A 131,288-nucleotide genomic window follows, 5' to 3' on the forward strand; every position below is an offset into this window, starting at 1 on the left:
AACTGATAAGGGTGCTTGGGAGAGAAATTTGTGGTGTAAAATGGGTTATTTTGAAATTTTTATTTTTATTTCACATTTAATGGAGTTCAAGTGACCACTTTAACTTTTTTAACCGTTATATTAAATGATTTTCTATTAATTTAAAATTAGGAATCTGAAATAAATGAAACCTGGAACTTGAACTTCGAATTTTGCTAATCTTTGGGTGGGAGCATGTCGTCCACTCATCTCTTAATTAAATATTCGTCAAACCAAGACCAATAGAAAAATGGATTACTGCGGGAACACAAGCAGATACAACCTCAAGTTTCGTAATCTGTTATAAAAGATTGTGAAACAGGAATGGGTATAAAATTGATCTATATACTAATCAACCACCTTTTTGGACAATAAAATTGTATATATCTTTTTTTAATTAATTAAAATTTTAAAAGCCCACAATTTACTTTGATAAATTGGCCTGAACCACATAATTTAATTATTATATAAAAAGTAATTTTGCTGTTTCTAAACGTAACGCCACTAAAGGGAAATTGGATATAAATCACATGAATGTTACAGGCTATCTTTTTTATTTAAAACATGTAAAAGATGAAAAATATATAAAAATAAATAAGATCAAGCAATAGGCCAAGGAGATTTTGTTAAAGATTCACTCACGGCCGAGCTGAAACATATTATAATGAGAGGATTTGCAGACATTGGAGTGTTATTGTCAATTATAATGTTCGATTCTTCTACCATTTATTGTATATCTGAGAGAGACCCTGTGGGTTTTACAAAGCTTTTATGAGTAAACGACTATTTCCACATAAAAAGTTTCAAAATATCACTTTTCTACTTAAAGTTAACATTTTGTTATTACCCAAAGCCGATTTCGATCGATTCAGATAGTAAAAATTCTCTTAGTCATCACCATTTAAACCTCCAGCCTCCTCTCTACAAATCCCCTCTCACTCCGACACCTGATTTCTCGCCATTGTTGCCTACAGCAAAGCCAGTGTTTCTTGTTCTTAGATTATTTTTGACTGATTTCAATGGCAAATATTCAATTGATCGGTGTCCACTCTACAAAAACTCTCTTACTGTTGCACCTGATAACTTGTCGAATACTGGCTGAGAAAGTAAAGTGCATTTTAGATATTAACAGAATATGAATATTGGGTGGAAAAGTGGTATTTTAGAACTTTTTGAGTGAAAAATGTCATTAAAGCAACTTTTGGGTGGGAAAAAGTCGTTTACTCGATATTTTCTTGCTACTAGTATCACTTGTCGTTCATGTGGTGCCCAATTAATAACCTTATGGATTCCATGGATAAGGATTCATACTAGCTAACAGTATCACTTGTCGTTCATGTGGTGCTCAATTAATAACTTTAATTATGCATTCTATGGACAAGACGTGGATATTCAACTACCACTAAAAATATCTCGATTCACACTACCATCAACTACTATGTAAAGAGTACTTTCCTGGCAGAACTATCAGGTCAAAGATTTTTCCATATCAATAACCTTCAATATTACTTATGGCTTCGATTCATGTTGAGAGTGCTAGTGAGCTTCTTGAAGCTCAAGCTCACGTGTGGAATTATTCATTCAACTATATAAATTGCATGTCTGTAAAATGCGCCATTCAACTAGGCATTCCAGAGATCATCCATAAACATGGCCAACCCATGACTCTTTCTCAAATTGTTTCTGCACTCGGTGTGAACCCAAATAAAGCCCACGGCATTCATCGNACTGGACTCTTCCATATTCTGTAATTTAATGCAAATCCAATACTAGTGTTCACGTTCACGAAATCTGGTTCATAACAATCACCAACAAATTTTCTCTATCAGTTTGTTTCTATTGGAACATATATTCAATCCAAAATATAATACAAAACTAAATACATGGATAAGTTATATAAAAATTTCCACGGTAAAAAACTAAATAAATGTATAAATTATATGAAAATCGTTTATTAACCTGCACAAATCTCTCTAATCTCCCTTTCCCTGTAAAAAATGGATCCCTCTTTCGACTGTAAAAAATGGCTGTGGTTTCTTTCGACTGTAAAAAATGGTTGTGGTTTGATGAAATGAAAAGATGATAGCTTTCATTCTTCACACGGTAGCTGGAAAATGAGGAGAAAACGTTTGTTGCGGGAAGAAATGGCTGAGAAATGCAGACGCAACGCTGAGACGAAGAACAGACGGCAACGATGAAGCAGAAGGGGATGACGAATTTTGGCGCTGGTTTTCTTTCGCTCTGAGAATTTTAGCGCTTGTTGGAGAAGCGTATTGGAGAAGCTAATGTAAACCAAATGTTATTTCAAAATTTTTTTTTTTTAAATTTTAATAACATTATGGACGGGCGTCCATAGGGGTTGGACGGCTGTCCTTTACAAAAGGGAAGGTCGTCCAACCCTTATGGACGACCGTCCATAATGAATGGACGGGCGTCCATTCAGTATGGACAGCCGTCCACAAGTTAGGGACGACCGTCCAGTGTTTAAAAATTACTTTTTTTACGAAACGCCCGTCCATCGCTTTTTTTAAGATTTGTAAAATATTAATTTTGGACTGGCGTCCAAAAATTATAGACGCCCGTCCAAAATTAAGGGACGGCCGTCCACAATTGGTGGACGGGCGTCCCCAAAGAATTTTTTTTTTTTTTTTTATATTTTGGGTGAAGGACGGGCGTCCATTATTTGTGGACGGCCGTCCCTAAGCTTTTACAAATTTTTTATTTTTTATTTTAATAGGGACGGGCGTCCATATTATATGTATGGCCATCCCTCGAATATGGACGCCCTTCCATATAACATGGACGCCCTTCCAAAATTAATGGACGGCCGTCCATAATAGATGGACGGCCGTCCCTAAGCTTTTACAAATTTTTTTATTTTATTTTAATAGGGACGGGCGTCCATATTATATGGACCGCCGTCTCTCGCATATGGACGCCCATCCATATAACATGGACGGGCGTCCATGTGAGTGAACGGCCGTCCAAATTGGATGGACGGCCGTTCACTAGAAAAAAATTATAAAAAAACTGAGAGATGCGTTCCACGTAGGCCGGTACAGAAATTCGGTGGACATATTTTGGTGTCCGTAGTGTTATCTTTCCTTCTAGTTCCTATAATTAAATAGGGTTGAAGAAGGAGGAGGGGAAAAGAGATAGAGGCATGGCGTCACCATAGCATGATGATGTCACTAGTTGGACCGACCCATTTCTAAAATATTGGTTAAAAAATATAGACTCCACTTATATTTCATGTAATAACAAAAAAAATTTATACCCATTCTTGTTTCGTAATAAACAATGATTTCATATATATATAATGTGATGCATTGACTTAATTGACCTAATTAAATAATGAAATAGTTGGTCTCCTTAACGTAATTTTAGCTTCAGCATGTGATAATATTCTCTTTAATAAGTAAACGAATTTTATCCACCCAAATAATGACTTAATTTTCAGCCACAGATTTTTAAAATATAATTTTACTATCCAAATAATGGCGAGACTGTGCCATCGGTCGATTTTGGCAGCATTGGTATCCAACATCATCACTATCTTATTTTCGGATCATTACTTACTAAAACCCCACAAATCTTGCTTTCATCAATCCTGTCAATCTCAGCAATCGAGCGATTAGGGTTTACACAATTGCCCCTATCAAATCAAATTTCGATCAATCACGAGCATCAAAATCTAACATGTCACCACCAAAAGACTTACTGACCTCCTCTCTTCAAAAGCCCCAACAGCTTAGATTGAGTTTGTTTTTCGTTTGTCGTCAAATATTTTGAGTAGAAAATGGAACATAAATTTAGATACTTAAATAGTATTTTAACAAAATATGAGTAAGAAAGTGTTATTAAACCATTAATTGGGTGGGAAAANGACGGCCGTCCATATAATATGGACGCCCGTCCCTATTAAAATAAAATAAAAAAATTTGTAAAAACTTAGGGACTGCCATCCATCTATTATGGACGGGCGTCCATGTTATATGGATGAGTGTCCATATTCGAGGGACGGCCGTCCATATAATATGGACGCCTGTCCCTATTAAAATAAAAAATAAAAAATTTGTAAAAGCTTAGGGACGGCTGTCATTTAATTTTGGACGGGCATCCACAAATAATGGACGCCCGTCCTTCACCCAAAATATAAAAAAAAAAAAAAATTTCTTTGGGGACGCCCGTCCACCAATTGTGGACGGCCGTCCCTTAATTTTGGACGGGCGTCCGTAATTTTTGGACGCCCGTTGAAAATTAATATTTTACAAATCTTAAAAACCAAAATTAATTCGTAAAAAAAGTAATTTTTAAACATTGGACGGCCGTCCCTAACTTGTGGACGGGCGTCCATACTGAATGGACGCCCGTCCATTCATTATGGACGGTCATCCAACCCTTATGGACGGCCGTCCATAATGTTATTAAAATTTAAAAAAAAAAAAATCGCGTTTTACTGTTTTAGGTTAAAACATTTAGGGAAGTTTCAAAATTTTTTAACACCTAGGCAGCCATTACCATCTTCTTCGTCTTCCATCTGCGTTACTGCGTCTTCATCGTCTTCATGGTTTTTTCCTTCTGGACTCTTGTTCTGCGCTTGTTCTTTGTCTTGGTAATTAAACACTTTCCTTTTTCAAGTTTTTTTTGAATTTTTTTTTTTTTGGTTGGATGAATGTGTTGAATGGAGTTGAGTTGATGAGATAAAATCCAGTCAATTTGGTGGGACTGGTTTGTGTGATTGATGAATAGAAGTGTTCTGCCATTGATAAAGATAAATTTTGTTTATTTTACATGCTGGTTTGTGTGAACTACCGTGAAAGAAAAATTGANTTTTCAAGCTTTTAAAGTGAGATTGAGGACCTTCAAGCAAAAGCTAAAGGTTTTGTTTTTATTTTTTTTATTTCATCACACATTTATATCATCAAAACAACTAAATAGAAAATAAATAATTTTTTTTTTATTTATAATTAGTATGAACTAATAAGAGTGTTGGTGTTTTTGTGGTGGTGGGATACTGTGCTATTCACCTATAAGGATTAATTTAGGTATACACAAACTAAATATATTATTTAATCAATATATTTAAAGTTGTTAAAATTTAATCTAATTTTCATAATTAATTACTTTATTGATGACACGCTAACTAAATGCATTGTTAACTATTTTGAGTGATTTACTAACTAGGAGGGATATATCAGAAAGAATAAAAATAAATAAATAAATAAAAAATGAGATAAAACCGTAAGTTATTAGAAACTTGATATTTTTACATTAATTATTAGAACATATTTCATAGGTGTTAATATGTTAGGGTGGCCCATAAATAACAATTATATAGATTTTCCTTACCATATAAAATATTTATACTCACAATAAGGAATTATTCTTTGACGGTGGTCATGGCCAGCTCTCGCCATCAATATTACTACTTGATCCAACCCAGCAAAAGCAATCTTGCATTGGGCCAAAGTCGGCTCAATATTCATAAACCTTATAAATCTTACGATGACATATGTTACTAAAAGAATACACTAATACAATGGATTAAAAATACTTTTTCACTCGAGACAGTCTTGCTAACTCATTTTGTTGACATGGTGAGACTGTCTAATAAAACAATAACATGTATTGTCGGTTTTCAAAACCATTGACTGATGGTAATTATTGACGAATTATAGAGATTGATTATTATTGATGAATCACTCGTCAAGGTAAGTCTGTTGGCGTTTTGTAGATCTCAACAAAAATTATTTTTATTTTACAGTTGTTCCTGTCCACGTGTGGCCCTACCTAGTCAAACCCCCACTCTCCGATTTTTATGCTTTCCAGCCAATCGCCATTTTGGGCTCCCATTCCTGTCTCTTGCACCATTACATTAACCACTCTCACTTTTTTTTTTTTTTTTTTTTTTTTTGCTTTTACACCCCTAATAACTTAATAATTAAGTAAATAAATAAATAAATAAATTATTATTAATCAAGACATTTTGATATAAATTTTATCGAGATTATGTTTAAACACTTTAAATTCAAATTTTTATTTCTAATATATTAACATTTGTATTAACATACCTACAAATTATGGGTATAAACTATTTTACATTATTAGATTTAATTTTTCAAAAGTAAATTAATTTAAATAGAACTTAAAATCTTTGCTTTGGTTTGATTAAATGGAATTTCTTTATCTGTAAGGGATTTTCGAAATGAGAAGAAAGTAAGTGTAAATGTTCTACATGATCATTGATGATCATCAGCCAACGGCTGTGATTCAAAAGAATAGCAATAAATAATTGTAATTGTATCTGTTTGCAATTTGTCTATCAAATCATCATATAGAGCAAAGTGTCACATATCTCAATCGAAGGGAATGGAAGGGTCTTGGATTTATAAAAGGGGGGAGTCCCTCCACCTAATAGGTTAGTTTTGGGTATGAAACTCTCAATCCATTGATGCATTTGTAAGGATTGTAGACTCAGATGAGAGACCAAACAACAAGATATATGTATGATGGCATGTACAAAGCGAAATCGGCAATCAAGAAACTTTTTAAGAATAAGAAGACATTGTACAAGACTTATACAGCATTATTAACATGTAGTGGGATAGGCAGTTGCACCGTGATATTCATGCTGCGTATATTTTTTGAATCTATTGAAACTTGATGTTATGAGAGGAAAACAAATACGCTCAACGTGAGCAAGAGAAAGTTAGTGGAGGAGAGTAAAATACTTTGAGGCCGTGAGACAAGCTTTTTCGAAAGCTTGCTATTGAAACTTGCAAAACATACGACCTAGTATGTAATAATTATTAAACTTTTGAGTTTAAGTTTGATTTCTGAGTTATGAAATTATGTTTAATTTTCAATTAGATGAATGATGGAAGACATATGGGTACATTGCTCCAAATTAACAAAAATTTGCAATTAAAATTCTAAGCTAAACTTCATCCTCTTTTGGATGTGAGCAAAATTGAAGCATTTTTGCACGCATACAATAAAAAAAAAAAAAAAAAAAAAAAAAAAAAAAAAAAATTGGAGCATCAAAGCATTGACAATTATGCATTACTCTTTTCTTATTTTCATTGATAATTTTATTTGTCAGCTTTTAATATTTAACTGTAGTCTTTTAGAATGTGTTACAAGAAAATAAGTTTCGAATCTATTAATTATGAAATATCAATATAATTAAATTTTGGATAGTTGACGATGAAGATGAGGACGGTCAACATTAATTTTGATGAATTGGAACAAACACTTTATGGAGAAGGATTTATTCATGTCGAGGTTGATGATGTCCTTCTATTATGATTCCCCATAGCTTTACAAGGTTGTTTCAAAATTTTACCAACAGATAGTTATTTTAAATTAAATTAGTTTAAAATAAGAAGTATAACTTATAAGTTATGATATTTTTTCATTTTCTTTTTGCTTAAATTTTGTTGCATGATGATGTTAGTATGATGACGTCAGGTCCGACCGACTGATTTCTAGAACATGGTTAAAAAATATGACTCCACTTTATTTCATGTAATAACAAAATTTTTTTACACCCATTCTGTTTCGTAATAAATAATGACTTATATATTAATGTGATGCATTGACTTAATTAAACTAATTAAATAATGAAATAGTTGGTTTCCTTCACGTAATTTGAGCTTTAGCATGTGAATATTCACTTTAATAAGTAAACGATTTTTATCCACTCAAATAATGACTTTATGACACATTTTCAGCCAAGATTTTTAAAATACAATTTTACTATCCAAATAATGGCGGGGTTGTGCCATCGGTCGATTCTGGCCGCGTTGGTACCCACCACCACTATTTCTTTCCCAATCATTACTTAGCAAAACCCTACAGATCTTGCTCCCATAACCTTGTCAATCGTCAGCAATCGAGCGATTAGAGTTACGCAATTACTCCTACCAAGTTAAATTTCGATCAATCACGAACATCAAAATCTAACATCTACCATTAAAAGACTTATTGATCTCTATCTTCAAAAGCCTCAATAGCTTAGATTGAATTTGTTTTGTGTTTGCCATCAAATATTTTGAGTAAAAAAAAGAACAAAATTTAGATACTAAAATGGTTTTAACAAAATATGAGTAGGAAATTGTATTAAACCATTAATTGGGTGGGAAAAGGGCAGTTACCTACTCTTAATTTATTAAAGTTCTTCCATCCTTGGGAACAAGAACAATGTGCAAACTCGTTTTAACAATTTTAAGCATCAATAAAACGTTTATTTTCACATAAATAACATCGGTAATGTTAATTTTTTATCCAAAGAAAAAAACGTCGGTAGGTTAAAGGACCCACTCAAAAATTAGCTTAAATCACAGCTCTTTAATCTTAACATCAGTCAAATCATCACAATATCAACTGTCTAGTTGAGTCCGTATTTAAAAAAGTCTTCCAAATAACAGTACCGCACATCACGTTCACTGAAAAACACATGATTAATCAACCATTTTATAAAGTCAAAAAGAAAAGACAGACCCTAATAATTCGGATCCGGGCCCCACCCACCTTGACGGATCAACTTTGGTTTTGGCTCTTTTAAAATCCCCACTCAAATTTTTCCATCACCACAAACTCTTCTTTCTTTCAACGCACGATTTTCCAAAAATACTTTGGAATTTTGGTCTTCTATGTATTATCAAGAGACAAAACGTCAAAACCTACCCAATTGGATTGAAAAAGCTGACTTCATATTTTCATATTTCAACTACCATTAAAAAATACATATAATTGTCATCAAACAAGGCGTGGATATTCAACTACCATTAAAAAAATCCCGATTCATACTACATCAACTACCATAAAAGAGTATTTCTGCCAGCATTATCAGGGTTTAAGATTTTCCATATTGATCACTTCAATATACCCATGGCTTCGATTTATGTTGAGAGTGCTAGTGAGCTTCTTGAAGCTCAAGCTCATGTGTGGAATTATTCATTCAACTATATAAATTGCATGTCTGTGAAATACGCCATTCAACTAGGCATTCCAGAGAGCATCCATAAACTGGGCAAACCATGACTCTTTCCCAAATAGTTTCTGCACTCGGTGTGAACCCAAATAAAGCCCACGGCATTCATCGTCTTATGCGTATCTTAGGTCATACGGATTCTTTTCTCAGCCAAAAGTCAGCAAAATTGACACAAGAAGACAAGTATTTTCTCACACCCTCTTCTCGACTCCTCCTCAAGGACGCACCTTCACTGCTACACCATTTGTGTTTCTCGAGCTTGATCCACTCCAATTAATTCCTTTCAATCCTTGAGCGCTTGGTTCAAGAATGATGATTCCACACCATTCGAAACAACTAATGGGAAAAAAATTTGGGATTGTGTGGCTAATGAACCTAAATTTAAAAAAACTTTTTATGATCCATGGTTAGTGACTCTCAGCTGGTAGCAAGAGCTTGATTGAAGACCATAAAGAGGTATTTAAGGGGGTGAAGTCTCTAGTTGATGTGGGTGGTGGCACTGGAACTATGGCCGAAACCATAGCCAAAGCTTTTTCAGAGATTCATTGCATTGTTTTTGATCTCCCTCATGTTGTTGATAATTTACAGGGGACTAAGAACTTGGCTTTTCATGGAGGAGACATGTTTAAGGCAATACCTTCGGCTAATGCAGTCTGCTCAAGGTAAACAACTATATGTAAATTTCCATTAATTTGACATACACACTACAATACCAACAACGTCGTCTACCAGACCAAATATTTGTTATTCTTATTTGTGTCCAACATTCTATCCTACCAATGCCAAATCAAATTAAATTGCTTTAATAGCAAAGAACTACACTCATAATTCATAGCATAACTTTTAGTACTAGCTATGTCGATTGCATTCAAATTACAGGTTTTTAGCAGCGACAACAGTGAACATAAAATTAATTATGGGAAAATTACAGTGGATTCTGCATAACTGGGGTGATGAAGGAGCTCAAGAATATTAAGAGGTGTAAGAAGCGATTCCTAGCAAAGAAATGGGAGGGAAGGTGATAATAAGAACAGCCATGGGAATGGAAGATCAAAGTGAGGGGTCAATGGAGACACAACTATGCTTCGACATGATGATGATGTGTTGTTCAACACCGGCAAAGAACGGAGCGTCGAAGAGTGGAAGAAGCTCTTCTTAGAAGTGGTTTACTCACTAAAGATAAGTCCTATACTAGGTCTAAGGTCTTCATTGGCTTTACCCTTGATTTATTTTCTGCTAGTATTCATGTTTGTAGCAAGTTCAATTCTAATTACATGTTTCATGGATGGGAATGTATTTATTAATTTTCATGGAATTGTGTGTGTAGCAGTGTGTATTACTGTAGCAGTGTGTATTACTGCTGTGTTATTATCATTTGGTGTATAATTGTACGAAATTGTTATTGCTTTCAAAAGAATAGCAATATATTAATTAAAAGTATGTGTCGCAATTTGTCTGTCAAATCATCATATTAGAGCAAAGTATCACATATTCCACGCCGGAAGGGAAACGGGGGTCTTGCACAATGATTCACAATTGATCGATATCAATATACTTTAATACCATAGAATATCGAATTAGATTGAAATTTATGAATTTTTGAATGAGAAAAAAAATAAAGAAAAGAAAAAAGGGTTCAAAGAAGGTTCACCATAGAAACGCTAGCTGTGACTGCAAAAAGAAAGCAAAAAGGTTGAATATATATCAGGTATCCATCTTAACACAATTTCTGTGGCTGCAAAATCCTCCCAGTCGTTTCAATATCTCTTTCGTTTTACTCTTTCCTGTTCAATTTTTTCTCTTTGCAAAAACCTTGTTGGAAACAGAAAATTTAATACAGAAATAAAATATCTCTTTCTCTCTCAATTTTTGTCTTCGTTACTAGAGGGACACATTTTTATCTGGTCAAGAATTATTTGTTCCATATACGTGTCAAAAATCTTTCCTTCTAGTTCCTATAAATATTAAATAGGGCTGAAGAAGAAGGAGAGGGAAAAGAGATCGAGACATGGCTGGTAAATACATGGTGAATGCCAGCGGTTCTATGGGCCATTCAACCTTTGCCTTTGTTCCTCCTGTCAAGCCAAATGCACCTCCTTCCAAGCTACAATTTCAATAACATTTCCAATGAATAAAACGTGGTGGAATTGGCTTAGCTAAGAAAACGCAAGAAAGTTAATTTGGGAAAAGTTTTTGAGGTCTTGAAAAGAAAGAATGAAGAGCAACATATCTTTATTTGTTAGCTTGAATCTCAAATACCCAAAATCTTGTATGCAAAAGGGATTTCCCATCATTCCCACCAATAAATGTTATTAGTTTTCACTCTTTCCTGTTCAATTTTTTTCTTCTTTAATCTTTGCAAAAACCTTGTTGGAAACAGAAAATTTAATACAGAAATAAAATATCTCTTTCCTTTTCAATTTTTGTCTTCGTTACTAGAGAGACACGTTTTTATCTGAGTCAAGAATTATTTGTTCCTATACGTGTCTAAAATCTTTCCTTCTAGTTCCTATAAATATTAAATAGGGCTGAAGAAGAAGGAGAGGGGAAAAGAGATCGAGACATGGCTGGTGAAAAAAACAAGATATTGATAATTGGAGCAACTGGGTATCTTGGTAAATACATGGTGAATGCCAGCGGTTCTATGGGCCATTCAACCTTTGCCTTTGTTCCTCCTGTCAAGCCAAATGCACCTCCTTCCAAGCTACAACTTCAATACCATTTCCAATGAATAAAACGTGGTGGAATTGGCTTAGCTAAGAAAACGCAAGAAAGTTAATTTGGGAAAAGTTTTTGAAGGTCTTGAAAAGAAAGAATGAAGAGCAACATTATCTTTATTTGTTAGCTTGAATCTCAAATACCCAAAATTCTTGTATGCAAAAGGGATTTCCCATGATTCCTACCAATAAATTTTAATTCTTTTCAAGCTTTTAAAGTGAGATTGAGGACCTTCAAGCAAAAGCATGTGTATTTCATATAAGTTTTCTTTGGATTTAAATTAGTTGGGCTGGATCTTAATTGCTCTGTCCACAGCGTCCAGACCCAGAATGTGTTAGTGTTATATAGGCCTAATTAACTCAGTCATATGGGCTGATTTACATTATATCCAATATATATCCGCCCTCACTTTATGTTTCGGTGGCATTAATATCATATGATAAATTATTATTATTATTTTTCAAATAGGGGAAAGTTGTACAATATCCTTATGTCACATGATTAGTCTTCTAGCTGGCAAATCCACATGCATTTGTTGTGGACAATGGCCCCATTAATCCTCCCAATCTTTTGTTTTTTAGCTTTGAAAATCAATTCACCAGGTGTATCTAATTAGACTTGTTATTAATGTTAGAGTTACGACTTTTTCTTACCTAGGTAATGGCTTGGAGCTTTGAAAAAAAGAAGACCATGAGTATTTTGGTAGTTGAAAGTTGGGATTTAGTGGATACTGGATAGAATTGATTAGAATTTGACTTGGGAGCCTCGTTGCGCAAACCTTAATCGTTTGATTGTCAACGATTGGTGAGATCGACAGGAGTAGAGTTTGAAGAGTTTTGGTGAGTGATGATCGGGGAAAAAATGGTGGTGGTGTGAGGTTGCAACGATGCAAGAATTAGAAACAAAATATAAATTTGGGTAATAAAGTGATATTTTAAAAGTCTATAAGTGGAGAAGTGTCATTAAACCATTATTTGGGTGGAAAAAAGTCGTTTACTCTTAATGTAATAACAATTTTTTTCAAACTTTATTATGAATCGATAAATATTTACCAAATTATCTTTAGACGATTTTATCATACCTCATAAGAATTAATGGCATAGGTTTTCTGTTATTTCATATACCTTAAAGATAAATTTTTTGATTTTATCATACCTTATAAGAATTAATGTCATTTAACTCTAAATAAAAACCGTTGATTAAAGGTCGTGGTATATTTTTTTTGAAATTTACTATTCTAGGTTAATGAAATTTGTTAAACACTACAATCATTGACTAACTTTTGTAATGTAAAATTCAATTTTTTTTTTTTAGTATTTTGTTTTTAAAAAACAATTTTTATGAAAATAATAATTTCTATGCATTATTCCAAAATCGAATTTAAAATCATTAAAAAAAAAAAAAAACTAACCTTATTAAGATATCCAACTACCTAAACTAACATACTACTAATTTTGGATCTCTATTTATAAGATGATAGAATTTTCATTTATTAAAAAGGACATATAATAAATTACATTTATTTTATTGGCCACCATTTATTGTAAGCATGAGTTATTATTTTCTCATAGACTTTAGTACATTAATTAATTAAATTAATTTAATTTAGGGCATGCTAAAATTGCAAAGAATGAGACAAGTCACAAGAACAATTTAATTGAAAATCTTATTTTGTTTGACATTTTAACATGGAACCCAATGATGATTTCTTTAGACTTTCTTTTTCATTTATATTATTTTTTTTTATTTTCATAGGATATTGAAAAAAGATGTTTATAATCTCAAAAAGAAAATGAACCCACTTCATGTTTCTACAAATTGGGAAATCATAAAGCATGGCGCCAAAATTTTGTTTAAATTTTGTAAAAATAATATCTAAAATATTCATAAAAATATTTTAAAAAATTCCCACAATTTCTTAATTAAAAAAAAATCGATTGGAAAGGGTTTATATTTTAATTTGGAATTTAAAAATATAAAAGTAAATTTATAAAAGAAAAAGAGAGAAATAAATAAATAAATAATAAGAAAGAATTTTATTTATTAAATTAAATTATAATATATCTCCCTGGAATCTTGGGGTTGTGTTTGGGTATCTGTTGGCGTTTTTGTAGATCTCAACAAAATTATATTTTTATTTTACAGTTGTCTCCTGTCCACGTGTGGCCCTACCTAGTCAAACCCCCCACTCTCCGATTTTTATGCTTTCCAGCCAATCGCCATTTTTTGGGCTCCCATTCCCTGTCTCTTGCACCATTACATTAACCTACTCTCACTTTTTTTTTTTTTTTTTGCTTTTACACCCCTAATAACTTAATAATTAAGTAAATAAATAAATAAATAAATATTATTATTTAATCAAGACATTTTGATATAAATTTTATCGAGATTATGTTTAAACACTTTAAATTCAAATTTTTATTTTCTAATATATTAACATTTGTATTAACATACCTACAAATTATGGGTATAAACTATTTTACATTAATAGATTTAATTATTAAAAGTAAATTAATTTAAATAGAACTTAAAATCTTGTGCTTTGGTTTGATTAAATGGAATTTCTTTTATCCTTGTAAGGGATTTTCGAAATGAGAAGAAAAGTAAGTGTAAATGTTCCTACATGATCATTTGATGATCATCAGCCAACGGCTGTGATTCAAAAGAATAGCAATAAATTAATTGTAATTGTATCTGTTTGCAATTTGTCTATCAAATCATCATATTAGAGCAAAGTGTCACATATCTCACATCGGAAGGGAAATGGAAGGGTCTTGGATTTATAAAAGGGGGGAGTCCCTCCACCTAATAGGTTAGCTTTTGGGTATGAAACTCTCAATCCATTGATGCATTTGCTAAGGATTGTAGACTCAGATGAGAGACCAACAACAAGATATATGTATGATGGCATGTACAAAGCGAAATCGGCAATCAAGAAACTTTTTAAGAATAAGAAGACATTGTACAAGACTTATACAAGCATTATTAACATGTAGTGGGATAGGCAGTTGCACCGTGATATTCATGCTGCCGTATATTTTTTGAATCTATTGAAACTTGATGTTATTGAGAGGAAAACAAATACGCTCAACGTGAGCAAGAGAAAGTTAGTGGAGGAGAGTAAAATACTTTGAGGCCGTGAGACAAGCTTTTCTCGAAAGCTTGCTATTGAAACTTGCAAAACTATACGACCTAGTATGTAATAATTATTAAACTTTTGAGTTTAAGTTTGATTTCTGAGTTATGAAATTATGTTTAATTTTCAATTAGATGAATGATGGAAGACATATGGGTACATTGCTCCAAATTAACAAAAATTTGCAATTAAAATTCTAAGCTAAACTTCATCCTCTTTTGGATGTGAGCAAAATTGAAGCATTTTTGCACGCATACATAAAAAAAAAANGTAATAGTTATTAAACTTCTGAGTTTAAGTCTAATTTCTGAGTTATGAAATTATGTTTAATATTCATGTTTAATTTTCAATTAGATAAACGAGGGAGGACATATGGGTACATTGCTCCAAATTTACAAAAGTTTGCAATTAAAATTCTAAGCTAAACTTCATCCTCTTTTGGATGTGAGCGAAATTGGAGCATTTTTGCACGCATATATACACACACCAAAAAAAACAAAAGAATAGATTGGAGCATCAAAGCATTGACAATTATGCATTACTCTTTTCTTATTTTCATTGATAATTTTATTTGTCATGCTTTTAATATTTAACTGTAGTCTTTTAGAATGTGTTACAAGAAAATAAGTTTCGAATCTATTAATTATGAAAGTATCAATATAATTAAATTTTGGATAGTTGACGATGAAGATGAGGACGGTCAACTTAATTTTGATGAATTGGAACAAACACTTTATGGAGAAGGATTTATTCATGTCGAGGTTGATGATGATCCTTCTTATTATGATTCCCCATATGCTTTACAAGGTTGTTTCAAAATTTTTACCAACATGATAGTTATTTTAAATTAAATTAGTTTAAAATAAGAAGTATTAACTTATAAGTTATGATATTTTTTCATTTTTCATTTTTGCTTAAATTTTGTTGCATGATGATGTTAGTATGATGACGTCAGTAGTCCGACCGACTGATTTCTAGAACATTGGTTAAAAAATATAGACTCCACTTATATTTCATGTAATAACAAAATTTTTTTACACCCATTCTTGTTTCGTAATAAATAATGACTTTATATATATAATGTGATGCATTGACTTAATTAACCTAATTAAATAATGAAATAGTTGGTTTCCTTCACGTAATTTGAGCTTTAGCATGTGATAATATTCACTTTAATAAGTAAACGATTTTTATCCACTCAAATAATGACTTAATGACACATTTTCAGCCATAGATTTTTAAAATACAATTTTACTATCCAAATAATGGCGGGGTTGTGCCATCGGTCGATTCTGGCAGCGTTGGTACCACCACCACTATTTTCTTTCCCAATCATTACTTAGCAAAACCCTACAGATCTTGCTCCCATCAACCTTGTCAATCGTCAGCAATCGAGCGATTAGAGTTTACGCAATTACTCCTACCAAGTTAAATTTCGATCAATCACGAACATCAAAATCTAACATCTCACCATTAAAAGACTTATTGATCTCTCATCTTCAAAAGCCTCAATAGCTTAGATTGAATTTGTTTTGTGTTTGCCATCAAATATTTTGAGTAAAAAATGGAACAAAAATTTAGATACTAAAATGGTATTTTAACAAAATATGAGTAGGAAATTGTCATTAAACCATTAATTGGGTGGGAAAAGGGCAGTTACCTACTCTTTAATTTATTAAAGTTCTTCCATCATTGGGAACAAGAACATGTGCAAACTCGTTTTAACAATTTTAAGCATCAATAAAACGTTTATTTTCACATAAATAACATCGGTAATGTTAATTTTTTTTATCCAAAGAAAAAAACGTCAGTAGGTTAAAAGGACCCACTCAAAAATTAGCTTAAATCACAGCTCTTTAATCTTAATCATCAGTCAAATCATCACAATATCAACGGTCTAGTTGAGTCCGTATTTAAAAAAGTCTTTCCAAGTAACAGTACCGTCACATCACGTTCACTGAATAAAACACATGATTAATCAACCATTTTATAAAGTCAAAAAGAAAAGACAGACCCTAATAATTCCGATCCGGGCCCCACCCACCTTNATATATATATATATATATATATATATATGATCGAAACAGACACTTGTACGGTAAAGAGAAAATTGTACTTTCAAAAAATATATATATATGTACATATATATGATCAAGCAATTGGCCAAGGAGATTTAGTTAAGATTTACTGTTCAGCTGAAAAATATTATATTGAGAGGATCTATTATAATCTTCGATTCTTTTACCATTTATAGTATCTTTGAGAGAGACCCTACGGGTGTGATTGGTTAGGGCTTTGGAAAGATAACTCGGGTAATCTATCTTTAATTTCAGACATTCTCTTGTTTGATTGTCAAGTAATAAAAGATTTCGGTAATCTTTTAATACCAATAGTGATTACTGTGGGTTAAATATGGGGTGGTATTTAAAGATTACCGAGGTAATCTTAATTTTATACCCATTTTGTCCTTAATTAAATACCATTCTGGACACAATTCTTTAAATGTCTACCAAATAACAATAACCCAGACCCCCTACATTTTAGAATTTAGCTAAAACACCCCAACCACAAAAGTTTAAAAGTTAACAAAATACCCCTAGTCACCAAAGACTACTACTAGCCGCCAGTGATATCCCAAGCCACCAAAGACCATTGCCGGTCGCCAGCCACCATCGTCGGCCACAGGAAATAGACACCTTATTGATGCACGATCGGTGAGATCTGGCCGACCATATGCTGATCTGGCTGTTTTCGACCAAATCGAAGGCTAAAAACGGCCAAATCACCATGGATTTGGCCGAAAACGACCAAAATAGCTCGACCATTTATGGCTTTTTTCGACCAAATCCATAGTGATATGGCCCAAAATAGCCAGATCACCATGGATTTGGTTGGAAACAGCCAGATTGTCATGGATCTAGCAAAAAACGACCAAATCCACAGTGATCTAGCTATTTTCGGCCTTCGATCTGGCCGAAAACAGCCAAAACGGTGCATGGCTAGCCTGATCTAGCTAGTCGTGCACCGTTTTGTTGACTAACGCCAATGGCCAACGGTCGGCGGTGGTCTTAAGTTGTTGGGGGTATTTTGTTAAAATTTAAACTTTGTTATTGGGGGTGTTTTAGCTAAATTCTCAAATATATGAGGTTAAAGGAATTTATAATAATAATAATAATAATAATAATAATAATAATAATAATAATATCGTTAATAATAATAATAATAATAATAATAATAATAATATATTATTATTATTATTATTATATTAAAAATGAAGGTCAATTCAGTAAAAGCCTCTATCGATAATATTTTATTCTTCCCAACCAAACATCTTAATTATTTACACCCATTAATCTAGCCAAACACATTGGTATAACATTCCCTCATAATCTTCAAGGTAATCTATCTCGAAGATAATCCTACATTTTGAGCAATAAAACATTCCTTGAACCAAACGCACCCTACAGGTGTTACAGAGATTTTCTTGCTAATAGTATCATTTGTCATTCATGTAGTGTTCAATTAATAACCTTCATTATGGTTTCTATGGATAAGGATTCATACTTCATACTATATATATGTATATAGATTTAATAATTCTCTTTAAACCAGAAATGAGATGTTCAACTACAATTAAAAATCCCGATTGACACTACCATCAACTACTATATAAAGAGTACTTTCCTGGTAGAATCAGGGTTTAAGATTTTTCCATATTGATCACTGTTGTGTGTGATTTTTCCACCAAACTTAGGCTACTGAGAGGATGTAGCTCGACGTAGGATCAGTTCGACTCCACCAGTTATCCGACCTAGCATAAGCTCGTCAATATATAGCTCGACCCAATACAAGCTAATCGCAAACAACCCGAATGATTATTCAATCAATTCCCAGATAACTTCAGATCCTAAATATTGCGGGAATGACCAGATCAACAACAATCTCTATGTAATCATAGAGCTCAATCACAGGAATGTTGGAATTGCAATTTAGATCAATTGCAGTCCTCTTATTTTCGCTATTTCCTTTATACAAACCTTGTGTAAAAACTCCCTCAAGCAATGGAAAAGGGCTATAAAAATTTTCATAGAATTCTTATTGTAAGCTCTCACAGCAAATACAAGAACAGTGGACGTAGGCTCAAGAGTTTACCTTGTCGAACTACTTTAAAAGTTCTCTTTGCTTTATTGCATTCAATATTTTTCTACCGTTGATTATCTATAATCACACACACATCGATTCCGATCCCGCCAAGGTTGATTAGATCGCTTTGGTTGGTGCAGATTTTTGTATCAATATTTTGGCGCTAGAAGGAGGGCCTTTTGCCAACATCTCAGGAATTCCGGTGGACAGTTACAACAACCTACCCAAACCAAGTCCACAATGGTGCACACCAGATCAAAGACCACCACCGAAAATCTTGAAAATGTGGAAACCACCCACTAGGAGGTGCAACAGGACGCCGCTAGATGTCGACCACCTGTGTCGCCAACTCAACACGTCACAAATAACCAAGAGGCAGGGACGTCATACCCTGAGAACAGCCAGCTGATGGAGATGATCAGGACAATTGTTGCACAAGCGATGCAATAAAACGTGGTTAAGCTAAGGAATCAGCAACCAACAACCCAAAACCTCAACTAGCCATGCCTTACCAACGCCACCCTAGTAGGTATGAATTCTGCAAGTGGCTAGTCCGTTTAGTCGGCACTAAGAGGCGACTAGCACCCCTGGCATCACAAACTGTGCTTCACTCATGAACGTGAGTCCCATAGGCAAACTAACCCTAGGAGGGGTCAGGGAAGCAACCACTTGGTAAAGGCGAGGGTAATGGATACCCCCGAGACACTCGATGGTATCCCCAACATCAGCATGCTGGTATTAACCCATGCGTAAGACAAGATTGATCTTTACAAGCTTGCGAGATGAGGCACATGAGTTAGTCAGACAATGACCGACGTTTCGGTTATAACTGATGTCATGAGCAGCGTACTGACAATCATGATAGCACTTATCAGCCTAGCCATTATGACTCAACCTCGCGCATACTGGAGGGACTTTGCAAGCGACATACCTGTGAATTCATTTGCTCGAAGTGATGTTGAATAGAGCCAACCAGGGCATCCACAATAAAGACTTAGGTCACGTGCAAAAAATGCTTGATGACCTAAAAGCCCACTAGAATGGCATGGCAGAGGCAATAGTAAGTTCCCCCTTCACAGAAGAAGTTCGCCAGGCCCTACTTCTAGTAGGATTGAGGGCATCCAAGAGCAAGTTCGATAGGAGAGGGGACCCCAGACACCACCTCGATAATTTGAATGACCTGATGGAGCTGCACCAGGCCTCTGACTTAGCAAAATGTAGATGCTTTGCAGTCACACTAGTAGGGGTTTCCAAGAGATGGTATAAGAGACTTAAGGCGAACTCTATCAATTCCTGGCAACAATTCTCCTCGCTGTACTTATAGCAATTTCAAGCCAGGAGACAGTTCGCAATGCTGCTTAATTACCTAAGCAACATTCGTCAAGAGAAAGACAAAACATTAACCTCGTAATTAATGAAGTTCCAGAACAAGCAGGCAAAAGTTGCAAACGCACTTGAGGAGTCCATCCGAACTTTGCTGATTACAGGGATCTGGCCAAACACGGAGCTGTGGAAAGAGCTCCAAAGCGAAGATCACGTAAGCCTAACCAAGTTTTACCAAATGGCTATAAAACACTAAGGGGTAAAAAGCTCGCTTGTAACATTGGCTAGAAATACGGCGCGATGGGTCCTGGATAAACGAAAATATTATCCATTGGATAAGTACGAGGGCCAAGACCACAATGATAGGGACTGTAACAAGTTCCAAAAAAGACAAAGAATAGATAACCGTGGAGGCAGACAACCTTTCCTACGGTATGTAGAATATACCCCCCTCACTCAAGACATCGCCCACATCTATGAAGTCTCCCGTGAGGTGAATAAACTACCCGCTCTAGAAAGAATGAGGGGGGCTCTGGGCAGAAGAGATCGACAAAAATATTGTCGATACCGTCGGGATGTCGGACATAACACAAAAGACTATCGGGCTTTGAAAAATACCATCGAAGACCTGATAAGAAGGGGTCACCTAAAGGAATTTGTTAAGGCAGCACCAGCTTGCGAAAATCCTGGTGAACAAAGTAACCAAATCTAGAATTAGGACCAAAACCAAGTCCAACAAGTGCCACCAAACGCCAACAACGAAGTTTGGGTGGGCATGATCTCTAGGGGGCCTGACATAGCAGGGAGCTTAAGATGTGCTTGTGAGCAGTATGCTCGAGAAGCAAAATAGACTCGGTCCCTCGGATAATGAGTTGTGAACAAAAATCGTCCAAGCAGCCCAGACAAGAGAGCGAGAGAATAGGGTTCACAATCGAGGAATGCGAAGAATCCCCTTGCCACAATCACAATGCGATCATAATCGCGGCTAGAATAGGTAATGCCCGGGTACAAAGGGTAATGGTTGATAATGGGAGCACATCGAACATCATTTTCTTGGGAGCTTTCCGAGGAATGAGTTTTATAGATAGAGAGACCTGAGGGCATGTCCTTCACCGCTCTTCAAATTTATCGGGGACAACCCGATTCCCAAGGGGGCGATCGACCTCTCTGTGACTCTTGGAACGAAGCCCAAGATCAAGACAGTGATGGCCAAATTTTTAGTGGTAGACTACCCTACCACGTACAATGTCTTCCTTTGAAGGCCAATCCTAGATGACTTAAGCGTAGTCACATTGGTGTGCTGCCAAGCAATGAGTTTTTTGAATCTCTGGAGGGGGGTGGGGTGGGGTCGCGACAATCAGGAGCTACAGAAATGAATCTGAGGAATGTTACAACCGAGCCATACATACCACACAAAAGTGGCAGCTCTCGAGAACAATGGTCATAGTAGAAGCCAAGCCGAATCCCGGGCAACTCAAGGATACAATAGATCCTCGCATCCGTATAGAGGAGCCCGTAGTAGAGCCGACAGAAGAGTTAAGAGAAATAAGTGTTAACAAGGAAGGTCCAACTCGCGTACTAAAATTCGGCAGCATTTTGAGCGGAGAATTGGCTGATAATTTGGTGGGGTTCTTAAAGAAAAACATCGACGTGTTTGCATGGGTGCATGTAGATATGGTGGGGATCAGCCCCAAGGTAATGTGCCATAGGTTGAACCTCGACCCTAAAGCTCATTCCATAAGGCAAAAAGGAAGGTTTATGGATGCAGAGCACTTATAAGTGCTTAAGGATGAGGTTGACAAACTCCTGAAAATCAACTTAATCAGGGAAGTCAAGTACTTGGATTGGCTCGCCAACCCGATCCTAGTCAAGAAGTCGAACGGCAAGTGGCGGACTTGCGTCAACTTCACGGATATGAATAAAGCTTGTCTTAGAGACATCTTTTCGCTCCCACAGATCAACCAACTAGTAGATACGATAGCCAAAAACGTACTACTTAGTTTCGTAGATGCGTACTCGGGTATAACCAAATTATGATGTACCAATCCAATGAAAAGCATACCTCTTTTATTACTGACCGTGGAATTTATTGTTATAGGGTTATGCCATTTGGCCTAAAAAATGTTGGGGTGACCTACCAGCGCTTGGTGAGTAAGATATTTACTAACCAAATCGGCGAAACCATGGAGGTGTACATCGACGGCATGCTTGTCAAGTCAAAGGTCGCCGAAAGCCACGTAGAGTATCTGAGGGAAATGTTCGACATCCTCAGAAGATATCAAATAAAGCTCAATCCTTTAAAATGTTGTAATACCTTAGATGTCAAAGGTATGTTCCCAACTCAAAATAGTCCTTTAGATGTTAATTTTATGTTAAAAAGCATAAAATCTAATGACGGGCAAAAGAGTCAATTCATTTGGAATGGTATGAATCAATAATCCATAAAAGGGTATTAGGGGCAAAATGGTCATTTTGCCAATGGATAAGCATTGTAAAAGTCAAGAATGTGTAGGCTTAATTGCATTTAATGACATTAATTAAGTAATAATTATGTTTAGTGCTAAATGACCAAAATACCCTTATATGAAGAATTAAGGACTTATGAGTTATACAATTAAAATAATTGGGCCAATAGCCTAATTTTGAAAAATTAATGAAAGATTTTCCTATAAATGAGAGGAAATTCATTCAAGCAAAGAGAGATATCATTTCTTCAACCTTTCTTCTATTTTCTCTCAAATCTTCCATGAAACAAGCTTTCCGTCTCTAAGTTTTAAAGGAGTTTTGCATAATTTTTCAAGGAGAACAAGATAGGAGCCTTGGATCTTCAAATTGAAGGGTTTAAGGTAAGGATTAAAAACCCTAGTTTTTATGTGATTTGTGGATTTGAGGTAGATGTTGAGGTATAATATTATATATATATAGGATTAAGGTGTAAAAGAAGATAAAGGCAAAGGATTTGGTGGGAGAATCCTTTAAAAAAGTAAGAAAGAACCTCCCATGACTTTAGGGATTAGTTGATGACAAGTGTATTTGAACTTATTAATTTGAATTCATTATACATGAAGTTATTGCTATTTATGTTTTATGAGTTGTTATGTTTGATTGAAGAAAATGAAGTATGGATGTTGATTGTGGCAAAACTTGTAGTATTGGAGGCCACATGGTGTTGAATGTTTGTTATTAGAAGTGTTGATGCGTTGTTTGCATTAGCTTACAATGTTAATAATGGATGATTATGAGAATGAGGTTTTACACTTCCTTTAAGATGTTAAAGACTATTAAGAGGAGGTTTATTTGGTCCATAAGTTGACCTACTGGTTAATTGTCAATAGGAGTTGATATGACATAGTTTAATATAAAAAATTTGGATTTGGTAAGTTTAGAGGTTATGTAAAATATGCTTCAGTATTTCGACTATAACTTGAGTTATAAAAATCAAAATGAGATGATTCTTGAAGCACTAGATAGTTAAGACATAGCCCTATAACTTTTATGTTTAGGCCAGGAGCCAATTCATTTAGGAAATGGATGGAAAATGGCTTGAAGTATAAGCTTCTAGTTATTAAAGTTTAAGATTTAGCATGATTAATTCTTATGTTTATGAATTGATTATTAATGTATTATTGTAATTAAGCCATGTACTAATGCTTACCCATTAGTTAGATGATCTTTGAAAGATATACATGGTCATGGATGCGAATGCATGATTAATGTTATGAAATGGCATGAAGATGAAATGTAATATATGTTTCAAGATGATGAATGTGAGCAAGAAATAATGTAAATGGATTGATAATCCATACATGAATCAAAAGTATTAAGCTCACCAAAACATGTATTTACATGCCATAAAATGTTAGAGATGCATATAGATAAGATGGAAAATGTGTAAGCATATCCTTGTATTCCGGTTAAGGAAAGATGAATATATGCTTTAGATGCTAATTAACGCGTAAGCATATCCTCGTATTCCGGTTGAGGAAAGATGAATATATGCTTTAGATGTTAAATAACGCGTAAGCACGCCTCTTGATGATATGAGCTCTAGATGAATTTGAGGCTAGATGAGAGGAAAGATGAATATATGTTTTAGATGCTAAATAACACATAAGCACGCCTCCTGATGATATGAGCTCTAGATGAATTTGAGGCTAGGGTTGAGAAAAGATGAATATATGCTTTAGATGTTAAATAACATGTAAGCATGCCTCTCGATGATATGAGCTCTAGATGAATTTGAGGCTAGATGAGAGGAAAAATGAATATATGCTTTAGATGCTAAATAACGCGTAAGTACACCTCCCGATGATATGAGCTCCAGATGAATTTGAGGCTAGATGAGAGGAAATATAAATATATGCTTTAGATGCTAAATAACGCATAAGCATGCCTCCCTATGATATGAGCTCTGGATGAATTTGAGGCTAGATGATATGAAGTGCTTAAGACGCTAAGAAAAGTTTGATTGGCTAGACGTTGGATGATTCAATTGCATTTAGTTGCGTTACATGAGTTATGATGTTATTTACATTATGAGATGATTTGTACTAATGTTAGATGATATTTAGATGTTATGTCATGACATGTGATGTGATGTGTGTACACTATATTTACATACTTATTTGTATACGTACACTTGATGTTTTATATGACCATGGGGAAGATGATGAAAAGTATATGAGTTAGTAAAGAAAAGGAACCATACTTAGTCGCAAAAGACATGTGGTATGTGAATGAATGTGTTTGAATGAATGTCAAATAACATACTTGGTATTAAACATATCATTCCTTATTGAGCGATTAGCGCTCACCCTTTCATGGTTGAATGTTTTACAGGTAATCCAGAAGTGAAGGATGATGGAGACAGCAAAGCTATGCATGAGGGGAGATAATTTACTGTCATCTTGACTTTTGATCTTGATGTAAATAATGTAAATGACAAATGTTTTTGAAACACCTTTTTGAATCTTCCACCATATGAAAGAAAATGGCATTAATATGTTTTAATTGATTGATGCCCAAATGAATTTAAGTTTTTATTTTGATTTTTGAAGATACATATTTTGATCCTGCGATACATTTTATAGTAATGTTTTGTACATTATTATTATTCTTTCATAGGTTTTCCAAATACAACTCGTTCTCCAGACATGAATCCTCTAGATTCTTATTGAGGAATATTTAGAGGGTACCTGATTGGCGAAGGTTTTACAAATGTGCTTTCGGAGTAAGCTTGAGGAAATTTCTAAGCTTTCTCGTGAACCAATAGGGTGTAAAAGCTAATCCGGAGAAGATTCAAGCTCTACTGGATATAAAAAGCATGACCAACATAAACTAGGTACAAAGCTTGACAAGACGAATGGTTGTACTCAGCAGTTCATCTCCCGAGCCACAAACAGATGCTTACCATTTTTTGAGACCCTGAAAGGAGAGAAAGGTTTCAAGTGGATAGAAAAGTGTGAAAGAGCCTTCCAGGAGCTGAAGAAACATCCAGGTAACCCTTTTTGTTGTCAAAGCCTATCCAGGGCAAGCCATTGTTATTATACTTATCGGTATCAAAGTCTGCTATTAGTGTGGCATTGGTACGTGAAGAGAAAGGAGTGCAATGGCTAGTACACTATGTGAGCAAGAGATTGCTCGATGCAGAGACGAGATATCCTGAAATTGAGAAGCTCACCTTCGCCTTTGTCATCGCTGTCAGGAAGCTACAACCTTATTTCCAAGCACACTCTATCCATGTGCTGACCAATGTGAAAACCCGAGACATCGGTTAGGTTAATCCAGTGGACAATGGAGATAAGTCAGCATGACATCAAAAGTACATCTCGAGAACAACAATAAAAAGTCAAGCCTTGGTAGATTTTATATCTGAATTCTCCTACCAGCCAGAAGATGAACCAAGCTTTCCAGGGGCAAAACCTCGGGAGAAATCGAGCAATAGAAGTCGAAGCTCGACGACTTATGGCAGTGGACTTTGCATATGGATGGCTCCTCGAATGAGAAAGAGACAGAAACAGGGCTCTTGCTCGAAAGTCTAAAGGGAAACCCTATCAGAGTCGTGGTAAGATTTGGGTTTGTCGCCTCTAACAACGAGGCTAAGTACGAGGTGCTGCTCACAGAAATCCGCCTTGCCAAGGAAATGCAGGCAGAGTCCATTAAGATTTACAGTGACTCACAGCTCGTGGTCCACCAAATTACCCGGGAATACTAGGCGAAGGAAGACAAGATGGCATCCTACCTCTAGCTAGTGGAAACCGAGCTCAAATAGTTCAGATCCTTCATGATTCTCTAGATCCCAAGGGAGAAGAACTAGCAAGTGGATGCTTTAGCCCGTTTGGCCTCTACAATGAACCAAGAGAAAGCTAATTCCATTCCAGTCAAGTTCCTCCCAAGACCAAGCATCTCCGCTCCATAAGGACTAGTTTTAGCAACTTGTCAGAGATACAGTTGGATGGACACGATCACCGCCTACCTCAGGATAGAACACTGCTAAAGGAGAGAACTGAAGCTAGAACACTCTGCACAAAGGCAGCTTGGTACATGCTCATCAACAATAAATTATACAAATGCGGATTCAATATACCACTATTGCGATGTATTGACCATAAGGGCACATATTATGTTCTAAGAGAGATCCACAAAGAATCTACAGAAACCATGCAGAAGGCAAATCTCTAGCATATAAGGTGCTTCGCTAAAGGTATTACTGGCCAACAGTTTTCAATGATGTAGGGGACTATGTATGCAGATGTGATAGATGCCAGAGATTTGCAGATCTTTCGCAAGCTCCACCTCAAGAACTGATCATTTTGACGAGCCCCTGACCATTTGCAATTTGGGGCATTGACCTTATCGGCCCCTTGCCTCAAGGAAAAAGGGGTGTTAAGTTCGTAGTAATTACCATGGACTACTTCACCAAGTGGGTAGAGGCCAAGCCCCTTGCTACCATCACGTCGAATAAGCTAAAAGATTTTGTTTACAAAAACATAATTTGTAGGTTTGGAATTCCCCACACTATAATAACCGACAACAGGAAATTGTTCGATAGTGAAGACTTTAGAACCTTCTACGAGCAGCTTGGCATCAAGAAAAGTTTCGCCACTGTTTATCAACCTCAAGCCAATGGTTAATGGTCAAGTAGAGGTTGTGAACAAGGTCGTCAAGCACACTATTAAAAAGAAGCTCGACGCCCTGAAGGGAAGATGGGCCGAAGAATTGCCCAAGGCTTTGTGGTCCTACAGGATGACAGCTAAGAGTTTGACAGGTGAAACCCCATTCTCTTTATCATACGGGTGTGAAGCAATGGTCTTAGTTGAAGTGGAGATCAGTTCACTCTGAAGAGAAGTTTTTAACGAGGAGACAAATAAAGACCTTTTCCGCCTGAGGCTAGACCTAATTGAAGAACATCGGGCTAAGTCTCAGCTAAAGCTCACCTCATATCAACTGTGAGCCAAATGATACTTTAATACCAAAGTAAAAAATAGAGACTTTGAAATGGGCAACCTAGTTCTCAGGAAGGTCATCCAGGGTATCCAAAACCCGAACTTGGGGGCACTTAGGCCCAACTAGGAATGTCCTTTCATGATCTCCGAAAAGCTTGCACCAGGATCATTCCACCTTGAATGCCTCAATGATGAAGCAATACAGCGAGCCTGGAACACCAAGCATCTGTAAAGTTATTAATAATAAGCAGCTCGGGTTCCACTTATGTCTTTCTTTTTATCATTCTTTGTAAGACCATTCACAGTCAAAGCACTTTATCAATAAAAGAGGTATTATTCATAAACTTTCTTTTTTCATTATTGATGTTTTAATCTGTTTACCTTTTATTTATTACTTTAAAGATCACGACCTATGCGATAGCATTCCAAAAAAATAAAAAAGAGAAAGAGAACTCGGAGTCAAGAGTCCGGAAAAAACAACTTATCTCAAAAAGCCATGCAAAAATCCAACTCTGTAAGGGTAAAATACCCCAAGTCGACGAAGTTAAAGTTGAAAAATTCAAGTAAAACAAGTCGAAGGAAATCGGCCTTAAGACGATGACCAAGACTCGAAACGAACGATAGATCCAAAATCGGAGTTATGCATAACTTGGAGCAAATCCAAATCTTTTATTACAAGTCTAAGTTGGACGACTGAAACGACTTCGCAAAAGTATAGAATTTTTGCTCGGTGAAGATATGCTAAAAAGTCTTCCTTTCATTAGTATAGTTCAATTACATCCTAAAAAAAAAAAAAAAAAGAAGCCCAACAACGAAAAAAAATTATGATTTTTCAAGCAGCTGGAGGAGCGGGGGCATCATCCTCGACCTGTCTAGGGAGCTCGTCGCTAGCTAGAAGAGACGTGTCCTTGACAAGAGGAAGGGAGGCAGCCTCTTCAAGGTTGAAGGCCTCGACTGGAGGGAGGTCGACTACTCTTGGAGGAAGCGTGGTTAGTGGAGTTGGGTTCTCGATCTCTTGCTTGAGCCTGATCTCCTCTTTACCTTCCTTGATCTCTTCCTGGCACTCACCATTATCCTCGGAGTCATCCGAGTATACATAGGCCATTCCTTGGGTCTCAACCTTCATCCTCTTAACTTCCTTCTCGTAAGCTCGTAGAAGGAAAGAGAAGTTGATCGAGGGGTAAGCTTCCCATAGCTTCCGAACAAGGAAGACCAATGTCTCCCAGGCCCAAGTGGTGATGGTCTCGTTCAATTCCTCTATTTGTAGTCTGAGTTGCCCTGCCTCAACTTCAGCTTTCCGTCTATCTTTTACCTTCAAGGGCAAGGTTGAGCGAGGATTGCTTGGATTTGGCCTCCTAGTCCAAGACAGCCTTCCAAGCCAAGAAAAGCTTAGAATTTAGTTTGTCATTGGCATCTCGGTGTTGTGCCAAATTCTTCTCAGCTTCCATGACTTTAGCCTCAGCCTTCGCTCGAGCAGCCTCGCTCATATTTAGCTTGTCAAAGAACTCTATTTCCTTGACCTCGAAGGTCACCTTCTTTCCCCTGAGCTGCTCAAGCTTAGCTTTCTTGACTTCTCTCTCCTTTTCCACGACTTTGGGCCTGGCCAGAGCATCCTCTTTCACGGTCTCCGCCAGTTGTCACCCATTATGAGTGCCCTCCAAGGTGTCATGACACTCCTCGTACAAAAGCCTGCTCGCCATGGCTGCCTAAAGGAAGAAGAGATAAGATGAAAAGTCAATAAGAATCAAGCAAAACATGCATGTAAAGGAAAAGAGGGGCGAACTACCAATACCTTTGCCATGTAGCTGCACACCAAGGCCAACACCTCGGTAAGAGCAGCGTCTCTAACGGTCGCGAAGGTTCCCAGAGTGACTCCGTCTGTGGCTGTTGCTACCCCAAAACTAATATGATCAGGAAGTTGATCGATCAACGTATCAACTGCAGCTTAAGCTGCTTCACCCGCTTTCTTGCTTTTCGACCGAGACGAGCTAGGTTTACTCCCCTCTTCTTGGCCAAGTCCTTAGCCGCTGCTTTCATTAGGTCATTAGCCTATGCGGCGACCTCCTTGCCTGAGCCCCAAAAAGGCTTGATCGCTTTCTTTTTACACGAGCCATCGTGCTGCTCGAGTGTCTTCTGTTTCCTTGAGCTTCTAGTCAACTTGGGAGTTTTCTTTATTGACCCCTTTTGGGGCTCAAAAACACCCTTCCCACTAACTGCCTTTGGGGTAGTTATAGGCTTCTTCACGCTTAGGCCCTCCCCAAGATCGCCACAAGCAAGATTTGAGCTGGAGGTATCAACGTGCTGATTTGTTGCCAAAGCAGTCGATGCATTCTTGGCAGCTATTGAGGCTGCCACCTTCTTATTGAGGTCCTTTGATTTCTCAGCCCACATCTTTGCAAAAAGAAGCAAACAATGAGCGACCTATACGCGCAGGAAAGATAATCGCGAGAAAATGAAACCTTAACCTTTTTTCAAAATAGTAGGAACTTGGTGTCGCCCTAATAGAAGCCGTGCACCCTCAAGTGAGGAAGCATAATGATCTCATTAACGTTACGCTAATTGTTAAGAAGGTCGCTGAAACGTTAGAGTCTTTGCACGCTTGTAGCAAAGAGATAGTTCTGTTCAATGTTAACTATAAAACAAAGCAAGTACAGCTAGTTAGAACACAAAGCTCAAAAGCGATCCTCATATGCATGGAAGGTCGATCTCTTACTTGCTTCCAAAACAATGACACTGATCTCTCAAGCTTCATAGAAGAAAAACTGTGAGTCCCAATGTGGGACCTTCTTTGGGACATCGACCAGCCTGTTGAAACGTACCTTTCTAGCCTTGGAAAGGTAGTACGTCTGGTCTTACCCTTTCTTGAGCTTATACAGATGGACGAGCTCCTTGACACATGGCTTGCCCAAGTTAGTAATCATGTACATGATGAACAGATCGATGATAATTATGTATGAATTTGCAGACAGCTAGAAAGGAACGATATCGAGTCGCCTCAACATGTTGTCAATGAAATAATGAGAGGGGATGGATACCCCACATCTCATGAGAGTCTTAGAGATTGCCACCCATCTGGGCGGGGGATTCTTCCGAGAATACTCCCTTGGAACCATCAAGTTAAGTTGAGGCGAATAGGCCGCTCTTATGCGTTCCAGGTCCTCGACAGTGATCGAGGATTGTGGTTCTCTTCGCGGCCTATGGATTAGTGACCGCTTAGTTTGAGACAACTGTATCGAGGCATAGTCGGAAGAGCCTACTGCGTCAGGGTTTGAGCTTTGCGTGATGATTTCCTCGAAGACCTTAGGGTTTGAATCCCCATGGACTGCCGAGCCTGCGGGCGAATCGAACATGCGATCGATCGTGTGACTGCTGGAAGAAGACATGGTTAACGCTTGCCTTTGGGTACCTGAAACAGAAGTGAACATTTGTCAAATCTAAAAACACTCGGTGATCATCTCACACTTGCTTTCAGTTCAAGCACCTAGGATAGCTTGCGCCACACGATGAATGCATGTGACCTACCCTGGTTTTCAACAGCCACTGTATTAAACCCTCTTTAAACCCAAGACTGCTAGAGACACATTCAAAAGCCCTACTAAAACCCTAGAACGCTCAATGTGGCCATGACAATGGCCACCCTTTGATGCAAAAATTGGAAAAACGGGTAAAGAAAGGGAAAAAAACCTTACTGGAATAAAAGAAGTGTAGAAACTCAACGGAAGGAGCACCGTGATGACAACGCAATAGCAGCAAAGTGAACAAAGGTGTCAGAAAACTTTCGTGGATTGGATGAGTATTCTGATGACTTCGCCACCTTTTATAGTGGTTGCATGGAAGACGAAAGGGCGTAGTTTAATCGCACCGTCGATCTACAGCGAATCTCAATCCTTCATTTGTTGAGCAATCTCAGCTGTTAGATGTGGCCATGTGTTAACCATCTACGAGGATCGATGAACCATCAAACTATTACACTAAAAACCGTCATTGCAAATCGCCTCGACTTCACGCGTGGACAATTGTTGTTGTCCACGCGTGACAAAACGTAACTGTCAAAGGCTGCCGCATTTAATGCGACGTGGCCACAAGGAAATTACATATTTGCCCTAACTTTTCATATTTTGAGTTTGATAGGTATCGTAGGAAGTAAACAAGTGAATAGCATGTCGACTAGACGTGAGGTTTACCCTAAGAGCTCGACCAAACATGCATCTGGAGACCTGCCGAGCTTGGTACCAAATCAAGCAATAGTCTTCGAAGCCCAAAACGAGCATCGAACACTAGGGGGAAAATGTTGTGTGTGATTTTTCCAACAAGCTTGGGCTACCGCGAGGATGTAGCTCGACCCAGGATCAGTTTGACTCCATTAGTTGTCCAACCCAGCATAAGCTCGTCGATATATAGCTCAACCCAACACAAGCTACTTGCGAACAACCCAAATGATTATTCAATCAATTCCCAGATAACTTCAAATCCCAGATATTGCGGGAGTGACCAGATCAACAACAATCTCTAGGCAATCACAACGTTCAATCACAGGAATGTCAGAACTACAATTCAGATCAATTGCATTCCCTTTATTTTCGCTCTTCCTTTGTACAAACCTTGTATAAAAAACCCCTCAAACAATGGAAAAGGGGCTACAAAAAATTTCATAGAATTCTTATTGTAAGCTTTCACAGCAAATACAAGAACAATGGACGTAGACTCAAGAGTTTACCTCGTTGAACCACTTTAAAAATTCTGTTTGCCATTTACTTTATTGCATTCAATACTTCTCTACCGCTGATTATCCGTAATCATACTGTAATACCCAAGATATCAAAGGTATGTTCCTAACTCAAAATAGTCCTTTAGATGTTAATTTTATGTTAAAAAGCATAAAATCTAACTAAGGGCAAAATAGTCAATTCATTTGGAACGGTATGAATCAATTATCCATAGAGAGGCTTAGGGGCAAAATGGTTATTTTGCCTATGGATAAGCATTGAAAAAGTCAAGGATGAGTAGGCTTCATTGCATTTAATGGCATTAATTAAGTAATAATTATGTCTAGTGTGAAATGACCAAAATGCCCTTATATGAAGAATTAAGGACTTATGAGTTATACAATTAAAATAATTGGGCCAATTGCATAATTTTGGAAAATAAATGAAATATTTTCCTATAAATGAGATGAAATTCGTTCAAGCCAAAGGAGAGAGCCTTTCTTCAACATTTCTTCCATTTTCTCTCAAATCTTCCATGAAACAAGCTTTCTTTCTCTAGGTTTTCAAGGAGTTTTGCATAATTTTTCAAGGAGAACAAGATAGGAGCCTTGGATCTTCAATTTGAAGGGTTTAAGGTAAGGATTAAAAACTTTAGTTTTGATGTGATTTGAAGATTTGAAGTAGATGTTGAGGTATAATGTTATATATGTAGGATTAAGGTGTAAAAGAAGTCAAAGGCAAAGGATTTGTTGGAGGAAGTCTTTAAAAAGGTAAGGAAGAACCTCCCATGACTTTAGGGTTTATGCTAGGGTTTGTAGATTTTTATGAAACCTTAAATTAAAGCTTTAAGGCATAGAATTAGTTGATGGCAAGTGTAGTTGAACTCATTTATTCTACTTATTGCCTTGAATTATTAAATGCAGTTATGGTATTTATGTTTTATGAGTGTTATGTTTGATGAAGAAAATGAAGTGTAGATGCTGATTGTGGCAAACTGTAGTATGGAGGCCACATGGTGTTGAATGGTTGCTATTAGAAGTGTTGATGTGTTGTTTGCATTAGCTTACATGTTATACATAATGGATGGTTATGGGAATGAGATTTTACACTCCTTTAAGATGTTAAGGCTATTAAGGGGAGGTTTATTTGATCTATAAGTTAACCTATTGGTTAATGTCAATAGGAATTGAGTGGATAGTTAATATGAAAATCGGTGGTGGGCTTAGGGGTTTTGTTAACCCTGCTTCAGTATTTCGACCAAACTTGAGTTATAAAAATCGAAATGAGATTATTTTTGAAGCATTAGAAAGCTAAGACACAGACCTATAACTTTTAGTTTATGCCAGGAGCCAATTCGTTTGAGAAATAGATGGAAAATGGCCTGAAGTATAAACTATATTGAAGTTAAGATTTAACATGATCAATTATATGATTATGAATTGATTATTAATGTATTTGTAAGTTATGCCATGTACTAATGTTTACCCATTAGTAGATGATCTTTGAAAGATATACATGGTCATGATATCAATGCATGATTAATGTTATGAAATGGCATGAAGATGCAATGTAATACATGTTTTAAGATGATGTATGGGAGCAAGAGGTAATGTAAATGGTTGATAATCCATAGTGAATTAAAAGTATTAAGCTCACCCAAATATGTATTACATGCCATAGGATGTTAGAGATGCAAATAGACATGATAGAGATGCATATAGACATGAGGAAAATGCGTAAGCATATCCTCGTTATATCGGTTGAGGAAAGATGAAATATGCTTAGATGCTATATAACGCATAAGACACGCCTCCCGATGATATGAGCTCTAGATGAAATTTGAGGCTAGATGATATGAAGTGCTAAGATGCTAAGAAAGGTCCGATCGGCTAGACGTTAAATGTTTCATATGCATTTAGTTGCATTACATGAGTTATGATGTTATTTACATCATGAGTGATTTATACTCATGTTAGATGATTTTAGAGTTATGTACGCACATGTGAGTGTGTGTACTATGTTACAACTTATTTTTATGTGTACACATTGATGTTTACCTAGCCATGGATAAAATGATGAAAAGCATATGAATTAATAATAAAAGGGGTTCCCTAGATGTAAAGTAGTGAAGTGTAATAAATATGTTTAAATAAAGATCAAATAGTACATTAAGAATGAAACGGATCTTCCTTATTAAGCGATTAGCGCTTACCCTTTCATTGTTGATGTTTTGCAGGTACTAGAAGCGAGAGATGCTAGAGACAGTGGGACTACACGTGAGGGGAGATGAATTTGTCATCTCGATGTTTTATCTTGATGTAAATAATGTAAATGTAAATATTGTGAAATACCTTTGGAAGCTTCACTCCTAAATATGTTTTGATTGTATAATTTCTTAAAGTTTGTAAATTATAAGGTGGATCCTGCGTGACATTTTATATGCATGTTTTGGATATTATTATTATTATCCTTACACAGATTTTTTCTAAATACAACTCGTTCTCCAGACAATGTATCCTCAGGATTCTCATGGGATATTCAGAGGATACCTGACTAGAGGGGGGTTTTACATTTGGTATCAGAGCAAGTATATTTTACTTTAAAAAGGGGTGTTTAAGATGGTTTCTATTTCGGAGTCAGGCATTTATGAGAGTTGATGACAGTATCCCTCATGTAAAGTTCTGCTGCTCAAGTTGTCCGATCGCTGTAAGTATGTTTACCTAATTTTATGTAAGGATTGATTAGATGATTAACGTTATATGGGTGACTGTGATAGGGAATAAATATGAGGAAAACCAGGAGAAAGGATCCAGCTCGCAGTGATGCTTCAAATGCACAAGATGTTCCAACTGCACCTGAAGCTCCTAACCCAGCAGCTTCCTTCAAGCACTTCGGGTTAGATGTTGTAACATGGAGCGTATGATCCAAGAGGCTGTTAATAGAGCTTTAAGGAGAACCCTGCCGGAAGGTACAAGTACTCCGGTGACAACAGTGACAACCAATGTGATACCAAGTCAAGCAATAGGGACGAGTACTCTAGAAGCAATGGTTGCCCCAAAGCAGATTGAACCAATTTATGGCCTTCAAGTAAACATCAGCTCCAGAATTTAGTGGCACTAATGATCCAGTAGTAGCCGAACAATGGATCAAGTTGGTGGAGAAGACTACTGCTCTATTCCTATGATAGATCAAGGAAGATCCGGTATGCGACGTACCTGTTGAGAGGAGATGCTATGACATGGTGGGAGCTTATGGAGCAGACTCAAGAACACACCACTCTCACTTGGTCAGGGTTCAAGGAATTGTTTGAGAGCAGAACCAGACAGCAGACATGATATCCTCAAAACTACAGAGTTATTAGTCTGCAACAAGGAAATATGACGGTCAAAGAGTATTCAATCAAGTTCAACTCTTGGCTAAGTTTGCACCCACACTAGCAGTACACCACAGACCTGATTGGAGGATTTAGGGGGGACTTCATCCCACTATTGCCAGAGATGTTATGTCGGGTCATCAGCCCTCCCAAACATATAGTGACGCACTCACTAGAGCCATTAGAGCAGAGGTCTACTTACGAAGGAGACAAATTAGCTCTTCCCCACAGTGGCAAGTAGTCCTCTCCAGCTTGGCCAATCCAATAGTGCAGAACAAGTTGTTGACAAAGACGATAAGGGTAAAGGCAAGAAAGGAGTCTTACCTAAAGCCAACAGGAAGGACATGAAGAAAAAGGGCCAACAAAGGAAAGGTGAGATCAGTTACTGTAAGAAATGTCGGAGAAGACACTGGGTGAATGTCTAATGGGGACCAATGTTTGTTTCAGGTGCCGCCAGCCAGGTTTATTGCTAAAGATTGCCCCACCAGGCTTCTTGCAGTATCTGCAGATATGGCAGAGGGCACCAGCTTCTAGAGATCAGCAGATGCCAGCTTCCGTAGTTCTGGTCAGTTATTATTCCATGATACTCCCTTGTATGCCTTGATTGATTCTGGTGCTACTCATTCATTCATCTCATAGTATGATTAAGAGATAGGGGTAATGCCTATTAGAGTAGAACAAGCCATTAGGATGAATTGCCCGATGGTGAGGGTGTAGTGACCAATGAAGTCTTATGGGGGAGTTAGTGACTATTAAAGGCCGAGATATGATGGTAGTTGATTGTCTTCAATGCCAGATTTTGACATTATTCTTGGGATGGACTTTCTAGTAGATATGGAGCAGAGTAGATTGTTGTAGAAAAAAGTCAAGTTTAAGCTAGGCCATGGGAGTAACTTCATTTTTGGAGAGGGCCCAACTAGCATGTGATTGTGCACAAAGCTAGGAGTGTTGAAAAAGGGTGTTCTGGGTACATTGCACAGTAGATAATAAGGAAGAAGTTCGAGCTCAAGTGTACATGGGTTTCCTGGGTAATGATTTATTGACGTGTTTCCAGATGAATTGCCAGGTTTACTCGAGAGAGAGAGTAGAGTTTGTTAGAACGACCCCCGGTTATAGCACCATTTCTAAGGCTCCTTATCGCATGGCCCAGCGAGCTCCAAGAATGAATGAAGAAACAGTACAGAGATTGTTAGACAAGGGCTTTATCGGCCGAGTCATTCCCATGGGGTTTCCAATTTATTTGTGAAAAAGAAGGATGGGTCTATGAGGATGTGTATAGATTACCGTGAACTGAATAAAGTAATAGTAAAGAATAGTACCATGCCCAGATAGATGATTTGTTTGACTAATTAAAGGTGCCTCAGTGTTTTCTAAATTGATCTAAGGTCAGGATACCATCAAGTTAGAGTGGCTAAGGAAGATATACCGAAACAGCTTTCCGAACAAGGTATGGGCCTTATGAATTTGTTTGATGCCTTTCGGATTGACAACGCACCTGCAATTTTTATGGACTGATGAACAGGTTTTCATGATGTCCTTGACAGTCATAGTGGTGTTTATGATGAATACCTATTATTCCAAGACTTTAGAAGAACATGCGAGCATTGAGATTTGGTTACAAAGATTGCGAGAGAAACAGTTGTATGCCAAATTTTCAAAATGTGAGTTTTGGTTGGATCGAGTTACCTTTTGGTCATGTGATCTTTTAAGATGGTGTATCAGTGGATCCTAGTAAAGTAGAAGCGGTGCTCGAGTGGCAGAGGCCAAGACAGTGAAAGAGGTTAGAAGTTTTCTGGGCTTAGCAGGTGATTATAGGAAGGTCGTGGAAGGCTTTGCACATGATAGTCAGACCACAAGCTTACCAAGAGAGAGTACCATTTCAATGGACAGAGGCATGCGAGCAAAGCTTTCAGGAGTTGAAGAAAAGATTAACACACAGCTCCCTTCTACGTTGCCAGAAGTAGGCATTGATTATGATATTTACGTTGATGCCTCCCCAATGGTTTGGGAGCAGTGTTGATGCAGCACGGGAAAGTCATGTGTTATGCCTCCAGACAACTGAAAGACTGAGAGCAGATATCCTACCCATGACTGGAATTAGCATCTAAAGCTATATTCATCTTTCCCAACCGATATACGAGGATATGCTTACGCGTTTTCCATCATGTATATGCATCTTCATGTCTATTTGCATCTCTAACATCTATGGCATGTAAATACATATTTTGGTGAGCTTAATACTTAATTCATCTATGGATTATCAATCATTTACATTACCTCTGCTCAAACACTATCTTAAAACATGTATTACAATTGCATCTTCATGCCTTTCATAACATTAATCATGCATTGACATCATGACCAGTATATCTTTCAAAGATCATCTAACTAATGGTAAACATAGTACATGGCATACTTACAATAATACATTAATAATCAATTCATAATCATAATAATTGATCATGTTAAATCTAAACTTCAATAAAGTTTATACTTCAGGCCATTTTCCATCTATTTTCTCAGAATTGGCTCTGGCATAAACATAAGAGTTAAGGTCTCTGTCTTAGCTTTCTAAGCTTCAAAAATAATTCATTTCGATTTTATAACTCAAGTTATGGTCGAAATACTGAAGCAGGGTTAACAAAACCCCTAAGCCCACCAAATCCGATTTTATATTAACATGCCACCTCAATTCCTATTGACATTAACCAATAGGTTACTATAGATCAAATAAACCTCCCTTAATAGCCTTTAACATCTTAAAGGAAGTTGTAAAATCTCATTCCCATAATCATCCATTATTGCTATAACATTGTAAGCTAATGCAAACAACACATCAACACTTCTAATAGCAACCATTCAACACCATGTGGCCTCCAATACTACAATTTTTGCCACAATCAGTATCCACACTTCATTTTCTTCAATCAAACATAACAACTCATAAAACATAAAGAGCAATAACTTCATGTATAATGAATTCAAGGCAATAAGTAGAATAAATGAGTTCAACTACACTTGCCATCAACTAATTCTATGCCTTAAAGCCTTAATTTAAGGTTTCATAAAAATCTACAAACCCTAGCATAAACCCTAAAGTCATGGGAGGTTCTTCCTTACCTTTTTAAAGACTTCCTCCAACAAATCCTTTGCCTTTGACTTCTTTTACACCTTAATCCTACATATATAACATTATACCTCAACATCTACTTCAAATCTTCAAATCACATCAAAACTAAAGTTTTTAATCCTTACCTTAAACCCTTCAAATTGAAGATCCAAGGCTCCTATCTTGTTCTCCTTGAAAAATTATGCAAAACTCCTTGAAAACCTAGAGAAAGAAAGCTTGTTTCATGGAAGATTTGAGAGAAAATGGAAGAAATGTTGAAGAAAGGCTCTCTCCTTTGGCTTGAACGAAATTCATCTCATTTATAGGAAAATATTTCATTTATTTTCCAAAATTATGCAATTGGCCCAATTATTTTAATTGTATAATTCATAAGTCCTTAATTCTTCATATAAGGGCATTTTGGTCATTTCACACTAGACATAATTATTACTTAATTAATGCCATTAAATGCAATGAAGCCTACTCACCCTTTCATTGTTGATTGTTTTGCAGGTAGACTAGAAGCGAGGGATGCTAGAGACAGTGGGACTACACGTGAGGGGAGATGAATTATTGTTATCTCGATGTTTTATCTTGATGTAAATAATGTAAATGATAAATATTTGTGAAATACCTTTGGAAGCTTCCACCCTCTAAATATGTTTTGATTGTATAATTTCTTAAAGTGTGTAAATTATAAGTTTGGATCCTGCGTGACATTTTATATGCATGTTTTGGATATTATTATTATTATCCTTACACAGATTTTTTCTAAATACAACTCGTTCTCCAGACATGTATCCTCAGGATTCTCATTGAGGGATATTAAGAGGATACCTAACTGGAGGGGGGTTTTACACATACACACATCGGTTCCGATCCCGCCAAGGTCGATTGGATCACTCTGGTTGGGGCAGATTTTTGCATCAACAATCACCTTCAATATTAATTATGGTTTCGATTCATGTTGAGAGAGCTAGTGAGCTTCTTAAAGCTCAAGCTCACGTGTGGAATTATTCATTCAACTATATAAATTGCATGTATGTGAAATGCGCCATTCAACTAGGCATTCTAGAGATCATCCATAAACATGGCCAACCCATGACTCTTTCCCAAATAGTTTCTGCACTCCGCATGAACCCAAATAAAGCACAAGACATTCACCGTCTTATGCGTGTCTTAGTTCATACCGGCTTCTTTTCTCAACCAAAAGTCGACAAAATTGATTATCAAGAAGAAGATTATTTTTCACACCCTCTTCTCGACTCCTCCTTAAGGGTGAACCCTTCACTGCTACACCATTTGTGTTCCTCCAGCTTGATCCACTCATAATTAATCCCTTTCATTCCTTGAGTGCTTGGTTCAAGAATGATGGTTCCACTTTATTCGAAACAACTAATGGGAAATTTTTTTGGGATTGCGTGGCTAATAAACCTAAATTTAAAAAAAAAAATTATGATGTCATGGTCAGTGACTCTCAGCTAGTAGCGAGAGCTTTGATTGAAGACCATAAAGAGGTATTTAAGGGGTTGAAGTCTCTGGTTGATGTGGGTGGTGGCACTGGAACCATGGTCGAAACCATAGCCAAAGCTTTTCCAGAGATTCAATGCACTGGTTTTGATCTCCTACATGTCGTTGATAATTTGCAGGGGACAAAGAACTTGGCTTTTCATGGAGGAGACATGTTTAAGGCAATACCTTTGGCTGATGCAGTCTTGCTAAAGGTAAACAGCTATACATAATTTTCCATTAATTTGACATACACACTACAATACCAACGACGTCGTTTACCAGACCAAATATCTTTTATTCTTATATGTGTCCAACATTCCTATCCTACCAATACCAAATCAAATTAAATTGATTTAATGGCTGAAACTACACTCATAATTCATAGCATAACTTTTTCAGTGCTAGCTATGTCGATTTGCATTTAGATAACAGGTTTTTAGCAGTGACTAACAGTGAACATATAAATTAATATGGGAAAAATATACTATGGATTTTGCATGACTGGGGTGATGAAGAGAGCTTGAAGATATTAAAGAGATTTAGAGAAGCGATTCCTAGCAAAGAGAAGGGAGGGAAGGTGATAATAATAGAACTGGCCATGGGAATGGAAGATCAAAGTGAGGGGTCAATGGAGACACAACTATGCTTCGACATGATGATGATGTGTTTGTTCAACACCGCCGAAGAGTGGAAGAAGCTCTTCTTAGAAGCTGGTTTCACTCACTATAAGATGACTCCTATACTAGGTCTAAGGTCTCTAAATCTTCTGCTAGCATTTATGTCTGTAATAAGTTCAATTCTAATTACCAGTATGTTTCATGAGTGGGAATGTATTGTATTAATTATCATGGAATTGTGTTATAGCAGCGTGTATTGTTGTTGTGTTATTTATCGTTTGGTGTATGATTGTACTAAATTGTAATGGCTTTCAAAAGAATAGCAATAAATTAATTGTAATTGTATCTGTTTGCAATTTGTCTATCAAATCATCATATTAGAGTAAAGTGTCACATATCTCACGTCGGAAGGGAAATGGGAGGGTCTTGGGTTTATAAAGGGGGAAGTCCCTCCACCTAATAGGTTAGCTTTTAGGTATGAAACTCCCAATCCATTGATGCATTTGCTAAGGATTGTAGACTCAGATGAAAGGCCAGCAACAAGATATATGTATGATGGCATGTACAAAGCAAGATTGGCGATCAAGAAATTGTTTAAGAATAAGAAGACATTGTACAAGCATTATTAAGATGCAGTGGGATAGGCAATTTCACGGTGATATTCATGCTGCCGTATATTTTTTGAATCTAGCTTTCCAGTATGATAATGCATCTTTTAGCACCAAACCAAAGGTCATGAGTGGTCTCCTTGATGTTATTGAGAGGAAAGCAACTACGCTCAACCTGAGCAAGAGAAAGTTAGTGGAGGAGAGTAAAATATTTTGAGACCGTGAGACAAGCTTTACTCGAAAGCTTGCTATTGAAACCTGCAAAACCACACAACCTAGCATGTAATAGTTATTAAACTTCTGAGTTTAAGTCTAATTTCTGAGTTATGAAATTATGTTTAATATTCATGTTTAATTTTCAATTAGATGAATGGTGGAGGACATATGGGTACATTTACAAAAGTTTGCAATTAAAATTCTAAGCTAAACTTCATCCTCTTTTGGATGTGAGCGAAATTGGAGCATTTTTGCATGCACACACACACACACACACACACACACACACACACACAAAAAGGAATAGATTGGAGCATCAAAGCATTGACAATTATGCATTACTCTTTTCTTATTTTCATTGATAATTTTATTTGTCATGCTTTTAATATTTAACTGTAATCATTTAGGATGTGTTGCAAGAAAATGAGTTTCGATTCTATTGATTATGAAAGTATCAATAAAATTGAATTTTGGATAGTTGACGATAAAGAGGAGGACGGTCAACTTAATTTTGATGAATTGGAACAAACACTTTATGGAGAAGGATTTATTCCTGTTGAGGTTGATGATGATCCTTCTTATTATGATTCCCCATGTGCTTTACAAGGTTGTTTCAAATTTTTTACCAACATGATAGTTATTTTAAATTAAATTAGTTTAAAATAAGAAGTATATTAACTTATGAGTTATGATATATTTTCATTTTTCATTTTTGCTGAAATTTTGTTGCATGCTAATGTGAGCATGATGGCATCACTAGTCTGACCGACCGATTTCTAGAACATTGGTTAAAAAATACAATAATGCTATGCTTACTCACTAACTTACTAACCGCCTTACTCACCTTTGTTAAAATTACATATGGTACCCGTACTATATTTATGGTACCCGTAATATGTTTTATATTTACAACGATTAGTAAGACGATTAGTAAGTTTGTGAGTAAGCATAACATTATTGTAAAAAATATAGACTTCACTTATATTTCATGTAATAACAAAAAAATTTTATGCCCATTCTTGTTTCGTAATAAACAATGATTTTATATATATAATGTGATGCATTGACTTAATTGACCTAATTAAATAATGAATAGTTGGTTTCCTTTACGTAATTTTAGCTTCAGCATGTAATAATATTCTCTTTAATAAGTAAACGGTTTTTATCCACCCAAATAATGACTTAATAACCCATTTTCAGTCATAGATTTTTAAAATACAATTTTACTATCCAAATAATGGTGGGACTGTGTCATCGGCCGATTCTGGCAATGTTGGCACTCGACACCACCACTATTTTCTTTCCCGATCATTGTTTATCAAAACCCCACAAATCTTGCTCCCATCAATCCTTTCAATCGTTAGCAATCAAGCGATTAGGTTCACCCTCACCAAGTCAAATTTCAATCAATCACGAGCATCAAAATCAACATGTCACTACCAAAAGACTTACTGACTTCTCCTCTTCAAAAGTCCCAACAGTTTATACCAGTAGCGGATCCAGAAATTTTTTTTAGGGTGGGCCAAAATAAAAATTAATTATATGTTAATATTTTTATCTATTAATTTTTTGTTAGGGTGGACCAAAATATATAAATTATACATATTAATATTTAAAAAAAAAAATTTGATAGTCCACCCAAAAAGTGGTTGGATCCGCCCCTAGTTTAGACTGAGTTTCCTTCCCGTTTGTCACCAAATATTTTGAATAGAAAATGAAACATAAATTTAGATACTAAAATAGTATTTTAACAAAATAGGTAAGAAAGTCATTAAGCCATTAATTGGGTGGGCAAAGGGACGTTAAGTACTTTTTCATTTATTAAAATTCTTCCATCATTGGGAACAAGAACATGTGCAAACTCGTTTCAACAATTTTAAACATCAATAAAATGTTTATTTTCACAGAAATAACGTCGGCAATGTTAATTTTTTTTATCCAAAAAAAAAACGTCGGTGGTTAAAAGGACCCACTGAAAAATTAGCTTAAATCACAGCCCTTTAATTAAATCATCAGTCAAATCATCAGAAAATCAACGGTTTAGTTGAGTCCGTATTTAAAAAAGTCTTTCCAATTTACAATACTGTCACGATCATGATTAATCAATCATTTTGTAAAGTCAAAAAGAAAAGACAGACTCTAATAATTCAGATCCGGGCCCCACCCACCTTGACGGGTCTACTTTGGCTTTTGGCTCTTTTAAAATCCCAACTCAAAATTTTTTCCATCACCACATACTCCTCTTTCTTTCAACGCACGAATGGATGCCTGCTCTTGAAAACAAAAAAAAGTTGAAAATATTTTTAATTTCTGTTTTCCAAAAATACTTTTGAAATTATGTTCTTCTATGTATATCTCAGAGAACAAAAGCTACCCAATTTGGATTCAAAAAGCTGATTTCATATTTCATATTTAATAGTTAATAATTAATAATTATAAGGTGTGAGAGATGAGTTCTACTAACTATTACTAATTAGTCTGATGATAAAAAAGCAAAAAAAATTTCATGAGCTTTTGAATTTGAGTCTTTATAGATATTAATAGAGATAATCATTAAGAGGTTTACTTGATTATCAATTTCAAGTTCTAAAGAATTAGTTGAGATATGCATAAATTAGTCCGGACACATCTAATAAAAAAAAAAATTAGTTATACTATTTAAACTTCCATGAATAATTAATTGATTAATTTAATTGAACTTGACCCAGAGATTAATTATTTGATAAATACTTTTTTATGGGAATTATGAAGTTCACGCCAAGAAAACATATGGAAAAAAATGATCGAAACAGACACTTGTACGATAAAGAGAAATCTGTAATTTCAAAAAGTCCCCAAAATAAGAATATTAAAGTGAAGGAAAACGATAAACTCACCATAATCTCTTTTTAAGAGTAAACTACATGTTCCAACCCAAAGGTTAGTGAAAATACAAATTCCCATCCTTGGTTTTTTTTATTTCAGACCTTAAAATTAACGACGTTAATGATTTTTGGATTCTGACACAATATAAAAAGTGTTATTACCATCCTTATAAATAAATTAATAAATTATCTTTTAACTCCAAAATAGATCTATATTTTTCCAGTAGCCACAAGAGAGGGAAAAATCGGGAGAAAATGCTCATATTCAGCAAAATGGAGGCAAACAAGCTGGGGATGGATGGGTTTTGTCGGGGATGAGTGGTGGTAGCTAGCTGTGGGGGCAGTGGTTGAAATCTGACTAGATATGGATTTTTCAGAAAATCACAAGGGAGGGAAAAATAGCAGAGAAAAGACTCAGATCTAGCCAAAATGAAAGCGAAAGAGGCTGGGGAATGGATGGGTTTTGTCGGGGATGACTGGGGTGATGGTGATGATGTCCAACAGCATTAGGAATCCAACTAGATCTAATTTTTTGTGGCAATCGCGAGGGAAGAGAGTGATAACTGATAAGGGTGCTTGGGAGAGAAATTTGTGGTGTAAAAGGGGTTATTTTGAATTATTTTTTTTTATTTCACATTTAATGGAGTTTAAATGATCACTTCACCTTTTGGCCATTATATTAAATGATTTTCTATTAATTTAAAGTTGAAAATCTAGAATAAATAAAATCAAAGTGGAACTAAGAATTTTGCTAATCTTTGGGTGGAAACATGTCATCCACTCATCTCTTAATTAAATATTCGTCAAACCAAAACCAATAGAAAAATGGATTACGACACAACCTCAAGTTTCGTAATCTGTTATAAAAGATTATAAAACAGGAATGGGTATAAAATTGATCTATATACTTATCAATCACCTCTTTGGACAATAAAATTGTATATATCTTTTTTTAATTAATTAAAATTTTAAAAGCCCACAATTTACTTTGATAAATTGGCCTGAACCACATAATTTAATTATTATATAAAAAGTAATTTTGCTGTTTCTTAACGTAACGCCACTAAAGGGAAATTGGATATAAATCACATGAATGTCACAGGCTATCTTTTTTATTTAAAACATGTAAAAGGTCAAAAATATATAAAAATAAATAAGATCAAGCAATAGGCCCAGGAGATTTTGTTAAAGATTCACTCACGGCAGAGCTGAAACATATTATAATGAGAGGATTTGCAGACATTGGAGTGTTATTGTCAATTATAATCTTTGATTCTTCTACCATTTATTGTATATCTGAGAGAGACCCTGTAGGTCTTACAAAGGTTTTATGAGTAAATCACTATTTCCACACAAAAAGTTTCAAAATATCACTTTTCTACTCAAAGTTAATATTTTGGTATTACCCAAAGCCGATTTCGATCGATTCAGATAGCAAAAATTCTCTTAGTCATCACCATTTAAACCTCCAATCTCCTCTCTACAAATCCTTTCTCACTCCGATACTTGATTTCTCGTCGATTGTTGCCTATCGCAAAGCCAGTGTTTTTTGTTCTTAGATTATTTTCGACTGATTTCAATAGCAAATATTCAATTGATCAGTGTCCACTTTATAAAAACTCTCTTATTCTTACACCTGATAACTCGTCGAATACTGACTGAGAAAGTAAAGTGTATTTTAGATATTAATAGAATATGAATGTTGGGTGGGAAAGTGATATTTTAGAACTTTTTGGATGAAAAAGTGTCATTAAGGCAATTTTTGCGTGGGAAATAGTCGTTTACTCGATATTTCTTGCTACGAGTATCACTTGTCGTTCATGTGGTGCCCAATTAATAACTTGATGGATTCCATGGATAAGGATTCACACTTCATACTAGCTAATACTATCACTTGTCATTCATGTGGTGCTCAATTAAGAACTTTAATTATGCATTCTATAGACAAAACGTGGATATTCAACTACCACTAAAAAATCCCGATTCACACTACCATCAACTACTATATAAAGTGTACTTTCCTGGCAGAACTATCAGGCCAAAGAGTACTTCAATATTACTTATGGCTTCGATTCATGTTGAGAGTGCTAGTGAGCTTCTTGAAGCTCAAGCTCACGTGTGGAATTATTCATTCAACTATATAAATTGCATGTCTGTAAAATGCGCCATTCAACTAGGCATTCCAGAGATCATCCATAACATGGCCAACCCATGACTCTTTCCCAAATTGTTTCCGCACGCGTGTGTAACCCAAATAAAGCCCACGGCATTCACCGTCTTATGCGTGTCTTAGTTCATACCGGCTTCTTTTCTCAACCAAAAGTCAGCAAATTGATCACAAGAAGACAAGTATTTTCTCACACCCTCTTCTCGACTCCTCCTTAAGGTGCACCCTTCACCGCTGCACCATTTGTGTTTTTCGGGCTTGATCCACTCATGATTAATTCCTTTCAATCCTTGATGCTTGGTTCAAGATGATGATTCCACAGCGTTCGAAACAACTAATGGGAAAATCCTTGGATTGTGTGGCTAATGAACCTAAATTTAAAAAAACTTTTTATGATGCCATGGTCAGCGACTCTCAGCTGGTACAAGGCTTTGATTGAAGACCATAAAGAGTATTTAAGGGTTGAAGTCTTTAGTTGATGTGGGGGTGGCACTGGAACATTGCTTAAACCATAGCCAAAGCTTTTCCGGAGATTCATTGCACTGTTTTTGATCTCCCTCATGTTGTTGATAATTTACAGGGGACTCTGAACTTGGCTTTTCATGGAGGACATGTTTAAGGCAATACCTTCGGCTGATGCAGTCTTGCTCAAGGTAAACAACTTATGTAATCTCCATTATTTGACATACACACTACAATACCACGACGTCATTTACCGACACAAATATTTGTTATTCTTATTTCTGTCCAACATTCCTACCCTACCAATACCAATCAAATTAAATGCTTTAATAGCAGAGAACTACACTCATAATTCATAGCATAACATTTTTAGTACTAGCCATGTCGATTTGCATTCAGGTTATAAGTTTTTAGCAGCGACTAACAGTGAACATATAAATCAATTGTGGGAAAATATACAGTGGATTCTGCATAACTGGGGTGATGAAAGAGCTTGAAGATATTAAAGAGGTGTAGAGACGATTCCTAGCAAAGAAATGGGAGGGAAGGTGATAATAATAGAACTGGTCATGGAATGGAAGATCAAAGGGAGGTCAATAGAGACACAACTATGCTTCGACATGGTGATGATGTGTACGTGCAACACTGGCAAAGAACGGAGCGTCGAAGAGTGGAAGAAGCTCTTTTAGAAGCTGGTTTCACTCACTATAAGATAGTCCTATACTAGGTCTAAGTCTCTCATTGAGCTTTACCCTTGATTTATTTCTGCTAGTATTTATTTTTGTAATAGTTCAATTCTAATTACCATTTTTTGATGGGAATGTATTCTATTAATTTTCATGGAATTGTGTTGTAGTAGTGTTTATCACTGTTGTGTTATTCTCTTTGGGGTATGATTGTACGAAATTGTAATGGCTTTCAAAAGAATAGCAATAAATTAATTAAACGTATCTATCTGCAATTTGTCTATCAAATTATCATATTAGAGAAAGTATCACATATCCCATACCGGAAGGGAAGGGGGGGTCTTGGGATATAAGTCAGAAGTCCTTCGACTTAAGGTAGCATTAATACAAGACAATTAGAGCCAATTTTACAAACACCCATGAGGTTCGCTCAAATTCGACAAATACCTTTTTTGAACTTTTGATAAAAACTATTATATATAAGATTGGTTTATGAAAAAAAAAAAAAAAGGAAATGATTTGGAATAATTTAATCCAGTATTGGTCACAATAGAAAGCTTTTATCTAGATTTAAACATTCGCTTGCAATGATTCACAATTGATCCATATCAATATACTTTAATACCATAGAATATCGAGTTAGATTGAAATTTTATAGAATGTTTGAATGAGAAAAAAAATCAAGAAAAGAAGAATGGTTCAAAGAAGAGTTCACCATGGAAACGCTAGCTGGGACTGCAAAAAGAAAGCAAAGGTTGAATAGTATAATCAGGCCATCCGTCACATTGGCCATAAATGCACTCCAGTATCCTTAACACAATTTCTGTGGCTGCAAAATCCTCCCTTGTTTCAATATATCTTTCGTTTTCCAATAACATACCGATATCGAATTGTCCACCAAATTTCTAACCGGCCTACGTGGAACGCGTCTCTCAATTTTTTTATAATTTTTTTCTAGTAAACGGCCGTCCATCCAATTTGGACGGGCGTCCATATCGAGAGACGGCCGTCCATATATATGGACCCCGTCCCTATTAAAATAAAATAAAAATTTTGTAAAACTTAGGGACTCGCCATCCTCTTTATGGCGGGCGTCCATGTTATATGGATAGTGTCCATATTCGAGGGACGCCGTCCATATAATTGGACGCCTGTCCCTATTAATAAAAAATAAAAAATGTAAAGCTTAGACGGCTGTCATTTAATTTTGGACGGGCATCCACAAATAATGACCCCGTCTTCACCCAAAATATAAAAAAAAAAAAAAATTTCTTTGGGGCCCGTCCACCAATTGTGGACGGCCGTCCCTTAATTTTGACGGGCGTCCGTAATTTTTGGACGCCTTGAAAATTAATATTTTACAAACTTTAAACCAAAATTAATTCGTAAAAAAGTAATTTTTAAACATTGGACGGCCGTCCCTAACTTGTGGACGGGCGTCCATACTGAATGGACGCCCTGCCATTCATATGGACGGTCATCCAACCTTATGGACGCCGTCCTAATGTTTTAAAATTTAAAAAAAAAAAATCGCGTTTTACTGTTTTAGGTTAAAACTTTAGGAAGTTTAAAATTTTTTAACACCTAGGCAGCCATTACCATCTTCTTCGTCTTCCATCTGCGTTACTGCGTCTTCATCGTCTTCATGGTTTTTTCCTTCTGGACTCTTGTTCTGCGCTTGTTCTTTGTCTTGGTAATTAAACACTTTCCTTTTTCAATTTTTTTTGAATATTTTTTTTTTTGTTGGATGAATGTGTGAATGAGTTGAGTTATGAGATAAAATCCAGTCAATTTGGTGGGACTGGTTTGTGTGAGTGTGAAATAGAAGTGTTTCTGCCATTGATAAAGATAATTTTGTTTATTTTACTGCTGGTTTGTGTGAACTACCGTGAAAGAAAAATTGATTTTAGGCATATTTTAGGAAATTGTTGTGGAATTCTGAATTTTAGATTAAAATAACTCAGTATAACACACAGATACTTAATTGAGAAAATTAAGACTTAATTGAGTCAATTTCAGACTCAGTTTTCTGATTCTTCTTGATGGCGGCAGTTTCCTGATTATAAGCTCCTCTCTTTCTTTGCGCTTCAGCTTTAGCTTCAACTGTTCAGCAGTGAGAGAGAGATTAGTTCAATTGCTTTAGCCTTTTCTTCATCTGCAGAAACAGCTTCCAACTTTGTTTTGCTCTAGTCTTTAAATTGAGATTTTGAACAATCAAATCCGACTTGATTTACAAATTGGGAAGGAATTTTTCATTCCAATTTTTTTGAAGATGTTAAATTAAATAACATGATTTGGAGTTATGCGTGAGTTTATAGTTAGGCATATGCTTTATATAGTTCTTAACTTTGTTTTGGTATTGTTGCCTTTTAAAGTTCCTAACTTCATATTTTTAAGTAAAAGCTGGCTACCTTTAAAGTTAGGCATATGTTGTTTTGTTGTTTGTACATGTTTTGACATATTGCTATATGTGTACAATTTTATTGTTTATATGATCGTATGAACAAATATGTGTGAACATTTTATTATCACTTTCTTCTTATGTGTAATTTTATTAATCACTTTTAAAGTAAGATGTCTCACTCATTTCACTCTGAGATATTTATCTTAAATCTTTCATAAAACTTGTGTGAAAGGTATACTTTAAAGGTGTCTTCTATCATGAGTGAGTTTGTTAGAAAGTGCCAGCAACATATACAGTTGTGATTTGTTTGAGCAGGATATATAAAGTCTTCTTCTTCTTCCTTGCTCCTTGACATTTGATTTGTTGCCATGTGAAATGTTGTACCCACTTTTGAGCTGTGTGTTTGACATCTCTTAAGGTACTATTCAACTTAACAAAAAACAGCAGCCAATTGTAAAATGATGATATACTGTATTCATTCCTTATCTATTTGCACACAGAATAACTGTCCAAGCTAATAAAATGGATAATTCGGAAGCAAACTATTTGTGATTGTTATGAATAATTTAAGATTCATCCAGTTGTATGTTTTCACATAATCCTGTTCAGAGAACCAAGAAAACATAATTTTACGACTGTTCATCAATCCAGAAGATCAAACATACTTTTCATTTCCAGTAGAAGCTTTCTGGCATTCATCCACATGGATTTTATTTGACAACAGGCTTAATTTGGCTATGTGTCTTTGGCAATTATGATGACGATTTTTTTATGTATACAGGTTTTAGAAGAAAGCGAAAATGGTGAGGGCAAAAAATTCAACCATTCCTCAGAAGGCACATCCCATCTGCACTTCAATTTCGAGACTGGCGACATAAAAAATAATACGAGGACGTGTCGAAAAGAGATATTTGCCTTGGAAGAAATTTGGATTTAGGACTTCTAACAAGTTTAGGTTTAGGTGATAAATCAATGTTGGCTTAATCATTTGAAATGGGACCGTTTAGTCAGTATGAGATATGATGGATATAGGCATTTGATATATGAGTTTTTTGGTAGTTTAGAAGTTGTAGGACAGACAGTGATGAGTTTCAGGTGTATACAATGTTCTTTAAATTAAAGAATCAACTTTGTAGTGACACCCCAAGATTTAGCAACTGGATAGGATTTGATTGAAGGTTTGGAAAACGTACCTAGAAACTGGGATTCCAAACAAGCATGGATAGATGTTTCCGAAATAGGGACTTACCATCCACATAGGTGTAAATCTACAAAGTTACAGAACCTCCTATGTAGAGTATTTCACAAATACTTGACTTTCACATTTAATGGTAGGAAAGAACAAATGGAAATGTGACGGTTAAAGATTTATGTTCATGGAAGCAGCAGTAGCAGGAGGCAAGTTAATTAGAAAATTATTGATTAAGAAGTTGTGAGAGATCCCTGCAGAGAAAGGAGAAATATATTGGGGGATGCTGGTTACGTTATTGTAGAAGTTAAATATTGAGATCACCCTGATGATGCAACAAATAAGTATTGTTCTACAACTAATGTGTTGGGGGATGTGACATTGAAAGAATGGGTTTGATTAAAAGAATGTGCAGGACAATGGTATCTTATTAGGGATGAAATCGAGGGAGATGCAACGGTTCAAGAATGTGTCAGTATTCCAGAAGGGTTACTGAAGGACAAGTCTATGTGCGCAAAAGAAGAGAACAAGTACTGAACCTAGACCATCTGGAATGTAGAAGATATGGGTTCTCATACTTTACAGAATAGAAAGCAGATTTGAGCAGATGGAAAAGTTTCAAGAAGAGCGTTTTTCATGTACTGAGAGGCAAATGCAAGAACGGCAAAGGATTTCAACACGTTTGCATCAGAATTGAAGAAATAGTTGACATCATTGGAGACCGCATGACAGAGATTTTCAACATGATGAAGAACTTCTCAACAGCCTCCTCATCCTCTAGTCAACCTCCACCCCCTGCACCATGATGAAGAATTTTTCCCTTTTGTTTATAAATAGATTGATTTGAGCGGATGTTATTAATAAAGTTGTAGTTTGTTTATAATAAAGCTGTCTTTGTTTATAAATAGATTTGTCTTTTGTTTATACATATGTCTACAACTCTTTTCAATGTTATATGTATATGTAATACTAGACATACTCAAAGACATAAATTCAAATCTGAAAAGAAATGCATATCCAAAATGCCATATACATTAACGTCATTATCATGAATTCACTATCCTACACAATCAATGACGAAAAACAAAAAATAAAACAACTGTATAAGCATACACCTCAACTGCATTTGGAAAAATTAACCAAAGCATGAAAATTTGTACCAAATACAATTTCTATATTTCAACTGGCAAAAATATCAAACATCTCCTAACGGACATGTCATTATTTACAAACTCCTGTCCAGTATAGAAACTACTTTGTTCGAGATTTGGAACCGGACCAGTGGACATCTGTCATTGTTTAACAACCACAATTTAGCACACGGTATAGAAAACTTAAGCAATTAGTATACAAGATTATAACACATACTTGTGTAGTAACAACATCATTTGACAACACTTGAGTTTCCGCATCAGCCACGAAGTACATGAAGAAACTGTTCCTGTTGTCTTGTACCGATGATCTTTCCTAAAAAGTATCATAACACATTAATAATCAAGTCGATATTATTCTAAACTTCAAATAAGTAAATATGTTTCAAAAAAATTACTGAAATAATGTTAGTCATACCTTCTTTTGTTTTGTAACTTTTTCTTTTAACCCTACGTACAATTTCTTCAATCTTCGACTGCTTTCTTCTACATGAAGGACGACCTTTGTTACGAGCTGCCTGTGGACTAATGATTAGGGTATTCCCCTCTTTAGGAGGTTGTCCCCATCTTGCTAGTTCAAACCGTTCTAGAAGAGATGTTCACGTTGTACCAACCCCTCATTCACTTTCCTTTTGCTCCAATGTTTCCTCATGTCAATCATAAACTCCGTCATCATATTATAATCTCCTCATTGTTTGATGCTAGATCTGCTACTGTCAGCATTAAATTAGACAACTTATCAAAACGTTGTCCTTCAATGTTGGTGCTCCACCTATTTAACTGACCTTAATTTTCGTATGACATCTTCACATTCTTCCTCCAACGCCGTAAAATGTACTTTTCCGGAACGTGTGAAATCCTTTTATGAATCAACACCATAATGGCATGTCGCATAAAATCCCCTGAACTCAAACAAATGACAAGTATAATGAATATCACACGAACTTTCATCAAAGTATACTACATGAGGAACACGGCAACTATTATCTCCAACCAAACGTCTTCCCAAACTTGAAACTCCTCGCGATGAATCATATTTTTCAGAAAAGAATACTCCAATAAATCTTCCCGGCAATCTCATCTTGAAGCTCTTTAAACTTGCAGTTGTGTATGCACTTTGAATTGCTTCTCAATGGGGTATTAGTTATACATGGTATCCAAGATTTAAAAGATCTAAAAGATCTAAAATCACCGCTCCTTTCTTTTTCCACTTTAGCTCGCAATGCATTATCATATTGTTCCACAAATTGTTCAAAGTGGTTTTGGAATTGACATACCCATCAAAAAATGCATGCATACTTTCACTATTTGGATAGTAGACGTACCTTCCTAGAAGTATCTTTAAGAAATGCAGGCACCCATCGTACTCTTTCTTTGTACAATCCACATAACCATGCATTATCGTGAAGGTTTGCACATCAACAATTGGTTCCACCGCTCTTCGAAACTCTTCACGCGTAAAGGAATCATACAAACATTTTCAACTTAACTTGATAGTTTCATATTCCTTATACCCCCTTAACTTTTCAGGTAATTTCTTCATTATATGCCACAAACACCACCTATGTCTTGTCCCAGGGAAAACAATCTCAATTACATTTTGCATGGCCTTATCTTGATCAGTGATTATTCCATTAGGGCGACATCCATGCATTCAAGCCAAGAATGAAATAGCCATACAAATGTCTCAGTGTCCTCATGAGAAATTAACCCACAACCTAACAACGTAGAATGTCCATGATGATCAACCCCCACAAAAGTAGCAAGGCATATCATACTTGTTCGTCAGATACGTTGTGTCAAAGGTGATAACATCACCGAATTCTTTATATGCAGCCCTACATCTAGCATCAACCCATAACACTTCTGTAATCAACTCTCTTCACTACATCAATTATGTACCAGAAATTTGAATTCTCCTTTTGCATTTTCCTAAAATACTCAAGTACTGCGAAGCATCTCCAACTCTAAGTCGTAACTTTTCACTTTTTCAATGTAGTTCCTACAATCTTTTTCTAGAAACGTCAAATTCTCTACACCTCCTGCCCCAACTGAACATGTCTGAAAATTTTTACACGGTCTAACCCAGCCACATCATAACTTCAAGTCGCCTTTTCACATAAGGTTGTATCGTTTCGGTTAACCTTGAAATATCTTCTTTTTGTCGGACTTGTAAGATCATGGTTAGTTCAAGTACAACTGATTTAATTTCCCATTTGCATTCACCATTCAAAGCTGCATTAATCCGACTCTTACAATCTGTTTTGGCAACAGGTTGTTTTTCAAGGTATTTCGGACTTACATCTCTCCTTTCCAGAACAAGAACATCCACTGTCCATATCTCATCTCTCCATCTTCGCCTTTCTTGACGTACGTATCATTGCTTCAAATCCTATTTTGTTACCATACCGTTTGTAATACTGCACCAGACTATCAACTGAATCAAACACATTCCAATATGAGGCTCTACTTCTTCCTCTGCACATCCCATATCTTCTAATTCATCACTTTCATTTTCCTGATTTAATAGTTTTATAAACATAAAATTAGAATGTACTAATACAACACATCAAATAAATAAACAATACGATACAATAAATTTACCTCAACATCATGAAATGAGGCAAACTGACTCTTCCATATTCTAAGGCAAACTGGACTCTTCATATTCTGAGCCAAACTGGACCTTCCATATTCTGTAATTTAATGCAAATCCAATACTAGTGTCACGTTCACGAAATCTGGTTCATAACAATCACCAACAATTTCTCTATCAGTTTGTTTCTATTGGAACATATTCAATCCAAAATATAATACAAAACTAAATACATGGATAAGTTATATAAAAATTTCCACGGTAAAAAACTAAATAATGTATAAATTATATGAAAATCGTTTATTAACCTGCACAAATCTCTAATCTCCCTTTCCCTGTAAAAAATGGATCCCTCTTTCGACTGAAAAATGGCTGGTGTTTCTTCGACTGTAAAAATGGTGTGGTTGATGATGAAAAGATGATAGCTTCATTCTTCACACGGTAGCTGGAAAATGAGGAGAAAACGTTTGTTGCGGGAAGAAATGGCTGAGAAATGCAGACGCAACGCTGAGACGAAAACAGACGGCAACGATGAAGCAGAAGGGATGACGAATTTTGGCGCTGGTTTCTTTCGCTCTGAGAATTTTAGCGCTTGTTGGAGAAGCGTATTGGAGAAGCTAATGTAACCAAATGTTATTTCAAAATTTTTTTTTTTTAAATTTTAATAACTTATGGACGGGCGTCCATAGGGTTGGACGGCTGCCTTTACAAAAGGGAAGTCGTCCAACCCTTATGGACGACCGTCCATAATGAATGGACGGGCTCCTTCAGTATGGACAGCCGTCCACAAGTTAGGGACGACCGTCCAGTGTTTAAAAATTACTTTTTTTACGAAACGCCCGTCCATCGCTTTTTTAAGATTTGTAAATATTAATTTTGGACTGGCGTCCAAAAATTATAGACGCCCGTCCAAAATTAAGGGACGGCCGTCACAATTGGTGGACGGCGTCCCCAAAGAATTTTTTTTTTTTTTTATATTTTGGGTGAAGGACGGGCGTCCATTATTTGTGGACGGCCGTCCCTAAGCTTTTACAATTTTTATTTTTTTATTTTAATAGGGACGGGCGTCCATATTATATGTATGGCCTCCCTCGAATATGGAACGCCCTTCCATATAACATGGACGCCCTTCCAAAATTAATGGACGCCGTCCATAATAGATGGACGCCGTCCCTAAGCTTTTACAAATTTTTTTATTTTATTTAATAGGGACGGCGTCCATATTATATGGACCGCCGTCTCTCCATATGGACGCCCATCCATATAACATGGACGGCGTCCATGTGAGTGACGGCCGTCAAATTGGATGGACGGCCGTTCACTAGAAAAAAATTATAAAAAAACTGAGAGATGCTTCCACGTAGGCCGGTACAGAAATTCGGTGGACTATTTTGGTGTCCGTAGGTTTATCTTCCTTCTAGTTCCTATAATTAAATAGGGTTGAAGAAGGAGGAGGGGAAAAGAGATGAGGCATGGCGTCACCATAGCATGATGATGTCACTAGTTGGACCGACCCATTTCTAAAATATTGGTTAAAAATATAGACTCCACTTATATTTCATGTAATAACAAAAAAAATTTATACCCATTCTTGTTTCGTAATAAACAATGATTCATTATATATAATGTGATGCATTGACTTAATTGACCTAATTAATAATGAAATAGTTGGTCTCCTTAACGTAATTTTAGCTTCAGCATGTGATAATATTCTCTTTATAAGTAAACGAATTTTATCCACCCAAATAATGACTTAATTTTCAGCCACAGATTTTTAAAATATATTTTACTATCCAAATAATGGCAGACTGTGCCATCGGTCGTTTGGCAGCATTGGTATCCAAATCACATCACTATCTTATTTTCGGATCATTACTTACAAAACCCCACAAATCTTGCTTTCATCAATCCTGTCAATCCAGCAATCGAGCGATTAGGGTTTACACAATTGCCCCTATCAAATCAAATTTCGATCAATCACGAGCATCAAAATCTAACTTCACCACCAAAAGACTTACTGACCTCCTCTCTTCAAAAGCCCAACAGCTTAGATGAGTTTGTTTTTCGTTTGTCGTCAAATATTTGAGTAGAAAATGGAACATAAATTTAGATACTTAAATAGTATTTTAACAAATATGAGTAAGAAAGTGTTATTAAACCATTAATTGGGGTGGAAAAGGGCCGTAAATACTTTTTTCATTTTATTAATTCTTTCATCTTGGGAACAAGAACTGTGCACACTTGTTTTAATAATTTTAAACATCAATAAAATGTTTATTTCACAGAAATAACGTCGGCAATCTTTATTTTTTTTATCCAAAAAAAAAAACGTCGGTGGTTAAAAGGACCCACTCAAAAATTAGCTTAAATCACAGCCCTTTAATCTAAATCATCAGTCAAATCATCACATATACACGGTTTAGTTGAGTCCGTATTTAAAAATGTCTTTCCAAGTTACAATACCGTCACGATCACGTTCACTGAATAAAACACAGGATTAATCAATCATTTTGTAAAGTCAAAAATAAAGACAGACTCTATAATTCGGATCCGGGCCCCACCCACCTTGACTGTCTACTTCGGCTTTTGGCTCTTTTAAAATCCCAACTCAAAATTTTTTCCATCACCAACTACTCCTCTTTCTTTCACGCACGAAGGATGCCTGCTCTTAAAACAAAAAAAAGTTGAAAATTTCTGTTTTCCAAAAATACTTTTGAAATTATGTTTTTCTATGCATATCTCCAAGAACAAAGCCTACCAATTTGGATTCAAAAAGCTGATTTCATATTTCATATTAATATTAATTTAATAATTAATAGGTGTGAGATGAGTTGTACTAGTATTACTGTTAGTCTGATGATAAAAAAGCGAAAAGAGTTTTATGAGCTCTTAATTTGAGTCTTTATAGATATTAATAGAGTATCAAGAGAAGTTACCTAATTATCAATTTTAGGTTCCAAAAATTAATGAGATATACTAAACTGGCTCGGACACATCTGATAAAAAAAAATGAGTTTACTATTTAAACTTGGGTGAATAATTAATTGATTAATTTAATTGAACTGCTGATTAATTTCTGATAAATACTTTTTATGGGAACTATTTAAGTTCACGCCAAGAAAATATATGAAAAAAATATCGAAACAGACACTTGTACGGTAAAGAGAAATCTGTAATTTCAAAAAGTCCCCAAAATAAGAATATTAAAGTGAAGGAAAACGATAAACTCACCGTAATCTCTTTTTAAGAGTAAACCACATGTTTCCCCCAAAGATTAGTGAAAATATAAATTCCCATCCTTGGTTTTTTTATTCCACACCTTAAAATTAACGACGTTAATGATTTTTGGATTCTGACACAATATAAAAAGTTATTATTACCACCTTTAAAATAAATTAATAAATTATTTTTTAACTCCGAAATGGATCTATATTTTTCCAGTAGCCATAAGAGAGGGAAAAATCGGCAAAAATGCTCATATCCAGCAAAATGGAGGCAAACAGCTGGGGGATGGATGGTTTTTGTCGGGGACGATGGGGGTGGTAGCTAGCTGTGGGGCAGTGGTTGAAATCTGGCTAGATATGGATTTTTCAGAAAATCACAGGAGGGAAAAATAGCAGAGAAAAGACTTCGATCTAGCCAAAATGAAAGCGAAAGAGGTTGGGGAAATGTGGTTTTTCGGGGATGAGTGGGGTGATGGTGTGATGTCCAATAGCATTGGGAATCCAACTAGATCTAATTTTTTGTGGCAATCGCGAGGGAAGAGAGTGATAACTGATAAGGGTGCTTGGGAGAGATTTGTGGTGTAAAAGGGGTTATTTGAACTTTTTTTTTTTATTTCACATTTAATGAGTTCAAATGACACTTTAACTTTTAACCGATATATTAAATGATTTTCTATTAATTGAAGTTGAAAATATAGAATAAATAAAATCAAAGTAGAACTAGAATTTTGTTAATCTTTGGGTGGGAACATGTCGTCCACTCATCTCTTAATTAAATATTCGTCAAACCAAAACCAATAGAAAAATGGATTACTCACAACCTCAAGTTTCGTAATCTGTTATAAAGATTATGAAAACGGATGGGTATATTTCCTCCATATACAATCAATCACCTCTTTGGACAATAAAATGCATATACTTTTTTTAATTAATTAAATTTTAAAAGCCCACAATTTACTTTGATATTGGCCTGAACCACATAATTTAATTATTATAAAAAGAAATTTTGCTGTTTCTTAACGTAACGCCACTAAAGGGAAATTGGATATAAATCACATGAATGTCACAGGCTATCTTTTTTATTTAAAACATGTAAAAGGTGAAATATATAAAATAAATGGATCAAGCAATAGGCCAAGGAGATTTTGTTAAAGATTCACTCACGGCAGAGCTGAAACATATTATAATGAGAGGATTTGCAGACATTGGCTGTTATTGTCAATTATAATCTTGATTCTTCTACCATTTATTGTTATATGAGAGAGACCCTGTAGGTCTTACAAAGGTTTTATGAGTAAATCACTATTTCACACAAAAAGTTTCAAAATATCATTTTTTCACTCAAAGTTAATATTTTGGTATTACCCAAACCGATTTCGATCTATTCAGATAGCAAAATTCTCTTAGTCATCACCATTTACACTCCAATCTCCTCTCTACAAATCCTCTCTCACCGATACCTGATTTCTCGCCGATTGTTGCCTACGCAAAACCAGTGTTTTTTGTTCTTAGATTATTTTGACTGATTTCAATGGCAAATATTCAATTGTCGGTGTCCCTACAACTCTCTTACTTTTGCCCCTGATAACTCGTCGAATACTGGTTAAGAAAGTAAAGTGCATTTTAGATATTAATAGAATATGAATGTTGGTGGAAAAGTGGTATTTTAGAACTTTTTGGATGAAAAAGTGTCATTAAAGCAATTTTTGGGGTGGAAAAGTCGTTTACTCGATATTTCTTGCTACTAGTATCACTTATCGTTCATGCGGTGCCCAATTATAACCTGATGGATTCCATGGATAGGATTCATACTTCATACTAGCTAATTGTATCACTTGTCATTCATGTGGTGCTCAATTAAGAACTTTAATTATGCATTCTATAGACAAGACGTGTATATCAACTACCACTAAAAAACCCGATTCACACTACCATCAACTACTATTAAGTGTACTTTCCTCAGAACTATCAGGCCAAAGAGTACTTCATATTACTTATGGCTTCGATTCATGTGAGAAGTGCTAGTGAGCTTCTTGAAGCTCAAGCTCACGTGTGGAATTATTCATTCAACTATATAATTGCATGTCTGTGAAATGCGCTATTCACTAGGCATTCCAGAGATCATCCATAACATAGCCAACCCATGACCTTTCTCCAATTTTTCTGCACTCGGTGTGAACCCAAATAAAGCCCACGGCATTCACCGTCTTATGCGTGTCTTAGTTCATACCGGCTTCTTTTCTCAACCAAAAGTCAGCAAAATTGATCACCAAGAAGACAAGTATTTCTCACACCCTTTCTCGACTCCTCCTTAAGGATGCACCCTCACTGCTCACCATTTGTGTTTCTCGAGCTTGATCCACTCCTAATTAATTCCTTTCAATCCTTGAGCGCTTGGTTCAAGAATGATGATTCCACACCGTTCGAAACAACTAATGGAAAAAAAATTTGGGATTGTCTGCTAATGACCTAAATTTAAAAAAACTTTTTATGATGCCGGTTAGTGACTCTCAGCTGGTAGCAAGAGCTTTGATTGAAGACCATAAAGAGGTATTTAAGGGGGTAGTCTCTAGTTAGGTGGTGGTGGCACTGGAATATGGTCGAAACCATAGCCAAAGCTTTTCCGGAGATTCATTGCATTGTTTTTGATCTCCCTCATGTTGTGATAATTTACAGGGGACTAAGAACTTGGCTTTTCATGGAGGAGACATGTTAAGGCAATACCTTCGGCTAATGCAGTCTTGCTCAAGGTAAACAACTATATGTAATTCCATTAATTTGACATACACACACAATACCAACAACGTCGTTTACCAGACCAAATATTTGTTATTCTATTTTGTCCAACATTCCTATCCTACCAATGCCAAATCAAATTAAATTGCTTTAATAGCAGAGAACTACACTCATATTCATAGCATAAACTTTAGTACTAGCTATGTCTTTGCATTCAGATTACAGTTTTAGCAGCGACTAACAGTGAACATATAAATTAATTATGGGAAAATTACAGTGGTTCTACATAACTGGGGTGATGAAGAAGTCGAAGATATTAAGGGTGTAAGAAGCGATTCCTAGCAAAGAAATGGGAGGGAAGGTGATAATAGAACTGGCCATGGGAATGGAAGATCAAGTGAGGGCAATGGAGAACCAACTATGCTTCGACATGATGATGATGTTTCGTTCAACACCGGCAAAGACGGAGTGTCGAAGAGTTGAAGAAGCTCTTCTTAGAAGCTGGTTTCACTCACTATAAGAAAGTCCTATACTAGGTATAAGGTCTCTCATTGAGCTTTACCCTTGATTTATTTTCTGCTAGTATTCATGTTTGTAGCAAGTTCAATTCTAATTACCATGTTTCGTGAATGGGAATGTATTCTATTAATTTTCATGGAATTGTGCTGTAGCAGTGTCTATTACTGCTGTGTTATTTATCATTTGGTGTATGATTGTACGAAATTGTTATGGCTTCAAAAGAATAGCAATAAATAATTAACATAGTATCTGTATTTGTCTGTCAAATCTCATATTAGAGCAAAGTATCACATTTCCCACGCCGGAAGGGAAACGGGGGTCTTGCACAATGATTCCACATTGATCGTATCAATATACTTTAATACCATAGAATATCGAGTTAGATTGAAATTTTATAGAATTTTTGAAATGAAAAAAAATAAAGAAAAGAAAAAAGGTTTCAAAGAAGGGTTCACCGTAGAAACGCTAGCTGTGACTGCAAAAAAAGCAAAAAGGTTGAATAATATAACAGGTATCCATCTTAACACAATTTCTGTGGCTGCAAAATCCCCCAGTCGTTTCAATATCTCTTTGTTTTCACTCTTTCCTGTTCATTTTTTTTCTTCTTTAATTTTGCAAAAACCTTGTTGGAAACAGAAAATTTATACAGAAATAAAATATCTCTTTCCTTTTCAATTTTTGTCTTCGTTACTAAGAGACACTTTTTATCTGAGTCAAGAATTATTTGTTCCTATACGTGTCAAAAATCTTTCTTCTAGTTCCTATAAATATTAAATAGGGCTGAAGAAGAGAGAGGGGAAAAGAGATCGAGACATGGCTGGTGAAAAAAGCAAGATATTGATAATTGGAGCCTGGGTATCTTGGTAAATACATGGTGAATGCCAGCGGTTCTATGGGCCATTCAACCTTTGCCTTTGTTCCTCCTGTCAAGCCAAATGCACCTCCTTCCAAGCTACAACTTCAATACCATTTCCAATAATAAAACGTGGTGGAATTGGCTTAGCTAAGAAAACGCAAGAAAGTTAATTTGGAAAAGTTTGAAGGTCTTGAAAAGAAAGAATGAAGAGCAACATTATCTTTATTTGTTAGCTTGAATCTCAAATACCCAAAATTCTTGTATGCAAAAGGGATTTCCATCATTCCTACCATAAATTTATTTCTTCAAGCTTTTAAAGTGAGATTGAGGACCTTCAAGCAAAAGCTAAAGGTTTTGTTTTTATTTTGTTTTATTCTCACACATTTATATCAAAACAACTAAGAAAATAAAAATAATTTTTTTATTTATTTATAATTATATGAACTAAAAAGGGTGTTGGTGTTTTGTGGCTGTGGGACACTGTGCTATTCACCTATAGGATTATTTAAGTGTGCACAAACTAAATATATTTTTAATCAATATATTTAAATTGTTAAAATTTATCTATTTTCATAATTAATTACTTTATTGATGACACGCTAACTAAATGCATTGTTAACTATTTTGAGTGATTTACTAACTAGGAGGATATATCAAAAGAATAAAATAATAATAATAAAAATGAGATAAAACCGTAAGTTATTAGAAACTTGATATTTTTACATTAATTATTAGAACATATTTCATAGGTGTTAATATGTTAGGGTGGCCCATAAATAAATTATATAGATTTTCTTACCATATAAATATTTATACTCACAATAAGGAATTATTCTTTGACGGTGGTCATGGCCAGCTCTCGCCATCAATATACTACTTGATCAACCCAGCAAAAGCAATCTTGCATTGGGCCAAAGTCGGCTCAATATTCATAACCTAAAATCTTACGATGACATATGTTCTAAAAGAATACACTATACAATGGATTAAAAATACTTTTCACCTCGAGACAGTCTTGCTAACCATTTTGTGACATGGTGAGACTGTCTAATAAACAATAACATGTATTGTCGGTTTTCAAAACCATTGACTGATGGTAATTATTGACGAATTATGAGATTGTATTATTGATGAATCATCGTCAAGGTACTATTTGATAAATGAAAATTTAGCACTATGTGACAACTGATGATATTATTCATAAATGGTCTCACATCATGGAATGAAATGGCAGGGCAGACTATTTCATATAAGTTTTCTTTGGATTTAAATTAGTTGGCTGGATCTTATTGCTCTGTCCACAGCATCCAGACCTAGAATGGTTAGTTTATATAGGCCTAATTAACTCAGTCATATGGCTGATTTGCATTATATCCAATATAATCCGCTCTCACTTTAGCATTAATACCATTTTTGGTGTTTTTATTTTAAAAAAATAAATTCAAAAACTAAAACTAAATTCTTAATATATATTGAAAAGCTTGTTTATTATCTTCCTAAAAAAAAAAATTAAACTCTAGTACTATCTTTTAAGATTATCAAACCCTATGAAAATTGAAAGTATAAAATCTTTGGTATATATATTCTTTTAAAATCTTAAAGACGATCTTACAAGGTATATCATATTGAGATAAATCACTTTTATTTTTCTAATAATACAAATATATGAATCATGATACATCTGACATTTACACTTTTTTTCTTTTTTTTAAATCGGATGTTTGAGTCAATTTATACGTATCTTGACTAATCCTGCTAGGTGATTACACATTCTCATCACTATAATCATCCGTCATTTGACAATCACACGATAAGCATGGTTATTGATTTTCAGTAACTAGTAACTAACAATGAAGCGAAATTAAAAAACGAAGTGTTTAAATCCAAAAGTGGGCAGCTTTAATCCAAATAAAAGCACAAAAACAAGATCCAAAGTTTGTGAGTCTAAAGTGGGAACAGATAGACTTCAACAAAATGGGTACCAAAAATCCAGTCTGGATGACAGATGAGTGATCAAACCCAAATATAAAACAAACAAATTACATCTATATATTAAAAATAAAAACCAATGTTTTATATTATAATTCATTAATTATTAAGTTTCATATCATATGATAATTATTATTATTATTTTCAAATAGGGGAAAGTTGTCAATATCTTTGTCACATGATTAGTCTTTTAGCTGGCAAATCCACATGCATTTGATGTGGACAATGGCCCCATTAATCCTCCTAATCTTTGTTTTTTAGCTTTGAAAATCAATTCATCAGGTGTATCAATTAGACTTGTTATTAATGTAATACTTACAGACTTTTTCCCCGCTAAGTAATGGCTTGGAGCTAAAGGAAAGGTCGATGATGGTAGTAGAAAGTTGAATTTAGTAGTTAAATTGATTAGAATTTAACTTAAGAGTCCGATTGCCCAAACCCAATTGCTCATTATCAGTGACTGACAGAATCGACGGGAGGTAGGTTTGAGGGTTTTTGGTGAGTGATGATCAGAAAAAAAAATGGTGGTGGTGTAGTTACAATGATACGAATTGGAACAAAATATAATTTGGTAATAAAGTGATATTTTAAAAGTCTGTAAATAGAAAGTGTTATTAAACCATTATTTAGTGGGAAAAATCGTTTACTCTTAATGTATAACAATTTTTTCAAACCTTATTAAGAATGATAATATTTACCAAATTATCTTTGAACGATTTATTTAATGTCTAAATTTAACGGCTATTATTTTCTTGTTATTCAATATTAAAGGTCATCGTATATTATTTTGAAATTTGCTATTCTAGGTTAATGAAATTTTTTAACACTACAATCTTGACTAACTTTTGTAATGTATATTTATTTTTTTCAGTATTTGTTTTTAAAAAAAAAAAATTATGAAAAAAATTTCTATGCATTATTCGAAATCAAATTTAAAATCATAAAAAAAAAAAAAAAACCTTATTAAGATATCCAACTACCTAACTAACATACTACTAATTTGGAACTCTATTTATAAGATGATATAATTTTCATTTATTAAAAAGGACATAATAAATTACATTTATTTTATTGGCCATTTATTGTAAGTGAGCATAGTTATTATTTTCTCATAGACTTTAGTACATTAATTATTAATTTTAGGTATGCTAAAATTGCAAAATGACACAAGTCACAAGAACAATTTAATTGAAAATCTTATTTTGTTTGACATTTTAACATGGAACCAATGATGATTTCTTTGGACTTCCTTTTTCATTTATATTATTTTTTTATTTTCATAGGATCTTGAAAAAGACTTTTATAATCTTAAAAAAAAAAAAAAAAAAAAAAAAAGGGAACCCATTTAATGTTTCTACAAATTGGGATCATAATGCATGGTTTCAACATGTCTTATTTTGTTTTAAAATATCTAAAATATTTAAAAAAATCCACAATTCTTAATTAAAAAAAAAATCGATTGAAAATCTTTTTTTCTCATAGACTTTAGTACATTAATTATTAATTAAATTAAATTTAGGCATGCTAAAATTGCAAAGAATGAGCACAGTCACAAGAACAATTTAATTGAAAATCTTATTTTGTTTGACATTTTACATGGAACCCAATGATGTTCTTTAGACTTTCTTTTTCATTATATTATTTTTTTTATTTTATAGGATTTGAAAAAAGATGTTTATAATCTCAAAAAGAAAATGAACCACTTCATGTTTCTACAAATTGGGAAATCATAAAGCATGGCGCCAAAATTTTGTTGGACCTGTCGTCACGGTCACAAAATTAAACTTAAATACCGTAGTTAGCGGTAAGCAAGGTCGAATCCACAGAGCAGACTAACGATCTAATGTATATTTGAGTTAACGAAAGAAATTGGCAAAATGATTGATTAAAACTAAGGAACTAATTACTTACAGGAAATTAAAGATAAAATAATTGCTAACTAACACACATATTAAAAGTGTTGCCGCTACGGGTTCGGTTTGACTCAAACCAACTCTCACAATTCCTCTCCTCGCTTTTCATTTCCTAATCCTACAAGGCTAGCAAATCAATAGAATGGCTTCCGCACAGCTAGGTATAATCTATCTTGTCTCCCCTCGTCTTAGTTACAGATTGATTGGTTAAAGACTATCATCGACTAACCGAAAAATGCTAAACCCTTAACACCACTAGTTGGTACAACGCTAATAGTACAACCATCAACCTGTATCATCCAATCACTAATTACATAATAATGCATTCCTAGTAGAAATGATATTAAACGCTACTACACCTGATTGCAATCAGTGTCGAAGCATTTAAGTCATAATCAATATTCAATAATCTCAAACCGACATTCAATTATGCGAAAAGTTATATACCAATAACATTCTCAATGGACACTATCAATTCACACATCGAGCATTAGAATAATTTAAAGCATCGCAAACAAACTGAAACGAAAACAAATATAATTTGAATACAAGAAACTTAACCAATATCCAACATTCGGCTCATCCAACTAGTCGAGAGCTGATGAGGAGATCAATGGAGTCATCTTGATCTGGCCTACACTGTAACAGACAACCAGGAACTCAGCCGCTCATGGTGGTGAGACGGAGGCTGAAACGGTGGAAACGGAGTTATCATGGCGAGAGGAGTAACCGATAGCGATATGATGCGAAGAAGGGGTGAAAACGACCCACGGACAGCCCGGAATACGAACAGCCGCACTCGTCAGAAAACTTAATTTTCCACGGTCTTCCAAAAAACGGTGACAGAAATGGGATCCGAAGGTACCGATGAAACTCTGTGATGGAGTTCAGATCAGGTCCTGGGGAGGTGAGAAGTCGCCAAATAAGCAGGATCTAGGCTGGAAGATGAAGAGGCGCGCGGCAAAATCGCGGATTCCGACGGTTTTTCGGTGGCTGAAGCTTGGAAATGCTAGATCCGGCCATGGGGAATGAGATCAAGTCTTGGGGAGTTGAAACGTCACCGGAAACGAATGAAGGGTCGCTGGAGCTTGATCGGAGAAGGTGAAGAGTTTTGGTGGGCATAGCCCTGATCGGCGAACTTTCACTGTTGTTTTATACAAAATTTGGCAATATCCATTTGGTCCCTACATGATTGAAACAGGACAAAATCGCCCTTGAAACTGACATTTTACCCCCTAAACAGCATAAACGAGACAAAATCACCCTTAATCCATAACTACACACCTAATATCAACTCATATACTCTCCAAATCATTCAAAACACGTTAATTCATAAGAAAAATATTAGGAACGATTTTCGTGAATAAATTCATAAATTCTTATTGTCTTAATATACTTCAATTTAATCACACATAGGTATTTTTATCACCAAAATAAGTCACTTTCATGACTCTAACACACTTATATAATTATATTTCATGTAATAACAAAATTTTTTTACACCCACTCTTGTTTCCTAATAAATATTGATTTTATATAATGTGATGCATTGACCTAATTAATAATGAAATATTGGTTTCCTTCACGTAATTTTAGCTTCAGCATGTGATAATATTCTCTTTAATAAGTAAACGATTTTTATCGACTCAAATAATGACACATTTTAGCCATAGATTTTTAAATACATTTTTTTATCCAATAATGGACCGACTGTCATCGGTCGATTTTGGCAGCGTTAGTACCACCACCACTATTTTCTTTCCCGATCATTACTTACCAAAACTCTACAAATCTTGCTCCATCAACCTTGTCAATCGTCAGCAATCGACGATCAGGGTTACCAATACTCTACCAAGTCAAATTTTGTCAATCATGAACATCAAAATCTACATCTCACCACTAAAAGATTTATTGACCTCCCCTCTTCAAAAGCCCTAATAGCCTAGACTGATTTGTTTTGTGTTTGCCATCAAATATTTTGAGTAAAAAAGGACAAAAATTTAGATACAAAATATTTTTTAACAATATGAGTAGGCAATTATCATTAAACCATTAATTGGGTGGGAAAAGGGCAGTTACCTGCTCTTTAATTATTAAAGTTCTTCCATCATTGGGAACAAGAACATGTGCAACCTCGTTTTAACAATTTAAAGCATCATAAAACGTTTATTTTCATAAATAACATCGGTAATGTTAATTTTTTTATCCAAGAAAAAAACGTCAGTAGGTTAAAAGGACCCACTCAAAATTAGCTTAAATCACAGCTCTTTAATCTTAATCCAGTCAAATCATCACATATCAACGGTCTAGTTGAGTCCGTATAAAAAAGTCTTTCCAAGTAACAGTACCGTCACATCACGTTCACTGAATAAACACATGATTATCAACCATTTTATAAAGTCAAAAAAAAGACAGACCCTAATATTCCATCCGGCCCACCCACCTTCCTTGACGGATCAAATTTGGCTTTTGGCCTTTCTTTCAACGCACGATTTTCCAAAAATACTTTTGGAAAAAGTTTTCTAAAAAAGTTAAAAAAAAATTGAATTGGACGGGTATTACGATGTAGAATTTATAAATAATAAAATATCTCTTATATTTATTTATTTAAAAACACCCCTATAATAAAATCTTAAAGTTAACAAAAACACCCCCAACCCAATGTCAATACTGACAGCTGGCCACCACCGCAGAGGGTGGTCAGTTCACCGTATTGGCGCATAACCGCTGTTTCTTCGCCAGTCGTGCGCCGCTATGGCCTTTGCCGGCCAGATCCACGGTGGATCTGACCGTATTTGCTCGTCAACGACGACCAATAAACGGTCGTCACGGTCGTCGTTGATGGTCACGATGACCGTTTCGTTGGCCGTCGTTATAAACTGTACGGCCAAGATCTGGCCGTCAACGGCTAGATCTTTGGCCTTAGATCTGGCCTTTTCCGGCAGATCCACCGTGATCTGACCGAAAAAGCTAGATCGGCGCACTACCGGCCGGATTCAGCCGTAGTGCCCATTCTAAACGATTCCGGCCATTTTCAGGCAGTGGTGGCCAGAATCTGGTTAATATAAATTATTGGGGTGTTTTTGTAATTTTTTAAAAATATTTAGGGGTATTTAATTAAATTATCAATTTGGGGTTTAAAAAAGTTGAATATATTGAGAATAGTATTCCCAAAAATTAGGCTTCGTTTGGTTGATTTTGGGAATACTACTTTTAGTATCCCAAAAAAGTTAACAGTAAAATACCCAAAACTCACATATTATTCAACTTTATTCAACTTTTTTAAACCCCCTAATTTGTTAATTCAATTAAATACCCCTAAATATTTTTAATGTTTTTGTTACGGTGACTCCAGCCACCCTCCGTGGTGGTGGCCGACTGTCCGTATTTGAGGGTGGATGGGGGGTGTTTTTGTTAACTTTTAATATTTTATTATAAGGGTGTTTTTGTAAAAAACAAACATAGGGGTATTTTATCAATTTATAAATCCTACATCGTAATACCCCCCAATTCAACTTTTTTTTTACTTTTTTCAAAAAACTTTCCCAAAAACACAAAATTATGAACCAAACGGAGCCTAAAGTTTTTGGTATTTTACTGTTTAACTTTTTTGGGAATACTAAGTAGTATTCTGAATATTGAACAAACGAAGCCGCTGATTTCATATTTTCATATTTCAATTACCATTAAAAAGTACATATAATTCTCGTCAAACAAGGCGTGAATGTTCAACTACCATTAAAAAATCCCTATCATACTACACCATCACTACTATATAAAGGTATTTCCTGTCAGAATTATCAGGGTTTAAGATTTTTCCATATCGATCACCTTCTATTACTCATGGCTTCGATTCATGTTGAGAGTGCTAGTGAGCTTCTTGAAGCTCAAGCTCATGTGTGGAATTATTCATTCACTATATAAATTGCATGTCTGTGAAATGCGCCATTCAACTAGGCATTCCAGAGATCATCCATAAACATGGCCAACCCATAACTCTTTCCCAAATAGTTTCCGCACTCGGTGTGAACCCAAATAAAGCCCACGCTCACGTACCGTCTTATGCGTGTCTTAGTTCATACCGGCTTCTTTCTCAACCAAAAGTCACAAAATTGATCACCAAGAAGATAAATATTTTCTCACACCCTCTTCTCGACTCCTCCTTAAGGATGCACCCTTCACTGCTGCACCATTTGTGTTCCTTCTGCTTGATCCACTCGTGATTAATCCCTTTCAATCCTTGAGCGCTTGGTTCAAGAATGATGATTCCACCTGTTTGAAACAACTAATGGTAAAAAAATTTGGATTGTGTGCTAATGAACCTAAATTTAAAAAAACTTTTTATAATGGCATGGTCAGTGACTCTCAACTGGTAGCAAGCTTTGATTGAAGACCATAAGAGGTATTAAGGGGTTGAAGTCTCTAGTTTGTGGGTGGTGGCACTGGAACTATGGCCGAACCATAGCCAAGCTTTTCCGGAGATTCATTGCACTGTTTTTGATCTCCCTCATGTTGTTGATAATTTACAGGGGACTAAGAACTTGCTTTTCATGGAGGAGACATGTTTAAGGCAATACCTTCAGCTGATGCAGTTCTGCTCAAGGTAAACAACTATGTAAATTTCCATTAATTTGACCTACAATACCAACGATGTCGTTTACCAGACCAATATTTGTTATTCTTATTTGTGTCCACATTCCTACCCTGCCAATATCAATCAATAATTGCTTTAAGCAGAGAACTACACTCATAATTCATAGCATAACTTTTTAGTACTAGCTATGTCGATTTGCATTCAGATTACATGTTTTTAGCAGAGACTAACAGTGAACATATAAAATTATTATGGGAAAAATACAGTGGATTCTGCATGACTGGGGTGATAAAGAGAGCTTGAGATATTAAGAGGTGTAGAGAAGCGATTCATAGCAAAGAAATGGGAGGAAGGTGATAATAGATCGGTCATGGGAATGGAAGATCAAAGTGAGGGGCAATAGAGACACAACTATGCTTTGACATGACGATGATGTGTTTGTTCAACACCGGCAAAGACGGGGCGTCGAAGAGTGGAAGAGCTCTTCTTAGAGAGCTGGTTTCACTCATCTAAGATAAGTCCTATACTAGGTCTAAGGTCTCTCATTGAGCTTTACCCTTGATTTATTTCTGCTAGTATTTATGTTTGTAATAATTCAATTCTAATTACCATGTTTCATGAATAGGAATGTATTCTATTAATTTTCATGGAATTGTGTTGTACACTGTGTATTACTGTTGTGTTATTTATCATTTGGTGCATGATTATACAAAATTATAATGGCTTTCAAAAGAATAGATAATAATTATAAACGTATGTGTCTGCAATTGTCTGTCAATCATCATATTAGAGCAAAGTATCAATATCCCACGCTGGAAGGGGAACGGGGGTCTGGGTTTATAAGTGGGGAGTCCCTCGCTAAGGTAGCAGTAATTTTACAAACACCCATGAGGTTCGCTCAAATTTCCAACAAATACCTTTTTTGAACTTTTGATCAAAAACTATTATATATAAGGTTGGTTTATGGGAAAAAAAAAAAAAAAAAAAAAAAAAGAAGTGATTTGGAATAATTTAATCCAATATTGGTCACAATTAGAATGCTTTTATCTAGATTTAACAGTCGCTTGCACAATAATTCACAATTGATCGATATCAATATACTTTAATACCAGAGAATATCGACTTATTAGATTGAAATTTTATAGATGTTTGAATGAGAAAAAAAAATCGCTGGCTGTGACTGCGAAAGAAAGCAAAAGTTTGAATAGTATAATCAGGCCAACCGTCACATTGGCCATAAATGCACTCCAGCATCAATCTTAACACAATTTCTGTGGCTGCAGAATCCTCCCAGTTGTTTCAACATCTCTTTCGTTTTCACTCTGAAGGAGAAAATTTGATACAGAAATAAAATATCTTTTTGCTTTTCAATTTTTGTCTTCGTTACTACAGAGACACGTTTTTATTTGAGTCAAGAATTATTTGCTCCCGTATGTGTTAAAAATCTTTCCTTCTAGTTCCTGTAAATATTAAATAGGACTGAAGAAGAAGAAGGAGAGGGGAAAGAGATAGAGGCATGGCTGGTGAAAAAAGCAAGATATTGATAATTGGAGCAACTGGGCATCATATAAAATATTTAATACTCACAATAAGGAATTATTCTTCGACAGTGGTCATGGCCACCTCTGGCCATCAATATTACTACTTGATCCAGCCCAGCAAAAGCAATCTTACGTTGGGCCAAAGTCGGCTCAATGTTCATAAACCTCATGAATCTTACGACGACATAAGTTACTAAAAGAACACACTAATACAATGGATTGAAAATAATTTTTCACTCGAGACAGTCTTGCTAACTCATTTTGTTGACATGGTGAGATTGTCTAATAAAACAATAACATGTATTGCCGGTTTTCAAAACCATTGACTGACGGTAATTATTGACGAATTATAGAGATTGATTATTATTGATGAATCATTTGTCAAGGTAACTATTTGATAAATGAGAAAATTTAGCACGTATGTGACAACTGATGATATTATTTCATAAAATGGTCTCACATCAGTGGAATGAAATGGCAGGGCATGACTATTTCATATAAGTTTTCTTCGGATTTAAATTAGTTGGGCTGGATCTTAATTGCTCTGTCCACAGCGTCCAGACCCAGAATGGGTTAGTGTTATATAGGCCTAATTAACTCAGTCATATGGGCTGATTTACATTATATCCAATATATATACGCTCTTGCTTTAGCATTAATATCATTTTTGGTATTTTTATTTAAAAAAAAAAAAATTCTTAATTTAATATTGAAAAGCTTGTTTATTATCATTTTCCTAAAAGAACAAAAAAAAAAAAAAAAACACCAAAATTAAACTCTAGTACTATCTTTTAAGATTATCAAAACCTTATGAAAAGTATAAAATTCTTTGATATATATATTCTTTTAAAATCATTAAAGACGATCTTATATGGTATATCATATATGAGATAAATCACTTTTATTTTTCTAAGAATAACAAATATACGAATTATGATACATCTGACATTTACACTTTTCTCTTTTAAAATAGGGTGTTTGAGTCAGCTGAATAGAGTGTTTGAACCAGTTTACATGTATCTCGACTAATTTTGATAGATGATTAGCACAACATCTCATCGTTATAATCATCCGTCATTTGACAATCATACGAGTAAGCATGGTTATTGATTTACAATAACTAGTAACTAACAATGAAGCATTAAATTAAATAAAGAAGTGCTTAAATCCAAAAGTGGGAAGCTTAATCCAAATAAAAAGCACAAAAACAAGATCCAAAGTTCGTGGGGTCTAAAGTAGAGACAGATAGACTTCAACAAAATGGGTACCAAAAATCCAGTCTGGATGACAGGATGAGTGATCAAACCCAAAACTAATAAAACAAACAAATTAACATCATTATATTATTAAAAAATAAAAACCAATGTTTTATATTATAATTCATTAATTATAAAGTTTCATATCATATGATAAATTATTATTATTATTTTTCAAATAGGGGAAAGTTGTACAATATCCTTATGTCACATGATTAGTCTTCTAGCTGGCAAATCCACATGCATTTGATGTGGACAATGGCCCCATTAATCCTCCTAATCTTTTGTTTTTTAGCTTTGAAAATCAATTGATCAGGTGTATCTAATTAGACTTGTTATTAATGTTAGAGTTATTGACTTTTTCCCCCCTAAATAATAACTTGGAGCTTTGAAAAAGGGAAGGTCCATGGGTTTTTTAGTGGTCAAAAGTTAAATTTTAATGGTTAAGATTAATTAGAATTTAAGTTAGGAGCCCCAGATGCGCAAACTCTAATTGCTTGATTGTCAACGATTGAAGAGATCGACAAGAGTAGGGTTTGAGGGGTTTTTGTGAGTGATAATCGGGGAAGAAAATGATAGTGGTGTGGGGTTGTAACGATACGAGAATTGGAAACAAAATATAAATTTGAATAATAAAGTGGTATTTTAAAAGTCTGTAAGTAAAGAAGTGTCATTGAACCATTATTTAGGTGGAAAAAAAGTCGTTTACTCTTAATGTAATAACAAAATTTTTCAAACCTTATTATAAATCAATAAATATTTACCAAATTATCTTTAAACGATTTATTTTAATATCTAAAATTTTATGGCATAGGTATTTCTGTTATTTCATATACCTTAAAGATAAATTTTGTGATTTTATCATACTTAAGAAGAATTAATGTCATTAACTCTAAATAAAAACCATTAATTAAAGGCTGCCGTATATATTTTTTAAAATTTACTATTCTAGGTTAATGAAATCTGTTAATATTAAAATCATTGACTAACTTTTGTAATATAAAATTTAAATTTTTTTTACTATTTTGTTTTTAAAAAACAAATTTTATGAAAATAACAATTTCTATGCATTATTCGAAAATCGAATTTAAAATCATAAAAAAAAAAAAAAAACAAACCTTATTAAGATATCCAACTACCTAAACTAAGATACTACTAATTTTGGAACTCTATTTATAAGATGATAGAAATTTCATTTATTAAAAAGGACATATAATAAATTACATTTATTTTACTGGCCATTTATTGTAAGTGAGCATGAGTTATTATTTTCTCATAGACTTTAGTACATTAATTAATTAATTTAATTACTTTTAGGGCATGCTAAAATTGCAAAGAATGAGACAGGTCACGAGAACAATTTAATTGAAAATCTTATTTTGTTTGACATTTTAACATGGAACCCAATGATGATTTCTTTGGACTTTCTTTTTCATTTATATTATTTTTTTTTATTTTCATAGGATCTTGAAAAAAGATTTTTATAATCTCAAAAAAAAAAAAAAAAAAATGAACCCATTTCATCTTTCCACAAATTGGGAAATCATAATGCATGGTTTCCAACAATGTCTTAAATTTTGTAAAAATATTTCTTATTTTGTTTTAAAATATCTAAAATATTCAAAAAAATTCCCACAATTTCTTAATTAAAAAAAAAATCGATTGAAAATCTTTTTTTCTCATAGACTTTAGTACATTAATTAATTAATTAAATTAAATTTAGGGCATGCTAAAATTGCAAAGAATGAGACAAGTCACAAGAACAATTTAATTGAAAATCTTATTTTGTTTGACATTTTAACATGGAACCCAATGATGATTTCTTTAGACTTTCTTTTTCATTTATATTATTTTTTTTTATTTTCATAGGATATTGAAAAAAGATGTTTATAATCTCAAAAAGAAAATGAACCCACTTCATGTTTCTACAAATTGGGAAATCATAAAGCATGGCGCCAAAATTTTGTTGGACCTGTCGTCACGGTCACAAAATTAAACTTAAATACCGTAGTTAGCGGTAAGCAAGGTCGAATCCACAGAGCAAGACTAACGATCTAATGTATATTTGAGTTAACGAAAGAGAAATTGGCAAAATGATTGATTAAAACTAAGGAAACTAATTACTTACAGGAAATTAAAAGGATTAAATAAATTGCTAACTAAAACACAATATTAAAAGTGTTGCCGCTACGGGTTCGGTTTGACTCAAGACCAACTCTCACAATTCCTCTCCTCGCTTTTCAATTTCCTAATCCTACAAGGCTAGGCAAATCAATAGAATGGCTTCCGGCAAGCTAGGTATAATCTATCTTGTCTCCCCGTCGTCTTAGTTACAGATTGATTGGTTAAAGACTATCATCGACTAACCGAAAAATGCTAAACCCTTAAACACCACTAGTTGGTACAACGCTAATAAGTACAACCTATCAACCTGTATCATCCAATCAACTAATTACATAATAAATGCATTCCTAGTAGAAATGATATTAAACGCTACTACAACTTGATTGCAATCAGTGTCGAAGCAATTTAAAGTCATAATCAATATTCAATAATCTCAAACCGACATTCAATTATGCGAAAAGTTATATACCAATAAACATTCTCAATGGACACTATCAATTCAACACATCGAGCATTAGAATAATATTAAAGCATCGCAAACAAACTGAAACGAAAACAAATATAATTTGAATACAAGAAACTTAACCAAATATCCAACATTCGGGCTCATCCAACTAGTCGAGAGCTGATGAGGAGATCAATGGAGTCAATCTTGATCTGGCCTACACTGTAACAGACAACCAGGAACTCAGCCGCTCATGGTGGTGATGACGGAGGCTGAAACGGTGGAAACGGAGTTAATCATGGCGGAGAGGAGGTAACCGATAGCGATATGATGCGAAGAAGGGGTGAAAACGACCCACGGACAGCCCGGAATACGAACAGCCGCACTCGTCAGAAAACGTTAATTTTCCGACGGGTCTTCCAAAAAACGGTGACAGAAATGGGATCCGAAGGTACCGATGGAAAGCTCTGGTGATGGGGAGTTCAGATCAGGTCCTGGGGAGGTGAGAAGTCGCCAGAAATAAGCAGGATCTAGGCTGGAAGATGAAGAGGCGCGGCGGCAAAATCGCGGATTCCGACGGTTTTTGCGGTGGCTGAAGCTTGGAAATGCTAGATCCGGCCATGGGGAATGAAGATCAAGTCTTGGGGAGTTGAAACGTCACCGGAAAACGAGATGAAGGGTCGCTGGAGCTTGATCGGAGAAGGTGAAGAGTTTTGGTGGGCGATAGCCCCTGATCTGCGAACTTTCACTGTTGTTTTATACAAAATTTGGCAAATATCCATTTGGTCCCTACATGATTGAAACATGACAAAATCAGCCCTTGAAACATGACATTTTACCCCCTAAACAGCATAAACGAGACAAAATCACCCTTAATCCATAAACTACAACCTAATATCAACTCATATACTTTCCAAAATCATTCAAAACACGTTAAATTCATAAGAAAAATATTAGGGAACGATTTTCGTGAATAAATTCATAAATTCTTTAATTGTCTTAATATACTTCAATTTAATCACACATGAGGTATTTTTATCACCAAAATAGAGTCACTTTCATGACTCTAACACACTTATATAATTATATTTCATGTAATAACAAAATTTTTTTACACCCACTCTTGTTTCCTAATAAATAATGATTTTATATAATGTGATGCATTGACCTAATTAAATAATGAAATAAGTGGTTTCCTTCACGTAATTTTAGCTTCAGCATGTGATATATTCTCTTTAAAAGTAAACGATTTTTATCGACTCAAATAATGATGACACATTTTCAGCCATAGATTTTAAAATACAATTTATTATCCAAATAATGGCGGACTGTGTCATCGGTCGATTTTGGCAGCGGTTAGTACCACCACCACTATTTTCTTTCCCCACTTACCCAAAACTCTACAAATCTGCTCTCAACCTTGAATCGTCAGCAATCGAACGATCAGGGTTTACGCAATACTCTACCAAGTCAAATTTGACAATCATGAACATCAAAATAACATCTCACCACTAAAAGATTTATTGACCTCCCTCTTCAAAAGCCCTAATAGCCTAGAATGAATGTTGTGTGTTTGCCATCAAATATTTTGAGTAAAAATGGAACAAAAATTTAGATACTAAAATAATTTTACAAAATATGAGTAGGCAATTATCATTAAACCATTAATTGGGTGGGAAAAGGGCAGTTACCTGCTCTTTAATTTATTAAAGTTCTCCATCATTGGAACAAGAACATGTGCAAACTCGTTTAACAATTTTAAGCATCAATAAAACGTTTATTTCACATAAATAACATCGGTAATGTTAATTTTTTTATCCAAAGAAAAAAACGTCAGTAGGTTAAAAGGACCCACTCAAAAATTAGCTTTAAATCACAGCTCTTTAATCTTAATCATCAGTCAAATCATCACAATATCAACGGTCTAGTTGAGTCCGTATTTAAAAAAGTCTTTCCAAAACAGTACCGTCACATCACGTTCCGATAATAAACACATGATTAATCAACCATTTTATAAAGTCAAAAAGAAAAGACAGACCCTAATAATTCCGATCCGGGCCCCACCCACCCTTGACGGATCAAATTTGGCTTTTGGCTCTTTCTTTCAACGCACGATTTTCCAAAAATACTTTTGGAAAAAGTTTTCTAAAAAGTTAAAAAAAAATTGAATTGGACGGGTATTACGATGTAGAATTTATAAATTAATAAAATATCTCTTATATTTATTTATATAAAACAACCCTATAATAAAATCTTAAAAGTTAACAAAAAACACCCCAACCCAATGTCAAATAAGACAGCTGGCCACCACCGCCAGAGGGTGGTCAAGTTCACCGTATTGGCGCATAACCGGCTGTTTCTTGCCAGTCGTGCGCCGCTATGGCCTTTGCCGGCCAGATCCACGGTGGATCTGACCGTATTTGCCGTCAACGACGACAATAAACGGTCGTCACGGTGTCGTTGATGGTCACGATGACCGTTCGTTGGCCGTCTTATAAACTGTTACGGCAAAGATCTGGCCGTCAACGGCTAGATCTTTGGCCTTAGATCTGGCCTTTTCGGCCAGATCCAACCGTGATCTGACCGAAAAAGCTAGATCGGCGCACTACCGGGGATTCAGCGGTAGTGCGCCATTCTAACAGATTCCGGCCATTTTCAGGCAGTGGTGGCCAGAATCTGGTTAATATAAATTATTGGGGGTTTTTTGTAATTTTTAAAAATATTTAGGGGTTATTAATTAAATTATCAAATTTAAGGGGTTTAAAAAGTTGAATAATATTGAGAATAGTATTCCCAAAAATTAAGGCTTCGTTGGTTGGATTTGGGAATACTACTTTTAGTATTCCCAAAAAAGTTAAACAGTAAAATACCCAAAACTCACAATATATTCAATTATTCAACTTTTTTAAACCCCAAATTTGTTAATTCAATTAAATACCTAAATATTTTTAATGTTTTTGTTACGGTGACTCCAGCCACCCTCCGTGGTGGTGGCCGACTGTCGTATTGAGGGTGGATTGGGGGTTGTTTTGTGAACTTTTAATATTTTATTATAAGGGGTGTTTTGTAAAAAAACAAACATAGGGGTATTTTATCAATTTATAAATCCTACATCGTATACCCGCCAATTCAACTTTTTTTTACTTTTTTCAAAACTTTTCCCAAAAACACAAAATATGAACCAAAGGAGCCTAAAGTTTTTGGTATTTTACTGTTTAACTTTTTGGGAATACTAAAAGTAGTATTCGAATATTGAAACAAACGAAGCCGTGATTTCATATTTTCATATTTTCAATTACCATTAAAAAGTCATATAATTCTCGTCAAACAAGGCGTGGATGTTCAACTACCATTAAAAAATCCTATTCATACTACCAAACTACTATATAAAGAGTATTTTGTCAGAATATCAGGGTTTAAGATTTTTCCTATCGATCACCTTCAATATTACTCAGGCTTCGATTCATGTTGAGAGTGCTAGTGAGCTTCTTGAAGCTCAAGCTCATGTGTGGAATATTCATTCAACTATATAAATTGCATGTCTGTGAAATGCCCATTCACTAGGCATTCCAGAGATCATCCATAAACATGGCCAACCCATAACTCTTTCCCAAATAGTTTCCGCACTCGGTGTGAACCCAAATAAAGCCCGCATTCCCGTCTTATGCGTGTCTTAGTTCATACCGGCTTCTTTTCTCAACCAAAAGTCAGCAAAATTGATCACCAAGAAGATAAATATTTTCTCACACCCTTCTCGACTCCTCCTTAAGGAGCACCCTTCACTGCTGCACCATTTGTGTTCTTCTGCTTGATCCACTCGTGATTAATCCCTTTCAATCCTTGAGCGCTTGGTTCAAGAATGATGATTCCACACTGTTTGAAAAACTAATGGTAAAAAAATTGGGATTGTGTGGCTAAAACCTAAATTTAAAAAAACTTTTTATAATGGCATGGTAGTGACTCTCAACTGGTAGCAAGAGCTTTGATGAAGACCATAAAGAGTATGTTAAGGGTTGAAGCTCTCGTTGATGTGGTGGTGGCACTGGAACTATGGCCGAAACCATAGCCAGCTTTTCCGGAGATTCATTGCACTGTTTTTGATCTCCCTCATGTTGTTGATATTTAAAGGGGACTAAGAACTTGGCTTTTCATGGAGGAGACATGTTTAAGGCAATACCTTCAGCTGATGCAGTTTGCTCAAGGTAAACAACTATATGTAAATTTCCATTAATTTGACACTACAATACCAACGATGTCGTTTACCAGACCAAATATTTGTTATTCTTATTTGTGTCCAACATTCCTACCCTGCCAAATCAAATCAAATTAAATTGCTTTAATAGCAGAGAACTACACTCATAATTCATAGCATAACATTTTTAGTACTAGCTATGTCGATTTGCATTCAGATTACATGTTTTTAGCAGAGACTAACAGTGAACATATAAATTAATTATGGGAAATATACAGTGGATTCTGCATGACTGGGGGATAAAGAGAGCTTGAAGATATTAAAGAGGTGTAGAGAAGCGATTCATAGCAAAGAAATGGGAGGGAAGGTGATAATAATGATCTGGTCATGGGAATGGAAGATCAAAGTGAGGGGGCAATAGAGACACAACTGATTTGACATGACGATGAGTGTTTGTTCAACACCGGCAAAGAACGGAGCGTCGAAGAGTGGAAGAAGCTCTTCTTAGAAGCTGGTTTCACTCACTCTAAGATAAGTCCTATACTAGGTCTAAGGTCTCTCATTGAGCTTTACCCTTGATTTTTTTCTGCTAGTATTTATGTTTGTAATAAGTTCAATTCTAATTACCATGTTTCATGAATAGGAATGTATTCTATTAATTTTCATGGAATTGTTGTAGCACTGTGTATTACTGTTGTGTTATTTATCATTTGGTGCATGATTATACAAAATTATAATGGCTTTCAAAAGAATAGAATAAATTAAAAACGTATGTGTCTGCAATTGTCTGTCAAATCATCATATTAGAGCAAAGTATCACATATCCCACGCTGGAAGGGGAAGGGGGTCTTGGGTTTATAAGTGGGGAGTCCCTCGACCTAAGGTGCAGTAATTTACAAACACCCATGAGGTTCGCTCAAATTTCCAACAATACCTTTTTTGAACTTTTGATCAAAACTATTATATATAAGGTTGGTTTATGGGAAAAAAAAAAAAAAAAAAAAAAAAAGGAGTGATTTGGAATAATTTAATCCATATTGGTCACAATTAGAATGCTTTTATCTAGATTTAAACAGTCGCTTGCACAATAATTCACAATTGATCGATATCAATATACTTTAATACCGAGAATATCGACTATTAGATTGAAATTTTATAGAATGTTTGAATGAGAAAAAAAATCGCTGGCTGTGACTGCGAAAAAGCAAAAAGTTTGAATAGTATAATCAGGCCAACCGTCACATTGGCCATAAATGCACTCCAGCATCAATCTTAACACAATTTCTGTGGCTGCAGAATCCTCCCAGTTTTTCAATATCTCTTTCGTTTTCACTCTGAAGGAGAAAATTTGATACAGAAATAAAATATCTTTTGTTTTCAATTTTTGTCTTCGTTACTACAGAGACACGTTTTATTTGAGTCAAGAATTATTTGCTCCCGTATGTGTTAAAAATCTTTCCTTCTAGTTCCTGTAAATATTAAATAGGACTGAAGAAGAAGAAGGAGAGGGGAAAGAGATAGAGGCATGGCTGGTGAAAAAAGCAAGATATTGATAATTGGAGCAACTGGGCATCAATAAAATATTTAATACTACAATAAGGAATTATTCTTCGACAGTGGTCATGGCCACCTCTGGCCATCAATATTACTACTTGATCCAGCCCAGCAAAGCAATCTTACGTTGGGCCAAAGTCGGCTCAATGTTCATAAACCTCATGAATCTTACGACGACATAAGTTACTAAAAGAACACACTAATACAATGGATTGAAATAATTTTTCACTCGAGACAGTCTTGCTAACTCATTTTGTTGACATGGTGAGATTGTCTAAAAAACAATAACATGTATTGCCGGTTTTCAAAACCATTGACTGACGGTAATTATTGACGAATTATAGAGATTGATTATTATTGATGATCATTGTCAGGAACATTGATAAATGGAAAATTAGCACGTATGTGACATGATGATTATTTCAAAATGGTCTCACATCAGTGGAATGAAATGGCAGGGCATGACTATTTCATAAGTTTTTTCGGATTTAAATAGTTGGGCTGGATCTTAATTGCTCTGTCCACAGGTCCAGACCCAGAATGGGTTAGTGTTATATGGCCTAATTAACTCAGTCATATGGGCTGATTACATATATCCAATATATATACGCTCTCGCTTTAGCATTAATATCATTTTTTATTTTTTTTTTAAAAAAAAAAAAATTCTAATTTAATATTGAAAAGCTTGTTTATATTCATTTTCCTAAAAGAACAAAAAAAAAAAAAAAAAACCAAAATAACTCTAGTACTATCTTTTAAGATTATCAAAACCTTATGAAAAGTATAAAATTCTTTGATATATATATTCTTTTAAAATCATTAAGAAGATCTTATAGGTATATCATATATGAGATAAATCACTTTTATTTTTCTAAGAATAACATAACGAATTATGATACATCTGACATTTACACTTTTCTCTTTAAAATAGGTGTTTGAGTCAGCTGATGAGTGTTTGAACCAGTTTACATGTATCGACTAATTTTGATAGATGATTAGCACAACTCTCATCGTTATAATATCCGTCATTTGACAATCATACAGTAAGCATGGTTATTGATTTACAATAACTAGTACTAACAATGAAGCATTAATTAAATAAAGAAGTGCTTAAATCCAAAAGTGGGAGTAACATTAATAAAAAGCAAAAAACAAGATCCAAAGTTCGTGGGGTCTAAAGTAGAGACAGATAGACTTCAACAAAATGGGTACCAAAATCCAGTCTGGATGACAGGATGAGTGATCAAACCCAAAATAATAAAACAAACAATTAACATCATTATATATTAAAATAAAAAACCAATGTTTTATATATAATTCATTAATTACAAAGTTTCATATCATATGATAAATTATTATTTATTATGTCACATGATTAGTCTTCTAGCTGGCAAATCCACATGCATTTGATGTGGACAATGGCCCCATTAATCCTCCTAATCTTTTGTTTTTTAGCTTGAAAATCAATTCATCAGGTGTATCTAATTAGACTTGTTATTAATGTAGAGTTACTGACTTCCCCCCCCCCCCCCCCCCCCAAATAATAACTTGGAGCTTTGAAAAAGGAAGGTCATAAGTTTTTAGTAGTCAAAAGTTAAATTTTAATGGTTAAGATTGATTAGAATTTAAGTTAGGAGCCCCAGTTGCGCAAACTCTAATGTTTGATTGTCAGAAAATGATAGTGGTTGAGGGATTTTTGTGAGTATAATTAGGGAAGAAAATGATAGTGTGTGGGATTGCAACGATGCGAGAATAGGAAACAAAATATAAATTTGATAATAAATGATATTTTAAAGTCTGTAAGTAAAAAAGTGTCATTGAACCATTATTTAGGTGGAAAAAAGTCGTTTCTTTTGTTTTTTTTTTTGTTTTTTTTTGTTGAGTTTAGGTTTTGTTTTTTGTTTTTTTTTGTTTTTTTTTTTTTGGTTTCGTTAATCGGATGTGTTAGCGGGATTTTTGTGGGTTGTTGTTTTTGCGTGTTTTTGGGGTTCTGGACTTTTGTCTTGTTTATTGTTTTGTTAGGGTTTTTTTTGTGGGTGATTGATTTTTTGTTTGTTGTCGAAGGTTTTTTTTTTTTTTTTTACATTATTTGTGTGGAAAAAAAAGTCGTTTATTACGTCTTAATGTAATAACAAAATTTTTCAAACCTTATTATAAATCAATAAATATTTACCAAATTATCTTTAACGATTTATTTTAATATCTAAAATTTTATGGCATAGGTATTCTTGTATTTATATACCTAAAGATAAATTTTGTGATTTATCATACTTAAGAAGAATTAATGTCATTAACTCTAAATAAAAACCATTAATTAAAGGCTGCGTATATATTTTTAAAATTACTATTCTAGGTTAATGAAATCTGTTAATATAAAATCATTGACTAACTTTGTAAATAAAATTAAATTTTTTTATATTTTGTTTTTAAAAAAAAATTTTATGAAAATAAACAATTTCTATGCATTATTCGAAAACGAATTTAAAATCATAAAAAAAAAAAAAAAAACAACTTATTAAGATATCCAATACCTAAACTAAATACTACTAATTTTGGAACTCTATTATAAGATGATAGAAATTTCATTATTAAAAAGGACATATAATAAATTACATTTATTATGGCCATTATTGTAAGTGAGCATGAGTTATTATTTTCTCATAGACTTTAGTACATTAATAATTAATTTAATTAATTTTAGGGCATGCTAAAATTGCAAGAATGAGACAGTCACGAGAACAATTTAATTGAAAATCTTATTTGTTTGACATTTTAACTGGAACCAATGATGATTTCTTTGGACTTTCTTTTTCATTTATATATTTTTTTATTTCATAGGATCTTGAAAAAAGATTTTTATAATCTCAAAAAAAAAAAAAAAAAAAAAGAACCCATTTCATTTCCACAAATTGGGAATCATAATGCATGGTTTCCAACAATGTCTTAAATTTTGTAAAAATATTTCTATTTGTTTTAAAATATCTAAAATATTCAAAAAAAATCCCACAATTTCTTAATTAAAAAAAAAATCGATTGGAAAGGGTTTATTTTTAATTTGGAATTTAAAAATATAAAAGTAAATTTATAAAAGAAAAAGAGAGAAATAATAAATAAATAATAAGAAAGAATTTTATTTATAAATTAAATTATAATATATCTCTCTGGAATCTTGGGGTTGTGTTTGGGTATCTGTTGGCGTTTTTGTAGATCTCTAACAAAATTTATTTATTTTACAGTTGTCTCCTGTCCACGTGTGGCCCTACCTAGTCAAACCCCCCACTCTCCGATTTTCATGCTTTCCAATTCATCGCCATTTTTGAGCTGCCATTCCCTGTCTCTTGCACCATTACATTAACTACTCTCACTTTTTGTTTTGGTTTACACCCTTATAAGTAATAACTTAATAATTAAGTAAATAAATAAATTATTATTATTATTATTTAATCAAGACATTTGATATAAATTTTATCAAGATTATGTTTAAACACTTTAAATTCAAATATATTAATATTAGTATTAATACTTACAAATTTGGGTAAAACTATTTACATTAATAGATTAATTATAAAAGTAAATTAATAATGATTAAACATTAACTATTCTTTATCCTTGTAAGGGATTTTCGAAAGTAAGTGTAAAGTTCCTCATGATTTGATGATCATCAGCAACGGCTGTGATTACCAATGTTTGCTCTATAATAGATGCAAAAGTAGCGTAACATACTATAACTTTTCTTGTGTCGGATTACGGGGTCAAAGTCGACGAGGATTTACCATTTGACTGAGAGACTCCAAAATGACCAGTCGCCAATAAAGCGGCGATGAAAAGAGATTTTGTGTGTGGGAGCCACACAAAGTGTCACCGGCGAGTCCAGCTTTCGCAACTTGTGCCATCCTTTTCCCAAAACCACCCTTCTTACTCTTCTCGTGACATCAATTTCCGATTTTACCTTCTTATTTTTAATCTTTTATTTCTATTTTTTTTTGGAATAGTAATAATAAATAAATAAATTATTTTCATCCAATTTCGATTATTATTTTAACAAACTCTTCATGTTGGAGAAGCTAAAATATTTTGTATTTTACTGTCTCACCTCCTTCAGTTAGTGAAAATAATAAAAAGTTCAGTAAGGCAATTTGCATATTAAAAAAATGTTAATAAATTATTAAAATTTATTTTTTAAAATGATCCTATATTTACCAAATTGTTTTCACTATTATTTTAAAACTTGTAACCTTTTTTTTTTTTTTTTTTTGTTTGGAGTGTCCGAATCAATTTTGTACAACTAAATTAATCTCCACGATCTTGAAATTAAAGATCAATAATAATAAACTTAAAACCTGTATACATTAAAGAGTTCTATAACAAAACACCTGAGCATCTACAAGTGGTTTAAAACAAAAACTCGAAACTTAACATAAAAAAATATTGTTATAATTACACTTAAGTGAAATTCCTTTGGTAAATACCAGTAGGTTTAAAAAATTAATTATAATTCTTATGAACATTAACAGTTTATAAACAATTTAAAAGATGGAACAGGATTTTTCCCAAAAATTAATTTTTTTTTTAAATTTTTTTTTAACAAGGGGTAGTTTTAGGCTTTTACAAAAGTGGTACCTAAATATCTGCAGGTGGGTGGTTCTCTCTCTCTTTGTCTGAAAGTCGCTTTCTCTTTTTACAGTCTCATGCTCGTTCACCAGTTACCAGATTGAGTGCGAAACAACACAAAACCAGAACAAAACAAGACAATACCATACAAGATAACAACTCTTTGCATATAAACATAACATGTTTTTGCTTTCCTCAGACGACTTTCTTCCTCATTCCTTTCTTCTTCTGTCCTTTAGACCCCCTTAATTTATTTTCTCTCACTTCCCCCACCTCCATTTTTTCATTTATTTTTGATCCAATTCCTGTTTTAGTTACTACCCTTTGAGTTAAATCTACCATTCTTTCACTCATTTATCTAAAGAAGTTATTTTTCTTTACTTGCTTGGTTAAAGTTTTTGTTTTTCTGCTCTGAGTTTAGCTCAAAATTTCTTCTTTTGAGTTTGTATAAGCTGAGGTTTGAGTTTTAGTCATATTTAGTCATAGCTGAAACTTAAAAAAAATGATTCTTGAACGTTTTCATTTCTTGGTTTCATTCTCTGTTCTGGTTCTTGTTTTACAAATCAAGTTTTGTTCATGTTCCTACAACACACAACCCATGAATTGTACGGACACAACTAGGTTATGCACATCTTTTTTGGCGTACGAGATGAAGCCAAACCAGACACTAGCGGTGATCCAAAGCATGTTTGATGTGTTACCAGGGGATGTGACTGTGGAGGGGAATGGTAATGGTTACATTTTTGTGAAGAAAAATTGTTCTTGTTTGTCAACGACAAAGAATTATGTGTCCAACACAACATTTACAGTGAAATCCAATGGAGGGTATGTGTATGATGTGGTTGTAAATGCATATGATGGGCTTGGTTTCTTGAACGGTACTTCAAGGATGGCTAGAGTTGGGGAAGTGGTGTCGTTGAGGCTGTATTGTGGGTGTTCAAGTGCGTTGTGGAATTATTTGATGAGCTATGTGTTGAAAGAGGGGGATACTTTGCAGTCTTTGGCTAGCCGGTTTGGAATTAGTATGGATAGTATTGAGCAAGCGAATGGGATTGGGAATCCTAATAATGTTACTGTTGGTAATGTGTACTACATTCCATTGAATTCAGGTTAGTATATTGATCCTAGTCTTTTTGCTATTTTTACCCTTTTTTGATATAGTTTTATGGTTCTGTGTGGTAGGGGAGGTTTGAATTTTGGGTTAGATTATGGAGGATCAGATTAGTGAGGGTGACTGTTGGCAAATTTAAGATGATATTGGTATAATTTAGATGAATTATATGATTTGCACTATAATATACTTTTTAAATCAAGCAAAGTTAGTGGTCGATGTCCTTAATTTATAATTTTGTGGATTGCTGATTCTAGTAGATGGAGCTGGTTTATAAGCATATTGCTATTGAGTTCTGTTCGGAAGCTTGGTCATGGCTTCAGGATTTGCTTTGAGAGTGAGTTTGGATTGTTCATTTAGTTGGAAATCAATTGGAAATGAAAATATTTAGAATGCTTATGAGAGAGTTTGAGGCCAAGATTATGCATCCAAACTGGACCTGTACCTTAATAAGTCTTTAGCGTGAAAGTATAGAAAAGGCAGAACATTTAACAACTTTGATCAACGAGTGAAAAAATGTTGTCTTACAAACTTCTTCATGTAGATAAATTTCGAAAAGTTAGGGTCTTTCCAAAGTGTAGGCACGAAATAGAAGGCTGAGTTGAGCATGAATATGGCAGACCATTCACATTAGGCTGAATGTTGAAGCAAAATCCTGTTGTTTTATGCAATCGACTTTCGTTGCTAGTACCATTAAACATTCTATGTTAACAAAAGTGTATAAGAGTGAAGCCCTGGAATCTATTGTCGATACAGATTTTTCCGTTATCCTCGCAGAAGGAAAAGCAGAAAGAAAAGAAGAGAGCTTGAAAACTAGGTTCAAGTTTATAATGTATATTGTTTGTATTCTTCTTCTTATTGGCTCTGCAAATTAAATTAAACATTTCCAGGTATGCTTATGTGGTATGTCACTGTTCCTAGCAGTGTCTTATATTTCAATTTATTTTATTTTGTAGTTCCTGGCGAGCCTTATCCTGTGGAGAATGATAGTCCTCCTGCTCCAGTTCCAGCACCATCTGCTGATACCTTTGAAGGTATGAATTGATAAACATTAATTCAAGAAAGGATGGAAATTTGAGGGAAATGAATAATTTGTTTCTAATAGTGTCTATGCTCAAAAGCTGAAGTTATTAATTGGATTTAGTAGAGATGAAATGAGATTGAGAGCTGCCAAATTTAGTTAAACCTTTACCTATGTGGTTTAAATGTATTTGGAACATTTTAAGCTAAAATGTTATCTAGATCTCTATGACTAAGTATGTATTGCTTATCTATGAGCTGTTGAGAAATATAATGACTCATTGACTATGTATTTGCAGCTATTGAAGTTGATCATAAGGATCACGTGCCATATGGATGGATTGTTGGGGGTTTGGGGGCTGGACTTGCTTTAATTGTATTGAGCATAGTTGGCTGTATTTGCTTAAGGTCTTCAAGCTGCTTTACTGAAGGCCGAGGAAATTCTGCTAAAGATCGCAGTGGCAAGAGTTCCCAAAAGTTTCACATTCTTCGGAAGCCTAGTTTCTGTTGTGCTTCAGGAAGGTATGTCGGCAGCAAGTCTGGGGACAACAAGCAGACTACTGCTGAAGCTAGCCACCCTCCAGTTACCATCCCCAAAGGTATTTACAGTTCAAATTGTTGATTACTCTCAAGTTAAATTTTGATCCTCACATTTCATCTCATGATTTTTTTCATTTTCATTTAGGCCTTGTTTAATAGAGTTAAGTTACTAACAGAGTTAAGTTACTTAAATCAGAACACAATAATATTTGTTTGGTGTACATGACTCGGTTGCCTATTGAAACATCATATGGAAAATTCATTTACTTATTTGTTTTATTCTCATTATTTAATTTCATCTACTAAATTTATGAATTTTTGCAATGTTAACGATATCAGGGGCTTCAACTGTTTCTCTTTTCCTTCATCAATCAATATGGTTATATCTTTTTCAGTTTTGAGCTTAGCATCCTTGGCTTGATATTCTAATCTCACTTCTTGCAGCTCTTGGCACTGACGTATTTGACATGGAGAAGCCGGTAGTTTTCACATATGATGATATTCTTTTCTCAACTGATGGGTTCTCTGATTCAAATCTTCTTGGACATGGAACATATGGTTCTGTGTACTATGGCAACCTTCGTAACCAGGTTCTTACTTCTTAGTACTTGACATCTTTTTCAAATTACAGTTCCTGTTTAGGAAAAGTATATTTTCGTCATTGCACAACTAGTAATGTGGATTTTTATACTTTCAGGAAGTTGCTATCAAAAGGATGACTGCTACAAAAACTAAAGAATTCATGGCTGAGATGAAAATCCTGTGCAAAGTTCATCATACTAATCTGGTAAAGCTCTTTGTGATTTCAATGATGACCAATTTGTATGAAATGTGAAGCTTGTTATTCTCAGAGGTTCAAAGAATTGACTCCTATCTTGATTAAAATTTTTGAAGGTAGAATTGATTGGCTATGCAGCTACAGATGATGAGCTCTTTCTTATTTATGAATATGCCCAAAAGGGTTCACTCAAAAGCCATTTACATGATCCTCAGAACAAAGGTAAGATTAATTGAATATATTTGTGTTGGTTCTGGTTGATTTTGGTGTCAGATTTTGCTTGACATGATTTGAGTAATCCCTTTATTGATATAAGACTCACAATGAGTGAAAATCAAAGTGACCCTAACCTTTTTTCACGTGTTTGTGTGTGTTTTCTGAAAAGATGTTATGCCTAACCTTTTTCAAGGTTGGCCACATCTTGTACTGCTTGCTGCAATAATAGGTTTCATGATACTTATGAGTGCAAATGTTTAATTTACTTGAAGGTCATACATCATTATCTTGGATCATGAGGTTACAGATTGCACTTGATGCTGCTAGAGGTCTTGAATACATCCATGAACACACTAAAACCCATTACGTCCATCGAGATATTAAGACAAGCAACATCTTACTTGATGATGCTTTCAGAGCAAAGGTTCTAGCTCATTACATCTAGTTGATTTTTTCATTTTTCAGGGCTTAGTATATATGATTGTATCTCACTGATGATAGTTTATTTCTTGCATGTAGATTTCAGATTTTGGGTTGTCAAAACTTGTTGGAAAAACAACTGATGGAGAAGCCTCAGCAACCAAAGTTGTTGGTACATTTGGTTATTTGGCACCAGAGTAAGTGATAATACTTTTAATTGGCTACTTACATGTCCTTGACAAGTACTTCAGCTTTTCCAACTGTTCTGCTATGGTATTTGCAGATACTTGAGTGATGGCCTGGCCACTTCCAAAAGTGATGTGTATGCATTTGGTGTTGTTCTTTTTGAGATCATATCGGGGAAGGAAGCCATCATACGAACTGAAGGCATGGTGACAAAAAATCACGAGAGACGGTCATTAGCATCTGTTGTAAGTATAGTTATTGCATATTCTGAAAACTTATTTCAATATGTGGATAAACATAGAACTTATGAGAAAGGCGTCTTCCTAGAAACCAATTTGACCAAGCTGTATACTCTGGTCTTGTGCATAAAGTTAAAATTGTCTGTATGGACATCTTTTTCACTTTTCCTTTTTGTAAATCCTTTTTCCAACTAATACAAGTATATATTTTTAAAGGAACATGGCCTTTTTGATTAATACAAGTACATATATATTTTTTTCTTTAAAAAAAAAAAAAAAAAAATTTGGAAGAAACAATTTCAGAAGACAAAACACTTCAGATAGTCAGCACAAGAGGCATTTCCATTTCAGCAGATGGTTGACAGTTAGATGGGAGCTTACGTAAAACTACATCCGAACTTGGAAACTTATGTTGTATTATCAATAAACATTGAACCAAATACTTATGGAAAAATAAACGTTTCATCAGATATGTTGGCAACTGTCTTCTGTGGATGTGTTTCATTTATTATTTGTGATACTACATTATGATTTCTATTGCAACTCTTTACTTAAGCAAACAGCAATATTGATGCTATTTGACTCACTGAATTCCGTTGACGTTTGTTAAATTGCAGATGTTATCAGCACTTAGGAACTCACCTGACTCAATGAGCATGTCAAGCTTGAAAGATTACATCGACCCTAATTTGATGGATTTGTATCCCCATGATTGTGTATTCAAGGTAAATTTATTCACCTTTTGATCTCTTGGGGTCTAAGATAATTGAGATTGTTATAAAAACATGCAGTTGTTCATAGTCCTCACCTAATGACGTGTCGGTAGAAAACCGATAAAGCTGACATCCAAATTAGATTGAAACCTTAAACAAAACAAAAATGATTGTCCTTGTACTGTAAATGACAAGAGAAGTAGGAGCATGATATAGCCTTTGAATAGACAGGTTAAGTCTGGAATTGCATGTACAAGTTAAGTCTAGTGACTCACCTCTTTGTTTCTTCTTGGAATATTTCTTGTTTAGGTGGCCATGCTTGCGAAGCAATGCGTTGATGAGGATTCTATCCTTCGTCCGGACATGAAGCAAGTCGTAATTTCTCTGTCACAGATCCTCTTGTCCTCTGTGGAGTGGGAAGCAACCCTTGCTGGGAACAGCCAAGTTTTTAGTGGCCTTGTCCAAGGAAGATAATAATGGAGGCAATATATTCTCTCCCACCCCTTTAATATCCTCATTTTTTCTTTCTTTCTTTCTTTCTTTACCCCACTTGTTCCTTTTTCCATCTTTATAGCTATGTGTGTATAGTAGAACTGATTTAAAGTGGCTATGTAGTGGTGTTAATAGGTTCTTACAAATTCTTTTTCTTGTTTTTTGTTATCCCTCTTGTTTCAGTCTTAATTGATGTATCTCATTGAAGTTTCATTTGTGTGGGAAAATTTTGGTGTAATGCAAATCATATAATTCGTTAAAAGGTATTCTTAACGTGTGTCTTAACATGTTGTAAAATTTTGATTATTTATTCACAGTTTTTATACAAATTTAAAATTTCTTTAATCTGTGTCATTTTCATGGTCTCAAGAGGCTGGAAAGAGAATGCTAATCCACTGTACTAGAGGAAGCAAAGTTATGCTAAAGCAATCTCTCATGATTCAGCACTTTAATCTTAAAATCTTTGCTTTAATTAAAATAACATCAGGGTGTCAGTGAATTATTGGGAGAGCTTTTCTCCGTTCATTTTAATCTTTAATCTCTCAATTAATGTTGCCAGCTTGTTGCCTTGCCGCCTTGGGAAACTCAAAGATTGGACATTTGAAGTGACAAGTTGTGTAGCAGGTTCTGTTGATCCACCAATCCATCAACAGGAATGCAGTGCAGTTTGTTTGGTGGATAGAAACAGAGAATTTAATGCTAACATTGTCTTGTGTACAGTGACTACAGTCAACTAATGCAGGGAACTCATAAGATTTAACTGAACTCGAGTAATGTACTTATAACAGTAACAAGAGAGCGTGCTGCTCTTGCTCAATCATTTGGGGTGGTCAAACGAAAAGGAATTACAAACTACCTTGACCATCAAAATTGCCAACAAAGAACAGATTAAACTTTGAATACATTGTTACAGATGTCACGTGACCTTGCTTCAAGGTTCAGGCGGTTTGGATTTCTGAAGATTATTGCTGAGTTCCCTTCTGACATGGTTGCAACTATGAACAAGAAGCTAGAGATTCCATTGCATGAAGCTTGTTGTCAAGAGAAAGCCAAGGACGTTGTATAGCTACAAGACTTATGTGAAAATGGAAGTGCATTTTTCACGGCCGGCAGGAAAGGGGCATCTTGATGTGGTGAAGCTTATGTTGAGTTGGTCTTGGCGGATGAACTTTCAAGAAGATAGGGTTGATTTAACTGCTCTTCATGTTGCCAAAAAAATGGGAGACAAAGCTAATAGTAAATTTCACTCTTAATCTGGAACAAATGATGGAGCTGATCAATGTGTTTGTTGAACTCATTTTCGTGGGTTATATAGGGCAGAAATTCTTCAGAACATATCGCAGGTGTGGTCTAATTTTGTTCCAAGAGAATGGATTCTCTCCATTGCACTGTGCTTGAATCAGATAGCAGTTAGAGACAACAACAAATATGGAGATGAATAACAGAATAATATAAATCAAATCATACGAAGAGACATGTTAAATTTGTAAATTCAATGTGTTCATGAATAAAATTACATTCAACCCTTCTCTTGTCACAGAATATGTACTTAATGGTTGGTTGGTTTTGAGGGTGTCATTGATAGTTTTTCAAACTAGGAGAGTGACTAGATATTAACCATTTCTTTAAAATATTCTCACCCACCCCAAAATTTAGAAGTTTGTAACGTGGTTGAAATAACACTTATCTTCTCTCAACCACAAAGTTTAAATCCTAAAGTTTTTAATGAAGACTTGCTTAAAGCTTCCATTTTAAGGGTCCATATACATAAATATTTAGTATTACAGAGTTACACACGACCTTGCTTCAAGGTATGGAAGTGCATTTTTCATAGCCAGCAGAAAGGGACATCTTGATGTGGTGGTGAAGCTAATGCTTTTAGTCAGTCTTGGTGGATCGATCCATGTTGCCACAAAAATTTAGCCAGAGTTGTTTTTTTTCAATTCCTCTCATTTCTATAAATGCGATGATCTTGAGGCATATTATGTCAACAACCCGAATCTCATTAAGATTATACATATCTTTATGTCTTGCAAAGCATAGAAGAGTTGATATATAATCAACGATTAATAAATGGGGGAAAGGGCTTACCCACCCACCCCATGATTCAAAAAGTTTGTAACAAAGTTGATGGGGGGAAAGGGCTTCACCTTCATTACTTGCAAAGTGAAGCTAAAATGCGGCGCGGAGGATTGGATGATCTTCTGGCATGGAGCACAGCCAAGTTGTCTATCAGCAAAACATCACCTTTCTGCCAAGGAATGACAACACATTCCTCTTCCATGATTTTCAGACAATCATAGATTATATCAGCTGGCAATGGTTTGCCATCCCCGAAAGTCACCTCGACAGGATCGTTTTGCTCGCCTTTCCACCCAATATAAGCAGGTACCATGCTGTTGAACCAGATTTTGCGTTGCCTTAATTTGTCATACTTAATAGCTGGAATTGGACCAATGGTTGTTTTCACTCCACCATCCTTCATCCACTCCAATTTCGTTCCCAACTTGGCAGCCCTGTTGAAACATGTTTCTATGAGTCTTGATAAATCAGCAAGCATCACATGTTTTAGTTAGATGATCTAAACACAAACCTTTCTTCAGCCAGGCTCTTGTCATCAGTCGAGAATGTAGATTTCCAGCTGCGGCCGATTGGTGATGAAAGATCATCATTCTCTCCTAGCACCAATGTATAAATCAATCCATGTTGCTCTAAATGTTCAACAAATTCAGGGTACCTCTGTTTCATCCTTTCATAGACAATATGGCTAAGAACTAAAGGAGTTTGTCCTCCGCTACTGGGCTCTATTTCACCGAAGAAGAACAACTTGGACGGAAACTCAGGAAGCTGTTGAATAAGTCCAGTGAGTCCAAAACAAAGACCGGAAAACTTCAATACCGACTTAAAAATAATAAATTTCTTTGTATGAATTCAAAGGATTAATGCTTTTTTAAGAGTAAAAACAAAATTCTAGAAGTTGTTCCTATGTAATTAAGTCAAACATTAAGAATTAACCACAAAAAGCACTTTTTACCATGGTTTTAAAATCCGGATTGGACTAGCCAGTTTCACTGAGAACCGGTCTCTAATCTTATCTAGTGAATGGCTGAAACGGGTTTTAGCCATTGGACAAGATTGACCTGGGACTGAATTGATGGAACAGTGTCAAATTGTTGGTTCAACCGTCGGGTTAGAGAATCGGTGACGTTAGTATGAAATTTATTAATTATTAGAGTTTTAAAATTTTATTACGTCATGCTAATGTCAATATAGTGTCATCGGGTCGGATCCCCCAACCTGGGGATCAGCATCGGGTCCAATTATAAAAACAGTGCTTTTTACCTTTTAATCACTTCTAAAGTAATAACATCAAAATCCTCAAATTGTAAACGCACTCTGAAGTCCCATGTGAAAAACCTTAACAAGTTCAACAATTAAAAAAACCTCAAAATTCTATTTTTAAATAACAAAACACACTAACCAACCCAATGACAGGAGCAAAGATTTTGATTTAGCACGGGCAAACTAAAAGAAAAATTTGAAATATAAAAAAAAATTAGTTTAAAAGTACGAAAAATTGATCATAAAATAAAAAAACTTGAGGCACTAGTTAAAACTTTAATTTTGAATAGACGAAGAATTTAGTCATTATGGATTAAAAAAAATTAATTTTAAAATTATAAACTGTATTGATTGTTTTTATTGATGTATTCTATATTCAATCATAAGAAAGAAAAGAAGAATCAAAGNCTAATCTTATCTAGTGAATGGCTGAAACGGGTTTTAGCCATTGGACAAGATTGACCTGGGACTGAATTGATGGAACAGTGTCAAATTGTTGGTTCAACCGTCGGGTTAGAGAATCGGTGACGTTAGTATGAAATTTATTAATTATTAGAGTTTTAAAATTTTATTACGTCATGCTAATGTCAATATAGTGTCATCGGGTCGGATCCCCCAACCTGGGGATCAGCATCGGGTCCAATTATAAAAACAGTGCTTTTTACCTTTTAATCACTTCTAAAGTAATAACATCAAAATCCTCAAATTGTAAACGCACTCTGAAGTCCCATGTGAAAAACCTTAACAAGTTCAACAATTAAAAAAACCTCAAAATTCTATTTTTAAATAACAAAACACACTAACCAACCCAATGACAGGAGCAAAGATTTTGATTTAGCACGGGCAAACTAAAAGAAAAATTTGAAATATAAAAAAAAATTAGTTTAAAAGTACGAAAAATTGATCATAAAATAAAAAACTTGAGGCACTAGTTAAAACTTTAATTTTGAATAGACGAAGAATTTAGTCATTATGGATAAAAAAAAATTAATTTTAAAATTATAAACTGTATTGATTGTTTTTATTGATGTATTCTATATTCAATCATAAGAAAGAAAAGAAGAATCAAAGCTTAAAATATGGGGCTTTTTTTACGAATACAAAATAGAATTGGATTAATAATTTTCCAGTGTCAGTGGGAGCATGAGTCCACCAGTCGGCCGTAGTGGCTCGGTCCCTGAACTAACCTGAGCCATTTCATGGTGAAACGGAATCTTCTGATGAAGCGGAGACTCATTGGCGGTAAAAACCCGACCAACAACGTTGGTCCGAGGAGCAGCACCACCCATGTATGGCAACTCCTCGTACCCAAAAGCCTCAACAAAGTCGTTGAAGTCCTTGGCTGTCTTAAAATCAAACCCTCTAAAAAGCACAGCTCCTGCTCTATGCAGTAGAGAATCAAGAAACTGTTTCTGGGTGGCAATGGTTTTGGTCAAAAGAGATAAAGAAAACGGAACATTTGTTGGGTTTGGAGAGAGAACTGAAGGGAAAGAAATGGAGTTGCAGTTTCTTTGATGCGGGATCTGGAGTTCTGTGAAAGCGTGGGTATAATGATCTTTCATTTTGATTTTGTTTTCTGTTTATTTGTTCAATGTTTTTGGAAATCAAGTTAGAAGTGTTGTGGGATTCCTGTGTTTGCAGTGGAGGGTGATATAGTGTGGATCATGTCGTTGAGTGTGACCTGGGCGGCAAATGCGTCCAGTTAAGGCGGATGGGAATGAAAAGGGTTGGACTAATCGAGGCTCAACAATGTTCGAGAGCATATCCCAAATTTGGAAATCCTTGTTTTTGAGTAGCATCATAAAGCAGGCGGTGAGAAACAAAAGCTGGGAATTACATTTTACACTCTGCTTCATGATAATTATCGATTTAATAATATTATGCATGCAGCCTTCCCAGAGATGATGATATGAAGAGAAACAGTCAAGCTAGTTAAGCAGCATTTTTATATTTAAGAATTATGGATCGGATTTTCAACAACATTTGGATTACATTAAGCTCAAAGTTTATGTCAAAATTTACGTAAAATTAAGGCATGTATCCAAGGATTTTGAAGGCAATTAATTGGTAATAAAGAATTGATTTCGCTTGAATAGTGTTACACATGACCTTCTTCAAGGTTCAGGCGGTTCGAATTGGTGAAGAATATTGTTGAGTTGCATCCTGACATCGTTGCAACTGTGAACAAGAAGCTCGAGATTCCATAACATGAAGCTTGTTGTCAAAAGAAAGCCGAGGGTTGTAATGCTGCTCTTGCAGACTAATCCATGTTTAGCTACAAGACGTGTATAAATATGGTAGTGCATTTTCCATAGCCTCCAGAAATTAAGGGCTTCTAGATGTAATGGTGAAGCTCATGCTGAGTCAGTCTTGGTGAGTGAACTTTAATTTGAAGAAGATGGGGTTGATTTAATTGCTCTTCATGTTGCCACAGAAACGGGAAACAAAGGTAAGACTGAATTTCACTCGTAATCTAGATCTGGAACAAATGGAGCTGGTCAATGTGTTTGTTGAACTCATTTTTGTGGGTTATGTTGCAGAAATTCTCCAGAACATATTACAGGTGTGGCCGAATTTTGGTCCAAACCCAACAAGAACGGAATTTCTCCATTGCACTGTGCTTCCGAGGGTTGACTTAGACTTTCACTCTGCAATAGAATTACAAAGGTGACATACCACATTGCTCTTGGTAGCCATGCCTGGAAAAGTTCCAACCCTTGAAGAACTCTTGTTGAGCTCTTTGCTTCATAAAAGTACCTAACAAAAGGGGGACAAACAGTGTGTCAACTTGCCATAACATTCAGTCAATATGACAACATCCTAATTATACAGGGCATACCACATACAGTGAATTTTGCAAAAGAAGACTACGCACAACCAGCAGTCAGTATTTCCCATCCATTCCAAAATTTTCTAACTCCTGCAAATAGTTGTACGACACTCATCTTTTCTTCAATGATCAAACTGCAATCAAATGACAAACATACTAAAAGCTTTACGAACAACTTATAGCACTGTAGCACTGCAACTAAATCAGGTAACGGACATGGAGTATTCTGAAACTCTAATATCAAATGACTGAATTTATAACTAATTTAAAGAGACTGTACTACGAAATTATCCAAACAACCCCAAAAGTTTTTACTATCATTTTCACCTACCTTGTTTATTTTTGTTGGTCTCAAAGTTCATGCCTTATGGTCTTATGGAGTCCAACTCTGTCTTCTCTAAACAGAATCTGAATACTGTTCAAATAATAGGAAAAATTCCACATGCAGAATTTCTGAATAAAATTCTATGACAGTCCATGCATATTAATTGACCTTTGTATTAATGTAAAAGTATGGGCTCATGGGTTCAATTTATGTGGGCTTTGAAGGCTTTCCATGGAGGCCTTACTTAAGATTTATGGTCCAAGGCTCCAATCTTCTACAAAGCCCAACCCAAATCCCCACTGGCCTAAATATGCAATGGATTGTATTCATTTCGGATCTTTTCCACGGACTTCAAATTTATCTTTATATTTTACAAGTTTATAGTCGTAACAAATGCCAAAGAAAATTAATATCTTTGAAACTGTAGTCAAATCCTTAAAATTAGGAGCATTTTTGGTTTATAGTTTATTACAATGTTTTTTAGAAGTTTCCATCTCATGTTTACCTATCTTTACCAGTAAAATTTTGGGAAGTAATGAGAAAATGGATCAAGCACCTTTGCTTCAGAACAGGACTCAAAACGGCCAACTGCTCTGAAAATTTTCAAACAGAGCAAATCATCTTCTCCTCTGGATGATCAAATTCTTTTGTTCTCCATCTTCAAGCAACGAAACATCAGCCAAGTAGACAACAATTTACATTCCTCTCAAATCTAATACACAACCTCTTTTAGGAGAACCTCGACGGTACGAGGAGAATTTTATTGAAATAAAAAATAAGGATAACACCTAGACAAGGGGGGACGTAATGAGCCTTACCCTTCAAAAGAATCTAAATACATGATATGAAATGCAAATGCATGAAATACATTAAGATAAGAAAAAACCTATAAAAAAAACTAGTCTTAAGAGGAACAACAATGTAACAAATCTCAAACATGAAATAAACGTTGTCTCGCTAACTAATTTTAATTAGTCAATTCAAACTTGAGCGCCCAAAGCATCCAACTAATAAAATAGCAAAATTGAAGATCAACATTAGCCAGTCTATGTCTGTCCGCGATAAAATTACTTCCTACCAAAATGGAGATAAGAGTTAAGCCATTTCACCCAAATAACCCAAGCAGGTTGAAACTTTATACTATGAGCACATGTTTAAACCGCAACTACCCAGGCATGACAGTTTGCTTTTTCTCTTGAAATTTCTTGTCCGGAGTTGAAACAACACAAAGAAGCTTTGTACTGAAAAACAAGGGAGCGAAAAAAAAAAAAAAAAAAAAAAAAAAAAAAAAGCTTGTCAAAAATCATAATCATCATGATATATACATACCTTCTATGATTGATGATGTTAAATTACTAAATATGATGCTCAAAAGTAAAAGCCACTTGCCTTGGTTTCGGGGCACACATTTGATGACACTGATTTTGCATATAGTACATACTTTGACATTTGGCTTCTTGAATAAGAAAGTTGTCAAGATTTCTGAGAATATCTGAAAATGGAAATGAAAGATATAGTAATAAGACCATTCACATTAAGGAGTTACCTGATCTTCCTATTTATTCCATTTTAAACAAATTTATGAATGCCTCCTGTCCCTTGAATAATCCAAGCAGTATTTTGACCAGAGAGTTTGTTCCTTTACCCTGCGCATTAAATAAACACTTGCCTGCAAAGAGATGAACTCAATTATTTCAGTGCAATAAGAAAATATATATCCTCAAGGCTCAAGTATAAATGGGATAGAATTAGCAGCTAATAGAACATATTTGGGATTTTAGCCTTACAATTGATACTGCATGCATCAAACTGTAAAAGTTCAAGACTACTTTCGTTTGTCAGACACAAAGACTCTCCAAGCAAGTCTTTATCATTAGGCATGGTATTTCTGCTGAGAAATGGTAACAGAGCATATGCATTTATCATTATAAAAAAAAAAAAAATCATTCAAAAAGCTCACACATCTAAGGATCTTTGTACCTGAATATTGAAGGTGAAGAACTAATTCAAAATTCCAACTATGAAAAAAGTAAAAAAAATGTTATTCTGAACCTTCCTCTGTTATCTAGCAGCTCACATTCTGCATGCCACAAACCAATAAAGCTAAGAGAGAGATATTTCCCTTTGAAATCAGTTGTATCTCTTTTAACATTAAATCGTTTTGCTTAATACGTACTCGAAATGATACAAAATATGAATGAAAGATACTTATTTTAACATTAAATCACTTTGTTTAATACACTTGAAATTGATAAAGCTTCAATAAAATTATTCACTTTAATCAATATTTTAAAAAGAAATTAAAACTGCTGCTTATTCGAGTTAACATTACAACATGCAAATCTATTAAGAAAATCTATCCATTTATTTGATTACTATTAAAAATTGTATATAAAGGAAACGAAATTACCCCTAGACGGATAACTAGGAAAAGTGTAGGAGAATTCAGACTCCACTTTCTACCCAAAATCGCCTGTTTCCTTTTCACAACGCTGTTGAAAACAATACATCCATGCATATTTCAGTTGTGGTTACCTTTCTTAACAATGCATCCAGGCATGACAATTTTCTTTTCTCTTGAAATTTGATGTATGGTCTACAAGTAGCAGAAGGGATTTTTTGCTGAAAAAATAAAATAAAAAGAATCTTGTTAAAAATATGATAATCAAAGATAAAAACACCTTCTGTGATGGATGTGAGTATACTATTAAACGTGATACTCAAAAATAAAAACCACTTGCCTTAGTTTAATGACACACATTTGATGAAACTGATACTAAACGTTTTGGTCCATCAAGGAAGTTGACAAGATTTTTGAGACTTCATAACATGGGAAGAAAATCTGAAACAGGAAATTAAATAAATAACTGTGCTCACTACGAAATCAGTTTGATTATTTCAATGTTATAACGTAGAAGTATGTAAATATACTTGATTTTATTACTTACTCTAGACCATAAATGCTAAAAATTAAATCGCATAAAAGCTAATAAAATAAATTTGGGATTTTATGTTTACACCTCAAACTATTAAATTCTTCAAAAGTGAAAACGTCCTTTGAGAAAATGCAAACCTGACAGAGAGCGTGTACGGTTTGTGCCAATTGACTGAAAAATACAAGCCAGTAGTTGCCTCTTTTTTCTTCAGCATGTTTTATCCACATCAGGATTTTCCATCAATTGATTCACCCTTTAAATATGACGCTTTCTTTGATTCATTCAAGAAAAAGGAAAAAGTAAATTTTTTAGAAATAAATAAATAAAAGCATCTTCTAAAAAGCATTCACATCCAAACCATTTTACCTTTATATTGAAGGTGGAAAACCAATCCAGAACTCCCAACTGTTATCAATGTGAAAATGTTATTCTGAAAGCTTCCTCTCTTCTCTGGCTGATCTCATTCTGGTATTCATCTTAAGTTTCTGTATGCCACAAATCAATAAAACTAAGAGTGAGATATTAAAAAACAATAATGATAAAATAAAATTGCTGCTTGTTCTAGATAATATCACAACATGCAATCAATTAAAAAATTGATCTATTACTTTGATTACTTAAAAAAGTACCATCTATTAAAAGGAAATAGAGAAGGGAAAGAAATTACCACTAGGAAGAATCGTCAGTGACAGAGTTGGATAATTTGACATGCTGGTGGGAGAATTCAACTTGCGGATTAAGAAATTTCGATGTGACGGATGCGAGAGATTTGGGCCCAATAGTCACCTCTTTCCTTTTCACAACGCTGTTGTAAAATAGGGCATTCATAAAGCTCCAATTTCTCTAGTGTGCTTGACTGAAGAAGACTGTTTGGTATTCCTTTCAATTGAGGACAGCAAATCATGTGCAAGAAACGCAGACATGGCATAATTGTAATATCTTTTTCATCATTCTTTGTAATCTCATAATCCCACTCTTCCCATTCCCACATGCCTGAAAATGTGAGAGATTTCAATTTGGGGAAGGCAATTGCAGATGTGTCATCACTCTTAATTCCTAAAATTTCATTACCCACACTTTTCACTTTTGTGATGTGCCTTATTTTGAGTACTTCAAGGGATGATAATTTCCCTAAAGAAGGCAAATGCTCAATGCTTACGCATCCATCAATACTTAACACCCTCAGATTAGTTAATGACACCATCCAATTGGGGAATAATGTGCTGCCTGCGTAGTTTTGAATATTTAATTTCTTTAAATTTGGAGGTGGCTGTAAGGCTTCAAGAATTACCTTATCATTCTCGTTTATTCTAGGCAGAACCAAGTACTCTGTTTTATGCTCAAAATATAAATCCAAAGAAAGGAGATTTTGGTTATTCTTAAGCCCCTCACCCACGTCTCTCAAATATCCCAACCCTTTTATACCCAGATAATGAAGATTGTTGAGGTGTTGTAAACAATCAAGACTACATGCTTTCGTATTATCACTCACTGCGAATTCTTGTAACGTCCGAAGACAAGTTAATTTCTCCATTCCTTTTGGCATGCACTCTAATCTTTCAATTCTATTGTTTATCAAATGTCTCAAGTTTATTAACTTTTCCATCTTTTGAGGTAGTTTCTTGAGATAGTGACATTCACTGATATCTAAGGTTTGTAAATTATATAATTCACATACTACTTCCGGTAATTCTGTCAATAGCAGATTATCACTTAAATTGAGGTATCTCAAATGTATCAGTTTTTTAATTCCTTTTAGAACTTCAGCAACTCTAGGATTAAATTGCATTCCAATACCTAGTGCCCTTAAATGTGTCAATTTAGCTAAAAACTTTGAAAAGTGGACATTAATTTCAAAAGAACCCCAGTGACAATCAATAAGGAGGCTACGTAACGTTTTTGACATTACAGATAGAGACAAGATTAGCTAATGAGACCTCTTCACCCGCCAACATTGCATGATGACCTTTCTCATTCTTAGTAAGAAATAGAGTAAAGTCATGTACTATATCATGCATCTTACATCCTATAATACTATTATCATCATAATTCTTTTTCAGATCTTGAAAGAGAGATCGTGCAACTAGAATATCAAAATACTCTTCACCAATTAATTCCATCTCCTTATTTTGTTCCAAATCAAGATAACCTTGAGCCATCCATAATTTTATTAATTCATCTTTATTTATATCATAATCTTTTTTAAAGATGGCACAATATGAAAAACATCTTTTCACCATAGATGGTAAATCATTATAACTAAGAAATAGAGTGGAAAATAAATCTTCTTCAAACTTTTCTAGTTTCCACATTTCACTATGTAAGACACTTTCCCACTCTTCTTTACCTTTTTTAAAACGCAAGAGACTCCCCATAATCTTTGCAGCAAGAGGTAAACCCTTGCATTTGCCTACAATTTTCCTACCAATTCCTTCTAATTCTTCACATTCATCAGGGGATTTCTTAGAGAACGCTAAACTTTTAAACAATGACCAACATGACTCTTCGTGCAATTCATTAATAGTGATGATGTCAATTGATTTCATCACTTGTGCAACTGTCTTATTGCGTGTGGTAATTAAAATTTTACTTTCATAATGACCATTCTTTAAACAATTGTACAATGGTACCCATTTATCATAATCTTCTGTCCATACATCATCTAGGACAAGAAGAAATTTTTTTCCCTCAATTGATTCACTAATAGACTCTAAGACAGATTGTAATGCACCTAAATTAAAGGGACGACGCGTTAGAGCCTCAATGATCTCCTTGGCTACCTTGAACTCGTCAAAAGGGTCTGATACACAGACCCACATTCTTTTTTCAAATTTGTTTACCACCTCATTATTGTTATAAGCAAGTTGAGCTAGAGTTGCTTTACCCATACCTCCCATGCCCACAATTGAGATGATATGGAGGCTTCTACCCTCACGACTAGTACTCTCACCCAACAATTTGCTTACTAAAGTAGCGTTCTCCTCATTTCTACCATAAATCTCAGAAACATCAACAAAGGAGGTAGTTGGGTCACGTTGAGGTTGTTCAGTACTTCTAATAGGTTGTTCAGTACTTCTAATAGTAAAACTATACCTATCTTTCTCTTTGGCAATAGCATCTAGTCTTTCGTTTATATCCTTAATCTCAAGACTAATTCTACGACGAAAATCGAGTTGACTGAAACTAAAGCAAGAGGAGTGAAGAATGAACGTACCCTCTTAGGAATAGAAGCATTTTCAACTGCCTTTGCAGCTTTCAATTTCAGAATTGAAGTCCTCCACTCATCCAACACGTCTTCCATGTCATAGGCTGCATCTTTGAGCTTATCTAACCAAAGTTTCACAGCCTTGTCCTTCACTTGCTTTTCTTCAGCATCCCTGAGCACGGCCTGGACGGTTCCTAGAGTGCTGGGTAGGCTCTCAACCGCTTTGCCAGCACCCGTCACAAGACTCACCCCACCTTTTATTTCTTGAACAGCAAAAGAAGTCAGCTGCTCCAAGACAATTGAAACAATTGCATCAGCCATTGGAAATAGTAACAAATCAAAGAGAAGAAATTGGGATATGAAGTTTGGTTGTTCTGTGAAAATTATCCGTATGCAATCCTGTCAAATTTTATAGTGTATGATTGATTGATTTTAACTTTACTGTGAATAATTTGGTTACAGCGGAGACCCACCACGTGAAAATCGATCAAAGTAAAAGTCTAAAAGATTGAAAAGAAAAGACAAAGAAAGCACTTGAGTTCAGCTTAGTGCTGGATCCAAAGGCGTTTCATATAAAGTGGAAATACATGATTTGCCAAAACGTGTTTCATGATTTGCCACTTGGGCATCAATAATTGACTTGCATAAAAGTAATTTCATCTTTGAACTTTCGTACTAAATAATTGATTTTCATTAAAAATTACATATTATAAATGATAGAATCCTTGTTAAAATTATTGATAAAAAAAAATATATTTGTAATATTGATCATTTATGTAATATTGATCATTATTTAATTTTCTTTTGAATTGCTTAATTACCTAAATGTATGATACTGGGTCTAAAAAGAAATCAAATAATCAACCCTAGATCAAGTGGATTGATAAACAATCAACAATGTATAAACAAAAAAAATAAAAGAAAATTGATAAAAGTATTTCTATACCTATGTATTTCGATTGAATTTCAAAACACCTATCCTTAAATAAATGCAAAATAATGTCTTTAAGACTAGTATTTACCTATTTGACCAATTTAATTAATTTATTTTTAAGTATGAAAAAGTAATTTATAATTTTTTTAATTATATAATTGATCAATTGTGTTTTCGTACGTGTAAATTTGAAGATGTTCTGTTTATTATTTTGTAAACGTATTAAAAAAAAAAAAATTAAAATTTGATTGACATTGGATATCTTATCATAGAAAGTTTTTACTTAAATACTAAGAATAATACTAATGGACAAAGCCAGAGCTCAATGGGCGCTGGACTTTTTTAATTTTGCTTTTAATTTTTTACGGTGCACCTTTCTTTGTAAATCTTTCATTTCTCGTATGTAAACTTTGTTATATATATTATTGTTGAAGTTTAAAAGGTTTTGCTAAGAGTATATACTGATTATACATGTTATTTATTTAATTTATGTGTTTAATGATAATATTACACGTTTTAAATAAAATCTTTGATTTTTCATCTAGTCTTATCTTAAGTGAAGTTGACATAATATTAAATCACTTCACTCTATATCTATTTTTCAAAATCATAAAAAAGAATATATAATTTGGGATGAAAAATTTCATAATTTCTTGTAATTTATACGCAATTTCGTGAATTTTGTGAAAGTGAAATTGATTGGTAGCTCTTCCTTATGATGTGAAACCAAATTACAATTTACAAGTTACACTAAAAACAATCGATAAATTAATTTATACACATGGTGGTAGTCCTGAGTAGAAAAATATCTGTATGTGTTAGATTTTCAAAAAATAATTGAACGGTGATGATGCATTGGAGTACAAATCCTGAGATAAATAATGAACATTATATATATATAGGTAGAGAAAATAAAGAAAACGGATAAAAGTAAATGCGACATAACTGTTTATGTCATTGACCTATATGGGTTACATCTATGGTAATAGTATAACAAAGATTTTTTATTATAAATAAAGAGAGTAGAATGATAGAACCTCCTTGGTAAATTTTCGGTGAGAGCAATAATTGGAGGAGCATAATGGACCCTCCACTTGAGAAAATTTTATACAAGTTTTAGCTTTAGTATTAATTGAGAAAGGCAGCTGTTAATGGGCCCTCGACTTTTGAAATTTTGCTTTAACTTTTTATACTATTAAAATTTAAAATTTAACCTTAAGAATAATATTTGTTGCTTTCTAATATATAATTTTGTTCTTAATTATTTATCTAAAAAAGATCAGGTATACTATTAGGCTCTTAGGTTTTAGTTTGTGTCTATTAAACTCTCATAGAACCATTCACAATAGTTTAATTAGGTATAAAACTATTTTATGTAGACGCAGTTTTATAGAAAAAACCAACTAAATAGCCAAGGAAACAGGGTAAAACAGGAGGGGATTTGTTTTTGACTGGCAGAAGGTGTTCCAAAAAAAGCTTATACTTTCTTTTCTAAGTTTCATGGAAGTAGCCACCAAATTCAATACAACAAATTGACTTGACTCGTGCTATAGACGCAATAAAATTTCCAATTTTGACTTTAGAATTTCATTTCTAAAAACAAAAACATCAAATTCATTAATAAACGACTTGACTCGTGACATAGACGCAACTTCATATTTTCTTCCTCCAATTCGGAAGCTTGTGAACTGTGATTTTATCATACAGTGATGGCAAGTGGACCAATTCAACTACCATCACCTACACGTAAACTGATTGAAACTGATAGAAACACTACGTGGCATCAAATAATTGGTGTTTTCATAAGTCTTACCACAAGTCAGTCATAAGTGAAGGTAGATCGTGCAGTATTGCATGGATCTAACTGTACCTAATCCTATACAATTGGAATTTAGTTATTATGATCATTAGACTAAAAAGAAATCAAATAATCAGCCCCTAGATCAAGTGGTTTGATGAACAATCAACAATATATATACAGAGAAAATAAGAAGAAAAATAATAAAAGTAGACGAGACAGAGCAATTTATGTGTTCACCCATTTGGACTACGTCCATAATAATGGTATAATAGAGATTTTTTACTAAAAATCAAAAGAATAAAATGATACAATCTCTTTGAAAAACTATTAGAAAATCTATCCTTAACAAAATTAAGCATATTATAAAATGAAAAAACTATTGAGTTTGCATTTCCTAGCAAACATAGGGATGATTAACTGAGAGATGATATGAAACAAAGAAAGTGATGCTAACATATACCTCATTCTATTTCAGCATTGTCCAAATATGATGAACAAGGGATGATTAATTTGCTTAAGTAACAAGAGATTCTTGGATATGATTTTCTTACCATAAACAGCCCAATTACTGAAGAAACAGAATTGATGAACTTTATTATAAATGACACATTTCACTGCTCAAATCACCCGAGGTTAAGTCATGAGAAAAATCAGATCAGTCCTTTGCAATCTGCATGGCTACTGTTACATGCCAGAGATATCTGTAACTTCCTTCTTCTACCAAATGGCAGATTTACAAGTTGAAGCCACACCATTATCGAAAAATTAAACTGTTGTTTTAAACTGCAAAAATACAATAGAGTACATAAAATGCAATCTCTCCTTATAACTAATAGCTCTTGGTGTTGGATTTAATTATGTGAATGGTATATGGAAGTAATTTATGAGGTGGTTACATTTAAAATTTAAATTAATGTAAAAAGTAAATAATAGATTTTAAAAGATAAAAAAAAATGAAAATGAAATCAGGTTGGCAGAATCGTCAGAATTAGGCATCAAAACTTGTGTTGATAACAGTTGAAAACATTTTTGAGACTAATTTTACATATAAAAAAAATACTAAAAAAAAAATAAAAAATAAAAAAAAATTTTATATTGTTATATAATATATTATTTCTTTACCAGGAAAAAGAAATTTAAATTGACTCGCTCAAAGATAAAATTACCCAAACAAAATGTTGAAGTTCCCAACCGACTCCCTAAACGCTTAACGAACTCTTTCTCCTTTCTTCTTGACAAGGGTTCCGCAAGTGTAGGGAATCGTGCAAGTAATATAATTTGAGTAAACGGATGTTGAACCCTAAAGAATTACTAGTTACCAAGTACCAAAATAAACTATCCTACTACTATTTGATTAACCAAAATTTCATAAGATTAAATAATTAAAACTAACATTCTAAAACTAAAACACTAACGAAAACAAATCACAAATCAAATAAAAAATTTGTTGTAAAAACAATAGGACTAAACCTAGGACATAGATTTCACACCAATTTACTCTTATATATTGACTTAATGCTAACAATGTTAAGCTTTTTCTCCAAGTCAAACTCCCTAGAATTTCAACAACTTTTTCTCTGAACATTACTATTAAGCCTTTATTAATACCCAAAATACTTTAAATGGATTTAAGTCTTAAGAAATCATTACGCTCTATGGAATTTACTAAATCCTCACAATCGCGATAACCTTTTCTAGCGTCCTCCGCTCAATCTATGGTTTTATTACATTAGACTAACTAGATTTTCATCTCTCAATCTCAACCTTATCCATTAAATCAATCACATCTCAGGCCTAAAGAATTGAGCATTAAAATCAAATAAAACTTAGAAAAGATACGCTTACACAATATTACAAAAATCCATCATAGATATTCTAATTGGCTACATCTATCTCTAAAACTTTATTTAGTTCATAGTTGGAATGAAAAAACACCCTTGTAAAAATAATAAACATGAGATAAAGAAAGAGTAAAAGAAACTTCTCTAATTGATGATCCAAAACTCCAAGAATGGATGCTTTAATCTTCCCATTGCGGCTCATCTTCTTTCTCTAGTTTCTCTTCTCTCTCTCCTTCCATCTCCTTTAAACTAATAAGACCTTTTTGTTATAGTGCTAGGGCTTGTGTGGTTGAAGAAAAAAAATTAATGCAGTTAAAACAAGTGAAATCTCAACCGGCGCCTTACATAGCCCATAAGCCCTCTCCATCGCTGCACGACATAATATATTCGCTGTGGCGATCGTTTCTTCCCCATCCAATGAGTCTGATTATTCAGAATTTGACAAAGTCATTAACACAAAAATTGTAACTCTCTGAATAAGCTTTCTAACTTCTAAGATTACCCAATTCCGACTTCTATGCTAAGTTTAATCATAACTGAAGCATGTTCATCCTTGAAGAAATTCTAGGATTCAAATCTCTTCTTAAGCATTATAACTTTCTTCGTTTCAACTTTGATTCTGTGTCTGTTTGTTCCTAGCCGTCACCAATTCGGGCGCCAACATTGTGCTTCATTCGAATATCATTTCTTGGCCTTAAAATATTCAAATCACAATGTGATCCCATAAAAGGTATTTATGAAATAATAACTTAAATTTCCCAATTAAACTATTTTCCCACAAATAATCTAAATAAATCACTAACTAACACATATTTGCAAGCTCTTACCACTTCTCATTCATCTCCCTCTTCACTATATGTCACAACCCGTACCACACAGCGGGCTTAGCCCAGATCACAAAGCAGGCCGTCGATGCTCAATCGGAATATCCCCTCTCCCCCTCCCCCCCCCCCCCCCTCCCCCCCCCCCCCCCTCCCCCCCCTTCTTAAGGATTTCTTTCTCGCCTTCCCACCCCCAAAACCCAAACCAAGGGACTATAGTCATTTGGGAAGCATGGTGTACCGTTGGGCTAGTAATATTTACGTCCAAGACTCCAATCATTTGAAAAGCCCACTCAATCCCCACTGCCCAAATATGCAATGACTTGTATTCATTCAAACTGAAATCTTCTCCATGGAAAATCAAAAGTTTCCTAACAATAGCAGGTATGTCCATTTGGTAACTAAGCTCCAAGTAAGGCAAACTTTGCCTGCAATGTCAGAGTTCAAACTGCATTGGAACCCTTGTGGCCAGGGGAACTACCCAAGCCTCAATCGGGAGTAGTCTCCCCTTGTGTTTAGGGGAACTTACCTGAGCCCCGATCGGATTATCTTATAGTCTCATACCTTCGCGTATGATACCAAAAAAAAAAAAAAAAAAAAAAAAGGTACTTTTTATCACCACCACCACGCCATCATATGTGCTAGAAGTCTTATCCAAACCAGGCATAATCTATCTGCCAAATTACAAATTAAGGCTTGCGTGGGGAAAGGTACATTCCCTCATCTCATACAATCCCTTTTGTTGTAGTCATTTTCCATGGCCATTACATTGCTCTTAAGATTATAAAACTGAAACAAAACTAGATGATATTGATTTGTGAACATGGAGGCATAAATTTAGCTTGATGAATGACATTGAAAATCTAGAACGACCAATGCAACTCTCTATTTGATTTATCGGAGGTTCATAGAGAGATCAAGTATATGAGTACGTTAGTGAACTTCTTGTTGAGTGAGAATAGTAATGAAGCAAACCCCTCCACAATTTTCGTTGTAGGGATGGGAGGAATTGGTAAGACATGTCTTGCTCAACCAGCTTTTAATGATGATAAGTAAAAGTTCATTTCAACAAGCAAATGGGCTCATGTCTAATTCTTTTAATGAGATTAGTATTGCCAAAGAAATTCTAAAAACTCTAAATCAAGTTGCACCACACTAGTTGAACTAGAAATCACGTTGCAGCAAATATGTCAATCTATTAAGGGCAAAAAAAAAACTCTTCTTTTATTAGATGATGTTTGGATTGAATGCTGAAATTGGGAACGATTAAAAATTCGCTGAAGGGTAGTTGTCAAGGGAGTAGAATTTTATTGACAACACATAAAGAATACTGCAAAAATGAGGGAACTACCAACTTGATCACACTGGGCAAATTGTCTGACCAGGAATTAATGTTGGTCTTTGTTCATTGATTGCACTACAAGAAAGAGAAATGGTGAGTTAAAAAAATTTGAATATATTGGTCAGAAAATCGTTGGCAAGTGCAAGGGTTTTCCTCATGCAATCAAGATTTTAGGAAATCCCCTATGTTATAAAACAATACTAGTGGGAAAGAGTCTTGACGTGGTTGTTTTATAGAAAAGATCTTCTTCCATCTTTGTTGTCAAGCTATTAGATTTGCCCTTTCAATTAAGAACATCACATTGTGATAATATATGAAAAAGAGGACTCATTTCCCGTCGCAGTCTTGTGATTGAATGTAAAGAACATTTGATGATTGAAATTCCCTCAATCATTTTAGATGTTTGAGGACATTAGATTTGCATTGTAGTGAAGTCTATTCTGTTCATTCAATAAAAACGATCCCAAGAGGTATTAAGGTATCTCAATTTGAGTCAAATTTCTGGATAGAGATTGCCAGAGACATTTTGTGATTTATGGATAAATCCATGGAATTTGGTATTATTGAAATGCATCGCTCCTCTTCAGTGTAGCGTTCACTTAAGCAAGATTGATCATCAGAAGAGAAACATGATTGAGGAGTTCTGGACCGTTCAAAGCTGTTGGCATGCTCTTTCCATCCACAACGACTTATAGCATAGCTCAACGGTGCACCCTTCACTTATCGCCGTTCATTTATCTACACGACTCAACTTTCTGGATCATATTTCTAGCAATTGCAATTCTTTGGCAAGCATGCATCCATTTGATAACACTGATTGATCTATAGTCTTCTTCCGATGTTTCCAAACAACTTCTCGCTAAATTCTATTTTCTTCTTTTCCCTCGCTTTTTTCAATAAACAACTCAAGTCTCTCATCAACATTTATAATAACGCCTCCACTTACTCTCACTTCCACCACCACCACATTGTCCCTAAGATTCATGGTCCAAAACTCTAATTTTTGCAAAGCCTAGCCCAATCCCCACTGGCCCAAATATGCAATGACTTGTATTCAGTCCGACTGAAAATCAAAAGTTTCTTGTCTCTTTCTCTTGATAGCAATAATACCTTAAAGTGCTACACAATTTTCTAAAATCGGACCGTCCGATCGGACCATTTCGACCGATAGCCGGCGGCATACTGGTTCGATTCATTTGAAAACTGTTTTTCTTCAATCAATCGGTTGAGCCCGCGGTTAGACCACCGGAATAGTGTCGAATCGCGGTTCAATCGTAACTTAATCCCGCCGGATTCTGGCATCGTTCGAGGGAGAAAACACCTTAGCTTGACGAACGACATCTCCACGACAAACCCAAACATTTTAGTGGCGCGTTGTAGCCTTCTCGCTCTCTGCGCTGTCACCTAAGTTCATGCAACCGTCGGACTCTTTCTTGATCCGGTGAGTTCCGGCGCCGATGGAACTCCCTAGCACCACCATCAAGTCGCCGGCACCTATAACATCAAAAGCTCCATGATTCCAAGCTTCGATTGGCCATCGATCGTCGCTGCCACCACCACACTAGTCTCTTTGCGTGACAGGGTGTTTTGGACAGATTTCAAACCTTAAGGGAGTATTATAGGGGTGTTTTGGACAGATTTCAACCTTAAGGGAGTATTATAGGGGTGTTTTTTGATGAATTTCAAACCTTTAGGGACTAAATTTTTTTTTACAGAATACAGTCCAACCAACCGATCCAAAAGGTCAAACCGGACCCTTGAATGGGTCATAGTCCAGTCCGTTTTTCGGATCATTGGTGTTACACATGACCTTGCTTCAAATTTAAAGTATGGAAGTGCATTTTTCAATTCCTCTCATTTCCTAAATGAGATAGATTGAGGCATATTGCCCTTAGATAACAACTTCTTACTACAAACGTTTATCATCTCTACCACATAGATTAGTATGTTAATAAAAGAAATTTTTTTATGTGTTTATAATCAAGTTTCACTACTTGCAAAGTGAAGCTAAAATGCGCGAGGAGATGAATGATCTTCTGGCATGAAGCACCAGCAAGTTGTCGTCACAGCAATACATCCCCTTCTGCCAAGGAATGGCAACACCTTCCTCTTCCATGATTCTAGACATCATAGATTATATCAGCTGCCAATGGTTTGCCATCCCCGAAAGTCACCTAACAGGATCGTTTTGCTTGCCTTTCCACCCATATAACAGTACCTGCTGTTACCCAGATTTTGCGATGCCTTATTGCATACTTGATACTGGAATTGGACCTATGATTGTTTTAACTCCACCATTCGCATCCAGTCCAATTTGTCCCAACTTAGCAGCCCTGTTGAAAGATAAACATGTTTGTATGAGTCTTGATAAATCAGCAAGCACCGCATCTGTTTTAGTTAGTATGATCTAACACAAAACTTTCTTCAGCCAGGTTCTTGTCATCATCGAGAATGTAGATTTCCAACTGCGGTCGATTGGTGATGAAGATCCTCCTCCTCTTCTAGCACCAATGTATAAACCAATCCTGTTGCTCTAAATGTTCAACAAACTCAGGTACCTCTGTTCATCCTTTCATAGACAATGTGGCTCAGACTAAAGGAGTTTCTCCTCCGCTACGGGCTCTACTTTCACAGAAGAAGAGCAACTTGGATGGAAACTCAGGAAGTGTTGAATATGTGAATAGTCCATGAGTCCAAAACTGAGACTGAAAACTTAAAATACTCTTACAAATAATGATTTCTACAAATGAATTCAAAGATTAAATGCTCTTTTAAGAGTAAAAACAAAATCTAAAGTTGTTTTTATTTTTTAAGTCAACATTAAGTAACCACAAAGCACTTTTTCATGTTTTTAAACCCGAATCGGACCGACCGGTCCGATGGACTGATCACTAATCTATCTAGTGAATGGCTAAAACGGTTTTAGCCATTGGAGAGGATTGACCGGGAATCAATCAGCAAACATACCAATTGTCGTTCAACCGTCGAGTCAGAAAATTGGTGACATCACCATGAAATTTATTAATTATTAGAGTTTTAAAATTTATTACGTCATACTAATGCCAACAACATTATCCGGGTCAGACCGCGTACCTGGGGATCACCCTGACTAGATCAAAGCCGGTCCAATTATAAAAGCATTGCTTTTACCTTTTAGACACGTTTAATAACATCAAAATCCTCAAATTGTAAACGCACTCTGAAGTCCATGTAAAACCTTACAAGCTCAACATTCAACTACTAAAAAACCTCAAAATTCTTTTTTTAAATAACAAACACACTAACCAACCCAATGACAGGAGCAATTTTGATTAGTAGACAAATAAAAGAAAATTTTGAAATATAAAAAAAAATTAGTTTAAAAGTAGAAAAATTGATCATAAAATAAAACTTGAGGCTCCAATTAAACTTTATTTTGATAGACGAAGAATTTATTTATTAAGGAAAAAAAATAATTTTAAAATTATAAACTTATTGATTGTTTTTATTGATGTATTTATATTCAATCATAAGAAGAAAAGAGAATCAAAGCTTAAAATATGTGAGTGACAAAAAAAGAATGCATTGTTACAATAAAAATGAATTGGATTAATAATTTTCCAGTGTCAGGGGGAGCATGAGTCCCCATCGCTTAGCTGGTCCCTGACTAACCTGAGCCATTTCATGGTGAAACGGAATCTTTTGATGAGCGGAGACTCATTGCGGTAAAAACCCAACCAACGTTGGTCCGAGGAGCAGCACACCCATGTATGGCAACTCCTCGTACCCAAAGCCTCAACACAGTCGTTGAAGTCCTTGGCTGTCTTAAATCAAACCCTCTAAAAAGCACAGCTCCTGCTCTATGCAGTAGAGAAGAAACTGTTTCGGGGGTGAGGTTTGTCAAAAGAGATAAGAAAACGGAACTTTGTTGGGTTTGGAGAGGAACTGAAGGGAAGAAATGGAGTTGAGTTTCTTTGTGCGGGATCTGGAGTTCTGTGAAAGCGTGGGTATAATGATCTTTCATTTGTTTTCGGTTTATTTGTCTATGTTTTTGGAAATCAAGTTAGAAGTGTTGTGGGATCCTGTGTTTGCAGTGGAGGGGTGATGATGTGGATCATGTCGTTGAGTTGCTGGGCGCAAATGCGTCCAGTTAAGGCGGATGGAAGAAGGTTGGACTAATCGAGGCTCAACAATGTTGGAGAGCATATCCCAAATTTGGAATCCTTGTTTTGAGTAGCATCTAAAGCAGCGGTGAGAAACAAAAGCTGGGATCATTTTACACTCTGCTTATGATAATTATCGATTATAATATTATGCATGCAGCCTTCCAGAGATGATGATATGAAGAGTAACAGTCAAGCTAGTTAAGCAGCATTTTATATTTAAGAATTATGGATCGGATTTTCACAACATTTGGATTACTTAAACGAAGTTTAGTCAAAATTTACGTAAAATTAAGGCATGTATCCAAGGATTTTGAAGGCATAATTGGTAATAAGAATTGATTTCGCTTGAATAGTGTTACACAGGACCTTCTTCAAGGTTCAGAGCGGTTCGAATTGGTGAAGAATATTGTGAGTTGCATCCTGACATCGTTGCAACTGTGAAACAGAAGCTCGAGATTCCATAACATAAGCTGTTTGTCAAAAGAAACCGAGGGTTGTGGCTGCTCTTGCAGACTAATCTGTTTAGCTACAAGACGTTATAAAATTGGTAGTGCATTTTCCATAGCCTCCAGAAATTAAGGGCTTCTAGATGTAATGGTGAAGCTCATGCTGAGTCAGTCTTGGTGAGTGAACTTTAATTTGAAGAAGATGGGTTGATTTAATTGTCCTTTATGTTGCCACAGAAACGGGAAACAAAGGTAAGACTGAATTTCCTCGTAATCTAGATCTGGAACAATGGAGCTGGTCAATGGTTTGTTGAACTCATTTTGTGGGTTATGTTGCAGAAATCTCCAGAACATATTACAGGTGTGGCCGAATTTTGGTCCAAACCCACAGAACAGATTTCTCCATTCATGTGCTTCCGAGGGTTGACTTAGACTTTCACTCTCAATAGAATTACAAAGGTGACATACCACATTGCTCTTGGAGCCATGCCTGGAAAAGTTCCAACCTTTGAAGAACTCTGTTGAGTCTCTTTGCTTCATAAAGTACCTAACAAGGGGGACAAACATGTGTCAACTTGCCATAACATTCATCAATATGACAACATCCTAATTATACAGGGCATACCATACAGTGAATTTTGCAAAAGAAGACTACGCACAACCAGAGTCGTATTTCCCATCCATTCCAAAATTTTCTAACTCCTGCAAATAGTTGTACAGCACCCATCTTTTCTTCAATGATCAAACTGCAATCAATGACAACATACTAAAAGCTTTACGAACAACTTATAGTGTCACTACAACTAAATAGGTAACGACATGGAGTATTCTGACATCTAATACAAATGACTGAATTTATACTAATTTAAAGAGTGTTACAAATTATCCAACAACCCCAAAAGTTTTTACTATTATTTTCACCCCTTGTTTTTTGTTTGTGTCTCAAATTTTGCCTTATGGTCTTATGGAGTCCAACTCTTTCTTCTCTAAACAATCTGAATACTGTTCAAATATAGGAAAATATCCACATGCGAATTTTGAATAAATTCTATGACAGTCCATGCATATTAATTGAACTTTGTATTATTGTGAAAGTATGGGCTCATGGATTCAATTTATGTGGGCTTTGAAGGCTCTATGGAGGCCTTACTTATATTATGGTCCAAACTCCAATTTCTGCAAAGCCCAGCCAAATCCCCACTGGCCTAAATATGCAATGAATTGTATTATTCGGTTCTTTTCAGGACTTCAAATTTATCATTATATTTACATTTTATAGTCTAACAAATGCCAAAGAAATTAAATCTGGACATTTCTGTGTGTCTTATAGATTTTGGTTATATGTTATTACAATTGTTTTTAGAAGTTTTCATCTCATTTTACCTTTTTCCATATATTTTACCTTTCTTTAGTAAATTTGTGAATAATAGAAATGGTCGAACACCTTGCTTAGAACAGGACTCAACACCATGCTCTAAAATTTCAAAAAGCAAATCATCTTCTCCTCTGGATGATCAAATTCTTTTGTTCCCCATCTTCAAGCAAAAAACATAGCCAAGTAGACAACAATTTACATTCCTCTAAAATCTGATACACACCTTTTTTGGAAACCTCGACGGTACGAGGAGAATTTATATTGAAATAAAAAAATAACACCTAGCAATATGACTAAATCTAAAATACATTAAGATTAAGAAAAACCCTAAAAAAAAACTAGTCTAAAAGGAACACATATGTAACAATCTCAAACATGAAATAAACGTTGTCTCACTAACTAATTTTAATTAGTCAATTCAAACTTGAGCGCCCAAAGCATCCAACTAATAAAGAGCAAAATTGAAGATCACACTTAGCCGTCTATGTCTGTCCCGATAAATTACTTCCTACAAAATGGAGATAGAGTTAAGCCATTTCACCAAATAACCCAAGCAGGTTGAAACTTTATACATGAGCACATGTTTAAACTGCAACTATCCAGGCATGACAGTTTGCTTTTTCTCTTGAAATTTGTTGTCTGAGTTGAAATAGCACAAGAAACTTTGTACTGAAAAAAAGGGAAAAAAAAAAAGCTTGTCAAAATCATAAACATCATATAATATACACCTTCTATGATCATGAGTTAAATTACTATATGATGCTCAAAATAAAAGCCACTTGCCTTGGTTTAGGGGCCACATTTGATGACACTGATTTTGCAATAGTACATACTTTGACATTTGGCTTCTTGATAAGAAAGTTGTCAAGATTTCTGAGAATATCTGAAAATGGAAATGAAAGATATAGTAAAACATTCACATTAAGATTACCTGATCTCCTCTTTTATTCCATTTAAAACAATTTATGAATGCCTCCTGTCCCTTGTATATAGCAGTAGTATTTCCTGACCACGATTGTTTCTTTACCATTCCATTAAATAAACACTTGCCTGCAAAATGAACTCAACCATTTCAGTGCCAAAGAAAATATATATCCTCAAGGCTCAAGTTAAATGGGATAGACAGCTAATAGAACTATTTGGGATTTTAGCTTTACAATTGATACTGCATGCAAAACTGTAAAGTTCAAGACTACTTCTTTTGTCAGACAAAGACTCTCTAAGCAAGTCTTTACATTAGGCATGGTATTTCTGCTAAAAATGTAACAGAGCATATGCATTTATTATTATAAAAAATCATCCAAAAAGCTCCGCACCAAAGGATCTTTGTACCTGAATATAGAAGGTAAAAACGTTCAACTCCACTGTGAAAAGTAAAAACTCGGTCAATAATCGCCTGTTTTCTTTCTTCACAAACGCTGTTGAAAACAATACATCCATGCATATGTCAGTTGTGGTTACCTTTCTTAACAATCAATCCAGGCATGACAATTTTCTTTTTCCCTTGAAATTTGATGTATGGTCCACAATAGCAGGAGGAATTTTTGCTGAAAAAAAAAAAACAAAAAAAAAAGAATCTTTTAAAAATATGATAATCAAAGATAAAAACACCTTTGTGATGGTGTAGTATACTATTAATTGTTGTATCTCAAAATAAAAGCCACTTGCCTTAGTTTAATGGCACACATTTGATGAAACTGATACTAAACTTTGGTCCATCAGGAAGTTGACAAGATTTTTGAGACTTCATAACATGGAAGAATATCGAAACAGGAAATTTAAATAAATCAGTTCGATTATTTCATTCCATACCATAGAAGTATGTAACTATACTTGATTTTATTACTACACTAGACCATAAATGCTCCAAATTAAATGGCATAAAAGCTAATAAATAAATTTGGAGTTTATGTTACACCAACTCATTGCATCAAACTATTAAATTCTTCAAAAGTGAAAAGGACCTTTGCGAAAATGCAAACGGATAGAGAGCGTATAAGATTTGTGCCAATTGACTGAAAAAATACACCCATAGTTGCCTCTTTCTTCAGCATGTTTTCTCCACATCAGGATTCCTTCAATTAATTCACCCTTTAATATGACGGCTTCTTTGATTCATTCAGAAAAGGAAAAAGTAATTTTTTGGAAAAATAAATAAAAGCTCTTCTAAAAAGCATTCACATCAAGCATTTTACCTTATATATTGAAGGTGGAAAGCCAATCCAGAACTCCAACTGTTATCAATGTGAAAATGTTATTCCAAAGCTGCTCTCTTCTCTAGCTGGTCTCATTCTGGTATTTCTTAAGTTTCTGTATGCCCAAATCAATAAAACTAAGAGTGAGATATTAAAACAATAATGATAAAATAAAATTGCTGCTTGTTCTAGATAATATCACAACATGCAATCATTAAAAAACTTGATCTATTACTTTGATTACTTAAAAAAGTACCATCTATTAAAAGGAAATAAAGAAGGGAAAGAAATTACCACTAGGAAGAATCGTCAGTGACAGAGTTGGATAATTTGACATGCTGGTGGGAGAATTCAACTTGCGGCTTAAGAAATTTCGATGTGAGGGATGTGAGAGATTTGGGCCCAATAGTCACCTGTTTCCTTTTCACAACGCTGTTGTAAAATAGGGCAGTATTCGAGCTGCAATTTCTCTAGTGTGGTTGACTGAAGAAGACTGTTTGGTATTCCTTTCAATTGTTTACACCAAGAAATGTGCAAGGAACGCAAACATGGCATGATTGTAATATCTTTTTCATCCTTCTTTGTAATCTCATAATCCCACTCTTCCCATTCCCACATGTCTGAAAATGTGAGAGATTTCAATTTGGGGAAGGCAATTGCAGATGTGTCATCACTCTTAATTCCTAAAATTTCATTACCCACACTTTTCACTTTGCTTACCCAATGTATATAGAGTACTTCAAGGGATGGTAATATCCCTAAAGAAGGCAAATACTTAATGCTTGTGCATAGAACAATACGTAACACTCTCAGATTAGTTAATGGCTCCATCCAAATATTGGGGAATAATGCGCTGCCTCCGTAGTATTCAATATTTAATTTCTTTAAATTTGGAGGTGGCTGTAAGGCTTCAAGAATTACCTTATCATTCTCATTTATATTACCCACAACCCCCTGGCCTTTTTCATATTGAAAACCTAAATCCAAAGAAAGGAGATTTTTGTTATTCTTAAGTTGTGCTCTTTCCGCCTCACCCGCGTCTGTCAAACATCCCAACCCTTTTATAACCAGAGAAGGAAGATTGTTGAGGTGTTGTAAACAATCAAGACTACATGCTTTCGTATTACCACTCACTACGAATTCTTGTAACGTCCGAAGACAAGTTAACTTCTCCATTCCTTTTGGCATGTACTCTAATCTTTCAGTTTCATTGTTTATCAAATGCCTCAAGTTTATTAACTTTTCCATCTTTTCAGGTAGTTTTTGGAGACCCTCACATCTACTGACATCTAAGCTTTGTAAATTATATAATTCACATATTACTTCCGGTAATTCTTTCAATAGCCGATTATCACTTAAATTGAGGTATCTCAAATGTATCAGTGTTTTAATTCCTTCTGGAACTTCTTCAGCAACTCTAGGATAAAATTGCATTCCAATACCTAGTGCCCTTAAATGTGTCAATTTAGCTAAAAACTTTGAAAAGTGGACATTAATCTCAAAAGGACCCCAGTGACAATCAATAAGGAGGCTACGTAACTTTTTGACATTACCACATAGAGGACAAGATAGCTAATGAGGACTCTTACCCGCCAACATTGCATGATGACCTTTCTCATCTTTTAGTAAGAAATAGAGTAAAGTCATGTACATTCATGCATCTTACATCCTATAATACTATTATCATCATAATTCTTTTTCAGATCTTGAAAGAGAGATCGTGCAACTAAATATCAAATACTCTTCACCATTAATTCCATCTCCTTATTTTGTTCCAAATCAAGATAACCTTGAGCCATCCATAATTTTATTAATTCATCTTTATTATATTCATAATCTTTTTAAAGATGGCACAATATGAAAAACATCTTTCACATAATGGTAAATCATTATAACTAAGAAATAGAGGGAAATAAATCTCTTCAACTTTTTAGTTTCCCACATTCACTATGTAAGACACTTTCCCACTCTTCTTTACCTTTTTAAAACGCAAGAGACTCCCCATAATCTTTGCAGCAAGAGGTAAACCCTTGCATTTGCCTACAATTTTCTACCCAATTCCTTCTAATTCTTCACATTCATCAGGGGATTTTAGAGAACGCTAAACTTTTAAACAATGACCAACATGACTCTTCGTGCAATTCATTAATAGTGAGATGTCAATTGATTTCATCACTTGTGCAACTGTCTCCTTGGTGTGGTAATTAAAATTTTACTTTCATAAGTGACCATTCTAAACAATGTACAATGGTTCCCATTTATCATAATCTTCTGTCCATACATCATCTAGGACAAGAAGAATTTTTTTCCCTCAATTGATTCACTAATAGACTCTAAGAAGATTGTAATGCCACTAATTAAGGGACACGCGTTAGAGCCTAGTGATCTCCTGGCTACCTTGAACTCGTCAAAAGGGTTGATACACAGACCCACATTCTTTTTTCAAATTTGTTTACACCTCATTATTGTTATAAGCAAGTTGAGCTAGAGTTGTTTACCCATACCTCCCATGCCCACAATTGAGAGATATGGAGGCTTCTACCCTCACGACTAGTACTCTCACCCAACAATTTGCTTACTAAGTAGCGTTCTCCTCATTTTCTACATAAATCTCAGAAACATCAACAAAGGAGGTAGTTGGGTCACGTTGAGGTTGTTCAGTACTTCTAATAGTAAGACTATACTATCTTTCTCTTTGGCAATAGCATCTAGTCTTTCGTTTATATCCTTAATCTCAAGACTAATTCTACGACGAAAACAATGTGCTGAAATAAAGCAAGGGAGTGAAGATGAACGTACCCTCTTAGGAAGAAGACATTTTCAACTGCCTTTGCAGCTTTCAATTTCAGAATGAAGTCCTCCACTCATCCAACACGTCTTCCATGATAGGCTGCACTTTGAGCTTTCTAACCAAAGTTTCACAGCCTGTCCTCAGTTGCTTTTCTTCAGCTCCCTGACACGGCCTGGACGTTCTAGAGTGTGGGTAGCTCTCAACGCTTTGCAGCACCCGTCACAAGACTCACCCACCTTTTATTCTTGAACAGCAAAAGAAGTCAGCTGCTCCAAGACAATTGAAACAATTGCATCAGCCATTGGAAATAGTAACAAATCAAAGAGAGAATTGGGATATGAGTTTGGTTGTTCTGTGAAAATTATCCGTATGCAATCCTGTCAAATTTTATAGTGTATGATTGATTGATTTTAACTTTACTGGAATAATTTGGTTACAGCGGAGACCCACCACGTGAAAATCGATCTAAGTAAAAGTCTAAAGATTGAAAAGAAAAGACAAAGAAAGCACTTGAGTTCAGCTTAGTGCTGGATCCAAAGGCGTTTCAATTAAGTGGGCATCAATAATTGACTTGCATAAAAGTAATTTCATCTTTGAACTTTCGTACTAAATAATTGATTTTCATTAAAAATTACATATTATAAATGATAGAACTTGTTAAAATTATTGATAAAAAAATATATTTGTAATATTGATCATTTATGTAATATTGATCATTATTTAATTTTCTTTTGAATTGCTTAATTACCTAAATGTATGATACTGGGTCTAAAAAGAAATCAAATAATCAACCCTAGATCAAGTGGATTGATAAACAATAACAATGTAAACAAAAAAATAAAAGAAAATTGATAAAAGTATTTTATACCTATGTATTCGATTGAATTTCAAAACACCTATCCTTAAATAAATGCAAAATAATGTCTAAGACTAGTATTTACCTATTTGACCAATTTAATTAATTTATTTTTAAGTATGAAAAAGTAATTTATAATTTTTTTAATTATATAATTGATCAATTTGTGTTTCGTACGTGGAATTTGAAGATGTTCTGTTTATTATTTGTAAACGTATTAAAAAAAAAAAAATTAAAATTTGATTGACATTGGATATCTATCATAGAAAGTTTTACTTTAAATACTAAGAATAATACTAATGGACAAAGCCAGAGCTCAATGGTGCTGGACTTTTTATTTTTGCTTTTAATTTTTTACGGGGCACCTTTCTTGTAAATCTTATTTCTCGTATGTAAACTTTGTTATATTATTTATTGTTGAGTTTAAGGTTTTTGCTAAGAGTATATAATGATTATACATGTTATTTATTTAATTATGTGTTAGATAATTTACACGTTTAATAAAAATCTTTGATTTTCATCTAGTCTATCTTAAGTGAAGTTGACATAATATTAAATCATTCACTCATATCTATTTTCAAAATCATAAAAAAGAATATATAATTGGGATGAAAAATTTCAAATTTCTTGTAATTTATACGCAATTTCGTGAATTTGTGAAAGTGAAATTGATTGGTAGCTTTCTTTGATGTGAAACCAAATTAAATTACAAGTATCACTAAAAACAATCGATAATTAATTTACACATGGTGGTGTCCTGAGTCGAAAAATACTGTATGTGTTAGATTTCAAAAAATAATTGAACGGTGAGATGCATTGGAGTACAAATGTTGAGATAAACAATGAACATATAATGTATAAGTAAAGAAAAATAAAGAAAACGGATAAAGAAAATGTGGCACAACGTTTATGTCATTGACCTATTTGAGTTACATCAAATAATGTATAACAAAGATATTTCATTATAAATCAAGAGAGTAGAATGATAAACCTCCATGATAAATTTTCGGTGAGAGCAATAATTGGAGGAGCATAATGGACCTCCACTTGAGAAAATTTTATACAAGTTTTACTTTAGTAATAATTGAGAAAGGCAGCTGTTAATGGGCCTCGACTTTTGAAATTTTGCTTTAACTTTTTATACTATAAAATTTAAAATAACCTTAAGAATAATATTTGTTGCTTTCTAATATATAATTTGTTCCTTAATTATTTATCTAAAAAGATCAGGTATACTATTAGGCTCTTGGTTTTAGTTGTGTCTTAAACCTCATAGAACCATTCAATAGTTTAATTAGGTATAAAACTATTTTATGTAGACGCAGTTTATAGAAAAAACCAACTAAATAGCAGGAAAAGGGTAAAAAAGGGGGATTTGTTTTTGACTGGCGAAGGTGTTCCAAAAAAAGCTTATACTTCTTTTCTAAGTTTCATGGAAGTAGCCACCAAATTCAATACATCAAATGACTTGACCGTGCTATAGACGCAATAAAATTTCCAATTTGACTTTAGATTCATTTCTAAAAAAAACATCAAATTAATAAACGACTTGACTATGACAAGACGCAACTCATATTTCTTCCTCCAATTCGGAAGCTTGTGAACTGTGATTTTATCATACGTGTGGCAAGTGGACCAATTCAACTACCATCACCACACGTAAACTGATTGAACTATAAAACATACGTGGTCAAATAATTGGGTTTTCATAAGTCTTCCACAAGTCAGTCATAAGTGAAGGTAGATCGTGCAGTATTGCATGGATCTAACTGTACAATCCTATAAATTGGAATTAGTATTATGATCATTAGACTAAAAAGATCAAATAATCGCCCCTAGATCAAGTGGTTTGATAACAATCAACATATATACAAGAAAAATAAGAAGAAAAATAAAAAGTAGATGAGACGAGCATTTATGTGTTCACCCATTTGGACTCGTCCATAATAATGTATAATAGAGATTTTTACTAAAAATCAAAAAATAAAATGATACAATCTCTTTGAAAACTATTAGAAAATCTATCCTAACAAAATTAAGCATATTTAAAATGAAAAAAACTATTGGTTTGCATTTCCTAGCAAACATGGGATGATTAACTGAGAGATGTATGAACAAAGAAAGTGATGCTAACATACCTCATCTATTTCAGCTTGTCCAAATATGATGAACAAGGGATGATTAATTTGCTTAGTAACAAGAGATTCTTGGAATATTCTTCCATAAACAGCCAATACATGAAGAAACGAATTGGATGAACTATTAATAAATGACACATTTCACTGCTCAAATCACCCGAGTGAGAAACATCAATAGTATAATATATTACAGAGCAATCCTTTCATGGCAGATCTCACCTACCATGCAATCTGCTACTGTAATCAGAGATATCTGTAACTTCCTTCTTCTGACCAAATGGCAGATTACAAGTTGAAGCACCACCATTATCGAAAAATAAAATGTTGTTTTAAACTGCAAAAATACAATAGGATACATAAAATGCAATCTCTCCTTATAACTAATAGCTTCTTGGTGTTGGATTTAATTTGTGAATGGGTATGGAAGTAATATAGAGTGGTTACATATTAAAATTTAAATTAATGTAAAAGTAAATAATAGATTTTTAAAGAAAAAGAAAATAAAAATGAAAATGAAATCAGGTTGGCAGAATCGTCAGAATTAGGCATCAAATTGTGTTGATAACCAATGTTGAAAAACATTTTTGAGACTAATTTTACATATAAAAAAAAATACTAAAAAAAAAATAAAAAAATAAAAAAATTTTATATTGTATATTAATATTATTATTTCTTTAACAAGGAAAAAGAAATTTAAATTGACTCGCAGTCAAAGATAAAATTACCCAAAACAAATGTTGAAGTTCCCAACCGACTCCCTAAACGCTTAACGAACTCTTTCTCCTTTCTTCTTGACAAGGGTTCCGCAAGTGTAGGGAATCGTGCAAGTAATATAATTTGAGTAAACGGATGTTGAACCCTAAAGAATTACTAGTTACCAAGTACCAAAATAAACTATCCTACTACTATTTGATTAACCAAAATTTCATAAGATTAAATAATTAAAACTAACAATTCTAAAACTAAAAACTAACGAAAACAAATCACAAATCAAATAAAAAATTTGTTTGTAAAACAATATGACTAAACCTAGGACATAGATTTCACACCAATTTACTCTTATATATTGACAATTAATGCTAACAATGTTAAGCTTTTTCTACAAGTCAAACTCCCTAGAATTTCAACAACTTTTTCTCGAACAATTACTAGATTAAGCCTTTATTAATAACCCAAAATATCTTTAAATTGGATTTAAGTCTTAAGAAATCATTACGCTCTATGGAATTTACTAAATCCTCACAGATCGCGATAACCTATTTCTAGCGTCCGCTCAATCTATGGTTTTATTACATTAGACTAACTAGATTTCATCTCTCAATCTCAACCTTATCCATTAAATCAATCAACTCTCATGCCTAAAAGAATTGAAGCATTAAAAATCATAATAAAACTTAGAAAAGATACGCTTAACAAATATTAACAAAAATCCATCAATAGATATTCATAAATTGGGCTACATCTTATCTCTAAAAACTTTATTTAGTTCATAGTTGAATGAAAAGAAACAACCATTGTAAAAATAATAAACATGAGATAAAGAAAAGAGTAAAAGAAAACTTCTCTAATTGATGATCCAAAACTCCAAGAATGGATGCTTTAATCTTCCCAATTGCGGCTCATCTTCTTTCTCTAGTTTCTCTCTCCTTCCCATCTCCTTTAAAACTAACTAAAGACCTTTGTTTATAGTGCTAGGGCTTGTGGGTTGAATAGAAAAAAAATTAATGCAGTTAAAACAAGTGAAATTCAAACCGAGCCTTACATAGCCCATACAAGCCCGCTCTCCATCGCTGCAGCGACATAAATATTCGCTGTGGCGATCGTTCTTCCCATCCAATGAGTCTGAATTATTCAGAATTTGACAAAGTCATTAACACAAAAATTGTAACTCTCTGAATAAGCTTTCTAACTTCTAAGAATTATCCAATTCCGACTTCTATAGCTAAAGTTATAATCATAACATTGAAGCATGTTCATCCTTGAAGAAATTCTAGGATTCAAATCTCATCTTTAAAGCATTATAACTTTCTCGTTTCAACTTTGATTCTTGATCTGTTTGTTCCTAGCCGTCACCAATTCGGGCGCCAACATTGTGCTTCATTCGAATATCATTTCTGGCCTTAAAATATTCAAAATACACATGTGATCCCATAAAAGGTATTTATGAAATAATAACTTAAATTTCCCAATTTAAACTAATTTTCCCACAAATAATCTAAATAAATCACTAACTAAACACATATTTGCAAGCTCTTACCACTTCTTCATTCATCTCCCTCTTCACTATATGTCACAACCCGTACCACACAGCGGGCTTAGGCCAGATCACAAAGCAGGCCCGTGACTCAATCGGAATATCCCCTCCTCCCCCCCCCCCCTCCCCTCCCCCCCTTCTTAAGGGATTTCTTTCGCCTTCCCCACCACTCGAACCCAAGACCAAGGGACTATAGTCATTTGGGAAGCATGGTGGTACCGTTGGGCTAGTAATATTTACGGTCCAAGACTCCAATCATTTGAAAAGCCCAGCTCAATCCCCACTGCCCAAATATGCAATGACTTGATTCATTCAACTGAATCTTCTCCATGAAAATCAAAATTTTCCTATACAATAGCAGGTATGGTCCAGTTGGTAACTAAGCTCCAAGTAAGCAAACTTTGCCTGCAATGTCGGATTTCAAACTGCATTGGAACCTTGTGGCCAGGGGAACTTACCCAAGCCTCAATCGGGGTAGTCTCACCTTGTGGTTAGGGAACTTACCTGAGCCCCGATCGGGATTAGTCTTATAGTCTCTACCTTCGCTATGGTACCCAAAAAAAAAAAAAAAAAAAAAAGGTACTGTTATCACCACCACCACCGCCATCATATGTGCTAGAAGTCTTATCCAAAACCAGGCATAAATCTATCATTGCCAAATTACAAATTAAGGCTTGCGTGGGAGAAAGGTACATTCCCTCATCTCATACAATCCCTTTTGTTGTAGTCGATTTTTCCATGGCCATTACATTGCTCTTAAGATTATAAAACTGAAACAAAAACTAGATGATATTGATTTGCGAACATGAAGGCATAAATTTAGTTTGATGAATGACATTGAAAATCTAGAACGACCAATGACAACTCTCTAATTGATTTATCGGAGGTTCATGGAAGAGATCAAGATATGAGTACATTAGTAAACTTCTTGTTGAGTGAGAATAGTAATGAAGCAAACCCCTCCATCATTTTCATTGTAGGGATTGGAGGAATTGGTAAGACATGTCTTGCTCAACCAGCTTTTAATGATGATAAGGTAAAAGTTCATTTCAAAAAGCAAATATGGGCTCATGTCTAATTCTTTTACTGAGATTAGGATTGCCAAAGAAATTCTAAAAACACTAAATCAAGTTGCACCACATCTAGTTGAACTAGAAATCACGTTGCAGCAAATATGTCAATCTATTAAGGGCAAAAAAAAAACTCTTCTTTTATTAGATGATGTGTGGATTGAAAATGCTGAAAATTGGGAACGATTAAAAAATTCGCTGAAGGGTAGTTGTCAAGGGAGTAGAATTTTATTGACAACACATAAAGTGAATACTGCAAAAATGAGGGGAACTACCAACTTGATCACACTGGGCAAATTGTCTGACCAGGAATTAATGTTGGTCTTTGTTCAGTTGGATTGCACTACAAGAAAGGAGAAATGGTGAGTTAAAAAAAATTTGAATATATTGGTCAGAAAATCGTTGGCAAGTGCAAGGGTTTTCCTCATGCAATCAAGATTTTAGGAAATCCCCTATGTTATAAAACTAATACTGAAGAGTGGGAAAGAGTCTTGGACTGTGAGTTATTATAGAAAAAGATCTTCTTCCATCTTTGTTGTCAAGCTATTATGATTTGCCCTTTCAATTAAGAACATCACATTGTATGATAATATATGAAAAAGAGGACTCATTTCCCGTCGCAGTCTTGTGATTGAATGTAAAGGACATTTTGAGATTGAAATTCCCTCAATCATTTTAGATGTTTGAGGACATTAGATTTGCATTGTAGTGAAGTCTATTCTGTTCATTCAATAAAAACGATCCCAAGAGGTATTAAGGTATCTCAATTTGAGTCAAAATTTCTGGATAAGAGAATTGCCAGAGACATTTTGTGATTTATGGATAAATCCATGGAATATTTGGTATTATATGAAATGCAGTCACTCCTCTTTAGTGTAGCGTTCACTTAAGCCAAGATTGATCATCAGAAGAGAAACATGAGTAAGGAGTTCTGGACCATTCGAAAGCTATTGAGCATGCTCTTTCCATCCACAACGACTTATAGCATAGCTCAACGGTGCAACCCTTCACTTATCGCCGTTCATTTATCTACACGACTCAACTTTCTGGGATCATATTTCTAGTAATTGCAATTCTTTGGCAAGCATGCATCCATTTGATAACACTGATTGATCTATAAGTCTTCTTCCGATGTTTCCAAACAACTTCTCACTAAATTCTATTTTCTTGTTTTCCCTCGCTGTTGTTTCAATAAACAACTCAGTCTCTCATCAACGGTTATAAATATGCCTCCACTTACTCTTACTTCCACCACCATCACCACCACTACTGTCCCTAAGATTCATGGTCCAAGACTCCAATCTTTTGCAAAGCCCAGCCCAATCCCCACTGGCCCAAATATGCAATGACTTGTGTTCAGTCCGACTGAAAATCAAAAGTTTCTTGTGCTTTCTCTTGATAGCAATAATACCTTAAAGTGCTACACAATGTTCTAAAAATCGGACCGTCCGATCGGACCAGTTCGACCGATAGCCGGCGGCATACTGGTTCGATATCATTTGAAAACTGTTATTTTCAATCAAATCGGATTGAGCCGCGGTTAGACCACCGGAATAGTGTCGAATCGCGGTTCAATCGTAACTTAATCCCGCCGGATTCTGGCATCGTTCGAGGGAGAAAACACCACCATTAGACTTGACGACATCTCCACGACAAAACCCAAACATTTTTAGTGGGCGTTGTCTAGCCTTCGTCACTCGCTGTCCACCTAAAGTTCATGCAACCGTCGGACTTCTTTCTTGATTCCGGTGAGTTCCGGCGCCGATGGAACTCCCTAGCACCACCATCAGATTCGCCGGCACCTATACATCAAAAGCTCCATGATTCCAAGCTTCGATTGGCCATCGATCGTCGCTGCCACCACCATCACTAGTCTCTTTGCGTGACAGGGGTGTTTTGGACAGATTTCAAACCTTAAGGGAGTATTATAG

General features: G+C 34.7%; 4 protein-coding genes and 1 long non-coding RNA gene across 5 annotated transcripts; 2 read left to right on the forward strand and 3 right to left on the reverse strand.

Annotated features, from left to right (window-relative positions):
• The first annotated feature begins 61,141 nt into the window (after window positions 1–61,141).
• Window positions 61,142–81,518, forward strand: LOC116113744. Its single transcript, XR_004125464.1, has 3 exons — window positions 61,142–61,215; window positions 80,767–80,840; window positions 81,109–81,518. It is a non-coding gene; the product is annotated as an uncharacterized LOC116113744 (long non-coding RNA).
• Window positions 81,519–87,080: 5,562 nt separating this feature from the next.
• LOC116113734 (lysM domain receptor-like kinase 3) lies at window positions 87,081–92,995 on the forward strand. Its single transcript, XM_031399895.1, has 11 exons — window positions 87,081–88,104; window positions 89,063–89,140; window positions 89,426–89,725; window positions 90,111–90,256; window positions 90,364–90,453; window positions 90,561–90,666; window positions 90,933–91,084; window positions 91,180–91,277; window positions 91,364–91,511; window positions 92,123–92,230; window positions 92,528–92,995. The coding sequence occupies exons 1-11, from the start codon at window positions 87,498–87,500 to the stop codon at window positions 92,690–92,692; spliced, it is 1,998 nt and encodes a 665-aa protein (XP_031255755.1). The 5' UTR covers window positions 87,081–87,497; the 3' UTR covers window positions 92,693–92,995.
• A 1,716-nt stretch (window positions 92,996–94,711) lies between these two features.
• LOC116113760 (clavaminate synthase-like protein At3g21360) lies at window positions 94,712–97,631 on the reverse strand. The gene is made up of 3 exons (XM_031399925.1): window positions 97,240–97,631; window positions 95,304–95,557; window positions 94,712–95,226 (listed from the first exon to the last, which is right to left on the reverse strand). The coding sequence occupies exons 1-3, from the start codon at window positions 97,612–97,614 to the stop codon at window positions 94,866–94,868; spliced, it is 990 nt and encodes a 329-aa protein (XP_031255785.1). The 5' UTR covers window positions 97,615–97,631; the 3' UTR covers window positions 94,712–94,865.
• A 2,965-nt stretch (window positions 97,632–100,596) lies between these two features.
• On the reverse strand, window positions 100,597–105,669 carry LOC116113716 (putative disease resistance protein RGA3). Its single transcript, XM_031399876.1, has 5 exons — window positions 105,434–105,669; window positions 102,811–105,326; window positions 102,510–102,628; window positions 102,281–102,414; window positions 100,597–100,876 (listed from the first exon to the last, which is right to left on the reverse strand). The coding sequence occupies exons 1-2, from the start codon at window positions 105,667–105,669 to the stop codon at window positions 104,030–104,032; spliced, it is 1,533 nt and encodes a 510-aa protein (XP_031255736.1). The 3' UTR covers window positions 100,597–100,876; window positions 102,281–102,414; window positions 102,510–102,628; window positions 102,811–104,029.
• LOC116113715 (putative disease resistance protein At3g14460) lies at window positions 102,880–103,677 on the reverse strand. Its single transcript, XM_031399875.1, has one exon. It carries the CDS (start codon window positions 103,675–103,677, stop codon window positions 102,880–102,882), a length of 798 nt encoding a protein of 265 aa, XP_031255735.1.
• Window positions 105,670–131,288: the final 25,619 nt, after the last annotated feature.

The sequence above is a fragment of the Pistacia vera genome, unplaced genomic scaffold (genome assembly GCF_008641045.1).
Source record: "Pistacia vera cultivar Batoury unplaced genomic scaffold, PisVer_v2 Contig69, whole genome shotgun sequence".
Lineage (NCBI taxonomy): Eukaryota > Viridiplantae > Streptophyta > Magnoliopsida > Sapindales > Anacardiaceae > Pistacia > Pistacia vera.

What these genes read in the sequence shown, in the direction of transcription:
- LOC116113734 (XM_031399895.1), top strand. Translation starts at nt 87,498, where the DNA reads ATGATTCTTGAACGTTTTCATTTCTTGGTTTCATTCTCTGTTCTGGTT. An exon ending in TTTGGTTATTTGGCACCAGA is followed by an intron (nt 91,278 to 91,363) that starts GTAAGTGATAAT and finishes TGGTATTTGCAG; the next exon opens with ATACTTGAGTGATGGCCTGG. An exon ending in GACGGTCATTAGCATCTGTT is followed by an intron (nt 91,512 to 92,122) that starts GTAAGTATAGTT and finishes GTTAAATTGCAG; the next exon opens with ATGTTATCAGCACTTAGGAA.
- LOC116113760 (XM_031399925.1), bottom strand. Translation starts at nt 97,614, where the DNA reads ATGAAAGATCATTATACCCACGCTTTCACAGAACTCCAGATCCCGCAT. An exon ending in TTCACCATGAAATGGCTCAG is followed by an intron (nt 95,558 to 97,239) that starts GTTAGTTCAGGG and finishes CTTATTCAACAG; the next exon opens with CTTCCTGAGTTTCCGTCCAA. An exon ending in AAGAGCCTGGCTGAAGAAAG is followed by an intron (nt 95,227 to 95,303) that starts GTTTGTGTTTAG and finishes ATGTTTCAACAG; the next exon opens with GGCTGCCAAGTTGGGAACGA.
- LOC116113715 (XM_031399875.1), bottom strand. Translation starts at nt 103,677, where the DNA reads ATGGAGAAATTAACTTGTCTTCGGACGTTACAAGAATTCGCAGTGAGT.
- LOC116113716 (XM_031399876.1), bottom strand. Translation starts at nt 105,669, where the DNA reads ATGGCTGATGCAATTGTTTCAATTGTCTTGGAGCAGCTGACTTCTTTT. An exon ending in GCCTATGACATGGAAGACGT is followed by an intron (nt 105,327 to 105,433) that starts GTTGGATGAGTG and finishes CTCTTGCTTTAG; the next exon opens with TTTCAGTCAACTCGATTTTC.